This window comes from Chlamydotis macqueenii, chromosome 8 (assembly GCF_036417535.1).
Source record: "Chlamydotis macqueenii isolate bChlMac1 chromosome 8, bChlMac1.mat, whole genome shotgun sequence".
In the NCBI taxonomy this organism is placed as follows: Eukaryota; Metazoa; Chordata; class Aves; order Otidiformes; family Otididae; genus Chlamydotis; species Chlamydotis macqueenii.
This window is the reverse complement of record NC_141563.1, coordinates 6,026,131-6,170,309: the sequence shown is the minus strand read 5'-3', so window position 1 is coordinate 6,170,309 and position 144,179 is coordinate 6,026,131. Positions and strand designations below refer to the sequence as shown.

The following is a 144,179-nucleotide window of genomic DNA, read 5'->3' as shown; positions in this document are numbered from 1 at the left end:
TCAACTCTGTAGAAAAGAGGAAGCAGCATGTTGAAGCACTAAGACGGTTATTTTGAGTTGTCGAACGGAAACGGGATACAGTGCAGAAAGGATGCAGATAGGATGCACTTTGTTGCGTAGCAACCCAGGGAATAGAAGCTCCCGCGTAGAACTGGAGACCATCTGCTAGTACGAGAGGGAGAGAAAAAACACGTGTTTAAAAGGGAAAAAGGAAAAAAAAAAAAATGCAGTGCTGAAGGAGGAAGTTTAACTGCACTGTGTGAGTCCTGGCCAAATCACCCCTGGTAAAAGTTTAAGGGACAGAAGAAGTTAAGTAGAAGTCATTGTGTGTGGCTTCCTACTGCAGTATCTTTGTGTGGAGTCTGTTCTTACCAAACCAAATTAGGCTTTGGGGTAAAACAGGCAGGCTGCCAGCGGAGATACTGCCGGGTAATTCATTTCCACTAAAGGCAGATTGCAACTTGTTTTGTTTCCTCAACAATATTTACAGTGGCAATATTTACTGTACCAGCGGCAGTGTTCTCCACAGTGTTGTAGGACCCTACCGCTCCTCAGCTTGCACGGGAGTATTATTCAGGATAACTCCAGCTCTTGGCACACCACAAATATCATTTTGCTCATGTGAGCGAGATACGTATATAGAATATATTCAAAATAAAAAATTCTAGGCTGACTTCGTTGGTTTCTCGAGTCAAATTTGATTCAGGATTTCCTCTGAGGCATCAAATTGATGAAAAATTTAGAGAAAAAAATTTACTAAGAAAAGGAAGGAAAAAAAGATAAACACATTCTGAAGAAGAGATCTCTTAGTAGATGAGGTTAGGAAAGAATTAGGAAAAGAACAGGAACCTGAGCCCTGCCAGATGCTGCTGGAGCTACTGGTTTTAGTTATGAGAGATGGTTCCGGTCCTGGAGCAGCTGGCACCCATAGCTGTTGAAAGGTGGAGGAGACCTGAAGGAAAGGGGACAGGGAGGAGGACAGTCTTTGAAATGCCTCTGCACACACAGTTTAGGAAGGAAGAGTCTCCATATACCTGGAACATCTCAGTCTCCAGACTTTGCCGCTGTATTCTGCTCCTCTTGGCACAGACCGCAGGAAGAAGTGCTGGTCTCTGCCTTTGTGCGCATGGCTGTGGCCATGGTGAACAGTTTTCACTTCTGCCCGTTGTTGTCCTCGATACAAGTTCATGGTACAACCTCACAGATGGTTCCCTGATCCTCCAGGAGAAGGCAACATACAGATAGTTCTCCTTGGTTTTCTCTTACACTAATATTTTATTATGAAGACATCTCAGATGAGATCACCACCGTTTTCAGAGCCATACAGTGTGCAATTGTTGAGGAGAAAACTGTTATAACCATCACATGGAATTTACGGCCATGTACTGTGCAGCACTGAATAGCTTCTGGTAATGTTACGCTGTTCCTTGGATTGTGGTTTTTCCTTATCCGGTCGTCATTCATATGGGACTAGCAGTGGTCTTTCATGAAAGATGGGCTCTCTTCTGCTCCTCATGCTCACCACGCTGAAGCTCTAATATGCTCACTGACCTGCTGGAAGACAAATTGTGTTACGAACTGGGGAGCACTGCCTCCATTTCCCACCTCACCCTTGGCCTGATGTCCTAACCCATGAGCTCTCCCAAGCAGGGATGATTTCCACCGCTGCTTATGCCACCAGCAGAGATCATCAATCGCTGAGGTTGCACAGGCTGGTTACTGTATGCAGGTGGCAGCACAAGCATCTACTTTTCAACACACATGCACATCAGCACATATAAAAAATTATAAAACAAAGCAATCAAGTAACAGCAATTATGAGAAGTCTGGATGAAAACAAATCCTTATTAAACTTCACACCAAAACTCACACTGGTTTCACTTCAGAAATTCTCTCTCCGTTGCACGTGCATCGGAAAACACAGTCTGTTGTAAAATGGGTTTATTGGTTTGTTTCAGGAAAGAAAATCCTGGAAGTGTCCCAGAGCTGCTTGACAGGAAGGAGGTACAAGATCTCGTTAGATTATTAGATCCCCCTGAAATTTGTCACTTGAATTGCTTTATTTCACAACGGGTTTCTCCAGTACATATAAAACAGCAGAAATCTGCTGCTGCTTCCAGAGGCAGGAGGACTTTGCATCTCATGCGGTTCTCTGAAATGCCACGTGCCTCCCAAGGAAGCCAAACCAGATCTGTGGGTAGCAGTAAGGCCCAGTTGTCTGCAAGCTGGTCCCCAGCCATCCAGCAGAGAAAAGCTGTGACATTTTTCTACACTATTATCGCATTGGAGCTCCTATTTCTATGAAGAAGCTCTCCCCCGAGCTCATTCTTTCATTCATTTTTATTATTGGTTTTGGATTGTTGGACAGTTTATAAAATGCCTTTGTCCTGCACAGCTGGGCTGCCGAATACAGCCACCCAGATGTGTAACTGAGGAAGGTTAGAGCAAAACTTGTCCAAAGAAACGTAGAAAAGAGCTGGCAATAATTCAGCATTTAAAATATCTGGGACTTGTCCGCCTACAAGTGTTTTTGTCAGGCACGTTACGTGAGAGCCCTCACAGAAACCAGCCGGCAGGGCCACAAGCAAGAAACCCTGAGCGTCAAGCCTGAGCGCTAAGCCTGAGCGCTGTCGTACCACGTGTTTTCCTCCCTCTTCTCCCCTCTGCCCACCACCCCCCCCCCCAAAAAAAAAAAAAAAGGGCATTGCATCGCTAGAGGAAATCATGATAATCCTGCTGATGCTCCCAGGGTTCATACTCAGTTGAGGAAGTCTTTGGTGGAGCTCGGTAATGACCCGTTGGAATGCTCAGCTGCCCTCGGCCGGTAGAATACTTCTTGAGTAACTTCTCCTGCCCCGTGCTAATTATACAATACCAATAGATGTAATACCAATCTATATTTTTCTTCTCTAGCGTACCATCAGGCTGCAGATTGTTCTAGCACGAAAGGTGGTAGGAGTCACCCACTTGGCCAGCAGCATATGCAAATCCCTCATGGCCCCCAGGAAAAACCTTCACCTCCTTAAGGAGCAGAAAGCCGTAACCGGCCAGGACAGTTTCCTGCACTCCTTTTGGGAAGAGCAGGTGTTGGCCATAGCCTGAGACAGGCATACTGGTCCAGACTGAAGACTGCTCCAGTGAAAGCCAGCTACTTATTCTCAAAAAACCCCAGCAACGGTGAAAAAAAAAGCATGCTGGTCTGGCTAGCATTTGAAAAACACGAAGGTTTTTCAAAGAGGAGGAGGCGGTACTCAAACTCTTCCACGGAGGACCATGGAAAGCCCTGCTATACAAGGTGTCAGAAAAAAAAAAAAAATCTTTTACCTAACTGAAGACCATAATGCTGACGAAACACTTACTGAGAGTGAAGTAGTGTCAAAGCAATAGCGCCAAGCCATTACAATGGCATGATGGTTTGATTTAACTGTTTTTAATTTAAAGTTTGGCTCTTTGTACTTAGGACATCTTGTGACTTTTAAGGCTCAGCATAAGCTTAGGTATTTTGTTGCACCAGTCACTAAAAAGAAGTTGATAAAGGCAATTTTTCTTCTTAGAAACCATATCACAACATGACTGCAGTGGCCACAGGAAGAAGGATGCCCTAAAGCTAGACCTCCTCATTAGGTAGGAATTAGCCCAAACCGGTGCCGGGACGGTCCAAGTGGAACACACTTCTAAATAGAAGAGGTGGTACATAAGTGATGAAGAGCCATGGGTTTTAGTGAGTTGAACAGCAAAAAAAATTCCACCCGAATAGATGTGAAGTCTTTTAGCCATTGTGAAAAGGGCCGCACTGAAATGACGGAGACAGAGCATGCTCGTGTAGACAGTGCGTAAACACAATTTGAAGAGCTGTCAGAGTTTAAATAAGGTGGAATTCTCATCTCCAGTGATCTCAAAGCAAATCAGGAAAACAAGCATGTGTAACTGCTTTTGGAGTATAAACATACTAACTTGGCGTGTTTCTGAAATGAGAATCACTTGGAAATTTTTGTGATCATTAGCAAACCCCTTCTGTAGCACCCCCAGAACAGAACCTGTTACGCCCTCAGCTCTTGTCTCTCTTGTATCAGGTCTAACTCATCCTTAACAATGTCTTAGACTGATACAGACAGTTCAATTTTTTTTTTTTTTTGTAAGTGTCCATACTTCATTTTGCCCCGATGGGCAGTGATTTGACATTTTACCAAGTCTCCTGATCCTCTGAAACATTTCTCTACTGAAAGAATATGCCTCTCTGTACGGCACAGACATCCATTGCGTTTTGAAAAGCGTGTTAGAATATTCCATACCTTGAGGGAATACAACTGCAAAGTTATTCCCACTTTTGGCTTAATGAGCAAATGCTTTAAACATGATTATCCGCTCAAAGTTGCGTGGAAAATCTAAGAAGAAAAGTAACATTCACAGAAGAAACGGGGCCTGTGGGATGATTGATGTTCCCCAGATTATATTACTTTTCTGTGTGCGTAGAATAAATAGGAAAAAACATAACCAGCAATAGGATAGTTGGAAATATTTTCTTGCGGGTATAAATCAGTCTTAACTACACTCAAAGTATTTGAACTTCCGGTTGTTTTTTGCTAACTATTCTCTTGTGAGGAATGTCTGAAGAGTGGCATCGGTTGCTCTGTGAAGGAGCACTGAGTCACATCACAAACAGAATAAAGTGCAGGTTATGGTTGTTTTAAACTGAAAACCGAAGCTCTGCTAAAAAAATAGGATTTATTGCATCATAGGATAGGAACTTTGGCATCCTGCTCTGTGCTCCTCTCAGGCAAAGCCTGAGCTAATTGTCATGTACATCCATCTGATATTTGAGAACTGCATTGCATGGATGCCAAGGAGAATGTTCCAGGATATTTTTTTTTTTTTTTTTGCTTAAGCTTAATATTTTTTCCCATAGTATTACACTTCATCTGACAGGAAAAAAAAAATCTCCATGCTACATTTTTCCAAGATAACTAGAAACATAACGGGGGAGAACACCTCAAACATATGAATACTAATTGGAATGCAAAACCACCCAAATAAATGTTCTGCCACATTTTTCTATGCATCTGAATTCTTTAAGACAAATTGGTTCTGCGTTCCACATCAAGTAGCAGCTTTCTGACATTGATTTCTGTTGTCAAATATATGTGTTCTCCTGTGCTATTTCTTGCAAAAATCTCCACCCAACTAAATAAAGCATTTCCATTTTATGGGATGGATCCTTTGGTTGCTTCCAAATCTGTTTTCTCCAAAAGATCACTGATGAGAATAAGTGGCTAGAGTTTGAACAGTTTATATACATGTATTTTTTTAATATATAAGAATCTATATATGCCTGTATACATACATATTTGTTTGCACACATCTAGACTGACCTTTATGTAGATTAAATGCATTTTAATATATATATACACACACAAACACAGAGCAAATATTGTCAGGCATTTTGATTTAGTGTTTGTGCTTAGCACAAAATTTTGTTAATAAAGTTTTCTTTATGAAATTCCATGGCTATATGATGACTGGGAAAATGAAGCTACTAAATAAACAGCTTACTAGTAAGAAAAAACCAAACTCCTGAAAGTTAAGGTTTTACCTAAAGCACACTTCAAGGATTTGCAGAGCGAGTTAAAGAGGGAGCAGGAGCAGGCCCTGCGCTTCCTCGCAGACTGGTTTGTGGAGCTGAAGTTATCGCGTATTTATCAACTGTATTACACCTTATCAAGATACAGCAGGATGAGAACAACTATTTTCTCTACTAGCCTGAGGAGATAAATCACATACCTTCATTTTATGAAAACTTATCAAATGTCTAAGAACAAGTTCAGCTCCTTTGTTAAACTGCCAACACTGCCATGGCCCCTTTAAATTAACAGGAGGCATAGAGTCCATTAGCAGCAATAATTTCTCTTGTATAACTGTATTGCATGTTTGGCTTTTGGATTTAGTCTTGAAAATGAGTTTGTGTGAATGCTTCTTTCTCTTTGGGATTGTCCAGCTTCCTTCCACCTCCTCCTTAAGGGCTCCTCCTGCAGCAGGACATCCTGCATTTTAGGAATTTCTCTTTGTTATCTCCGTAGCTTTGAAAGCATTGTCTGAGTCAGGAGTTTTCTTTTTTGTCTTAAGTGTCTGGTATGCAGCTGGCATCTAACCTCGTAGACACGTGTACTCTCAGATCTGTCTTGTTCAAGCTAACGTTCGACACGGCTGCAGTATGGGTGAAAGAGCGGAGCATCTAGGATGCTCCGGGCGTTATTCTTTTTCCTAGCAGTATTTAAAAGGGAGAGAAAAGTCCAAGTCCTCTAATGTAGATCCTCATATTGCTAAAAAACCCCAAACTTGTTTGAAGTCTTTTGTGCACTGAGGCAAGTGTGTAATGAAAAAGTATTTACACACAAGAATTTAATTTCACTCTCTTCCTCACACGTGGCAGTTTGTTACCCAGTTATCTGTTAGTCAACAGTAACACTACAGGTTTGATTGCCGCTAAAATTAACTCTTTGAAGAAGATCTCTGGATCTATGACAGAGCTCAGAAATAGCACACCAGGGTTAGTCAGTTATTTTCATTTTGGCCCAAAGGTGTGCATCACAGGTCATCTGCTGGGGTTTACATGACTTTCATCTCAGTCAGCATTCCCTCTCTGCAGTAGATCGCTTTGGATACAGAAGAGTGTCTCTAGAGTCACAGAATGGTTTGGGTGGGAAGGGACCATTAAAGGCCACCCAGTCCAACCCCCCTGCACGGAGCAGGGACATCTCCAACCAGATCAGGTCGCTCAGAGCCCCGGCCAACCTGGCTTTCCCTGTCTGAAAAATTCCCCCACAAATATCCAGAGTGGTCTAACTGCTATCACAATCATAACAGACATGTGCCAAAATGGACTTGGAGCCAGGGCTAAAAGGGGAAACAGGAGACACTTCCTGGTAATGTCACTTTTTTGACTTTAAATATATCGCTGAAAGGTTGTACATCTTCCATGTTTCATAAATGTTTGTTTATTCACACTAAAGCAGCAATATATCCAGGAAGAGGTCACTGGATGAGGAACCAGTACTTGAGTTTTATTTTTGGTTCTGCTCTAGGGTCACTCTACCATCTCAGGCAAGTCATGGAAGCACTTCACACCCTATTACACCAGTACATGGCACGACCTAGAAATCGGTTACTTGGGGACTCCATATAACTGTTCCTAGTTTACTTGACCGAGAATAAACAAAGTGGTTTTTTAAATCTAACTTAGTTCACCCATAACGAACATTTTCTCCTGACTTGGAATAAATGGCAATTCCTAAAAACCAGTGTAGGTTTACAAGTCAAAATCTCCAGCTATTCATTAACGAGCCTTGACTCATTAAAGCTTACCTGATATATTTACATGATTTGACATAAGAATTTAAACATAAGGCTGAATTATTTCTCTTTTAAATTAAAGTCCATTTTACCTGTTACAGCTACACTTAGAGTAGTAAACAAACACTCAAGAGCAATGCAGTCTTCACAGGTACTAGAAGAGTTGCACGTGTTTTCTTAAAAATAATATAGCAAGTGCTCTAACATTAACCCTCCTTTCACATTGCTGTTTATTACTGTCTGTGACGAATATATCGTGCATACCATCCCTTTCCTCTACAACAGAGAGAGAGACCGCTTCCTCACCTATTGAAAGAAACAATGTCTAGATCACTTTTACATGTCTGTTTAGATTTCGTTCTCCATTTCTTGTTGGTAGACACCCAGGTTTTTGCATTTGCTCTGTGCATTTCTTTTGGTTGTTGAAGCCTTGTAGTTCTATGAACGGAGTCTTTTGTGCAACAAACCATGGCACCTGAAGATACTCAGCTCCTTGTCACTCCAGTAATGAGATTCTCAGCACCCCCAGGACTGTGAAAAAGGATGACAATATTCAGCAGCAGTTGTACCCCACTTCACTTCTCTTTTGAGGATATAAAGAGATGAACACAAAGATAATGTCATCACACTAATGCTGGTATCATTCCACCAGCGACAGTGGCAGTTTTGTAGCAGTCAGTTTTAGTGTCCTTCACCCTAAAGAATACTTGCTCTTTCCATATGTTTAATGCTATTAAGCTGTAAATTATTCTTGGTAGGCAATTTAGTTAATAGTTCATTAAGATGAGTTGGCCTTAAAAAAGTTGGTTCTCATCCCTGACACAGGTCTGCTGAGAAGTGTTTTCTGCTTGTACAGCAAACTATTTGCTACAGAAACTTGTCTTTTTATTCACAAAGTTCTAGGATGACTTTAGAACATAATCACAGCATTACTGGAACAGGCTGCCCGAGGATGTTGTAGAGTCACCATCCCTGGAGGCCTTCAAAGAACATGTAGAGTTGGCACTTCAGGAAATGATTTCGTGGACATGGTGCTGTTGGGTTGACAGTTGGACTTGATGATCTTGGAAGTCTCTTCCAACCTTAAAGATTCTGTGATTTGGAGACTTATGTTATCTTGCATCTCTGTCAAACCAACAACTTCTGAAGAGCTGCTACTATGTAAGGTGGCACCTTACCTGACTGCTCTAAACCCCTCTGCTGAGACAAATCTAGAAGATGGTACAGAGATGCTCTTTGTACACACTAACACACGCATATAGAGGGAGATTATTTAATCACAAAAATACACACTGCACAAACCAAAAGCAGAAGTACCTAACTAACAGTTTGCCAGGTCCTGTGACATTATATGGCTCACTGTTGTGCTAACCGACCCATAGAGGCAGGTTGATTAAAAAAAAAAAAATACTCTACTTCAAGGATTCACAGTAATAACTACATGAAAAATATATTTTCAGATGCCAAGAAATTCCTATTGACATTATTATTTAAGTGGTGAGCCCTGCTTGAGCTCTGTGGGTGCTCATGAGGTTGAGATGCATTTGCTGTTCACTTGGCTTGCCCCAGCCCGTCAGTCATCTGTACGTGCTCTGCAACACGGTCCCCAATTAATACAAAGCTGGAAAACACTGGATGGGCACCCAGACGCTTCTGCTTGTATCCTCTCAAACCTGTGCGGCAGCCAAAATAATCCACAAACTGTAGAAATCCACCGAAGAAAAATACAACCCATGCGTTAGCAGCATTCCCAGCTAGAGAGGTGCAAGATGGAACAGTGATTTAAAGGACAATGAAAGCTGAGCCTTCAGCAAGAACACCATATGCGGGGAAGGAAGGTTGGAAACATGTCTGTTCTTGAAAAACTGATCTCCTAAGCCAGGCACCTGGGGTTTCCCTCTTGAAAATGCACTAAAATAGTCGTTCTGGGACAGAACTTCATGTGGACACACTTATTCTGGGATAAGAGTACTAAAAATCTGTGTGAAGGGTGCAGGAAGATAGGGAGGACAAGGGTTCTGCCGAGATTAAAAGTGTTAAATATTGAAGTGCGTAAATTTGGTAAATTTGAAGCATTGCTGAGCTCTATCCATCCAAAAAAACTGGGCGTCTACAATCACCATATGCTGCTCCACTGAAAATCAGATCCCGTTTAGTGATCCAAGATGCTTTACAAGGCATCAATTACTAATAGTTGATGAGGCAATGGATTAGAGGTGGACCTATGCACTTTTCTGCATTTTATTTCACTGACAACGTGCCCTCTTGTAGTGACAGGTACCGCATTAACACAGGCTGGTATGCTAGTACTCACGTTTTTGTGATGGTCTTTGTGTAAGCGGTCTTTTGGGGATGGGGATTTGGGGTTTTTCCCCCTCCTTGCAGGCACATTGTGTGAGGCATCATCCCCACGACCCGAACCACAAATACTTTCTGTACAGCCTCCCTCCCACGTAGCATAACAAACAAGTGAGGGGAAAAATTGATAGTTAGAACAAGCATTTTTACAACACAAGACCACCTTATTGAGAAAGCTGTATCCCAGTACGGCTCTTGGACTCCAGAGCCCTAAGCACAGGGACGTGCGGTCTGAGGCAGCAGGAGGAAATACTAATTCATGCGTTAAAATGCAAAGGTTTTGAAAAGGAAGCATGCGGCGTTGCTGATAGACTCTTCTTGGGGGAATCAGGATGCTGTTCCTCTCCGCTCCCCCGACCAGCCTCCCTCCGCTGCAAACGTTGTGCGATCAGAGCCGCATAAAACCAGGCACTGTACGGCTGCTGGCTATTTTGCTGAACATTATCGGTCTTTATTAACAAAATAGCAGAATTATGCTGGCTGTTAAGAAAGTGTCTTGGCTCAGAAGGATGCTTTGGCGCCGAGTCGAGCACTTGGACACGAGGCCAGAGCAAGCAAAGCAAACAGAAGGGCATCAGAATAGTTTGTCCACTGGTAGGTTCAAGACAAAACACAAGTTTACAAACAGCGAGATAAGATTTTTTCATTGTTATGCCTCCTCTGCATAGCATTGAGGAACATGTAGTCCTCTTCACTTCACGTTGTAGTTTTCCTCAAGGATACAATTAAAACCACATTTCATTTTGGCTATAAGCTACAGGCTGAGAAGTCTCCATTGCTTCGGTTGTAATGTCTTGGGTTTATCTTATCAGCGCAGTTAAGTCTCGTCAGTCCAAAGTGTAGTTAAAGGGAACTTGATCATCCTCCCCATGCCCACATGCATTTTGCCCTGGTCACTTACCCAAAAGTATAATTTTTTTCCACAGATTTTGATAGTTTTCGCTGCAATGGCATCATTGGTGACTTTATATTCTACACTGCCATCAAACGGTAGAGGACCTGCTCTGGATATATTTTAATGAGTTTACAAGAATCACTAAAGCCCTGCAGATAAACAAGGCCAGAGGTAAGAACAGATTCCCAAGGGCAGAGCTCTCAGTACCCATTTGACTCAAAGACAGACCAGCTAGGCTCCAAGCTCTTTTGCAGTCCTCTGGAGGATCTGGACCCCCTGGACAGCAAAAAAAAAATCTCAACACCTAATCCTATCAGGAAAAATAAAGTCACAGAATCATTCCAGCTGGAAGGGATGTCAGGGCACCTCTGTCCAGCCTCCCACTGAAAGCAGCTTCAGCACTGAATCCAGACCAGGTTTCTCTGGGCTTTTCCAGAAAGCCTCCAAGACTGACTGCACATCTTCCTCCAAAAACCTGTCCCACTGCTTCATTACGCTCATAGTGACACCAAACCTCCTGATTCAGTTCATGCCCAGTCTTTTGTTTTCCTGCCCTGCACCCTCAGTGAGAGCCTGGCTGCTAGGCCTCCCCTCCAGGCCAAGGAAGCCCTGGACCCTCAGCCTCCACTCCAACCCCCAAGGAGCTTGGTGGCCTCTGCTGAACTCGTTCTAGTTTCATCCATTCTTTCCTGTACTGGGGGCCCCAAAACTAGATGAAATCAGTTGCTCATCAGCGTGGTAATACCTGCTGTTATATTCAAACACAGCACGCACTGTAATTGCTTACAAGTAAGAGTGTTGTTGTACAAAGATAGCCATGTATCAATGCACCAGCTGTGGGTGGGTATCTCTTTTTATTTCGTTTTCACAACAGTTTTTCAACCTTTTCATTTCATTGCAACCAGGTTACAGTAAAGATTTTAGACACTTCAGAGCCAATGAAGCAAGCTAAAAATTAATTGAAGTGTCTAGGCTGAATATTTCTTGATGCTTAAGGGACAATGGCTCCAGTCTTCATTCTGCTGAAGTTTACGTGGAGTTTTAGAGCAGCATAAAGGCAGTACAGGCTGCCATTTTGGCTCAGTTGTATTTTTACCTCTCCATTGTAAATGACTCGACAAGGTAATGGTCAATAGGAATTCAGGCCCAGTACCACTATTGCTCTGGAAGCATCTTCTGTCCATTCCACTTGAGAGCATCCAGACTGGATGCCATCAAACCACGTACAAATTTAATCAAACTGTTGATTGGCAGCTTTAAAAGAAATAATGGCTTTGTGTTTGTGGCTTGATCATAAACATTATTCAGTCACAAATATTCTAAAAGTCCCATGAAAAAACAATTGCCCAGTATGAATCAAAGAGTATAAACCTTGCAAAGCAATATCACTGATGTCTATTATCCAGATATGATTGATTAGCTGCTTACCCCTACCTCCTTTAAGTGCCAATCTATTGTGCACAATAAAGCACATTTGTTTCTAAAAATAGCAAGAAAATAAGTTGGCCAGACACAACCTGCCACCTTTGTCCTAATAACACTTCACATCTGAATCGGGAAGTTCTTATAAAATAATACAGGAAAAATAAATGGTTAGCAACATCTATGGCTCCCACCCGGTGTAAAAAAAAGATGCAAGGAAAACACGTTGAAATTTAGGATTAAATTAATAAGTATGCACAAAACAATGGTGTTGCTGCAGACATCAGGTGGTTTCTTTACTAAAAGGACACTGATAAATCAGAACTCTTGATATTTTATCTGGATAAGTTAAAAAGTGTAGTGTAGTTTTAGAAATATGTAATGGTATTAACTTATATATATTGGGAAGGAAGGATTACCCACACGTTTGATAATAGTTTAGGGTCCAAGTAGTTTTGACCCTGGATTATACATCAAAGCTGTGCATGCTCTCTCCTTTCAGAAATCCTGCCTCTCATACCTCCTCAATCTCAGCCGTAATTCCCAGGGCTGAGCCAGCCAAAACATGCATTATACTCTGTTAACTGAAAAGAGACTTCAACATCAAGTTTTATACTCTTATAAAAATTAGGAATGTTCTACGTTTCAGTGTGTAAAGATAGATCTCCTTCAGCTGCTGCCTACAACTTGCTGTAACCTCATGGCAAATTCGATATCTTGCCACTTTCTAAAATGTAAACGTCATTGCTAAGGGAATACTTGAGGCAGACAAAAGTACAATAGATCTTGACTGAAATGAATACAAACTGCATCTCACAGACAGAACAATATTAGTATTGCTTAGAGGGTCTCATGTGACATCTCCAGACAAACCTGCCTCAAATCCATCCCCAAAATTAGAGAAAACAGCTGTATTTATGGGGGAATACCTTACAAACACAGAAGCCTTTTTCATAGGTTTCTTTTCTACTTGCGCACTACTTCACCGTTATAATTTGGGATTTTGCCACATACAATTTTTTATGAAGTGCCTAAAAATCAAATAACAAGGTATCGGGAAGAGAAGCCATCGTTTCAGCACAGGAATAACTATATGCAATAGTTTTAGATCTGTTTCCTCAAGGGTTTCTCTTTCCATTGGTCTTCCTACAATAAGTTTGGGGTTTCAAATACAAACTAGTTTCAATCAAATTTGAAAGAGTGAGGAAAATCTGAAAGATGATAAACTGTGCATCAAAGGAGGGGAGGAAACAGGCACTATGAGGCATCTGGAAGGGTAAGAAAAAGAAAGAGTCAAATTATTGCTGGCAATAACAAAAAAAACTTCTACAGGACTCCATGCTTCAGTTCTTTCACCAAATAGCTTGATTTTTGTTCAAGAGAATTTTTTTTTTTTTTTACTTTCGGCTTCTTGCTTCCATAGTTTCACAAGTAGCAATTTTGGTTGCAGTCTAAGTTACCATGTTGCACGTTTGTTTTCTGTTAGGGTAAAGTGTGAGCTGTGAGGGGCGAGGAAAGCAAAATCCCCTTGGTTTTGGTGAATGGAGGACCAGACCCTTCACTCCTGGCAGCCTCATCCAAAACCTTGGGGGAAAGCATGATGACCTAGTTCACGCATGTGCAAAAGCTGTATTCACTTTTTCGGGGATATTAAGCCTGAAGATCCAAAAAAAAAAAAAAAGACAGAGTAAGTCCACATTTTTATGCTGTTCCCTTCACACAAGAAATCTAACCTACACGTTTACCTCTTCACTGATCTGTAGTCGCGTGCCGAATCAGATGCAAATGGAAGGGCTAGATTTGAAAAGGGTTTTCCCTTATCTTCTCTTAAATTTCAGCCAGGATGTTTCCATAATTTATTTGGACAAGCTTTTCTATGTTCAAAATTTAGAATTTACAACTAAAATACTGGAAGATGCCTTTAGAAATTTATCTTTGACAGTGGCTTTAATGAAGGTGAAAAACCAGAATACGTAATACAGTAATTGAAAAGAATAGATGAAAGCTTTTCTGGAAATCTGACCTCAGTTAATAACTTATCACTAGGCAAATCCTTTTTTTTTCCTGGGGCTGGGTCTCAGACAGAAGAAAGTTAATTCAGCTTTTCATCAAATGCAAGTCTAACAGAGAGTAATCCAGTTTATTTTATGGATATGTATCAAATACAAGGAGAAAAAAAAAAAAAAGAAAAAAGGGTCCTGAGCGCAACGGCAAAAGCACACACTGACAACATTTGGTTCTAAAGATAAAAGCCAAAATTGAACAAAATATGTTTGAGACATATTAGTGACAAAACTTGTTAATTTTCTTTTTAATTAGAAGTAGAAAAAAAAAAAAGATAGTACTATCAGCATAAAGATCCATTTCCACATTTTCAGGAAGGAGCGAAATGAAGATGTTGCTGTCTAACGACCAGTTTAGGGAACTTTTTTTTTTTTTTCCAGAGTTCCTTTGTTGAGCCCTCAAAGTGGAGGACTTGCTGGAAAAAGCCCAATTTTTTAAGAGCACAAGTCATGAAGCTTCAGTTAAGTGCTTTGAGCCCAGCCTGGTCCCTTGCAGCGATAAGACCTGCCAGGGTGCTGTGGTGTAGAGTTACACCAGAATTTGGCACTGCCATGTAGCCGAGTCTGAATAAATGAGTTGAATTTATATTTATGCTTAAAATTATGCTAAGATGATTTCCTTAATAAAGCCACAACAAACAGAGTATTATCAATGTGGATTAAAAAGACAGTTCATATTATAAATTACTATTTCACCATCTACACAATTTTTATCTTAATGTCTTTATAAGGCATTGAAAGCGTACACTACCAGCCTTGATATATTAAAATGTCCTCGTAAATTGTATTCAAATAGCTTTGTTACGCATCCCTAATACAGTGTAACACTGGTAATGCCTAACGACAGGCGATAGCCTGGATCATAAATGCTTTTCTAAACACATTCGAATTGTTTTTTAGCATTGGAGGTTCTGGTCTGATAAGACACTCCTGCACTAAGGCAATCAACGGAAATTAGCAATTGGCATGAAAATTACTGTACAAGAAATTGGGTTGGGTTCCCCCCCCCCACTCACTCCTCTTTCGTTATGCCTTTGCGAACTCTGTAAAAACAGATTAAAGTGAAAAATCACAACTGGGAGAGAATGAAGAGCAGGAAAAATATTTTCCAGAATTAACTGAAGTATTTCATTCTGAGTGAGATTCGATACTTAAGAATAATGACATAAGAAGAACTCATCTTTTCAATCTTTCATTTCAAAACACGTTCAGCGGATATTCCGCACCAGTCAGACTTGAACTCATGGAACATATCCCTTTGCAGTGGATGCAACCTCTGCCAGCCTCAGCTGTGGCACTGAATTTGTTCTGTTACTTTTTCATAAAAAGGAATAGCATACACCTGAAATTATTTATGTATAGGATAACACAGAATAAACGATGGCGGGGTAAGAAAGAGTTGGGGGGGCTTGATTCTTTTTTAATCTAAAATGTATTTCATTTTTAATTGCCAAATTAAACCCATTTTCCCTTGTTTTCTTTCTTAGAACAGATGCACCGTGCACTTACTCTGCATGCTGACAGGTTTTTGGCTGCTTGTAAATCCTGAAAATATTGATCAGTTAGAAATATTCGGATGCTTGCATCCCTCGATTCTGCTTACCGCAGCCTTTCTTCCTGGTCAGCTAGGAAAGCACCAGCAATTTTGTTATAATGATAAATGACCCTCATAGACAGGTCACTCTTTTTTACCTAACGCCACAATTTGCTCCTTCCTTTAGGTCACAACCTGATTTTTCAGGGTGACAGATTTATTACTTTCTTTGTGTGCTAAAAAACAAATCACCAACAATTGCTCAAAATACAGTCCTGTCACAATAACTTTGAGCGCTTCCCAGCCAGAATGATGCAACACAAGAGGGTTGTTTTTTTGGGTTTTTTTTGTTTTTTTTTTTTCCTGTTTTCAAAGCAGAAAAATCACTTGTACATTTGCTACAGCTGTTGTGAAGAGCCATTTGGCTCATTTCATTGTACACAATATCTAGGCTACTCTCCAAAGAATAAAATATTTAAAATATTATTAAAAGCACCATTAAGTCTCTTGTAATAATAAATGTCACTTTTGGTTTAAGGTCATGAAAGAGTAACTTCAGCCTGGCCTGACTGTAGTCCTGAAGAAGAGACTTTTGGGTGGAATTAGCACAAATAACGTTTAGAATCATAGAATGGTTAGGGTTGGAAGGGACCTTCAAAGGTCATGTAGTCCAACCCCCCTGCAAGGAGCAGGGACATCCCTGACTAGGTCAGGTTGCTCAGAGCCTCATCCAGCCTGGCCTTGAACGTTTCCAGGGATGGGGCCTCCACCACCTTTCTGGGCAACCTGGGAGAGTGTTCTACAACTCATCGTAAAAATTTTTTTCCTAATATCCAATCTAAATCTACCTCCCTCTATTTTAAAACCATTACTCCTTGTCCTATTGCAACAGGGCCTACTGAACAGCCTCTCTCCATCTTTCTTGGGTACTGGGAGGCCACTCTCAGGTCTCCCCGGAGCCTCCTCTTCTCCAGGCTGAACAGCCCCTGCTCTCTCAGCCTGTCCTCATAAGAGAGGTGCTCCAGCCCTTTTATCATCTTCGTGGCCCTCCTCTGGACCTTCTTCAACTGGTCCACGTCCTTCTTATGTTGGGGGCTCCAGAGCTGGACACAGTACCCCAGGTGGGGTCTCACCAGGGCAGAGTAGAGGGGGAGAATCACCTCCCTTGACCTGCTGGCCACGCTCCTCTTGATGCAGCCCAGGATGCTGTTGGCCTTCTGGGCCGCAAGGGCACATTGCCGGCTCATGTTGAGCTTCTCATCCACCAGTAATTTGGTTTTTTTTGGTTGGTTTTGTTTTGGTTTTTTTTTTTAACCAGGAAAAAAGTGAGCTTTATGAGCTTCTATCACATCCCAAATATCTAGACCACTGGGGCAACTCCAGATTATTGTCCCGTAAAAGCTGCTACTCTTAGTTTCCTCATGTGTCTCCAGAAACTCTTTTTTCTAACGGCTCTGAATAACACAATGCTCTCAGCATGCTAGCCCCCATGCAACAGCATAGAAATTAAGATCTCATTTAGATCTGAATAAAACTCAGATCCTCAGCCCTCAAAAACTTTGGTTCTGCTGCAGTTCCTCAGATGGGAAGCTCATTATCACCAGAGTAGGGCAGGAGGGGAGTACTCAAGCAGAAGAGCTACATCAGGCTTGATGCCTGCTTCCCACATTACATGCTAAGGGACGTGGCACTGACCTTCCATGAGCATGGCTGGAAGACGGCTACCACAGCTGGCAACTCAAGGAATAAAGTCATGAGTAGCCTTGGACCAGGGAAGTTTGACTAGAGCCTGTCGACATAGTCTGCCAAAATATAAGACAGACATTCAGGATCTGCACTGCTGTAGTGCAGAACCGGTGTCCACAGTGCATCCACCACGCTAACAACATTTAATTTCTTATCTTCACCCTCAAAATATTGTCTGGCAGTGTTAGCTGTCATGTTTAGAGGAGTTATGTATTTTACAGGAATACAGGAATAGCCAGGAAGCAAGCCAGTGGACAGCCAAGACCAGGAGTTTTAGACCAAGTAGACTAGTTGTGACAAAAATGATGTTGTCTTGCAAAAATCTTATTTAAAAGGCAAAGAAAGAGCTGAGCTACAAAGCAGTGCCTCATTTATTATGAAAATAGTTATTTTCTGAAGAAAGTCTTCTGTTGGTGTCTCACATCCCTAATGGTCTTCCCGATGGAGACAGATTAACCAAAAGAACTAAGTCAGCTTCCCATCTCATTCAGGCTTGGAAAAGTACTTAATCACTTCATACCTAGCCTCATCCAAAAACCAGAGCAGTAGAGCACGTGCTTGTGCCTTCCTGTCCTCAGCTCATAAAAACCTCCAAGCAAATGTTAAAGTACACCATCCATACTAACAGCTAGCAGAACGGGGACGCGGACTGGTTTGGGTGCCTGGATCTATGCAACCAAAACCAATGAGTAGGACTGCAGAGGCAGGCACACATCACTTTCCTGATGCAGCTCGCAAATAAACGAGTTCTTCTCTTGGGAGCCTCGTCATGAATCTGCTACCAAGAACAGTTTCATTATATTTCTCAGAGGTTTGCAACATTTGGTCACATAAAAATGTGTCGTCTGCTTTCAGCACCCCTTTAACGTGATGCTGGTAAAGGTGATTGCTTTGTGAAGAAAAGCACTAAAACATTCTTCAAATATCAATAGTCATAAAAATGTTCAAATCATTCCAAAATATGTAGTTGGGCACAGCTGAAGTTCTATAGCGCTGCACCAGAGCTCCAGCCCTGTAACCCTCACACAACTCCCACTTAGTCCGAGGTGTTTCCCCACATAAGGACGGCGGTGCATCGTAATGCACAGGGTACAGTCTATAAATTCCCAAGGCTGGTCTATCCAAACTTCTCCTTTTACACAGAATTCCAAATCATGATTAGCTGAGTTTTTTTAGCTCATAACAATATAGTTTTTACTGAGCTGTTGTCCTTATACTACGTGGTGTTTGTAATATTATGCAATTAAACACACACACTGTAAACATATACTGCTGGTTAATGCGTAATTTAATAGAGCGGCTTTTGATAACCCGTGTAGAGTTCATAAGGTGGAAGGCACAAGCACGGGGAAACAAATTAAGCAGAAGTATTTGATTTAGAGGCTCGTGCATCCTTTGGAATGACTGCCAAATAAGATCACTGGAGTGAATAGCGTAGCTGAAACTTCTGTAAAAACAGAGTGCAGGAGAAAGTGATGGGGGGAAAGCATTGAGAAGTTCAGAGATAAAGCAATTAAGTGAGGCTGACAGGAAAAAAAAAAGTTTCTTAGGGTAAAAGAGCTGCTTCTGCGTGTCAACTCAAATGCCATTAAAAGTCCAAATATACTGAGCTGGAGCACGTCCTGATTTTCAGTGAATAACTGACTTCATGTCTCAGTCTTTAGGGTACAAATAGGGACACTCTGGTCTTGTACAGTTTTTTTTTTCCTATCTGTTCTTGAGGATCCCAAGGTGTCTCAAGATCCTGATTTAATGCTTGCTTTGTCCTACTACTAATTTAAAACATAGCTGTCTGCAAACATGATCCTTTTCTTGCCATTTCACAACAGATTTCGCTGCTCCTCAGCTTTACCTTGCACACCGTTTGCAATAAATACAAGCACCATCCGGCTGTTTTTAAGGAATTCCAATTGCCCTCCCAGCTGCAACCTTGTACGCGGCTGCCTCCAGCTGGCAAGCCTCTGTTTCGGAAGAGCCACATGAGGAACACAAGTTGTTTCCATTTCTCCCTGACGGTTCTGATGAGTTTGTCTTCTCCAAGATTTCTTTGATTTTAAAAAATAAATAAATAAATAGATAATCACATGATCCTGAGGCATGCAAGACTTCCACTAGCTTCCATAGGAGGTCTGTGTAAGAAGAGCGTGGACTTGAGATGTAAATGCCCAGATTTATCCACACGCCATACTTGCACTCTTTACCTGAGAATACCGGTGATAAGTAGCCTAAGGAAAGGCTCCTTATCTTTACTGGTGTGTAATGAAGAGTATTTTCTCCAAGATGCTTTTTGCATTGTTGAAAGAAATATCTACCTTTTCAAGCCTATCCCCTGAAAGAAAAGAACATAAAGTTGGTGATCATTAACCAGCTTTATTCTATTGACTGAGATAAGGTTTATAGCTCTGATACGAGACAAAATTCTCTCAAGACAGCTCACACTAACCTTTTAGCACAGAAAGTACGGAGATACTACAAGACACTGTCCTGTCACAACAGCTGCTGCAGGACAGTCTGACTGCCTGAGCAAAAAGTAACTGAATTCTGCTCTGTTCTGTTAATTTATTGTTACCTGGCCACAGAATACCCCTCTTGGCAGATAACTGTTTTGCAAGCTATAACAAGATGCGATGTTAAATCTGCTACTTAAATTCAACCTGTCTTGCCCGTATTTGTAGAGGTCACATCCTGTGACTCAATTTCATTTCTCACATACTGAAAAATGGCAAAAAAAAAGAGTCAGTTTAATAAACTTCCAGTTTTTCCTTCCCTTCCCATCAGGCTAACACATGCACACCTAAACAAGATGCTTTAGACCAGTAAATAAGCCTTCCAACCTAGAGTCACCAGAAAGGGAAAAAAATTTACGGCTTGCAAGCTAGTTTGAACAAACGGAACTGTAGAGCACTGCTCACCAAGAGTTGTGAACAAGCTTGTCTCAACAGCTCATTTGCCAGGCCCTCTCGTGATTGCAATCCGGAATGGGCCCATTAGGCTCCGAGCAAAATAAAAATCGTACTGTTGTACCAATACAGTGGGAAATGCTAAATTTCCTTGCATGGGTGCCAGCCAGCACAGCTGCTAGAACAAAAAGTTGACGTTCAGAACAAGATCACCGTGCTGTGACCTCATTCTGAGCATCGCTGTTTCCGAGTTGGAGGGACAGAGAAGAAAGAGGAGAAGAGTCGCTGTGGGAGCCTGCCCCACTCCCACCTTTGCTCTGGTTGAAGCAAAACCGTGCCTGCTAATCCAGATTAAAGAAACTAATGCCGCTACATGTATGGACAAACTTTAAAACATACGTCCCTCAGATAAACTTGCTTCTGTAGAATTTCAGGAACAACAAACTAACGTAAGCAGAAATAATCCTTAGGAATCATCCATACACAGGCTGTTACCAGTTTAACATACTTAAATGGAAACCTTGGGCACTACCAGCATTAGAGGAGAGAAAATTGGAACTACAGAAAACCAGAGGCAAGAACCGCTCTGTTGGTACTGTTGCATTTCTGTTCGCTCCCATTAAGCCCTCCCCAACATTTCTGTTTTCTTCCTGTTGACTCTAATTGAGATCACTTCCTTGTCAGGGTGACTTTGTGCCTCTTTCTTTTGGAATCCAAGACAGAAGAGGAAGTCGCTGGTCAGAGAAGCCTGGCAGCAGAATCACGGGCTCCCCTCCCTGACCTGGGTTATACATCACTGAATTGTTGATAGGCTTGCTCACTGCCTCCCTTCCTATTGCAAAGCTTTCTGTGGTTTAATTAAGTGTTTACCAAGCTGTCTGCCATCTGCGAATCAGGGCCCAGAGAGTATTATTCAGCTAACAACTCTTGAGATCAGGGTTGACAAAGGTTTGCCTCAGTTTACCTGTTTCAACCAAAAAAAAAAAAACCCCTATATTTGTGACAAGACAATGTTCTACTCACATCAGCGTAATTTCATCAAAGTAAGGACCAACACACAAACTCCACACGGCCCTAAAACGTGTTTTCCTGCACTTAAAGAAAGGCAAATCTGTGTGGCCCTTGCCACACAGGGCTACCCAATGCTTGGTTCACAGCTGAAAACGCCTGGGAACAGCCCAGCTGCAGAGAACAAGCCATAGACATTTGCACCCATGAGTATCAGCTGCTCCTGCTAGCTAAAGCAGACATTTCTGGCACTGTCACCACCAGGACCCAGCAGGACACGCACTGCTCAGTTGCACAAGACACCTACATGTGCCCCGTGGAGCCACAATGGTGAAATCCCAGCAGAGAGGGAGATAACCACCAAATGAAAACAGCAGCAGATGTGAATGCCTGCGTGCAGAAGAGACAGCTTTGTCAGGGAAGAGGGAGGTTTTGGCAGGACATCCCAGAGCACAGCACTTCCCCTCCCACCCCGTTTAACTTTTGCATGCCCAGCCTTTAAGGCCTCAATCAAAAATTACAGATGTCAATAAATGACGAATTTTCCATGAAGGATCATATGACCCCAGACATTGAACCATCACACCTTTGCTGTTGGCTTTGTGCACACATGGGGCAGTTACCATGGATCATGGTTGCTTATTCTTGAGGTGATGTAGTCACGTACATTCAAAATTAGAGTTTAGGCTTCTATTAAATGGTTTAAAATTCACATTCTGTGCACAGAACTTGAGTTGCTGAGATGCAGCCTAACTCAATCAAGCTAAATTCAGCCTAGAGAAGAGGAGGCTCCAGGAAGACCTTATAGAAGTCTTCCAGTGCCTAAAGGGGCCTACAGGAAAGATGGGGAGAGGCTGTTCAGTAAGGCTTGTTGTGACAGGATGAGGGGTAATGGTTTCAAAATAGAGGGAGGTAGATTTAGATTAGGTATTAGGAAGAAATGTTTTACGCTGAGGGTGGTGGGGCACTGGCCCAGGTTGCCCAGAGAGGTGGTGGATGCCCCATCCCTGGAAACATTCCAGGCCAGGCTGGATGGGGCTCTGAGCAACCTGATCTGGTTGGAGATGTCCCTGCTCCTGGCAGGGGGATTGAACTGGATGGCCCAAACCATTCTATGTTTCTAAATCAGACTGCTCCTTCTGTCCCTAAAGCACTGCTCTGACCCTGGCTCCTTTCACTGCGACTCTTTCCAGCTTGCATTGTCACCTCACAAGTTGCTGAGAGCCAGCCTCCCTCTTTCCCAGACAGCAGCGGGCAATATTCCCTCCTCCACAGCACAACCCTCGCAGCCTGTTCTTGCTACGGAGTGCGTGTGGATATAGATGATAGAGCAAGCGAGCCTCATTGGAATAACCAAACAGATAAAACGCACAAGTTCTTTAACGAACGCAACAGCCCAGACGGAGCTTTGCCATACCTCAAACAGCTCAGACCACAACAACATGATGTTGGGTTTTATTCTTGGGTCTTTGATCTCCTTCCCACCCTCCACACCAGATCAGTAAGCAGGGAAAAAAACTTCACACGTTGGGTAGCCCGCTTTTTAATTTTTACCTCCTTAAATCTTCGGTTCGGATCTCTTGGCAAAATCCATTTAAACGGGGCTCACGAGTTAATGGTTAAGCTTGTTGTTTGTAGTACCATTAATATAGGTCAAGCAGCACAATAGTTACAACTGCTGAGAGGGAAGGTACATAAAGACACAGTAAGCAGTTCAGGACCTTATTACAACACGTCCGTCAAGCACAGGGGTACAAACAATGTGCCTGATTCATCAAAAAGATAACTTCTGCTGACAGTACACACTGTTCCCTGGAGCCTCTTACGCATGGCTCAAAAATTAAAATTGGAAATGTAAACTACACAGACACATTCTTGCAAACGCGAGTACGTTTCGGCACAGCGAGCTTTTCTATGCAAAATACCAGATACAGGCAGTGGGATGAATTCCGCTCTCGTTTACATCACTGAAGGAATAGGCCACAGCTATGACTTTACTCTGCAATTTCTCTCCTGTAAGCAAGGGAAGAGTTTGTCCCACCAGGCCCAAGGACACACATTTTTCACCCTGGGATGCACATGCATAATGCCTACAAGAGGGATTACCTTGTGCTTTATTCAAGAATATTCAAAAGGACAGACCTCTCTGCCTCAAAAAGTTAGCGTTTCAGGAATACTGACACGACGTACTTTTTCAATACTAACGGCACCTTCAAGCTTCACGACATGGATCGCTCATGCTCGGCACCAGCCGTTCACTGCCTGCCACTTCAAATAGACATCATTCCTGATTTGGCTCCCAAGCTTCCTGGCCAACATTCTCAAACTAAAGTAAATTCCCAGATTTGCTGGAAGAAAAGCAGAAAGAGTAGCCAGGTCTGACTGAGAGCCTACCACGTCTGTCACTGAGGCACCTTCCTCTCCGCAATTATTTGTACCGCGAGAGCCTGCAGAAGCATCAATCAAGTTTGCGATGGGAAGTGCATACCCCACATTCCCACCACCCCCCAGCAAAACCAAACATGATAAAGCTGGCTTTTCTAACCAAGCATCAGGAAAGTAGGAATAGCCATTCAGTTTCTCCCTTTTCAACTGAAATACTTCTAAAATCCTTTTGTGTCCGTCTGTTCATTAGAAAACTCTATTCATCCCCAAGACTTAGCAACGGTAGTTCCAAGAGGACCAGTTTGGCTGTTGTTAATCTGGGGTGGAGGGATGATGTTGAATTAAGCAGGATATTTTACAGTGTACAACAAAAAACAGAACCAATACCAGAAAAACAGAAGTCATTGCAGATTCAAGTTATAATGTGCCTAAGTCTTTCTTTCAGACTTTTGTGGTTTGTCTTTGGTAAAAAAATTGAGGACAGTTTTCTCCCATTTATCTCAACGATGTAACATTTTGCATTTCTGTGGTACCTGTTACCTCTTACTTCAACGCACTCTGTGAACCTTGGACTACATCTTCAGCAAGTGTGAGTCAGCGTAGCTCAATACAGACTTCAACAAAACTCGAGTCACACTACCTGAAAAGTGATTAAGTGATTGCAGACAGATGGGACGTAAAACAACAACACAACGTTAAAGCACAGTAGATCTGAGGTGAAACCCTACAAATATTTTATGAGATAAAAACGTCCCATGGAATCATGATTTTAAACACTGTTTAAAGCTCACCAAAAGGATTTTTACGCATGCATTTGGACCTTTTTCTACTCCATATCTCACATCATCTCAAATACCTTTATACATTGCCCTTCCCTCCCTAGGATGAGATGTGCTCCACTTTAGTGCAGATGTACAGGAAACCCCTCTACAGAACAGTTCCTCCCCGTTAGAAGAGCTCAATCTTTTCTGTACAGCAATTGCTCATATTCATGAAATCAGCATTGCCTCACACTGTGATATTTCCTGAACATCAATAAAGATTTCATTTGATTCAATTCATTTGACAACTACAAAGAAGGAGAAATAAAGTAACACAAAGTAAAAAAAAAGTCCACAGAAAATGATGGATAATAAATATAAGACTCCACAGAACATGGTGCAATTGCCTGTAAAAACACGCGTGACCTGGTGGGAATAAGGCTGCTTCCTTAGGTTCTCAAGGGATCTGTCTGCCCGGCCTTCCAGGAAGCGTGAGGTGGAGCTGTGCCCTGCTGATGTTTGGATTTCCAAGGGAAGAAGGAAAGGGTTTTGTCTTCTCCCACCTCCTGCCACCATTTCACCTTAAGATGATATCCGCTGAATTTCAGCTAATAACGCCTCATCCTATTTAAAATGGGGAAATAAGACACAAAACCAGCAGAAACTGTAAGTCGGCCAAACCAATTCTATTAGCCTCTCCAAGATGTCATTGTGATTCAGAAGATGTGTGTTGTATTTCAGTGGATTTCCCCTCCCATTATTATGAATCTCCTGTTCAAACCCAGTTTTAGGACAGATACAACTAAAGTCGTCGATGTTGCTGAAGCATTTGGCGCGTGTTCATAAATCAGTACAATCCAGCATTTAGGTGCACTTCCATTGGGGTTAGCTGGGACGACAATTCCTCTGGTTTATACTAAGACATCAATAGAAGCACATCTGCCAATAGTGCAGCCTTACCTTATCATCGTACCTCTGAAAAAAAATGGTGCAAATTTTGGTGAAAACCATTAGGCCATAATAAAACCATGACTACGGAATTAAATCTAGTTCCTTACAGGTGAATCTGTGTACCCACTCAGGAAGCAGGTGGATGGTCCTGGAAATGTGACACTTACTGTGGAGAGATGTAGACCATACTAGTGGTACCTTGTCTGAAGGCATGTTCACACTGTGGGAAGGGTACCAAGAAGACTTCATCTCCACGTTATGTACTTCATTAAGGATTCTCCTCTCATGCAGCATGCTTGAAATGTGCTAAACGATTCAGAAAACTGCATGTAGCAAAGTCTCCTTTACAACACTTTGGTAACCTGGTAGGACAATAGGGCCTTTGTGGTTTGGAGCGACTCTAGGACTGAATCATATCATCACAGTGATCCAAAAATTCTCTAAATGGTTTCTCAGAACAGTGGTATAAAAGCAATTGAGGCTTAAGGAGAAGTACAAAGCACCATACATTACAGACAGCTTTCAACATTGTGGGTAATGAAATAAAATAAGATAAAATGAGGATCATCTCAGCCACTTCAGTTGGTCTGCTTTAAAGATTGTTTGTTTTCTCTCCCATAAGCAGAAAGCTGCAGTCTTACAGGTCCAACCTGTGAAACTCTGCCAAGTCTGCATACGTAGAGGTCTTGCATGGAAGGCTCAGGTTTCTTGGAGGTTTCATTTCAATGTGTTTTAACTTCTATTTTCTAGTCAGCTCATCTCAAAGATGGTTTGACAGAATAAAAAAAAAAAACAAACCATGAGGTGTGGCAATTCTGGAATGCTTAGATTTTGAGCAGGTTGGTCAAATTGTAATATACTAAAGTGGGATCATGGTTGTTTCTACACCAATCAAGGCATAGAAGGTGCTTCACAGATAAGATACAATACCTTCTTGTAAAGATTGTATAGAACTCAGCCCAACAGACCTCATCCAGGTACGATAAATGTGTATTCACTTCTGATGTTATCAACACGCTTACCTCCCACGTTTGAGGCAGCTAGGCGTATTGACATGGCTGTCTGAGCTGAAGCCTTTCTCAACAAACCTTTTGCAACAGGATCAGGATTAGCTTCAAATCTCAAAGAATCTATTATAAAGCCCCAGAGGTAAACCTTTTTAGCATTTGTTGTGGGGTTTTTTTGTTTTTTTTTTTTAAATAGGACAGGGCCTTCTTACATGGCAGAACCACTGAGGTTATAGCTTCACAGACTGTTCTGCTCAAAGAGAGCTCCCAGCAAGGTAAGTTTGCCCTGTGCCGCTGTTTTCAGCATAGACCAGATCAGGAATGGGGTCCCAAGAGCCCCCAGTGTCTAATGTAGCCAGAGGGACTTGCAAACCAAAACAAGATTGTGGATTGCAACTTTTCAGCAGATCCAAAGGCTGTGCTGCAACTGAGGCAAACGCTATCAAAGGAGGTGAAGAAATACAGTAGAAGTTCAATCCTTCTTCTTCCGGAGACTGCAATGCAAGGGTACAGCCTTAGGCTACTAGCATTGCCTGCTATTTTAGCATTGTATGTATGGAATATTTACTGTACCTCTTTCTTACGTAACGAAATCATTTCTAGAACAGCAGCAGTGCCATCGCTGCAAGCAGCACAAAAGCCTAACTTGGGAACAACATCTCAACACCTGCATTTCCAAAGGTTCTCAGCACAGTTGCCAAGAGGAGGAAAGCTATCCACAACAGAAGACGGTGGAGGATCAGGCAAAGAGAGAGAAATGAAATCTAAAGTGAAAAGGGAGGTGGAAGAAGATCAGACAGCAACAGAACGAAGAAGCAAGAGATAAAGAATGTTTGTGTTCCAAGTAACAAAATGTGCTTTATTCAGGTTGTGGAAACATTTTAAGCTACAACAATTTCACTTGAATTCTGCTAGTTTCTTAAGTCCACTGATACTATAGGAGAAATGATACAGAAATGCTTGACTTCCTGCCAAAATCCTGGAGTCTGTTGCAAAATCAACAAATATTTTCCAAACTTCTGAAGCTTCAAAACAATAAAGCCTCAGCTCCTGTCCCATCCCAACATCTTATACAAGTACAGTCTCAATGACTTGACTCAAGCGGTTCTCACCAGGATAAGTTAAGAAAACATTCTAGTGTATTATTTCTTTTTATAAAGAAAACTATAGAATGAACGCCAGAATCTCCACAAGCTGAAGACAAAGTCCCTTTACATTTTCCTGAACACTGATCTTGAGGCAGAAAGAACTTCCACCCCATTCCATCCCTCTTCTGTCATTCAGTGTTTGTCATTTGTCTCGGTGTGCTTTGAGTAAATAATTGATCCAGTACATTCATTTATTTTAAGCTTAATGGATGTTTGCTCCAAGACTGAAAACTGTGCAGATTTTAAAGTCTGTGAAACTCTGATGCCCAGATGAGAGGATTCTATACAGCTTCTTGAGACAGAAGGTAAGGGTCCAGGGAAGTTAAGAAGATGCTTCTTTTACAGCCAAATAGGAATGTCTACACTGGCATCCTACTCCCACTATCAGATTTGGGTTTGCCATGTTGTTAATGTGAAATGAAAAATCAATAGCTATTGTTCAGTCATCACCTCCCATCAACTGATGCATGACTGTCAAACATGACAGCGAGTTAATGGGAACATGAGGGACAGGGGTTATTCTTCAGAAACAGGCTTGAGCCACACAAGTGGTCACACCTGTGACCTAGCCCTCATGTCTCACCTGGATGAGCATTCCCTTCCCTCTCGAGGCACCAGCCAGCAGTTGAGAAGGGCTCTGCACCCACACAGCCACCAGCTGGCTTGGATCTGGTGCAAGCTTTTCCCAAGTAAGATCTTGAGAAGGTCAGGGGTGTCCTTTCCAGGCACCACCAAAGGGAAAGAGCACATTCTTCTTAGTTGTCCTTCGTTGTGAACTATATGAGCAAAATTGCTTCCCCCTTTATAAAATAAAAAAAAAAAAATCCAAAACTGTATGTCTATAGGGACACTTCCAAGACAACCAGACTGCTATTTGAAAAGCCCCCACATTCTGACTGAGAAGCACACACAAATCCCCAGCAAGCCCCTGTGTTTCATTACAGAAGTAGTTATGGCCTGTTCTTAGGAAGGGATGAGGAGAGCACCTACAAAAGCTGTCAGGGAACAGCAAGTGCCAGCTGCACCCTAAGAGGAGGCAAACTGGGAGCTAAAGGCAGCAACAACACAGACTATGGAACTCACCAACAGCACAGGAGCTGGTCGAGCAGAGTAGCAGCAAGTCCTACTGATGCTCCGGTGGTCATTCGGTGAAAGCAATAAAATCAGCCAGGTCCAAGGCCAAGCAAGGAAATTCAAAGAATGATTTAGGAACAGGCTTCCATCCAGCATGACTCAGGGAAGTGACTGAGTCCCCAGTTGCAGCTTAAATGAGCCAGTGGCCCATGGGTGGGGAGCCTGAGAGCTGGGGTCCAGGTGAAGATGATCAGGACCATTAAGGCTGATTAGTGACCTGGGGCCCTGACAAAAGCACTTTTTTTTTTAATCACCCTACTGTTGCTCTATTAAATATCTACTATTGTATATATGTATGTGTATGTTTATAATACAGCACTTTCCAGAGGTCACCATGTGGTCCCCATCTTAGTCGTACACACTGTTGCCTGGACCACTGACAAGCGTTTCAGTCTGATGGAAGGTTAGGCAGCGGTGACCAGAGGAAAGCAAGAGTTTTAGGATGAGAATAACATGAGTTTACAGCTAATAAGGGTACCTGAACACCTATTCTTATTTCCTGGTGTGGCAGAAGCACCCACAAGCCCCAGTCTGAGACAAAAAAACTTGGTCTAGGCACTGTACAACAGAATGGCTGAACTGGAGCTAAAGATGTGCATGCCACTGCAGACACATTAACAGTTTGGTTTAAAGCTGCTCCCTAAAAGTCAGGGCTCCTCCGAAATCCCAGGTGCTACCACTCTCCCCAGAAATACAGGCCCCCTAAATCATCTGCATTTTTTTACCATGGCCTAAGCATATAAAATAAAATAAGTATACTGTCAGACAAACTGTGGGCATGTTGTATGTGAAGATGTAAAAATATTAATTAATATGTTATACTAATCTATTATTCATGTAGCTGCACTAGGGAGACCGTGTTCTTGAAGGAATGCAGTATTTCTCAGATCTTAAGCCTACTTGTTCTGGTTTCTAAGAACTGCAATATTTACCAAGAGTGGTGCCTGGATGACTCGGAAGACAATGAAAAAACTGTGTTTCTTCGGTGCTGTATGTGCTTATGAAATATGTCTGTTGGACAGAACGAGGTTTTAGTATGAAGCTTACATCTAAAGTAGTTTCTGTTGTTCAAATTTCAGCATATGCCTCCCAAAAACAACCACCTTAAGTTTTAAATTGCCGAGAGAAGGACTAGTGTTCTGTTTAATTATTAGTGCCATAAACCAGAGCAATATTTACCTGCCTATAACAGAGCTTAGGAAAATCCACTTATCTCTCCTGCCTGGTGCTACATTTCTCACTGTTATTAATAAAATGATCAGAAATCCTTATTTCTGAATGGCCTTTACCCCACTTTTCTCTCCTGTCCACTGTCCTTCCCTATGAAAGGCAGCTTTGGAATTTGGAACAAGTTTAGTACTTGCTCATTGGGAAGACAGAAATAAGTGGAAGCACTCCTCCGCACCAGATCTGACCAACGGCTTGAGCACCGAGCCTCAATTCCTCCTCCCTCCGGCTGGGAGGTGACCCATCGAGCGTGTGTTCCAGGCTGACCTGCAGTTCATCCAGACATTCTTCTATTCCTGCTTCCGTAAATGAGTCCCAGTAAGGAGACCCCCTTTCCTTAGATATGCAATGCCGCTGTAACCACTTTCTTTTGCTGGTCTTTCACCTTCCATTAGTATTCGGCTTGTGCTTACTCCATGGTCTCGAGCAGAGCCCATCGGTGCAGGCATAGCACACATACGGCTTCCTTCAGGGGTAGAAATCAGTCAGAAACTCATCAGAGCAGTCAGAATCTTTTGGGATTTAGTCTCCTGAGGCAAGACTTGGTAGTTCCATCCTGCATCAAGCTAAGGCATTGGGGTTTTTGGGGTTGGGGAGGCAGGGATGGTAATGGTGTCATCCCTACACGTACGTACGTATCTTGAAAAAAATAGCTACCAAATTCAAAAGCTTTTCAGTTCCACTTAAGACCCACTTGAAGACTCTTTCTCCTCTCCTCCTTCCAAAGTAATACATTCCTGATATTTTATCAATAGTACTCTAAGAAGAAATGCTTTTCTGCTTCTGAGTGCTACGTGAGGTGATGGATGGGTTCACAACACCTGTTACTGTTCTGTGTGTGAAAGTAATTTCCCCTGCCTGTTTCACAGAAATCTGTTCTTTTCTCACAAAGTCAAACACTCTGCTTCTATTTCCAGTAAATATCTCCTAGATAAGCTTTGAAAAGGTTCCGTGAGTAACTCATTAATATCATTTGTCTTTGTACGCCAATAAGTGACATTATTGAAGCAAAGGAGGTGTGCAAGAAATGGAAATTGAAGCTACTTACATAGATAGACAAGCTGATAAAATATGCGTCAATAGCTCTTCTCACACCAAGAAAAAGTACTAAAAAAAAAGTACTAAATCTGTGTCCCACCACAGCTCATGCTGCTCCTCCAGTGAAGGCCAAAAGAGGACCTCTGTGATCCACAGCTGTGGCTTGCTCCCACACACAACTGAGTATTCCTGCTAAGCAGTCCTGAAGGCTTCCTGATCGCTCATTCAACCCGAGAAAGTACTTACAAATGTCTGCATTTATCTCCTCTTCTAGGTATTAGTTTATTAGCAGAAATATTCACTGAAATAAATTTTTGTAAGTAATTATTAGCAAAAAGTCACAGGAAGAAATTTTATAATTCTGATAATTCATTATTCATCTCCAAATATGGTTTCTGTTAAATTGTGTTCACCCAAACAGAGAGTAGAAACATGTGAGAGACTAAAATATTCTGATCAATGTAATCAGGGAAAACAGTTTGCATTTTGAACACCCGCAAAGAGCTTACCACACTTCTGCTCACCAGAGTTGCATTTGAATACGCAGAAAATTAGAAGTAAGGAGTAGCACATGCTGAAATGTGTTTTAAGGTGACAAACATAACGTGTAAAATACATATATGTGAGAAAACACAACTAACCAGACGTTTAGTAGTGCAGTCATACCATGAGGCTGAACAGGAATTGAGAATCAACTGATGGAAATAACTTAACAAATTGGAACTTTACATTTCAGTACTGTAATTACTTCGCTGAAAAACCCAAAAGGTGAAGATCACCAGATACATCAGATTCTCTTAACTTCTTTTACAGAACTACTGGGGGAAAGGCATAAAACTGTATTTTTAATGCCTTGGGTTTGCACATGTAAAATAATATAAAATTCATGACGGAGGAGAAAATACACTGAAGCATCCAAAAGAATTTTAAATGTCTGTGATAGATCAGGAGGAATATTGGAAGGACTGGAATGAAGAAAAGTCTTAGAAGGGTGATTTCCAGATCAAAGAAGAGAGTTTATAAAGCTCTTTCCACCTAAGCAAACCTCCGGCTGGAACCAAGCGGCCTACTCGGGCCTAGTAGGCCCCGTGCCAGGGTCCTGGTTTGTCCTGGATTTTCAGTAGAACGAGGATCATGTCTGTCACTTAGTGTGTGCTGTGCAGAATGCTTACCTTTTCTGAGATCTACTGAAAACAAAGGCTACAATAGCCTGAGATGGCATCGAACAACGACAACAAACATACTGGATTCAAAAGGGCAACATCCAAAATGTTATGGGAAAATTACAAAATCCTGACTGAGCTCACTAAATTTACACCAACATATACAAGTCAGGGATTAAAACTCTTTGAAAAGGAGCTCATTCATCGATCGATTTCCAGAGCTTGTTTCTTAACATCCTCACGTGCCCAAACGAAAATGCTGCTTGTGAAAATGCCCACGAGAGGAGAAACTCCTTCTGACTCCATTTTTTGGTAAGTGGTTGCAAAATAATTGGATGTGCAAGAGTCAAAGGAGGGACTGGTGCCAAGCTTTTGAAATCAGGTACACTTTTTTTGAGGGACATTTTTCTGAGGGACAAACAAGGGACAATTTCATCATACAAGAACAGGCCAAAAAAAGAGACGGTAAATGTTTCCCAATTCATTATCTTCCTGAAAGACCTGAGACAGAAAAATGTGTGTGAAATAATAAAATTACCTTTCAAATCTTTGTCTCGTCCTCTCAGGATGAAAAGAGAAAAAAACAAAACAACTCGTACAACTCGTACACCTCCTCACGCACACCCTTAAGTACTTTTTTTCAGCTGCAGCCCAAACATATCGCTGCAAAACGTATAGAGCTGCTGGGGCACAGGCTGATGCGGATTGTCCCAGAGTTTCCCCACCAGTTTCTGTTCCCCCGCTGGACTGGGTATAAAGAAAGGCAAAGAAAATCTGTCTGGTTAGGCACCTGGCATACATTCCTCTATCCGCGGAGACAAAGTATCGGAACAGAAAAAAAAAAAGAACATTTTTCTGTGACCCTGACATTTGATACTGATGTAAAAAAAAGGAAAGGAATGACAGCGTTTGAAGCCGAAAGCATAAAGTTTCTTTATATTTCCTATGATTTAGTATCTCTCTCCCCGACAGACGGCAGATTCCTTTATAGAGACTCCCGTGTACAGGCCGACGGCGCTCCGGTAGTGCCTCTGATGCCACAGTGGAAAGTTTCCAACCACAGCATCATTTCCAGCATTTCTCATTTACTCCGTCCCCCATCCCCAAAGACATGCTTTTTCTGATTGAATGAATAATAGTTTTCATTTTTTATTAATAGAATTGAAAAATCTATCTGATGAGCAAATGAATTAGAACAGACAGAGAACCAAATTCTTTAGGTCTGTACAAAAATCTGTTGTAAAAGCTGGCTTCCAGCTTTCACTCAGTCTAAACAGATAAAAAAATGCCAGTGACCCTGAAAAAACACTCATAGGATCTCTTTAACCAGACTTGTAAATTAATTTTTTTTCCTGTAATAAATGGGAAGATGCAGTCACACAGCATGTTTCGCTTTTAAAGCATTTCATGCACACTGCAAGCCAGGAATATTCACAGCATTGCTGGGAGGTGGCTTGGTACAGTACAAGTATAATTACAAGTATGAAAAAGAGGAAGAGAAACCTGATCCCTGGAAGTTTTCGGTGCACAAATCTGAATAATTTTACTTGCTACGTGTACCGTAGACAAAAGGAGTATTTATGATTGTGACTTATTAACTGGGGGAACAAATGTCTGATCTATACACTCCAGTGTGGTAAATAAAACGTACGAAATACACTTGCAGTTAAACAATAAAAATTTGGAAAATCGGGCCTTCCCTCCACAGCCTGCCATCCTGGCTGTGAGGGGCTCTGGAGGGGAGCCCAGGCCAAGGGACAGCGCAGGATTCCCGGCTGTCAAACGCGAGCCACTGCACAGTTTGCGGCATCGACCCCAACTTCAGACCTGCTCTCGTCCCGGCTGGGAGAAGCCTGAAAAGCGATTTGGTTTGAGCACGAGCTAACCTGCCCACCACTTTGTCATCAAAGCCTAACCATCATGACACAGTATATAGAAAAGCGTGCTCTGCTTTACGGCCCTCTGCAAATTTAAAAAGAAAAAAACTCCTGCTGACTTCAAGAGGCTTCAGATCCAGCCCACAGTGGAATAACTTCTCTCTGTTTTTCAAGAGGCCTGAAACAGCAAATGTCATCTGATTATTCAGGCTTGGGCCTGGTATCACCGAGTGTGTGCAGTCTATCGTAGCTCGCAGCCTTAGAGGGGAGCGCAGTACCGTCCATGTGCCATAGTCCTGTGGTACCCACGTTTCACCATGCCGTACAGCTCTTCACCGAGAAAATAGAGTATGCTCTCAGCTCAACAGCTACAACGCGGAGCTAGTCTCCAGCCTGAGGACCGGGGCGATAAAATGGTTTTGTCTGACAAAGCACCGCCAGAGGTTTGCTGGTGCAGAATCCCAAGCACGCCCAGCAGCCCCCTTTAAGGCATTGACGCTTGCTTGCCCTGCCACCCCAAGAGTGTTTACAGAAGCCCAAACAACCGTGCTTGCTGTCCACTGTGCAAAGAGGTGATGACATCGAGAAGACGGGTCACAAGTCTGAGTTTATAGTCGTTAGACTCACGTTGGTATGGCTTTTCATCCACTCAGTATGATCTTATGACCCCACAACTTTACAACCTTCCACTCTCTGGGCTTCATAGCACCTCTCCACTCTAGGTTAATCATTGCTCCACCATTATCTGCCAGGAGTTCTTATCTCTTTTGCTGTCACTTTATAACAGGGTCCTCTTATCAAGCTGTACAAAACCACGTGACGGCGCCAAACCTATCACAAGTTCCAATTCTTCTGATTAGAAACTATCATGAAATGGGATACATGGTTTACAGCAGGTCACTAATGCTGGAAAAAGGACAGAGTCCACTCAAAGGCATGCTTGTTACTTTCTGAATTCTTGGATAATTTTTTTGTTGTTGTTGTTGTTCATCACGCCGACTTTCACTGAAGGTTGTTACAGCCTGGGTCTCAAGGCCAGAAAAGTTTACAGGCTGCACCTCTTCCGTACTCAATGCTGTACACCCTGCACCCAAGGGTACTGTATATTTACACCTAATAATGTCTTCTGGTACCCACGCAGCCGTCATACAGGAATCGATAAAACACGGACTTACATCAGCTGGTAAGTAACAGTTTTCTAACTGTTTTGAAGACTCTGCGTAAATGTACTAGACTCAGGGCTGTCCAGACTGAAAAAAATCGTTAAAATTGGGCAAGCCAACAAAACTGATTAATTTGCACGTGTATTTAGGTGAAAAAGAACTTTACGATACAATGTAAAAATGTAAGAAAACAGCTGATGATTCAGTGAATAACACTTTTCTCCAGAGATAATGTGATTATCAAATATATAATCAGATAATTAACAGTATCTTTATCTATTGCAATTGCTAATAGCTGTGAAATTGTGTGTGTGCGCATGTGTATAAACATTGGCAAAAATCAGCTTTAAATTGCTTCTGACCTGACTATTCTTCTCAAAGAAAACCTCGGGAACGTTTTCACGTCTTGCCCGTAATGCACACATGAAACGCGGATTCTTTTTTATAGCTAAAAATGCAGATAGAGAGTCATTCGGCCGGGGGTGGGCTGGGTAATAAAAGTCACTGCAGCGAAGAGGTGAATACTTGCAGTAGCATATAGAAACAGGACCCGCTCCCCATCAGAAAGCCAGTAGGCACTGGTTGCTCCACTGTGCAGATGCGACGGGTGTTGCACGCCGGGTTTTACAAGGCTGTGCCTCGGCGCAGCGGCTTACAGCAAGGATGAAAGAAGGGAGCTCTGGCCCACGTGCGGGAAGCAGGCCTCGCTCTCCTCCTCTGGTCCCCAAAGTGCATCATCACATGGCAGGGGAGGTGCTGGCCTTGATGCTGGTGTGACGTGGGCACCTCGCCATCAAGGGAGCTGCCGGGACCGTGGGGATGGAGGCCACAGCAGCAGCTGCAGGAAATAGCCCCAGACGTAGCTGAGACCTGATCTTGGTCTCCTGGGTGGAGCTGCTGCTTCTCCCAGGGAGGGGAAGGGTGCTCGTGGGAAGGGCTCCCAGCTGGGAGCCTTCTCACCCTCTTCACCTGCCCCACACCTCCCACACAAGAGCCATGCCCAACACCACGGGGAGGTTTGGTGGGCTGCGGACGGGCAGCAGGAGTGATGCCCCACAGATCGCACCACCAGGCCCGTAACTGCCCCCTTTCCGGCCAGCTGTGCCCAGTGCCGGCCCCGCTCCGGGGTGGGCTGCCCATGCCAGGTGGGCAGTGCTGTCAGGGTATCCTATCCGCAACATCCGGAGGGCATGGGGTGGTCCCAGGCTGCTGGATGTGGCTCAGGCCAGAGTCAGGCCGTGCTTGGCCAGGTGGGCCCATCCCAGCAAAGCCACAAAGAAGTCGTAACCAGAGATGCTCTGGTGCTTCCCGACGGATATGGGGTGCTCCTTCACACAGCTCAGCGCTCAGAAACATGTGGAAAAGGGCTGAGTACAGCCCCACAGCTGGACTTGGGCCTTGCTCGGCCTTTTGCTCTTTTTGGCTGCCGGGGAGGGAAAGGTGCTAGAGGATCCTCTGGTCTTCTCTCCTCACCTTTCACCATGAGATCGTAAAATAATAATACATCTCATGTATCTGAAGAGTAGTCACCCCGATAAGGTTTCTCAGGGTGAAATGATACAACCCAAGCAGGAGGGAAAATGGGACGCTCCTGTGTGTCATGTTTAGACCAACAAAGTGCCGTTTTCACGGCTTCCAAAAGACTGGCAGGTCAGGGTTCCCTAAATCATGTTGAATAGGAGAAACAGGTTGGTGGGAGATGCACAAGTCAGCAGAGCACTGTTGTCACCGTACCTCCAAAATGCACTCACGCGTGTGTTGTGTCACAGATGTAGCGGGACAGGTTTGCACAGCCTGGCCCAGAAAAAGCAGCTCTGCATCCCCCCATCTGGCAGTAACCAAGGGTTTGGTATAAATCAGTGACACGCCACAGCAAGAGCGACCTAGCTTTCTCCCGGCAAGAAGGGCCCGATCCAGCTCCCATGAACGCAAATTGGACTCCGCCAATGTAAATGGTGGCTGACCTGTCCCTTGGAAAGCAACCACGACCAGCCTGGAGCTGGAGTGAGTGGGCACCACCCTTTCCAACACTTGCGTTTAGGTTTACAATCACTCAGAGAGACAGCTGGAACCCGCAAAATCTTAGTAGTGTGTCGTATCTTCCAGAGGAAGAACATCGCGTGGACTTAGAAAAATTTTTTATGGAAGTGCTAGGATTTTTTTCTTCTATCCGATTCTGGGGCAATCCAAAGCTACTTAACTAGTTTTATTTTTTCTCTAATCAGCCTCTCGTCTTAGTGTCCTCAGGGACACTGTGCAATTTTTATAAGCATTAGCTATGATTATTTAATAGAAATAACTGTTTCATTAACTTGAAAAAATTGTTATAATCTACCTGTAGTTCCTTACTGTGAAATTTTCCAGCTTGTATAATATTTACTGCCATCTTAATTTTAATGTTTGTCCTCGGGCAGTTTGCAGGATTGTAATTAGTGGTCTTGAGTTTGGCAAGGTTTATTTTTCTGTATTATTATTATTAGAATGCATAGATAATGAAATGTTATATGATTCACAAAGACAGCAAATATTACGTTGGAAAGTTTGGATTGGGATTTTGGCCAGCAACGACGCGGGCAAAGCCTGCAAGACATGAGCTGCAGGTGATTTTTTTATAGTGGCAAACTTTTACCAATTTTCTTCCCTTTCAATACTTTTCCTGTCGTTATACTGCAAATGAGCTATCTACAAAAGGGGCAGTGTTCAGATTTACACCCGATCTCTTCCAGTTAGTCTGGTTTTAAATACCCAAATACGTGAGGCAAAGCGGCGACAATGATGCCCGTGGTCTCCAGAGGGAAATCTCCAATACTGGCACGACGCCTCCAGCCACTCGTCAGTGCGGGTAATTTAGAGGTCATCTCTCAAACTTGGCTTTATGTAGGGTGAAAGGGAAGAACTAGCAGCAGCAGGAGTTGTGTCTGGCTGCAGCGGGGGGAAAAGCGTTACAACTTCTCTCGTCAGATTATTATTAATGTTTAGAGTTTGCTCACATCTTAGACGGGTACATTATATACATTATATGGATACGCAACCTTGTATATTGATATCTATTGAGGCGTTCTTACACACAGTGAACAGGCGTGCCTATGTACAGGATCCTTATCAAGATTTCTCGGTATAAACTACGCCTAGTTTATCTTCTCACGGCTTGTTTTATGATTCTACGCTTGTGCCTGGAGAAATCTTATATGAGCTAGATAGTGAGATACGAGCTTAAACTTCTTTCCATGACAAAGATCAGCTATTTAATTATTTTTAAATAAAGTTTTCCAAGCCTCAAAACGTAATTGGGGGAGGTGGGAGGGAGACAAGCGGACATAAGACTTTTTTTTTTTTTTTTCCCCACCAGCAGATCAAGGTCAGTTGCCTCAGCAAAAGAAATTTCATTTTTAAGCCTGTCTGTGCAGGATAGAAATCAATTATCTCTTACGATACAGAGGCCGGCGCTCAGCCCTGACAGGAGCCTTGCTTTCTACACAAATATATCTGGAGTTACATTCCCAGACCAAGCTCCAGCTTTTTTTTTTTTCCCTAGATGTTTCCACCCCCGGCTGCATAAAGGGCAGCGCCGGCGGAGACAAAAGAGCCCTCGCCGGAGGAGTAAATCATTACCGGTAAATCATTACCGTGAGCGGCAACAGGTCTCAGCAGTGCGGGGCTCCGATGCGTTTTCCCTACGGAAGTCATGCCGGTTATCAAAAAAAAAAAAAAAAAAAAAGACAAACCAAAAACCAAGCCCAAACCACGGGGGGAGCCGGCCGCGGGGTCTCCCGCAGCTGCGCATCCCGCCGCTCCCGGGACAGCGGTGCGGGGAGCGCGGCCGGGCTGGGAAACGGCTTCGGCGTGCGGGACGGAGCGCTGCGAAAGGGCCGGGAGGGGGTTGGGGGGGGTGTTCGGGGGGGTCGGCATCCCCGAAAGGCAGCAGGAAAAAAGGCGATGGGCTTCGGGGAGCGATGCTCTGCGGCGTGCGGGCACCGCAGAAAGTGCCTCAGCCTGAGGCACCCGCTGGTTCGCTGACAGGGGGTTGTTAAAAAAAAAAAAAAAAGAGAGAGAGAAAGAAAAAAAAAAAGAGAGAAAAGTATATTTTTTGTGTTTTGTTGGTTTGGTTTTTGTTGGGTTTTGGTTTGGTTTGGTTTTTTTCCCCCCAGTTCCCTAGAGGGGACAGTTTACTTTCCGAAGCCCGAGTTGGAGGCACGAACAGTCTCTGCTCGGATGCATCCCCAGGGCAATATCGAGCAATATCGCCTCGGCAAAGTGATGAGAGGAGCCCGCTGGCTGCGGGATTTGGAAGGTTTCGAGGCACTTCCCCCCACTTCGTACTACAGGGGTGATCTGGTTGTGATAAGGGGGGAAGAGAGATGGAGACGGGAGGAGAGGATGAAAGAAGAGGATAGAAAAGGAAAGAGGGGGGATGAAAGAAAAAGAAAAGGAAAGAGGAGGGCTAAAAGAAAAGGATAGAAAAGGAGGGGGGAATAGGGCAGAGCCTGTACGGATGGACTTTTCCTGCTGTAAAGTCTCGTAAAGCTGGGCGTGAGAGGTGTGCGAGGTGAAGCGGCAAACCGGTGTGCTGAACTTTCCGGCGGCCGCCGCACGCTGCCTCCTGCGGGGCGTTTGTGCCCGGGGCTGTACTCGGGGCCGTGCCCGGGGCTGTGTCGCCGCGCTGGGGACCGGCTGCGTGGCCGTGACCGGTCTCAGCGAGTGCTCGGAGCGGCTCCGGGCCGGCGGGGAACGGGAAGGCTCAGCGGGAGAGGAAGAGGGAGAGGATGCGGATTCCTCCCCTCCTGCAAGACTTCCCTTAAGTCTTTTGGAGCGGCTTTGGGTTTCGACTTTCCCTGCAGGAAAGTTCAACTCCTCCTTTTTTTTTTTTTTTTTTATTTATTTCATTTGCTTCTGCGAAGTTTGTCTGGAACGCTCCCCTCTCAAAGTTCTCTTTCGCTAGAATTTGCTTGCTGGGAGGAGAAATTAAACTTCTCCGGAACACACAGCGCGAAGGGAGCACGTTATTTGTTGCTCATCGAGCGGACCCTCAAAGTTGGAAATGTCCCTGCTTACGGGAAAAAAGGCTTTGAAATTTGCCCGGGTTGTGTGGCCTCTGTGAAGCTGTCAAAAACTGGAGCTTGCCTTGGAAATATCATCACGCAGAAGCTCCTACCTTGAAAACAAAGAGGTAGAAGAAGCTTCGGATTATTTGAAATCAGACAGTGTGGGGTTTTTTTTTTAATGTAAATGTACATACATTTAAATAGGAAAGTATAAAATATTCCAGGTCTTGCTCCTTGTATTAATCAAGGCTGCTGGAGGCTCCCCGAGCCATCATCTTTTATAATTATAATTACCCGCGTCAATCAAGACCTTCAGGCAAAGTCAGAAGGCGGCAGGCAAATTCAGGAGAGAAATTGTATTAAAAAAAAAAAAAAAAGTTTGGAGAACTTAGTGAGGAACGGAGGAGAGATGAGAAGAAAGGGTAATTAAGGTTGCTCAAGGCAATCGTGGGAGCTAGAAGTCCGTGTCAAATTGGATGTGGCCACAAGGGACCAGGTATCGTGTGCTGCCCTAAACTGGTACGGCCCCATCCCCGCCGGCAGCTCGCCGAGCGGCTTCGCGACGTGCGGTTTGAACCGGCCCCAAGCCCTTCCCCGGGGGGACGGCACAACTCGGCAGCGAGCCGGGCCCGGGGCTCCTCCGGTCACCCCCGGCCAGCAGCCGCGACCCCCGCCCCCGCGGAACGGAGCGGAACCGGAGAGGAACCGGAGCGACTGCGGGCACCGGTGGTGCTGAGCGGAGAGGGAAAGAAAGAGTCATTTTCTTATCCAGATTTTTTTTTTTTCCGCCGAATTTAGCAAGGAGCTCTTCTTCCTGGACGCGGAAAAAAAAAAAAGTTCAAACCGTCCAGGGAAGAGCACCGCCGGGGGCTGGTCCCAAGGGGGGGGGGTCACCTGGCCGTCGTCGCAGGAATATCACGCGTGACAATGCGGGTCCGTGTTCACAAACCCTCTCCCAGCCGGTGGGAGACAGCCGCGCGCCTCACTTGCAATTTTCACCGCCAAATATTTTCACCTCTGAATAGGCGCAACGGAGATTAAAGTGTCAGAGGAGCTCGGGGTGGGGGGCTCGGGTGCTTCCGAAGGTGCAAATCTCGCCTATCCCGCGCGGCAGCCCCTTCTCGCCGGGCTCTCGCCGCTGAGACACCCGCTTGCCATAAACGAGTTCTGCGTGGCGACGAGCCCACGAGTGCCGCTCGCCGCCCCGCGAGCCGGGGAAGGGAGGCTCCCGCTCGAGCCGCGGGCATTGGCTTTCGCGCGAACGATGGAACCGGCACCGGCACCTTTCGCAAGAAGTTTAGAGGGGGAAGACCCCCAAAAGCCAGAATAGGTACAGAGGGCTGGCTGCGGGGCTGAGGGGAGGGGGTCCCCGCAGCTGCCGTTTAACAACCGGGCGCGGGGTGGGGGAGCGCCCTGGGCAAGTGGGGGAGCGCCCTGGGCAAGTGCGTGTGCGGGGGTGTTGCTCATCCCGCCTCTGCCTTATTGGCTGCAAAGGCGGTGGCGCCCCCCCCACTCCCCCCCCCCCGCTTTCGGTGGAGCCCCCCCGGGCTGCGGGAGCGCCTCCCCGCGGGCCCGGGGCTGGAGGTCCCGACTCGGCACCGCCGCGCTTGTGGCGGGGGGGGGGGGGGGGGGGGAAGGGGGAGGAGGAGGAGGAGGGAGGAAGGGAGGAGGGGGACGGGGGTGGGAACCCTGTCCAGCCGCACCAGCGGCGGCAGAGCGCTCCCGCGCACTGTGCCGCTCCGCATGGATCGGGGCGCGGGGCTGCCGCCGCGCTGAGCCCCAGGCGGAGCTGCTGCGGGGTCCCTCCTTCCTCCCCGGCACCCCCCTCCACCCCGGCCTTCCTCCTCCTCCTCCTCTCCGCCTGCAGCCCGACTACCGCTCCGCCGCTCCCGCGGCGAGGCTTCCCTGCCGCTGCAGGGCAAGGGCTGGCGTGGAGCAGAGGGAGGGAAGAGGAGGAGGAGGAGGAGGAGGAAGAGGCTGGAGCGCCCCTCGCTCCAGCTCAATCTGTGCTGCCGTGTCCAGGTGCCGGTGTCGCGGACGGCCACGGAGCCCCCAGCCCGGCCCGCAGCCGCCTTGTCATGCTGCCCAAAGTGGAGACGGAGGCGCTGGGACTCGCCCGGTCGAATGGGGAACAGGGGCAGATGCCGGAAAACATGCAAGGTAAGGGGCGGGGGGGAGGAAGGCACGACCGCTCCCCGCACGTTCGGGCTCTCCTCGGTCCTTCCCCAAAAAAGTTGACGGCTGCTGCCTGCGGGCTGCCCCGACTCGAAGTCTGTGGCAGGGAGGAGTCCCGCCGAGCACCCCCCGTCCCGTCCGCCACACGCACGGAACGGGGCCCCGAGGGCTCTGCCCGGCACAGCGCAGGTGGCGGCGGCGGGGGAGCCCCGACGCCGCGGTGGATTTGGGCGCCGGAGGGGTACCCGGGATGGGATGGCGCTGGAAATGCCCCTGTGGGGCCGGACGGGGCCGGTCGCCGTGCCCGAGAGCTGCGCGGAGGGATGGGGGCGGTGGGTTCCCCGCCGCCGAGCCGGCAGCCCGGTGCGCGGACATTGCGCTGCGCGCCTCTCCCGGGGCAGAAACTCCCGTCCCGGCTGCTTTTTCGAAATTATCCCCTGGGAAGCAGGGGCCGGGTGGGATGGGGGCCTCGGAGGTGCCGGGGGCGACCTGCCCGCCCTTTTCCTTGCCCGCAGAGGAGGCACGGCGCTGGGAAAACCCCTGCTTTCCCACTCGGTTTTTCGGGAGAGGACGGGAGAACTTCGTCCCAGTGCCGGGCCCGGGAGCCGAGCCCTCTTCCTCCTCCGCCCCACGCCGCGGTACCCGGCCGTGCTCTGGAGCCGTTTTCCCGGCGGGCTGCTCCCCCCCCGCAGCCCCATTGCCCCGGCAGAGAGGCACCCAGCTCCCCCCCTCCCAGTTCGGGGGCTTCGGGCGGACCCCGGCCGCCCCTGCAGCGCGGTAGCCGCGAGGGTACCGGTAAAAGAGGCGACACCCGAAGTGGGGGGGTGCGGTGCCCGGCGCCTCTCGCCTCTCCCGGGACCCTCGCAAGTTCCGCAGCAGCGCAGGGGAAGAAACCGGCCCCGCGCTGAAGCGCTGGGTGTAGAAGATACAAGTTCAGGCTCAGAAAATATATTTTTTTTTTCTCTTGTTGAAGGAAAACTTTAAAGGAAACGAACTGAGTTCGTTTAAAGGCAAAAGTGACAACGGTTCTTTTCCTTCTGCTTTTTTAAAGCTTGCGCCTGATCGGTTGGGGATTTAAATGAATTCTTGTAGTCTGGGATTCCGTAAACTAAGGAGTAGGTTAGGGGCCCTCTGTAAATATAAATATTTAGAACACAATTGTGGAGCTGATGGGTTTTGTTCCGCGTGCACATTTGCTGCTGAGAGAAAATCGCACGTACCAACGCAAGCAGTGCTTTTAAAAATAAAACTTTTCTTTTACCCAATTTGCAGTGGTGTAGGCAAGCTTTCTCCCTAGATGAGAACAGCTGCAGAACACTAATGTAAATTCTAATTGAATGTTCCCTTTCTCCCTTCCCCAGTGTCTCAGTTTAAAATGGTGAATTACTCTTACGACGAAGACCTTGAGGAGCTGTGTCCAGTCTGTGGAGATAAAGTGTCCGGGTACCATTATGGACTTCTCACCTGTGAAAGCTGCAAGGTTCTGTACTAATTACTTCATACAAATACAAGTACAGCAAAAAGTTTCAAATACAAGCGGGGGGGGGGAAGATAATTAAAGAAAACAGTTGCGTAATAATCCGGCTCTTTTTTTCCCCCTGATAACGTTTCTTGTTACATGCATGTAAAAAATTAACCACCAGAAAGCTTTAGGATTTAGAAGTCTCTTGGAGAGCTCTCCCCTGCACAAATGGAAACAGCGTGGGCTGTTTTGCATCGTAGTTTTCTCGTTGCTTTTAAGTATTTTGCTGTTGTGAAGTGATGTAGTTGTAGAACAACTTTCATTCCTAACTGTCCTAAATATTGATTTTAGTTGATTTATATACATTCAGAGTATCTCTCTTCCTGGAGGATAAAGTAGGAAAAGTATCCTCGATACAGATCAGCTTTGCAAAAATCTAATGCAGCTTGCTTAACACTTTTTTCATCCTTCAATACTAGGATGTATATTTGCGTGACTATCACGCTTTTTTTTTCACGCAAACTGTAACTGTCAGAGCTCACTTGACACACAAAGTCAAGTAACTAATGTATGATTTGGTTTAGATCGTTCATTATTTTTAACAATAAAATATTTGTAAATGCAGCTTATCACGTTGGAAGCTAAGTGTATCTGCACGGCTCTATTACAGTAAAGAGTTTCAATACTTGTGAATTTATAACATGTCAAATTTGCCATGTAAAATTTTTTTTTAGAGTTCTTTACGGTTATTTAAATAATGCACTGTAAAGCGAACTCATTTGCCAGAACAATGCCATTTAAAATATTTAGTTGCATGGAAAAATTAACTTAGCACATTATATTTTCATTAAAAAATAATCAATGAGAAGTGAACAACAAGCACTTACTATGCCCCTAGCACGCACCACTGGGATGTGCAGTAGCCAGCAGTACTCTGTATTTCTGTCGTCTTTGCCACAGTGTCCCTACTTATTTCACGTAGAACTACTTGCCAAGGAAGACTTTAATAATTTTGCAGTGATTAAAGAACACAAAAGGAACTGGTCAGCCTCACTATTTCTGCTACCGCTGGTAGGGGCACAGGAGACTGTAGCCAGTCTGACCAAGATTTGGTGTAAGCCTAGAAAACTGCACTGACACGAGAAAACCTCCCCTGGAGTCCGGTGGTTTTCTCTGGGGTTCATCTCACTGTAATTTAAAATAAACTACGTAACTTCATAAGTGCTTGAGTGGTGCGTGAGAAATACGTTACAATGATTTCCATAAAATAAAATGCTGAAACATGCTGTTCAAGCAAAGCAGGCTAACTTTTGTGTCTATCATGCAGGGATTCTTTAAGCGAACAGTCCAGAATAACAAAAGGTACACATGTATAGAAAATCAGAATTGCCAGATTGACAAAACACAGAGAAAGCGATGCCCTTACTGTCGATTTCAAAAATGTCTAAGTGTTGGAATGAAATTGGAAGGTAAGAGCTATACTCTTGCTGATATTGTCAACTGTACTAGAGATGAATTTTGAAAGTGATAGGATTTCATGTGTTATTACATACTATTTTATTTAAAAATGCTACGTATTTATTGTGGTTTTGAAATTACAGTAAAAGGTGACTTTGTATGCTTAATGAAACTGTTGCTTTGTAAAAAAAAAATCTCATGAGTAAATGGCAAATCACTAACGACTAGTCAAAACCATAATCCTTTTTTTCATAAATATATATAATTTGATATTTCAGGATTTCAGAGTTTGTGAATGCATGGATCTAGATAGAATAGTTTTGCAGCTTTTTAAAAAGACTTAATTTAGATTGAACCAAAATATATAGGAAGTGTCCAGATTAGAAAAAAAAAAATTGGTCATTGCTATGGAGAGTGATCCGATTTTATTTACATTTTATCTAAGGTTGGTTTTTTTATATACACATATTCTTCTGACAATAAGGCAGAAAACAGAGAAACAGCTAAAATAAGCTGTTTTCTCACATCGATTTGCCTTTGAGATTAAGGAACCAAATAACTTCCAAGGTTGTGTCCTATATTCGTGTGATGCTGCACCTGAGATGCTGTTACAAATGAAAGAGCACGAGGCATTCTGAAGTACACTTTTTGACTTCGTTTCACTTTCTGGTGTACAGAGAGCAATGAGAAGCATGCAATACCCTTTGAGATAACCGAATGCAAAATCATCATCAACTTGAACTTGAGAATCATACACAGTTCATTCTAACTTTGCTATAGAATGTATTAAAATTCAAATTTCACAGCGAGCGGCATTTCTGCTTGACCAAGGGCAAGCTCCTAAATTCCTTATTCTTACAATTGTACTGAAATGGGATTCACCCTAGAGGCTTAACCAGGGAAAATCAGGCTAAGGAGGGAAGCCGTAAACCATGAAGGGAACTGTAAAGGATAAGAGCCAATCACCTGGTTCTGGCAGAGGAAAGCTGTTGATATAACTGAAGATAAACAGAAAAATCAGCCTCCTGCGGTTTGATGGATTCAATACCGTTCTGTTTGCCCATAAGGCTGAGCTAGCACCAACGCACTGCACTACGCATCCTGGACCTCTGCGTGTTCTTCCAAATTCAAACATCACAATAACAGGATATTTAGAATCCTTTTCTCATTGTTGATGTTGAGAATAAGGATAACATTTCTACATTTATCTACTTGTGACTCCTCTCAATGGCTGACAATGATGCAGGACCAAATATTGTCTTCTGTGATTACACCTTCATGTCTATAGGAGTTATACAAAAGCTAATGCAATTTGCCTCACAGTTTTTAATCGTGGAATATCTGGGAGGATACCATGTACATAGTTTTAAAGTTAATTTCTTTTAATTTCCTGCATTTTGCTCAAAATCAGCATTCAACAGCAATATTAGCAGCAGCATTTTTACTACAGATTTCAGCCAAGTGCCTGTAGTTTTACAGATACTTTAGAAAATGTACTTTAGCTCCCTTATCCACACATCCATGCAACTTTTTTTCCTTTGTTTAGAAAATCAGAAGAACACGTGCTTCCATAATTGTAAATACTTGTGACATTTATGCATGTATTTCCCTGACAGCGATAGATACAGCCTTAGAGTCTAGTTCATAAATTACCATGACCAAAAAAAAAAACATTAAACGTTAAAGTCCTTATGATAATGTACAGTATTATGCGTATCTAGCTTTCATAATAAATTTTTAATGTTCTACTAATCCCTAAGATAAAAAGCTCAAGAACTTAACCTCCAGCAATCTCAGCAGTCTCAACATGTCACCAGGCTGTCAAAGGTTCCTCTTTCAATCTGTCTGCCGTTGGGCAAGGTGGGCTTGGTGAGGGCTCCTCGCGAGTCCAGTACACATATACTGTGGTGACAGACACTGCTGCGACAGAGACCACCAGTATGACTCCCAAGGCAGCTGTTGAGGTGGATTTGTTTTAATTATTTCTAATTCCAGGGATATTACAAGTCAGAAGAGTGTCAATAGTTTCTGTTTCATTTCCACCTGCGTGGAAGGCAGCAAGCTGACAGCTTTGTCTCTGCACATTCCAACTGCAGCTAAACATTTCTCTAGAGCTGTTCAGCTAACTAGAAATCCCTTAAAAGTTTTACACCAACCTGAACAGAATTGTCAAAAGGAAATATTTCCTTTTTGCCAAGAAAAACGTGTTCCCCTTTGTGACTACTGAACATTTCGCAATTTACGTTTCAGATGTTTTGCTGCGGTGGAAGGCAGTAATGGAATGATTATAATGAGACAGTGTGGTCCGCTGGATACGTCTCAGACAAATTCTGGACATCAGCCCTTGTTTCTTAATGACATAGTAGCTTGACATAAACCCAAATATACATTGAGATCTCCACATGATCCCATAGCAGGTGTGAAATTCCTGTAGCCAACCATTGTGTTTGTCCCTGTGTCCTAATCAATGTAAAGAGAAGTCCTTCTATGTTAGTAATATATGCATGTGATATTTAAATTACCAGAAAAAAAGTGACATTTGTCAAGTCAAAATTAATCTTTTTCTTTAGGAATAAAAGTGCTACTTTTGAATTTGGAAAAAAAAAAAAGAAACCCTAATGGAGTTACAGTTTTACGTTTCTTCTCTGTCCTAATATATGTTTCATTAAAGAACGCCAATTCCAAGTTTTAATTATGATTTACTTCCTCCTCTCCCCCGACAGCTGTGCGAGCTGACCGAATGCGTGGCGGTCGAAACAAGTTTGGACCAATGTACAAGAGAGACAGGGCGCTGAAGCAGCAGAAGAAAGCTCTGATCCGAGCGAACGGACTTAAACTGGAAGCCATGACTCAGGTGATCCAAGCAATGCCGACCGACCTGACAATATCCTCTGCGATCCAGAACATCCATTCTGCCTCCAAAGGCCTACCTCTGAACCATACTGCCTTGCCGCCTACAGACTATGACAGAAGTCCCTTTGTAACCTCTCCGATTAGTATGACAATGCCGCCCCATGGCAGTTTGCAAGGTTACCAACCCTACGGCCATTTTCCAAGCCGTGCTATCAAGTCCGAGTACCCTGACCCTTACACTAGTTCACCAGAGTCGATAATGGGCTACTCATACATGGATAGTTATCAAACGAGCTCACCAGCAAGTATTCCACATCTGATACTGGAACTCCTGAAATGTGAGCCAGACGAGCCGCAAGTCCAAGCTAAGATCATGGCCTATCTGCAGCAAGAGCAAGCCAACAGAAGCAAACACGACAAGCTCAACACGTTTGGGCTTATGTGTAAAATGGCTGACCAAACCCTCTTCTCCATTGTTGAGTGGGCTAGGAGTAGCATCTTTTTTAGAGAACTTAAGGTAGGTAACAATCTTATGTTGTATTATCATTCAATCAAGAAAAAAAATGTCATTTGTTACAATGTCGTACTTCAAGCAAGAAAAGTACGGGTTTGGGGTTTTTTCTTTCCCCTCAAGTATCTCATTCTTAATTCATTTGGCTTGAAGTAGGCAGACTATTGTGAGGAGAAATTTGTAGTTGCCTTCCACCTGAGCCTGTAATTAGCTGTAGCGAAGAGACTCATGTTTCAGTTGGGCTCTTCTGTACCTTACTATTTATCACAACTGTTATTAACCTCCATAGGGCCTCGCATAAATTTTACCTCTTCCCTGTCAGTATTGCTCGCCGTCTGGCTTGTTACTCAGAGTTGTAAGCATGCCTGTTACACCATTCTACATTCGTTTCGTGTATTTATTTTGTTAACCTCATTTAACATACGGGGAAACGCTATTTCTGTCCACCCCTTATGTAAGTCCATGTTTGGAATATTCACTTTCTCACTGGGCTATTACTTTGCGCGTTCTCCTGTGTGCGGTTAACTGTGAAGGCTAAATCCTAAGCAGGGTATACACAGGACAGAAAAGCAAGGAGGAAGAAAATACCTTAAGGACTCCTTTTGGTTCTCATCACCATTGATACATGGGAGATTTCTTTAATCTAGGCTGGCTACAGTGAGCTTTAGGCTCTTAATTTTGTTGGAGCACCTCACGCGCAGCTCTCTGGTGGCCAGAAATTCCCCCATTTACATTTCTTGGAATTTTGTTAAGGTAATCTTGTGGACTGTTATGGTCAGGTCTGAATTTTCAAGCCAGAATTTTGGGATCAGACCATAGAGATAAAATATGGTTTTTAACCACTCTCTTGATACAGGAATTAGCTCTGGAATGAATAAAAGATCTTCCATCTCAGAAAAACCTCACGACGATGAATTCAAAGCACATCTGAATTTCCCTATTATGTTGCTAGTTACTGAATCTCTCTCTGGTACACAGAGATGTTTTTGCCACAACTATTTGCTGATGAAATCTGTAAAGTTTTGCAACCATCCATAATTTCTTGCTGACTACTGTCAAGCTAAGGGAAAATAATACAATATCCAAATACAACAATTACTGTACAAGTTCCCTGAGAACTGAATGTGCACAGATCAAGAGCACAGAGGGACATGCCATTTAAAAGCTGCAGTCAGGATGCTTGCCACAACAGTATTTCTGTCATAACCATCACGATGCAGACGCATGAAATAAAGCCTGATTACAAGAAAAGCAAGCTGTATCTGTCGTATACACAACTCTAGATTCTCTCCAATATTTCAAGAGAATGGTTGCAGGAACCATTAAAAACTTAGTCTATACAAAGAGAAAGAAGGGAGGAAGTTTACTCAGAGGGGAAAAAGAAAATGGATTAAACAGAGGAAAAGACTGTTGCATCTTTGTTTGCTAAGATATTTACAGTTTTATAGTAAGCTATAAGCCATGCTACTCATTTAAAGTAATTTAAAAATTAAAATTGCAAAAATTGTTACATTTCCAATAGACTATGTCCTAAATATCAGGGACCAGATCTTTCTATCTCTACACTGGGGAGTAACCATGTTAAAAATCAGTGAGACCTGGAGAACAGGTACTCTTCCCTGTAAGAATTTTTAAGTTATGATCTGCCTTAAAATTCCAGTTACAATTCAAGTGAGAATATGAAAAGATATTCAAGCAACATTTACTTTTTATGGTTCCATGGCTTAATCTATAGGTAGATTTTTATAAGCATTCAACATGCTACACTGGGAACAGTTTTAGAGACGGTTTTCACTTCTGACCTCAGCCTGTATGACATTTTTCACCCAACATATGTTTACTAGTATGGACCTAAAAGATAGAATTTTGCTTTGTGAAAATGCTGACCAATTTCTCCTGGCTCTGGATGTATGTATATAAATATATACTTCCACGTAGATACAGACTTCTGGAACACATGTATTCTAGAAATTCACTGTGCACAGCTAGTGAATTGACTTTCACATGTTTTTAGAAGCCATTTGTTTCATCTTAGTATTTGTACCCTTTACACCATAGAAACTTAGAGTTCAGACAGTCTCATACCTTCTAGAACATCCAGATCTTTTTTTTTTCCCCAATTGGACAAGATAACTAAACTGCACGTCATTCCAGAACAGTAACACCAAACTTGGAAATCCATCCACACCCAATATTTAGGAACCAGTTTACACATAATGCAAAGAATTTTAAACTTCTCAACTTCAAAAAAGCGAGGTGCTCAAAACGTGTTTAGATCAGACTCTGCCTTGTTAACATCGCTGGGTAACACCACCTCTCTTTGCAGCTGAGAGAAGGGGATCAGAATTAAACAGAAGATTTCCAAACCTTTCCCAAACACAGCTCTCTTCTTTCCATCCAGAGTTTCAGGTCCTTCTGATCCAGGTAGCACAAGCAGCTGTTTCAGATTGCTCCACAGAACATTAACACCTGTGCAGGAGAGGGGAAAAGAAAAAAAAAAACCAAAACAAACAACCTAAGGATATGACAGATTTTAAATGCAGAAGGAAGGGAAAAAGCAATTGTAATAAAGATGCAACTAGATTTTCAAACCAGCTAACTTTGTTCCCTCCCCAGACACAGCTGAGAAGTATGTATTTGCTTCAGAAGACATTTTCCTATTATTCCTGCTTACCTAAACTTAACAACTGAATCTTGAGATGTCTTTCAGATTGAACAAGTGCATTAGCAAATCTCTGGGACTAAAATTTTGAAGGACTCAAATAATTAAACGGTAAAAAAAAGTACAAATATGGTTTGCATGGAATTCATCATGATTTTGTTGTGATAAGTGATGCCTTGCAGAATTGGCTGCGAGTTACTGAACAGCATGTTTGCAATTCTTTACTGGATCCTTTCACTTCATTTTAAGTTTAGTCTTACACATTTGTCTCTTCAATTCATATAAAAGGGCAAATATTTTCCTTTCTGCTGAGGTTTGTAGCTAGCAGAGTTCTGGAGGGACTGAAAGGGAGAAGGACATGATAAAAACATGCTGTCCCAGTCTGTCAGTGGTTTAGGCCACTTCTACCCTAGAGCTAATAACAAAAAGCCACCAGTGAGCTACAGTTTTTAAGTTTTCTCTTTTTCTTTCCATTTGGTTGAAAATTTGATTTTTTTAAAAGAGATCTCAAGTGCTAACAAACATGTTTTAAAACTATTTCATGAAGCATTCATCAGCTTATGCTTACCACAATCTTCTCACTTGTTGCTCTACAAATTGCCAACATCTCTTTTCAAACGTGCTGCGGTAAAAATATTGACTGGGCAGAGCCACCTACAGCATGCACTGCGTTTTACAGAATTTGATCTGCATATGAATTTAAGTACATAATTTAAGGCTAATGCTCATACTGACTATGGAGCAGGTCCTCCTATCCTCACGTTGGATATCAGAAATTATTGGAAATCTTAATGAACCAAACTAGTCAAGATTAGTAACAATGTCAGAGGAAGATCCAAAGCAGCCAGCTGAAACCCCATAACTTTGAATTTAACACCTGCTAAAATCTCAAACCTACCTTTCTGTCTTGTGAAGTCAGAATACTTTGTAATTAGTAATTACATTGTCAGTTCTGGGGTTTGACATCACATAATTCTTTCATTTATAATGAGGAACGTTTCTGTATAGTTCTTTATACACAGATGAAATAATACAGAGATAACCTCCCGATGGACTCATGATGATACTAACAGTAATAGTAAAGAAGGCCTTTGTTTGCTATTCTGGAGTTGTTGAAAGCTCAGTAAATATAAAAGCAAGATATATCCATCTTATCCTAGGCTAAGAAAACTCTGGAATGCCCTGGGGATGCTAGATTTGTAGCCAGCTGTCTTAGTCAGGTGAAAGGTCTTTGTACAAAGCTAAAAAGAAAATATTGCAAGAGTTTCTGGAGTCCAAAGGTTACCTGGCCCCAAGAAAGGATGCAGACAGTTCCACTGGACTGGTCTTTCCTCATCAGCTTGCATCAGGGAAAATTCAACAACTACTTCCAAAGCTAAATACTCCTGAACCCATAAAAGAAAAGGGTCTCTGCTTGGGGCAGGAAGAACACAGAACCTGCACTGTAGAGCAGTCCTCAGGACACTTTCTGCTGGCTGAGGATCAGAAAATCAACTAAATGTGGATAGTGACCAAAGAGGCACTAAAGGACTTGTGACTCACAAAAAAATACTACCTTGACTTACTTGGCGATTTCAGTGAGGATGTCATAGGTCAAAGTACTATGCGAGCACAAACCCATTTAGTGATTGATTGCAGGAAGAGCCGTCCGTACTTCATGTTAAAGGAGCTCATCCTAGAACTATTCACGGAGTTCACAAATTTAGGCCCTTCATTGATGTCAGACTGTGTCTGTTCTGGGCTAGATTTCTTGCCGTAAGTTTAAAATTTTCTATGCTTATGCTAGTTGCAAATGCAGCCTTCAAAGAAACAGTGGTTTAACCACGAATCTCAAAAGGACCCTGTCTATAGAACTTCCACTGTAGAAGGCCTACTAGAGGCCTAGTTTTTATTACGTATTCCCCGTGAACACAACTATAGTAGCAGAGTTTCAAATTACCTCTTAAAGCAGTGCAAACTTAGTGTGAATAGGTTTAACAGAACTCCTGGAGTCTTTTAAATTTTTCTGTGAAATATATTTAGATAGAGTAATATAATACTCAATACATCAGCTTTAATTTAAAATTTCAGTCTCCACGTAATTAAGTGCCAAGAAATGCACAGAAAGTAAGGAATTACAGTACAGAAATCCGGTTGTTAAACTGAATTAACACAGAATAGGAAAAAAAATGCTGGGTTTTTTTTTTTTGTGAAAAAATACCAGTAGTGGAATACCTTAAAAGTTCTTCTTCAGGGTGATGAAAGGTTGATGTATTATTTAGACTTAAGTAATCAAAGGCAATTTGATAACTTGAAGTGCTTTTGGACTTTGTAGTATGCGTTTATCAGGACAGGAAATGTAACTAACACAGCCGATGAAATAAAACTTGTGCAGTGTTTTTTCAATCAGGGAAGCTGCTAGAAACTGCGGCCCAGGATTTCCCACAGTATCAGTAATCAGATTAGTTAATACATCGTCACCTGTAGCTGTTGATTTTTAGTCTGGCCTGAGTGTTTCTAAACCTGAAAAAAAAAAATTCTTAAATATTTTTAAAGTGTTGGGGAAAGGGAAAAGTATTTCTCTCACACAGCTGAATAATTGTTTGCTTTAGAATAATTAATAACTTCACAAACAGTAAAATCACTGCTATAGAGAGAAGCCTCAGCAGAGATGATTAACGAAGCATGGGATTGTACTTGCCACCTAGCTGAACCTTGTGGGGAAAGCCTCTGTCAGAAGGAGGAAAGGGCCACGCTTGCCCCTTCATCTGTGAGCCGGAGGCATTTGTTGCACAAAACAGGAGTTTAATATTACATGTTATTATTTTTTTTCCTTCAAAGTGTAAGTTTCCCATTTAAGTTTGAGAACTGTCAGCAGCACCAGCAGAAGGATTACTTGGGCGCATTGCCATTGCTGTACGGCAAGATGGACAAAGATTCAGATCTTGTATGCTTTGGCTGCTCCAAAGTGATATCAAAGTGAGTTCTAATAATGACTGCCATAGTGGCTAAGAAACTGAACAGGGAATGCTCAGCCATGTTAACACGATCTATTTTATGTATTTGAAGACCACTATTTTTAACCATTATTTTCTGCTGTGAGGATTTGCTCTTTTTGCCAAGTGATAGAGAGAGCTCTGCACATTAAAAATTAAACAATTCCAGTCTTGGAAAATCATAGCTATGTTTCCTGGTTTTGCTTTAAAAAAGTCACAGTTTTGTTGTTAGAATGACAGATCTTCACTTGCAAAGAACTCAATTTTTTGCAAGCTTCTGCCACAAAAAAAAAAAAAAAAAGCCACTTTCTCCCCTGCAAATTATGACATTTCTTAGAACAGGCAGTAAATCTTACCACAGGAGGAGAACTTGTTTCATTTAGATCCAGAGTTTTGGTAGGATACCGGTATCATTCAGATTCAGCACTTGTGTATGATACTTGTACGATATTTCTGTTGTATGGGATGGCTCCTAGTTACAGTAAAAGTTTGCCTCTATAAATCTATCAAGGCTGTTCAGATTTAAGGACGTGCTTCTGTTAACCTGTAACCTTTAGGATCACCTACAGCGAGGATGAAATCCTAGCCATTTGGAGTCACTTCCAGACTTCCTACCAGCCCTGCTGAAACTTTATAATATAAAGGGATGTTATTCTATAATTTCATACGTAGAGGTAAGGTGCTCCCGATCAAGGGATGATCATCTTTGCATATACAGCACTGCGGAGTCAGTAGCTCACATAACCCGCTCAGGTCTCAGGCTGAAAAATGCTGAGAAATGACAACAAAAGCAGAGGAAAGTGCAATTTGTGATGCCAGACTAAGAGATCTGAATATTCATAGCTTGATGAAGCAACAAATACAACCATATGGCAGCCATGCCAAGTGCAACATCTGAACAAAACAAAGACCATAGAGAGTGAGGAACTGTGTCCTACTTGTAGTAGCACCACTAAGGTGCTTTCCACAACATTCAGTCATCAGACTCATTGTTGGAGAAAAGGCCTAACGCTGAGAGCTTTCGAATTGCACCGTAAATTGTAAGATCACTCAGAACGTTGGATGCGTTATACAGCTATATAGGCACAGGAACATACTTAAGTATTTTCCATTTCCAATTTTAACATTATTGTAAAAGGGAGTTTCAAATAGAGGGAGTAAAGTCAAGAGGCAGATAGCACTTAAACATCTGTCTGGTGTCTGTCTACTTCCAAACTTTTGCCAATATGATTTTCAGACTTCTAAAACAGAACAACACATCTATTGCCAGGGAAGCATGGCATTTTAAGCTAGCAAAAAACTTAGCCATAAATATTTTTTTCTGTCATGTATTGAAGCTATCATAGTTGATCTATTTCGTAGCCTCAAGTTACAAGACTATAAAAGGAAGCAAAGAAAATTTTCATATGCTAGAAATAAAATTCAGTTGCTTATCCCCCCCACAAGCCAATATGTAAAAATAGTAACCTCAGGAAAGGGTGAATTTTAGTACAAGAGGAAATAATATTTTAAAAATTAGTTTAAACCTGAGTGCAATTCAAGTAATATGCAAATGAACAATAAACATTTGGTTTGAACTCCGTTACAGCAAACATGAAGATAGTAGCAATGTCCAAAATCTGGTACTCAGATGAGTGCAGTGCAAGTTTTGTAGCAAAGTGACATCTAAATAGCTATTTAATCCCTTCCACTTTCTCACACCTCGCTGGAAAGAGCGGTTAAAAGCAAACTGATGTGTAACATCACTATCTTTAGGACAGCCTTTAACTGTTTTCTGATTTTTTTTTTCCCTAATAAGAAATTACTTCATTATCAAGTTTCATTTCAACTCTGCATGAAAAGCACAGTTTTATTCAGAGTTCACATTAGCTGAATTACAACTTTCTTACCGCATTATAACATTAATCTGAAATCTTTGCTCGCCGCAGACACCGCGGCCCCCTCCACCTCCACAGAGCAACACGGGCCTGCCACCCCCGAACCAGGCCCAGGCCATACGGCTGCCAGCAGGATCAGCCCAGCCCACCACCCTCAGACAAGGCCTCACAAGCCCCAGGAATGAGGTACAATTTGGAGGGATGAGGCAAGACCCTCACCTGTGAGGCAGGCCAGGGAAGGCCGGGGCCTTGGCAGGAGTTTAAATGGCACCGTGGATGGGGGCCAGGTGGGGCCGTTAGGGCCTGCAGGTGCTCTCAGGGCCTTGCGCGGGATATCACCAAATCACTCTGGGAGCAAACCCTAAAAAACTGTCTAACCCAGGTGCGGTGGATCTGCCTCTCACACATTCCTTCCCCCTGACCTCAGGCCGACCCTTTGCTGGGTAAATGGGGTACAGGCAGGCAGGTTGAGGTGCCCTGTGAGGCTGGAGGCCATTCCCCAGCCAGCCACCCTGTTTCTGCTCCCACATGGCACTCAAACCCCAGGTCCCTCAGCTTTCCGTAGAGTTGAAAGACACGCACCAATTTTTTCCCTAAAGTGTTCTTTACTTGCTGTCTGGAAATAGGAACTGGAAGTTTCTGCTATTGGCATTGCTACAGGCACATTTGTAGAGCAACTACAGAAGAAACAAAAGGGCAGATTTAAGAAGGAATTAAGGAAAACTAAGAAAGAGATAAAATACAGTGCTGGTGGGAAAGTGAGGCTATAATTTTAGATAGACATCCTCAATGCCTTTTTCCCACTCCTGTAATTGGTTCATTTATAGGTGGTTAGGTAAACATTGAGGCAGTCTGGGCAAACAAATATTTAACACTGTCTCTTGGAAACACCCCAGTCATTAAAGCAACCATTACAGGCAAAAAAAAAAGAGATATGATAAATTAGTAAAGTAAGATACCAAATACTGATATTGTAAAAAAAAAGAAATTTCATTTAGTCTAATTCTGGAATCGTCTGTCATACCCATCACTTGGAGAGGGAAAGAAACTAAAATCTATTTTCAGAAATTCAGAAATAGAAAAATGCTTTTTACATCTAAATTCAGTTCTTGCATTTGTTGAAAGAAAAGTTACTTTGATATTTGTTGCTAAATAAAATCTTGGATCGAGTAAATTTAATTAAAAAAATTAGTTAAGGCAACAATAAACACAGGAAATATACATGAATAAAGTGTTCTAAAAGTCAGGCAACTCTTTTAAGACTATAAATATCACCTAAGCAAGGCCACTATAATTAGCAAAGGGTGAACAAAAGAAGACATCCAGAAATAGATGGGGAGGGGGAAGGTTGGGAGGGTGAAATGTCTTGGTGAACCTTATTCAAGTGTTCTTTCCATAGCATAGGAAATGGTTCCAGCTAGCTCATGAGTTCTGTTGGTATTAACTGATTTTTAAAAGGACATTTCCACGTTGTCTGTATGCCAAGGAAATTCTTTTACTGGCATGTTTGCGGAATACAGGAAACATCACCCTGACTAAGTGACACTGGATGTCTTTATTCTGGCGTTACAGTCAGCACCGTCTGTTTGTTTTATCTGGATACCTTTTGGTATTTGTTGGGGAATACTTACTGCCGTCTCACAGTTTGTCCTGAGTAATGAGCGAATGGAGCGGGCGGTGGTGCTGAGTCACAATCCCTCACCACCTCTCTCCTAAATAGAAAGCTGGACAAGTCTTTCTGCATATAGTAATTTTCAGTGTGAGTCAGGTTGTGCTTATGGGCCCAGTCTTGTACTGCTTATCAGAAGAAAACTTTACCGAGGCCAATGAGAATTTTGTCCAAATAAAAGGTGCAAGTTAAGATCTTGAATCCTGTATTTCCAGTTTCACTCACAGCATCTACCAGTTTCCTGTTTTCTTCTGTAAAGGTGCTTGGGTCAAGTTATTAAGTTTCATCTGCTACACGTTCTTTCTAAATGCTCTTTTAATTATTTATTTCCATTTCTTTTCCTTTCTCTTTCTTGGGAACAGCGTTAGTACCGCAGCCACTAGATAGGAGTAACTACAGCTCCTTGTGGCTCTGGGCTCCACTGACTTATCCCATCAAGATCTTCCACAACAGTCAGTGTGATTCAGTGCCAACCCCTTAAACTTCTCGTGCACCCTTTGGAGAAAAGGCGAAAATCTTTGAGAAAAAGGTTCAGAGTGAGTGGGTCGAGCAGGCCAGCAGTCTCCTTTCCATCTTGCTACTCCTGGAGCTTAGTCAAAATCACAATAAAACCACAAATGTAGTTAATCCAAACTATTAAAAACAGTATAAAACCGTTTCAATTTCTTTTGTAACCACTCCAAAATCACTGATGTTCCATCTGTCTACACCTGGAGAGAAGAGAGGGACATAGAAAGCAAGCTGCTTGCAAACAAATACCATTGGAGTATCATTTGGGTTAGTACCTGGATAAGTAAATATTACACTCATGAAAAGCAGCATCAGGCAATTTTCTGTATTTGAGACTGAGACCTAGAATCTCAGTATTTTTTTTTTATTTGCCATACTGCTAAGATTCTACCCAGACTTTCCAGTCTTTGAGAAATCCAAAATCGCTACAAGGAGTAGCAATCCTTGTAGCTGGATCAAAAAACTGCCTTTGTGATGCAGGCCTTTGAAAACAATGGTCCTTGTTTATAATACAGTGAGTAAACAACAAGAATATTAGCAACAGCAACAATAACAGCTTTAAGTAGGAATAAACACATGGCAAATACTTTGGTTTGGACCTGTCGTTCGCAAGACACGTTCTCATGCTGCAGGGGTGGTGGAGGGCAATGCTGTCTCCTGACTAAGAATGAACTTTCAGGGGTAGCATTCCCAGTGGGAAGGGTTAGCCCTCAAAGGCAGTGTTTACACGGCTAGCTCATTTGGTAATGTTGAACACCAGATATTTTTAATTTGCATGCTTCTCCTTTAAGGCATATCCTTCTCCTCTTGACTTCAGCGGGAGCTCCACATGTTTTGCCTTCAATTCCCCTGCATGCTGGCAACTCTCATTAGTGTTAACAGGAGTTTCAGCAGAGTTTCCCTTTCTCCCTCTTTGTAAAAAAGGATGGTTTTCAGGAGTTTATCCCAGCACTGGCTGGTGTATTTAGAGACCAGGAGTTGGAGCTGTATCATACTGGCACGTGGTGCCTATCAAGATTGTATCTTCATTTCTCTGTCCCTGCCAAAGCGGAACTTTACCTTTTTCTCCAGGCTGAATAACAAACGGTGGCACAACTGTGAGAAAAAAAAATGACGTTGATCATTCTAACAAACTCCCCTCAGTTTTGAAAAGATTGCTTGTTATTGTCCCTGGCTTTTCAGTAGGAATAATTTTAGTGAGTTAACACAGCCTTTCTCTGTAAGTTGCTGTCATAGTGCAATGCATGTGAGTCAGAAAAGATGCGTTCTTTCTTTGAGACTGACATTCTCTAGGGCTAGATCCTGGAACCCATGCTAAACCTCAGCCTGCTCCGCCCCGTAACAGAAATACTGTTCCATTTCGAGATTTTTTGTCTCAGACTTGCCTACCCACATGTACCAACAGGCACAATGAGCAGGATCCGCTTTTCTCCTTCTTCGTAAGAACTATCGCATGGGGCCCTCTGTGCTAACATAACCCTCCTTCCAATATTTCAAAAGACACAGAACTTCCCAGCATGATGATAAAGTTTTCCTGTGTTCCAATAATAAAAGTTGAACGTACCAGTAATTTCCAGTTCCTCTGTGGTCGGGCAGCCTGTGAAGACTAAATCAGAAATACCCAACCTGCAATATCAGTGTGGGAGTCGGAAACAGATGTTCACCGGACAATACAATTTGTTGTCACTGTCGATACTATATGGCACTTTTCCCAACAGAAATTGTCTGTAGCTGGAAAAGAATGTAAGGAATGACTCATGCCCCAAATTATTATTATTATTTTTTTAAAATGGCAAATACTCCTTGTTTTCTTTTGTTTTAAATGACTGAATCAGGCATAAGCACTCAAAAATACAATTAACTGGACTTGTAGCGTCTGTGTAGTATGTCAATGAATTAATTTAAGGCTTTTTCCTTAATGACGAAACGTTATGTTACATTAAAACCGACAAGAGTCGAATGCTTTTCTTTAGAATTAGAGTGCTGTAGCCTTTAATCTTATAAAATATTTGATGCTCAGTAGCAATTTTCACAAAAAGCACATGGTGGGACGTAAATGGGACAAATCATTTCATGTGTATCTGAGTGTGTATTTATAAAGATTATAATTTTTACACATATAAACATTTCAAAGTAGTTTCTTTATGTCTTGGAAATTCTAATAGGCCATTTGGGCATTCAAAACTGATCAAACACTCAAATGAGCAAAATCCTCTATTAGAGTAGCCTACAATGCCTAGCCGTAGTTTCCAAATTTCATGAATGTCACAAAAGTAGTCATTCAGTGCTCTACCTCAGGCTTTCTTCAATGGGAAACATGAAATGATTTTCAGCTGTGCATTTTTTTAATAACAACTGCATGATTTAGCCTTATGTCCTATCCATAGTTCAACTTTTTTTACGCTTTTAGATTTAGTCAATTTAGATCCATCTCCATAGTGGAACACAGCTCCTACAGATTATTTGGGGTAAGAGCTTGAAGTCTGCTCAAAATTTTCAAAGTCAGCATGTGATAAGACAGAATTAAATAGCCAATGAGAAAATGTTGACCACACTTGTAAGCAATGTGCTGAAATTTCGTGTGTCTGCATACGTGTGTTTTTATATACATTCATGGGTTAAACTGAGTTTTTCATCAACTAGGTGTTGGCAAGTGCCAAAGTGATTTAGGATTAGAACGAGATTTAGGCTGATCCAGCTACAGTTGTATTTCTCATTTCATCATCATGCCAGGGATACTTTGACAGTTGTGGGGTTTTTCTAATTTATGAAATAGACAAAACTAAATGTCCATACCAGACATATCGTTAGGTTACAGGGAGCGAAAGGGAAACACGGCGTGAGGCCTTGTTCTTTTGTCTGCACCCAGCAGAGAAGTCCTGAATGTACAAAACAGCTGGGAAATGTCCTATGTAGCACACAGCTTGAAAAATGAATTCAAGATTTAAAAAAAACCCCAATCTGATTAGTCTTTTCAAATTACTGTTATTCTGGTTCTGTAGTATATCTCTTTGTAAAATATGAATCAGTATAGATGTGTGTTATTTGGGTGCATTGCACCATTTTTAATGCTAAATCTACTTTCATTTTAACCATCAAGACGGCTGAATCCCAATAAATGTTTTAGACTTCGAAGACTTGTCCTTGCAATACCAGAGACAGCATGTGCTCATACAAAGTTTTAGTATTACTTAACATTTTAAAAATTACTGTATTAAACCAGCCCCATTTGCAAAAGCGACTATTCCACCATTTTCAAAGATACTGCTTTGTATGTGTTAATTTTTATCTGCCGAATGTCATTTTGCTGTCTCTCCTAGTCAATTTAATTATCTTTTTTGAAAAAGACAGGCTTCAGGAGGAGGCAAATTTTGACATTCGGGTTACAGGAAAGATTTCTGAAGAGGCAAGAGAAAAAGCGATTACCGAAATTAGCAGGAGCGCGGCCTGCTCGCTAGCGGGCGGAGCAAGCAGTATTTGGAAGAGAGGAAGCCCTTGGCCACCGCGTAGCGCGGCTGTGTGCACCAGAGTTAGTTAGAGTGCTCTGAATCTCATCTTTTGATCTCGGGCGATATTTTTCTCTGTTATGTCACAGAGGTCACCTGGCTCATGTGTGACAAACTGCCTGCATAAGTCACAGTGCCAGTGGCAGAGATTTGTAACCATGTCCCTGGTCCATTGCCTTTGAATTATTTCGCAGGCCCTCTGCTTTACATTTACACTCTGTCGGAAGATGAACAGGGGAAGGGAGTAAAATCAAGGGCAGGGTCTCATCCTGAAGGACAAGGGGAAACAGGTGGAAGGTTAATGGCCCTGGAGCGTATCCACAAGCCTCTCAGGCTTGATATATGGGCCTCAGGCCTAAAACGGGCATTGGCTTTCAAAGATATATTATTTCATTTGAGGAGAGACATTCTGGAGTTCCTGCATTTGTCTGCTGATAGATGATCCTCTGTCCACAATTGGTTATGGCGTGTGAGTTTTCCTTGGGCCTGCTCCCGTACATAAAAATTTTGCTGAGCTCTCCAACCTTTCGCATGCCTGTGAGAATGGGACGTGTGCGGGCCTTTTGGCAGGCGGCTGGATTTTTGTTGCTGCTATTTTCGTAGTTCCTTTTGAAGCGCCAGGCAAGTGGGGGATGAAAGGCGCTTCTGTTCATTCATACGCGGCCGGGCAGGGCCGGCCTCGCGGGGACAAAAATGGGGGAGAAGAAGATGTCAGGGATCCATTGTGCACACGTGTGTCTGCAGCCCGGGCGGAGGTCGCTCCAGCTAATCCTGTATTTTATACTGGCACGTGCTCTCAGAAAGATAAAAACCGGGAAATAATTTACGTAATTTTTACGATCTCTCTTCTTTTGTTGTATTTTGGCTTTGTTAGGGTTTTCACATGTGCTCCAGCTCCTGGGAAAAAAACAGAAACAGTGACTCCGTATCTTAAGATTATGTTTATTGGGGCCCTATCCAGAACAGTTACCTCAGGCACCTCGTAAAAATGAGACGCTACTGCCCACATCTTAGCAAAGCACCAGAGGACCCGGAGCCAAATCATGCTTTCACATGCATTAAAAATCTTTTAATGGGTTTAAACGAGTAGGGTTAGAAACAGAGCTCTAATTCTGCCAAGTGAGGTAGGATTGTACTGCGGGCAGGGCCGAGCGTTGGCAGGATCTGGCCCCTGCTCCATCCATTGCGCCCGGCCTGAGGAGGCACCAGGGTGTGTGCGGAGGTGGCAAAGGCGTCGGTTCAGAGAGGGAGCAAGTCCTGCGTTCACCACCATGCTGCTATTCCCACAGCATGCTATTATTGCATAATTGTCATAAATCGTGGCAAAATCTGCTTAAAAACCAAAGAGTTTAAAAAAGAATTGAATTCCCTTAACATGCATTATGGTTTGATGTAGCCTACGTAACAGCTTGTTAAGTTGTTCTCTTGATTTTAAAAATATACTTGTAGTAACTGCTATAGGATTGCATTTCTCAGACCCATTACCCTGCGACAGCACGATTTAAGGAAAGTGGGTTGTATATTTTTACTATATAAAGTATGTTCATTTAGATTTGTTTCAATAACACATAACTGTTCCATTTCGGTGGAGAGATTTTGCTTGAAATAATTCACATTAGTTATACTAAATATCTCCCAGTTATACCTTTTTAAATTTTTCCTTTACTACTAAAAAAGCCAAGTAAGTATATATGTGATAAGTTTCAGTGTAGTTCGTTTGCTTTGCTTTTCTTACAGTGACATTTGTACTTATATAAACAAGTAGATTAGTAGGTTAGTGGGTTAAATTTAAGCCTAACTGATGTCTCAGTCTGAAATTGTGATGGAAGGGTTGTATTGGTACCGTGCCGCTGGAGTAACTGGGATCTGGTTGTGCTGTCACTGAACTCAGGCGCCAAACTCTCAGCACTCCTGAGCGAGAAGGATCAGGCTCATTCTGCATTTCAGTGAGTTCCTGTAGAAAACGTCCTGTTGTAATGCAATTATCCTCTCTTCCTTTAGCGTCCTGCAGAGTTTAAGTTAGACAAGTGAGCTAAAGACTTGAGAGACATATTTAGTGTCTCCTGCCGCAGTAGGAAGGAAATCTGAGGACTTGTTAAAAGGAAAGATTTAGAAGCAGAAATTCTACAGAGAGAACTGAGCAGAGTGTTAGCAGGCAGGAGGATCTGCTTTTCCACTTGTTGCTTTGATAATGGATAAAAGGCCGTCGTGAACCGCAGGCGACCAGCTGGGAGCAGATAGAGTAATCCCGACAGAGGGCTGGCCCCGAATTGCACCGGCATTCTTTTACATCTTCAGGACTGCAGGAAAGTTGTTTTTCCCCTGCCATCATCATCGTTATTTGTAACGATGTTTTCCACCCCAGCTTAACATATTGGTCTAGTAAATCTACTTCCAACACTTTTCTGTGTGAAATACAAGCAAATATCATGTAGGCAAAGATATTTCAGCTATTTCATTCAACTGCCTAAAGATTCCCAAAATAAATTCCAGAGAACTGGATCCATAAAATACCACTGCCGTAAAAATTCCCTGCCGTTTGATTGTAAAGGTATATTGTGCCCAACGTGCGGATCGCCATCGGAACAATTCGTAACGTATGTCTTCCTTGTAATCAACACACTTGATAAATGAAAGCCAGAGGATGCGTTCCTTGTCAGAGAATAGCAACAGAATGTCATTTGTTAGAAAACGAGCCGCCGTGACCCCCGCGTGGTACCAACACGTGCAAACACAATGACAGGGGGAGCCCCGCAAACCCAGCACGCCTGGCCTTACTGGTGTGCCCTGGGCCACCGAGGTCACGTTACCCACACGCTTAGGCACACGCGGGAGCGGGCCGATCGCATTTGTTAGCGTGCGTGCAGATGCTTGACTGGAGCTGTGTTCTTTCAACCTGCATTTTTGCAGAGAAACAAACAAAAAAAAAGTACTCAAAGCTCTGATTGTCGTTCTATACTGTTCATCTTAATGATATATTTAGGGACCTGGCTTACTTTGTATTCTTATGTGTAATTACCCGTATAAAAAAAAAATGCCACTCATTAGTGTTCTGTTCCACTGACTTAATTATAGCCCTTAATTAAATCTTGACTAACTGGGGGTCACTGCAGTGTCAGTGGGATTTGTCACTGTTTGTCAGCAGGTGGCTGGTCACATCTATTTCTGGTTTCCCTGTTGCTATATTCTGTTTAAGAGCACGGTCTTTTCTAAATGCGAAGGACAATTATGCACTGCCTTATTGTGTTTTGTGCCTGCCAAATTAAATGAAGCATCGGTGAATCCCCTCTGTAATACTAGCGCTTTCCCAACCTTTACGTACAGGAGATGGGGAACGAAGCAAATACAAACCTTTTCAAAACACAGCTCATTACCTCACTTGCGCTCCTTCTCAAAGGCTTATTCTTCCTGCACTCAAAAGCCATTCTCTTATTAATTCATCAGATAATCTTGCGTTCAACAGGCACAAAAATATATTGCAAGTATCAGTCCAGGGATACTTCTCCTTTCCCGTACCTCCTAAACACGAAATGAATGTGAAACACGACCGGCAAGAACAAGCTAAATCCATATTACGTGCATACCAAATACGACGTGGCGTGCGCCGCTATCGCTGTGTTGCTTCCGAGTCAGAAGATCGAGGTTCGCTGAATAATTCAGAGGGAGTTCTGCATGTGCAATAGGTGCATAATAGGGCCATCTCTTTCTATTTCACATTTGCATGGTTTGGGTTTGTTATTTTAGAAAGTTACTTAGGGGGAATGTAATTCCCATGTTTACGCATATAATAGGCACCTAATATTCATCTGAATAATTGATTAGTCAAGTCAGGCTTTCATAATTAGCTGTTGGCTTTCCAGTATAAGCCCACAAAACACTTGTCAATCTACAGACATTTTAAATGTATTAATATATATGTTATCAAAGAGCTGCAGTAGTTACCTAGAAAGCATTTATTATTTATCCTGCCAAGGCTGAGGAAGCATTGCCATTCTAGACATGCCTTTTCCACCTAGTGTAACTTTCCCAGAAGAATATATTTTTGTTCGGAAAGTTTTCACGAACGTTCTCCACCTGTAAGCGCTTGCTTACAGTGGAAACGGGAAAGAGGGTTCAAAAAAAAAATAAATCAATTCAGCCATTCCTGTGTTGCACAGAAGCTAGTGACATGTTTCATTGATTATGAAATAATGGGTATCACTTATTTGTACTCAGATACCTAACAACGTCTAAATAGATGCCGCTGGCGGATAGATGCCGTCACCAGACAGATCATCTGTTGCTAGCGCACATCCGACAGCGCTGTCGCAGTTACGAGTCGTGGAGCGATGTGGTAAATTGCCGAACTGTAAGATAAATGGTATTTATCGTGAACTTCATGACCTCATTTGAACTCTCCCACTAATCCATTTTTGCTTCCTCATCCTCCTGACCAGTTTTCAAGGAGGTGTTGTTAAAGGGAAAAACCATCCTTCTTACTCCAGAAACTGTGCATTTTGAGCCCATGATATGAAGTTCGTAAAACAAAATATTTGATTGTGAAATCAAGAATGAAAATAGTTCAAGTAAGTTAAAGACCAAACACCTCATAAAACACCAGGACTAGAAATTGTGTGGTTTATTTTATTGGGAAGAAAACTTCACATTTCCATTGGGAGGCAGCATTTACTTCTAGCACTTGTTTAGTGCGAGACACTGGATTTTTAAAAGTTTTTATTTATGGAAAAGGTATTTTAGTCCTGGATATGCTCTAAGTTTACTTTCCCTTGCCCCTGTTCAGAAGAATCACCTCCGTTTTAGTGAAAATATGTAACTGTCTGGTTCCCACCGGTGAGACCAGAACAAATGCTTTGATAAATGTGTAAAGGACCGGAGTCCTTCTGGGGTCTGTACTGCTGGACATGTATTACGTTCCTTGCTTTGTAAGTGGAAGGGTACAGAATTCTAAAACCCTTTTAAATCTAAACCACTTCTATTACAGAATAGCTTTTTAGTTTGTTTGGAAAGAACATGATGTAAAAACCATATCATAGCAGTAGAAAAAAAAAAAAACACCCATTTTGCTGGTGTGATTTATTTAATTGTGGTTCACCACCATGAATTATGTGGTCTCACAAAATTCACACGTGTCTTTGAGCAATACTGCAGCATCTTGTGTACCGCACATCTTGTACTAATATAAAATTTCATTATCTGCTTTTACATCCATTGCAAAATGATAGAAAATTGAACGCTACATTGCAATGAGCACAGTATCTGCGTAGGATTCAGAGCCAAGTTTGCAACTGCTCTTTCAATTTTCTATATAACATTTTGTGCAGTGTCAAAATCTCAGTGTTATGCTAATACAAGGATTTTCTCTTGAGATGTTTTTAAGCATTGCAGTCTCTACCTGGAATGTAATTATAATTTAGGCTGGTGAGCTAATTAAGGACTCGAGCTGTGCGAGCATTGAAACGTCCACATTCTCCCCGTTAACGTTCGAAGTTCTTACCAGTTCCCCTCTCCGTTCACCGAAGAGTTCAGCAACATTTCCCAGTGGTATTGTACAGCCAGCTTGGTTCTCCCATGGAGGTTTTGAAAGAGCATTGTTTTTAAAAATATGTTTTATGACTGGAAATAGATGTCCCTGCTAACCAGATTCCTATTTTCATTATTAGACAGGGGATCTGATCACAAGGCGGAAGAGAGGTCGCATACCTAAACAATGAATTAAAACCCTGAGCAGGATTGCTAAGTCCGGTTTTTAGGTTCCAGCTAAGTGAGAGCCATGACGTGGGCTTTCAGATAAACTCACAAAGCTCTTATCTGTACAAAGCTGATAGATCTGCTGTTATTCTTAGTGACTAACAGAAGTTTTATCATTCCGTTTCATTAAAAATGCATTAATCCTTTTTTAGTAACCTTCTTCTAATTCATTGATTCAATTATACGGTGAACAATAAAAATGTTTGGTACGGTAAAAATACAGTATTAAAATGTGTTAGATACATAAATATTTCATTGCCATTAGATTATTCAGGGCTTTAAAAATATTAACAATATGAATGTCACGCTCTGAGACAACAAAATGTACATTTTTTCGGCATCTCTGAAACGATATACCAAAAAGATTAGCCGTTAAAAGGAGAGGCTGCAACGGTTGCGTGTTACTTGCGGTCACTTCACGGACAGGAGTCCTGGGAGGCTGGTGACACCGGCACGGGTTGATGAAGGGACAGGATGGTGTTAGAGGATGTATACATGTATTGCTCTTAAATATTGTGAAGCCAGGCTCCTCTGTTCAGATAAATTCCCCCCAAAGTCACTGGCCTTTGACCCAAATGAGACCAAGCGGAGACTCGACGGCTGGGCCCGGAGTTGATCCAAGCTTTGGGAACATTTTGCTTGGCGGGCGGTACGCTCAGTGCACAGCAGCATTGGCAGCCGCTCCCGCAGCAGTGGAGCCTACTGCGATCCCAGTTACACCAGCTAAATAATTCCAGTACCAGCTCCCCTGTATAGCTCTTGATCTGGCAGTTCAGGTCAACCGATTGGAGTAATTCACTGAAGACATCAATCGATTTTGACACAGCTACTGCTTTTTATCATTTTGTATTTGGCTTCTTTTATTAATTTTTGCGGCAGAACAAAATACCATGGGTTGTATTATACGTGTTGTCTCAAATAACATATAATGTGAGCTGTGAATAGCTGGCACGATTCCTGCAAGCGTTCTGAGACTAGAGGAGAAGAAAGCACTTCATATTTTCATTAGTCATCCCTTTACAGATTTACTTTTCTTTCCGCAAAGCAGATTATTAAAAGCGATGACCTGAGGTCTTCATTCAGATATCAGCCTTGCAATCCGGTATAATGTGCGCCGCAGGGCAGAGGTCGAGCTGACGAGTCTGTTAATGCCGTCGCTCCGGGATAAGATCAATCTCCATACTTCACCATATTGATCTAATAGCTCATCGGCACTTCCCTCTTTGAATTGATTAGCTCATGTGTGAAAAGAGATTGATGGGTTTCTGACCCTGAGGAGCCTGCCAGGGGCGCACCCACGGCCGGACAAGTGGATGTTTTCCCTGCTTCATTTGGGTGGCTCATTATGTGGATGCCTCATGGGGAATAAAGGTCATAACATTGTTTTATGAATTATTTACAACAAAATATCAGATTTTTCCTTCATTTGATGCTCTACTTGTACTGAATCTGTTCTAAACGGAGCGTGAAGCAGTACATGTGAATAGCTAAACGTACCAAATATTTGCGTAAAGGGAACCACCACAGATAAGTGACCTTAAAAAGCAATTTTGCTAATATAAGGCAATCATAATAGATATGAGGGTAGGACTAGAATTCATGGGTCATCTAGTCCATTCCCCTTATGCAGCGACAGAATATTGATGATATCCAGAAATAAATTACATTTTATTTGCATATTCTGGATAAGTACTTACAGCGAATCTAGTTCAGACATCTCAGGGAACTTTATACACACCTTGCGCTGTAGAAAGAGGCAATTTGCACACAACACGTGAGCTAAAAAATAAACTATGCACATTTCTCAGTTGTTAAAAGTAACCTAAAACACCCAGATCCGACGCCATTTATCAAACAGTCATATATTTGCAAAATGCATATATTTGACACAGTAGATTGGATTTTGGTGCTGTGTGTGCTCATGCAAGAGGAAATATAAAAGGAGCTGTCGCCGGAAGCTGAATTTGGAAGTTGGCTTATGTAAGGTTGTACTGAAAAAATGCGTGCGTGATCAGAGCCTTCACAGATCTAAAGCAATACAAACCAAGGACCTGCTCCTTGAAGTCTTCTATTGAAGCTCAGGCGGTTTTGTATCGCTGCAGGCATACGAGTTGCACAGTCAGTCTCAAAGACATTTCTAATGAAATAATTTCTTCTATCCCATCCAAGCTCAGGATACTCTGTAATACCACACCTGAGATGGTGTTACGTAGGATGACAGGTGATACAGTTATGCCACAGTACAAAAAATATCGAGCAAAACATTCTCATGGTGTTGTTAAGCTGACGCTTATATTCATGTAGGGAGACAACGTGCTTCACTAATAATATCTTGTATTATTTAACGGGACATTCTGGGTTTATTTTCAGGGCTGGCAGTTTAAAATGAAAGATAACTAATTTTATTTACAAAGAAGTGTCCATGCAGGCTCCATGCAGTCAGGTAGCCCTTTTCTACTATTAGATTTAGGGTAACATAAACAGGTACTGCATACAAACATGGCAATAGGCAGCCCCTTCCCGAAAGACCTTCTATTCTGCAAGAAACAGACCCTCGGGCAGATTAGTTCTGAAAAAGAAGAGAGCCAAAGAGAGAATTCAGTCCATTACCTGTCAGTGAAATGATGCTGAATCATTTGTATCTCTGCCGGCATATGAGTTGTAGAGTCATTCGTTTATACTTCGAAATGCATCCATTTATACTTCGAAATCATTCAGGCTATTTTATGGCCCGGGAAAATTGCCCTGCTATAGACTTGTGTAGCCATATTTTTAAAAGTCCTAAGACATCTCAGAAAAACTTCTTAGAGCCAGAGTTGCAATGCACTTTCCTTCGATAAATCTGGGGTTAATCAAAAAATCTTCTTACATTTGGGTGTCAAAGTGATATTTTACTCATGGTAACTCTTCAAAAATAAAGCTCATAATAAACTTAATTACAAACCAAAGTAGCTGGTGCTCAGACCTAGATTGGTAGTAGATTGCGAGACACTTGAACACAAAATACGCAAAAAATGATTCTTTGAAGAAAGTGTTGCCATTTTACGACAAGCTCTTGCCCATGGACCGAGTTTCTGCCAGTCTGATTGAAACTTGACTTCCACTGATGTGGTGTATGGCACGCTCGTGGGCGAATGGGCGGCAATCAGAGCATCCTGATTTTGTTGTTCAGCACCTCTGCTGCCATTCAGAGGCGCAGAAATGAGCTAAGAAAAACTGAATAAGTTAGAGGTACAGACCGGCAAGGTCTGTGTGGGACCTGGGCAGAGTTGTGACAACCTTAGCTTAACGAGACTTCAGAGATTTCCAAATTAGAATGCAGGAAACAGGAAGTGGGAATAACTGAAACAAAGCCAAATGAAAGGATAAATGGAAAAAATATTTTCATACACACTTGCCTGTGCCTTAACCATTCATTCAATCAACACTTCCCGTGATTTTTAATAGCATGGCTCCGTCTGCTCTTTTACACTTGGCTTTGTCGGGAAGGGAGCTGATGTTTTTTGAAGATGATGTTCCTAGTTGAAATGATTTAGCTAGACGGTAGTAGCCGCATGCCAAGAGCTTCTACAATGCTTTTAACAGGTAAAGACAAGCACTAGGTCTTTTGGATCATTCCCATGTAGAGTAGGAGCTCGTTTGATCATGCATCACTGGTTCTTCCCACTTCTCCACAACCTTCTTGTATGACTTCAGTTTCCTTTGGTGGTGTTTTTAGGCCACTTGTTCCAAGTCAGACAGATACTGGTTTAATAAATTACAATCCCCATGCATAATGATGAATTTTCTTTTGCTTTCTCCCCTATCATTGGGTCTTCTGTCTCAGTTAATCTCTGCCCCAGTGACTTTACTGTTACCACTGCAGCCCTTGGGATGTGAGACCACCTTTCTGTATTTTTTTCTCCATCAGTATACCAGCTCCTTTCCCATCTTGGCTGAAGATACTGTTTCTCATGATTTCTTACTGCTTTCGCTCTGCTTTTTTTGGCTGTTCTATTACAAAACAGAGGCAAACACAGTGGGATAGCTTTGTATGGTGAGTGCAGTGTTTGCACTACCACCACCCTCCATCAAGAGATGACTTTCTGTCCAGTTTAGCACACTATATCTCATCTCCCAGTCCTGAGACTTCAGATCCGTATGTTTCAGTGATTCAAGTATGGGCGGAAGGAAATACCTACCCTTACATATTTGTGTGCTTTGTGTGCAACCTGATCTAGTCAGGGATGTCCCTGCTTCTTGCAGGGGGGTTGGACTAGATGACCGTTGAAGGTCCCTTCCAACTCTAACTATTCTATGATTCTATGATTATATTGTCAAAAGTATTAAGAGGACTACGAAAAGTCCAGTACGTAAAGCGGAATACAGGAAAGATGGGGAGAAACTCTTCAGTAGGGTGTGTTGTGATAGTATAAGCGGTAATGGTTTTAAAACAGAAAGAGGCAGATGCAGACTGCATATAAGGAAAAAACTTTTTACACCGAGGTTGCCCAGAGAGGCGGTAGATGCCCCATCCCTGGAAACATTCCAGGCCAGGTTGGCCGGGGCTCTGAGCAACCTGATCTGGTTGGAGATGTCCCTGCTCCTTGCAGGGGGGCTGGATTGGGTGGGCTTTGAAGGTCCCTTCCAACCCAAACTACTCCATGATTCTATTATTCTAAGTAAAATATAAACCAATGTATTGAAATTCCTAAAAATGATTGCAATGCTGTGCGATCAAAAGGTAAGGACCATTTAACATATAAAAGTGATTTTATATAAATGGTATGGAACATCCGATGTATTCAATTCTTTGTGTCGTTTATCAGTGTCCAACCCTGAGTATCACTAATACTTACCTGGAAAATTATTTTTCTCTCATTTACACTGCTGTAATGTTAAAGCAACTCCTTTTACGTCATGGTATCAGAAGATTATTTGTGTATTTACTGCGAATACAGTCCCACACCATGTACACAAACTAACCTTTTAGGTATCACCTGTTAAAAGAGTAACGTTACACTTCTCTCATGGCTTGCCCTTTCCCCGTATTCCACACCCTTTCGAACGGCTGTACTGGAAATAAACGCAAACCCTATTAAACAGAAGAGTAACCACACAGCGTAATTTACACAAGAGCCAGTTTAAGTAACTCTTGTGTAAATGCATGGACAACCAGTGTTCTGCGGCATGCAGGCCTTGAAAGAGTAAGACCCTGAGTGCATTGAGAGATTACTCTGCTTGCCTGTTACCATACTAAAGGTAACAAGTTAAAAATATTTTCCAGATTATTATACTTATTTGAGTTTTAATAAAAGATTTTATTGTGGAAAATAAATTTAGTTCTTAGTAGGGCTTTGTCTTTAATATTTACACTATTAACAATCCACCCTTGTGTGTTGTATTGATCTCTGTTGAAATTTGATGTTGCTGTTTTCTAAGAAATTTTGCCTTGAGAGCTAAAGTAGGAGGTAAAGTTTACCTATGGACTCTTAGAATGCGTCAGGTGGGAAAACGGGGTAAGGAAAGTGAAATCACAATTTATCCAATACATCACCAATCAGGAAAGGAACTTTACATGTTAGAAATCCTTTCAGATAATACTAGAACATGTGTGACTTGGAGAAGACCACAGAGACTTTAACCGAAGGCTGTTGTACAACAGAGTGAAACTGCTGATTCAATATATTGAGAATAAATTCACCAGCAGTACCATAAAATTTACTAGACTCAGTCTTGTCCTCTGATTCCCCAGAGGACATCATTGCGCATCCCAAAGAGCAGATCAGACCCACAAGGCCAACGATGAATGGAGTGGGCCTAATTCTGGTTTTGTTTATGTGGAAGTCAAGGGACTTAGGTTCGTGCAAGCGAAGAGTTAAGAATACGGCCCAGCACGTTTTTGCAGTTTGTTTGTTGACATCAAAAACCCTAGGTGTATTTCTGGAGTAATTCAAGGGAACAAAACAGCTTTAGTACCAAAACTGGGACACAAACCACACAGCGTTATCTGATCTGGTTTAGATTCTAGACCCGACCCGTAAACTTGTCCTGTGCTAACATCAGTAGAGATACTCACAGGAGCAGGACCGTGAAGGTCGGCTCTATCGGTCCAGTCCTGAAGAAGGCACCTCCTTCTTCACCCTGTGAAACAGATGCTGAGAAGAAGAATTAATTTCCCTCTTTCCTTATCTTTGCTTTCGCTTTGGCAGGGAAGAAGCACTGCATTGTAAGCAAAATTTTCAGTTGGGACTAAAAAGAAATCCTTTTCTTATTTTCAGTTAAAAAAAAACAAAAACCACCCAAAAAAGAACCTAAGAAAAACACATTTATAATTCATCAGCAATAATGCTGACTGTGACATACTAACTAATTTCCATGCAGTTTGCACAGAGGTAAATGTGAGGAAAAAGAGAAAAAGTAGGAGTGCGATGTGTTGCATTTGACGTACTATGTAATATAGATGTACACACACACATGTGAAAAGTTCATTGTCAAAGCCTTTTCATCTGATGTTTGAAGAACCGAGATTTGCCGTTTACCTTCTCCTTAAAGCGGGGAGTACTCTCTAAACGGAGTCCAAAGATCTAGAAAAGAGGAGAGGTCTTGTTCTTCAGTAGGATCACCATCTGCCACTCGCCAGTTGTCCCTTCAGCAACCTGAGGCCCCTGGACTCACGCACCTTGTGTTTTATCCCTGCAAGAAAACAGAATGAGCGGGAGCTGACACTCAAGGCTGCTTTTTATTGAAGTATTTTGACGAGATTAGCACTGAAACTGGGAAACGGCTGGTCACCGCTGCTTCGATCCCCTCTTTCGCAGTGATCTTACACATAGCTGTCCAGGGTCATGCGTGGGGAGACGCCGTTACAAAGCCGTCACTCCCTCCACGCCGTTCGGAGCACGGGCACCATGTATTCGCCGCTTCACATTTTGGAAGGGTCCAAGCGCGGGGATTTTCAAAGGTGTAATGTTGCTTTGTGCTATAAAGTCCTTATCTATGTCCTTCAAAAAACTGAAAAAGTGGCTTGATATTCCAAATGCTAAAGGTTCCATGAGCAAGGAGTTCATGAAGCGTTGTAGTCATTTTCCTTTCCTCTCTCTGGGTTCTCTGTGGTTGAAGAAGGGGTGAGCACGTTAACCCTTCTTCCAGCACAGTACCCACCAGTTACTTTCCTCTGTCTGGATACTGATTCGCACACGGCGTGTAGGAACTGAATATCTCGGACAGATTAACTCCCTGCTGAAAGAAGGTGACACTGACTGACGGATTCAGAAGTTATTGAAAGAAAAGGGCTACACACAGCCTCCAAGTATAACTGCACCTTTGTAACAGCCTCTTTACATACCGTAAAGGAGCTGGAAGAGGCACGCACTGAAGTATTCTGTATTTCCTTTCATTTTTAAAACATGAAAAAAAGAAAAATGCTACCAAACTCAGCTAGATTTTATCCTCACTCCACACTAGAGCTAGATGGCAACAGGACAGTCGTCTAACCCAACGTGGGCTTGTAAAGACCGCTCCCCGTCTTTCCCTAGGGATTTTATCTAAAGCAGAGGTTTCTAATAAAGAGCTGGAACAATCGTAGTTAATATTAAATCATTTTTTTTCTTGAACTTTGTAGCATTTTATTACTGAGGTTATAGGCAGTAATCACATTTTATTAGGGCATTTACTGGTTCTGAAAGCGATGTGCCTTTACTTTCCAAACCATCTTGGCTGTTACGCGCTGCTTTCTCTCACCAGCCTTGCACAGGAGGTTTCCCACTGTGAGCAGCAACCCATCTGCAGGAGCCAAATCCTTCTCTACCTCTGTAAGAATTTGGAAACCACGCATGCGTTCCAGAGTAAAAATTAGCCTCTGGAGTGCACTTGTCTTATAAAACTTTTATTTGGGGCGATCCCCTTCACTATAGCGTAAGAAATGGAGCAAGAGCTCGAGCTATATGTCTGCGGTGACTTGTGAGTGATCTCCTAAGTCCATTTGAAAGTTCAACCATCCCTTGAACCCGCATGCTTCAGGCTGAACAGTTCAGACAGATGTTTAATCACTTCATATGCCGTAGGAAATGGCTATTCAAGAGCCGTAGAATTGAGAAGTGGCACGACGAGATGAATGCTTCATGTTATTTCCATATTGGCATTCCCTTTTAGAAGCACAAGTAAAAACAATTCAGCTGAATCCAACGCTGTTTTATCACATAAATTTCAATCTTTTTTTTTTTTTTTTAATCATTAGACACCCTTTTAAATTTTTAGTAGCAGAAAAACCCAAAGCTATAACGCAAGTTGATGCAAGTGAAAAGAGGTGAAAAGGGATTCTCCGGCTTTTCAGAAAGGGAAGTGTAGACCGGGTAAAAGGTGAGCGCATTGTTTAGCTGAATCTGCAGCAATAATTATACAGGAAACAGTTAACTTAGAGCAACACCAAAAAAGCATGACCCCCAAAACTTTTAACAAGTAATCCATCAGGTGTCAGGCTGAAAATACCTCCACAGAAGGAAAACTGTAATAAATCTGCAGTTGTTGGTTACAGTATGCTAGATGCTGTGAAACACTTCTGTAAGAAAAAGCCCCAGTGTGGTTTTTGATAAGATTAAGGGGCATTTCAGCAAAGCATACACATTATTCTTCATTTTACTGTTTGGCAATTTCAATGTGCTTCTTCAGAGAAAACAAAAGTTTATAATGATTAACGCTCCGTGCTGTGGGAAGCACGCACTCCACAACAATACACTCTTGTGTCGCGCTAGCCTCCCTCATCTGTAACAGCAGCACAAATAGTTTTTCAGATGAGTAAGCAGCATTTCTGAGATAAGTCCTTGCACTGATAATGCGTGATTGCATAGCGCCGTGTCATCTGAGGCCTGACAAACTTCCACCGAGTCCCATAGTCTCAGGGCCCAGCTGGGCGGGAGTCCAGGCTTTAACAGACAAACGTGACGCTGCCATCCCCAGCCCCAGCCCATCTTTCTAACCTGCCAAGAGATAACGCGTCACCACAGTGCTCAGGATTAGAACTTCACACTTCAAACTGAAAGTCTCTTTCCTCCACTCCCAGAAATACCCTACATGGCTTGCGTTACATTGGTAAGATAAATTATGCAAACTAATAGTTACGTCTAAATGTATCCTTATGCATGCCTGTTTTCTAATCCACGTTAGCAGAAAACTCAGAAAAGGGATTTAAAGCCACCTTGTAATTCCAGCTGGCAGTGGACCATCCTCTTCGCAACTCCCTCTCCAGTTTGGCCACCAAAACCTAAGCCTCCTTGCTTTCAGAATCCATTTAAGGCACATACTTGTTTTGGTGAAAGGCTGATTATTTTTTTTTCTTTTGCCGGATAATATGCTTCTGCAACTCCTTTATTGACATGCCACAGAAACACAAAGGTGTTATATGGAATTACACATGTGTAATGTACACTGTAAATGGTGTTACACATGTAACTTCCATCTCGGTGGAACCTCTATTCACTGCAGGACACGGTTTAGTGGACATGGTGGTGTTGGGTTGATGGTTGGACCTGATGATCTTGGAGGACTTTTCCAACCTTAAAGATTCTGTGATTCTATGTCATAAAGCTTATCCACTCATTCTAACATAGGAAGATGATTATCAGAGGGCTGGAGCACCTCTCCTGTGAGGCCAGGCTGAGAGAGCTGGGGCTGTTCAGCCTGGAGAAGAGGAGGCTCCAGGGAGACCTTAGAGCGGCCTCCCAGTGCCTAAAGGGGGCTGCAGGAAAGGTGGGGAGAGACTCTTCAGTAGAGCCTGGTGTGACAGGACGAGGGGTGACGGTTTCAAAATAGAGTGAGGTAGATTCAGATCAGATATTAGGAAAAATGAGGATGGTGGAGCACTGGCCCATGTTGCCCAGAGAGGCGGTGGATGCCCCATCCCTGGAAACATTCCAGGCCAGGTTGGCCGGGGCTCTGAGCAACCTGATCTGCTTGGAGATGTCCCTGCTTCTGGCAGGGGGGTTGGACTGGATGGCCTGGAAAGGGCCCTTCCCACCCAAACCATTCCATGATTCTTTAAGTGATGCGTTATCATTTTTGTTCAGTGTGATTTCTGTTGTTTTCTATTCTTCACTCCATACGCATTAGTAGAGATGAAGTATGTGTTTTTCCCCATCTACACACCTTTCAGAAGTGGGCCAGAATTGATCGCTTGCCCTACATTTTAGTAATCCATGACCCTCCCTAAAGTCATCTCTCTTTCTTCCTACTGCAAACTGGGAAGCATTCTGCTGCCCTGCCAGCTTTCTTAAAACGGCAAAGGCAGCTGGATCTATGAGTCTTCTGAAGGCGATTCCTTGTTTTGGATGTGTATTGCGCTTTTGATGCTCTCCGTGTTGCAGGCTTTCACTGGTTAAATCACAGCGAACGCGGAGGAGCAGGTTTGGTGAGCCCCTAGCACACGTTACAGTTTTACGAGTCTTGTAGAACAGCAGGAACAGGCTATGTTCAAAACATTGTTTGCTGTGATTTTTGCCATCTCACACCGTTCTCACAGCACTGGCTCGGTAATGACGCGATAAAGCTTGGGAGGTAAGCTTTGATTGCAGACTAGCTGCTGTTGTTGTTTTCAAAAGCCTGTGGCTGAGACAGATGGTTTAGCTGGAAAAATGTCATCTATAATATAATCAAATGCTTGACCTCTTACTCAGGTATTAGTGATGACACGGATGCTGGATGTGTGAGCTGTCCCACAGGTTTTTTGTTCAGATGTAAGCTGCGATAGCTTTGTGTGAAATGATAATTTTGGATGGAGCTATCACGTTAGCACGCTTTCTTTGATTTTTGTAACACCTTGTTGCACAGAGGAGAAAATGATCACAAAACAGTTTCACAGAAAAAGCAAGAGAATCTGTAAACTTTGATATTTTCTTCAAATAATGTCTTATTTTACACCTGGCCCAAGTTCTGGTAGGGAGTGCGTCACTGGGGTAATTTACTGTCCTCTCTTGAGGACACCTGGTTGAGATGGTTTTGTGGCCAAATTCACGTTGTGGGCAGAGGAAGAGATCTTTAATACCGCATCAGCCTTGCTCTGTGATCTGTACAGGAATGAATTATCTGGCACAGCCAGCACGGGGACGGAGCGAGGCCGAGTTTGTGACAGCACTAGCTTTACTCTGTCTTAGCGATATATCCATCCACGGAGCCCACACCTCCTTCTTTCCTCCAGCCCTGGTGCCAATGGATATGTGGCTTCGAGGAGTTGGCTGTGCAGACGTGTAGTCACTGCGACTGTAGGCAGAACAGCAACTGGGATGAAGGATTATCCTCAATACTGGAAAGCCAAAGCATGGAAAACTTTTGAAATACTATACTAATTCAGCCCTGTTGTGTCTGTGCGTTAAAATCTGTTATAATATAAATGCAGATTGAAGATAAAATAAGGAGAGAAAATCTTAATACAAGCATTAACTAATTCTGCAGCGCTGGATTCTGTAATCTTAAGGTATTATTTTGGCATAGATATTTGGATATAGTTTTCCTCGTTCTTTTTTTTTTTTAAAGTGCAAAAGAGTAGGCGGGAGATAAAAATAAAAATTTTTAAAGTGACTGGGAAGAGGAAGAGAATACTAGGGGACTTCCACAGGTGACACCACAAAAATTTATTAGTAACAAACACTACTTCCTTCTCTACCACACAACCAGAAAACAAGCCTGAAAGAATAAAGTTCAAAAATTCATTAGGTCATAGCTGATAAAATGTGAAACCGTCTATTGCATTACATCTAGTTCAGCTCATGAAAGATTGCTCCTTAAAATGTGGTTTCCCGTGCATTATCGAGTCTATTCCCAAAGCAAGTGGAACTAGAACCCCTGAAAAACAATTTCTATAGCTCGATGCCTCAGAAATTCTAGGCATTTCTCCACTTTAACTCTTCTCTTTGCTAATTTTTCTTTTACTTCTCCTAATTTATAGCATTTTTAATCTGCTCAGCAATTGCGATCTATTCTTCTCAGAGTCCTTTTTAACTATTTACCTCCCGTCACCCCAGCCACGCTAGACACTCACCTGTAGCAAGGCTAACGTATGCATCTCTTAACTCTTTCAGGACACATGCCTGAAGTCAAAGACTTTGTTTGATTTTAGGAAGAAATCCTGACACCTGAAGCCACATAGCTTCTGTTATAAAGAAGTTTTTTTTTCTCTTTTTTCATAGTTTCAAACCATTCTTAGAGGTTTCACTTTCTCCTTTGCAAGGGACTTGGGCTTGTCGCAGCAGTAACGCTCTTGTCTCTGCAGGTTCCTTACTATTGCCAGAAGCTGAGGGTCAAGGATGGGGAGTACGGGAAAGCTCACGTTAGCATTATTTCCGCTATTCTTGTTTTGTCTAAAAATAATACCCCATTTCCACGAGCACTTATAAATATACTGTTATTATTTGCATAACAATGCTGTAGTTCTCTTTCCTAGAACGCAATCAGTAGCAAATATTCTACACGTTTTACGGAGAAGGGTTTCAGCATTGCCTTATTTATTCAGCTAAGAAAAGCAATTTTGCGTATGAATAATGTTGGATAGCATTCCTGTTCTCATGACGTTAACCAGTCAGAAGGACTGGCTCCGTCGCGTGATGTAAGACGTACTCCCAGAGCGATGCTACCAACCTTTGTGTTTGCTTTACAGGTTGATGACCAAATGAAGTTGCTTCAGAACTGCTGGAGTGAACTCTTAATTCTAGATCACATTTACCGGCAAGTGGTACACGGGAAAGAAGGCTCCATCCTTCTGGTTACCGGGCAACAAGTGAGTATGTGGGGTCGGAGAAGTATTGATGGCTTTTTAATAATCATTTTCAAAATAGCAGGAGTTTAACTCGGTCAGAAGCACTCCTGTCTTCTCAGAGATTCTCCACAAATAATGTAGATAAAATGACTTGTGCACTCTGTTCCTAGTCTGCTGATTACAGTTAAACTTATAAAAGCAGATATAATCATGAGCACTTTGCTTTTCAAATATACTTGTATACTTCGGTGACTGAAAAATAGCAGATGACAAGTGTTTCTCGAGACGTTGTATTTCCTTGGGGCTAAAATGGTTTCTGACAGCAACAACAACAAAACTCCCAAACCTGATGCTTTAGGTCTAAGCAATTAGCACTTCTTTTCCCTTCAGAATTGTGGTTTACTCAAAAGAATCACTAGCTGGGTCAGGAATCTAGAGAACCTGCAGCTACTACCTCGGAATATCTTGCTTTTAGAGAAGTACACACGTGTGTGAGAAACCGGGAAGCTGAGACGTCTAATCCCAGGAAGATTGTTCAGTTCATAGGCCATAAATGGCTAAAAATTCCTGCCATAAATGCAGGAATTGTCTCAGGAGCTGCCTCAGGGTACGCACCCTGCAGTTTCTGCACAGCTTTCCACGGGTTAATTTTCTTCAGATGCCCAGATCTCCCAAAAATGCAAGAGCAATAGTGTGGCAAACATTAGGAAAACTGTGAGAAAACCCAAAGGAAACAGAAAGTTTCATCTCCCTCATATTTTCCAAAGCACAAAGAACTTGACAGTAAAATATGAACCTTACTTCTAAGATTCTTCTTCTGGTTTTAACAGAAAAAAAAAAAAAACCAAAAACCAAAAAACACAGTATCAAAAAGAAGCAAATTGTACCTGTACATGATGTTCCTGATCCAAGGTGAAAATAAACAATGGCCCATCGGTGTTTAGCTAGCCGCAAACCGAACTGCCTCCCTTTACACATGGGAAAGAGCTCCTCTTTCTAAAATACGTCGTCTGTGTCTGCATGCTGTGGAATCTGCTCACAGCTTTAGGTATAACTCTAAAATTGTAGCCATTTCTTAACGCTAAGAGCACATGCTTATAAGAATCAGAAAGAGAAATAACTGTTGGCATTCATGATTAAAAAGTGTACAATGGAAGGGAGAAATTAGTTGTCCAAGAAAAGAAGTGGGAAAATTCAAATTCTAGCTATGGAACGGACTCCTGCAGCTTTGTGGAAAGACTAATCTAGCTGAGATAAAGTTCTACGCCCTAATTAATACAAGCAAAAATTAGTTGCTTTGCTCTTGATTTATATTGGTGCTATTGAGAAAATGACTGATCCCCTTTCCATTTCATCATCTGCAAAACATGGACAGTTGTTTTACTTAGCACACATGCTGCTCGCATATTCCTTTGTTTATAAAGCTGTAAGTATATCAACAGTTTTCTGTTCCTGAGAGAACTGCTAAATTTGTGTTTGATTAGCTAGTTTTCAAAGGTGAGTGCCCCAGTCCCACTGAAATCATTAGAGACACCTAAATACCCTTAAATTCTAGCCATTGTCCCCATTTTTCCACAGTATAATTCTTACATCATTAGCCACTTTTATCTTTTCTTGAAAAAAAAAAAAACCAACAAACCTATCTCAAGACAAAGCAGGACATTTCATCACTGCTGGGCATCAAATAGCAGGATGCTTATTAAATGCGCCGCTTGCAAATCATCAGCTGGTTTTAGAAGTTGTGTATTTCCAGGCAGAATTACAGTCTCCAACTGAATTAAAACCTGGCTAAATTGGACTGATTGCACCCATTTTTGCCCCAGGCTTGTCAAATACATCCTCCTTTCAACCCAATTTCACTTTCCTATGCCAAAGTGTGTCATTCTGAAGTCGGTGCAAGCACCCCCAGAGTCTCCCATCATCTTCCCTACATTCCTCTTCGCTCTTACGCTGCTTCGAGAGCAAGGAGCCGTATTATGAGAAACCAAAACACAAACACTGCAGTCAGTCCTTTCCTTACGGACAGACTCCTTCCATTTCACGCTTGCGACGGCTGGAGGACATACTCCCATGTAAGCAGCACAGATTCGCCCTGAGAAATAGGGAGACACCAGATCTGAAGTAAATATGCAGTCTCTGGCTGCTCTGTTTGGAACTGGAAAGAATCTGAAGCCTACACGTAATGCCACCATATTGTCCCGATTTCATTCGGCTCTGGTCCGTATCATCCTAGGTGGAAAGCCAGGTTGCTCACAGGAGTGGGCACAGCTGTGTGGTGTTGGGTGAGCTAACCAGAGGGTTTAAGGTTTGTGCCAGAGCCACAAATCTTAAAACCACAGAATAATCCAGGCTGGAAGGGATCTCAAGGAGTCTCTCCTGCAACCCCCTGCTCAGAAGAGGTTGCTCAGGGCTTTATCCAGTGGGGCTTTGAAAACCCTCAGTGATGGAAACTACACAGCCTCTCCGGGCAGCCAGTGCCACTGCCTGACAATCTTCACAGGGAGAAAGTTCTTCCTTAGTTCTGGTCTAAATCTCTTTTGTTTCAACTTATACCTGGTGCTGCTCACTGTTCTTCTCCTTGAACCCTGCTGCAAAGCACAGAGCACGGGAGACCTTGGTAGCAAAAACTGAGGCAAAGGTGGCACCAAGTGCCTGGTCTGTGTCTGCTGCCATGGAATCACCAGCTGAATCCAGCAGCAGGCCCACACTTCTCGTGTTCATCCCCTAACTAGCAATTTGGCATCCCTTGCAAGTCTCAGCTGTAGCTGAACACTGGCTTTTTCAACGTCATCCCTACTTGCTCTGAGCCGTTCCCACGTTCAGCCGCCGCATACTGCCTTTTTGCGTTGTAGCCCAGTTGTGAGCTGCTCGTTCAGCCGAGCTGATCCAATACAACTGCTTCCTTTCCGAAGTGTCAGGATGGACCATCCTGGCAGCACCAATCCAGTCTGTTGTCGTTCTAAGACACAAAGCCAGTTCTAATGTACTTAGGAAAGGAGAATGATGACTGTGTCTGTCGCCTCTGTATATTCCAGGTGGAGATGTCCGGGCTCCTTGCAGGGGGGTTGGACTGGATGGCCTTCAAAGGTCCCTTCCCACCCAAACCCTTCTGTGATTCTATGATTCTAACTGTAAAATAATTCTGGAAAGCCACACTTCTAGACGCAGGCATTACCAGTCTTTGCTACTGCATTAAATACTGCGTACTTTCTGGTTGCTGCCCTGATCCTTTCGGTTCCTCCAGCAGAAAGGGAAATAACCATGCCACCATCTCATACAAATTAATTGATGATGGTGTGGAAAGTCCCCTGACACTTCTGATGAAGAGTGCTGTAGATGATTTTATTTACTGCCACTAGTAAAGCACTATGAGCAAAATTACAGTCAATCACCTTGCTTTCAAAGATGCCAAAAGTAATTTACATACTTTAAACTGAGGACCTGAGCTAGGTAGCCTTCCTGAGAGATGACAATTTTGTCACAAGTTAGCAAATTTAAGACCTCAGAAGCCTCCCTCCTTGCTTTCCTTAACATTTCCTTCCATAAAAGCTACTCATAAACACAATCCTTTTTACAATCCCAGTGAAGGGGAAGCTGTAAGGGGGAACTTGTCGCCGCTTTATTAGAACGTGCCTGCTGTCTCCACTTAGGCTGCACAGCGCCTGTTCCTCAGACACAAAAGTCAAATTTCATCCAGCTCCCCAGGGCCGTACCACTGTCAGCTCTACACTAGGTAGCTAAAATGGGCTCGTAGTTAGAAGAACACGTGACAATTTTCAAACGCGTTGGCTCAAACCCCGTTACCTTAGGGCGTTCCTACCACATTTCCATACATCTGCATTTCCCTCAAGCCACTGGCTTATGAGTTTTACCCAGTGTCATCGCACTGTTCCCACTTTGATGGGGAAAAACTGCAGTCAGCAGCAAAGTAGTAAGCATTGGCCCTTGCACAAAAAAAAAAAAAAAGACTGTTTTATTTTCTTTTGTTATTTATTTGGTTGGAGCTTCATAAATGAAGCTCTTTTGTGTGTATATGTTTTAAGAAGGCGCTTTTCTCAGATCATTACAATTCCTCAGCAGTTCCTCAGAAACAAGTTCCTCCCTACGCTGCACACCTCATTTTCTGCACTAAGTACTGCCCCTCAGCAGCAGCAATTTCCATTTCAAAAGGAAATAAAGTAGCACAAATGCATCTTACAACTCTCCAAATTTCATCATTGAAAATGGCTAAGGAGTGATTTGCAGAGCGGTGGTTAATTGTCAATCACTGCCAACACTCTCCACACTTCAAGTTTCGTAGGCTTGCCATGTGGCATGTAATTTTAACAGATCATTTCTAATTATAGAACTTTAATTCCTGCAACTCCAGCACTTTCCTTCTCTATCTTCTACACCAGCAATACACTGCCAGCTTCCACGATCCTGCAGACACTGAAGCTCTGCACAGAACATCATGGCTCGTGCATTGTCAATATGCAACACACGAATTGCAGCCTCAGCTGCTCGTTTTGTTCATACCTACAAATACTACCATACTCACTGTTGCTAAATCTTCCCTCTGATGAGTTTGGTCAAAGCCCTTCAGATTGAAAAGGCCATCCAAACCCATGCCTAAATCTCAGATTTTTTTTTTTTTGAGATTGTTGAAACTACTGATTGAGTTAGAGTCATCATGTAAATACATACTCCTCTTCTCTGGGCTGTTCAGCCTGGGGAAGAGGAGGCTCCAGGGAGACCTTAGAGCGGCCTCCCAGTGCCTAAAGGGGGCTGCAGGAAAGATGGGGAGAGACTCTTCAGCAGGGCCTGGTGTGACAGGATGAGGGGTAATGGGTTTAAAATAGAGGGAGGGAGATTCAGACTGGATATTAGGAAAAAATGGTTTACACTGAGGGTGGTGGAGCAGTGTCCCAGGTTGCCCAGAGAGGTGGTGGATGCCATCTCAGTGATCCCATATCATCTCATCTCTATATAAAAACCACAAAGTGCATTGCAACACTTTGGTAAGGAAATGGGTTCTGTACTCTAGGTGAGCTATGTTCTGCGCACTGCTTTAACGTCTTCACACTAATAATCTCAAAAACCCAGTAGTCACCATTGCTAGAGTGGAAAATTTAACGGTACTGATTAAAATAGCTGTCTGCATGAAACTTAACAATACTTTTATTATCATGCATTTTATAATATAAACGTATCTACTGTTAATATATACGATCAACTACAAGGCACAGAATTTTTCCAGTTTTTCTGAAACTAAGTTAGACAAAGTAAATGCAGTATTTTGGAGTGTTGCTATTTGCATACTATAGCTAATTAGAGCAGAATCACATCATCCTAGGGGAGAGGTCCACTGGCAACTTAATTCATTACCTTCTATTACTGTGTATCATGTTAAAATGACAAGCATCTTACGCTGTATAAGTCATCACAATTTTAATTAATATATCCAAACCTGCTATAAGCATATCCGCTGGTTTTGTCCGTGCTGTGTCCTCCTCCATTTCTGCACATAGGCGCCTCTTCAAAGTGCTTTTCCGTGTTCATTTGCTTCAAAACATAACACAATTATTGCTGTAAATGTTTTTAATGAAAGTATTAATTATATGAAAAGCTCAAAATGAGTTTAATAACCACCATCGTTGCCACTGAAATATATATTCCAGGAAAGAGTGGAAGAGTAATTAGGGCTGTGATTGTAAATTAACCTACTTGCTGTATACTGTGCTGAACGCGTCCTTTTGAGAGAATGGCTCATCTGCCCACATCGCCGTACGTGAGAGCCAACTCACAGGCTCAGGCTTTATCCTTCACTCGCACAGCTCCTGGTCTGGCTGAAAGCAACGGCACTCAGCGATAGTCGGTACCTGTAACAGCCATCAGCAAGTAAAGTCATAGAATCATGGAATCACACAATGGTTTGGGTTGGAAAGGCCCTTCAAAGCCCACCCAGCCCAACCCCCCTGCCAGGAGCAGGGACATCTCCAACCAGATCAGGTTGCTCACAGCCCCGGCCAGCCTGGCCTGGAATGTTTCCAGGGATGGGGCATCCACCGCCTCTCTGGGCAACCTGGGACACTGCTCCACCACCCTCAGCGTAAAAATTTTTTTCCTAATATCTAATCTGAATCTGCCTCCCTCTATTTTGAAACCGTCACCCCTTGTCCTGTCACACCAGGCCCTGCTGAAGAGTCTCTCCCCATCTTTCCTGCAGCCCCCTTTAGGCACTGGGAGGCCGCTCTCAGGTCTCCCCGGAGCCTCCTCTTCTCCAGGCTGAACAGCCCCAGCTCTCTCAGCCTGGCCTCACAGGAGAGGTGCTCCAGCCCTCTCAGCATCTCCATGCCCTCCTCTGGACCCTCTGGAGACCGTTTCAAGCTTTTTGAAGCACTGAAAAGGGACAGGACAGTCCCATAGATTTCCACATGCCGTACGACCCCACTGTCATATCCTAGAAATCAAACAAAATTTCATTTTGGAAGGAACCTGACTCTACCAGTAAATGTTTGGCTCTGTTTTGTGGGCACAGAGAGGAGCTGCTACCAGAGGCCACCACCCAATCCCACCAGAAAGTTCCCATCTGAGCCCAGTGCAACCAGGGATTTGGCTTCAAGAGTCATTCATTACCATGATAAATCATTTGCGAAACAAAAAAAAAGCACAAGTGCTCCCTGAATTTCTGGCCTTCAGCCTCAGCATTTATTTAGCCCAGGGTATCATTTCTTGAGTTTCATGTCGTAAAAAAGGCCTGTCTATTGTTCTGCCTCGAACAATATCTCACTGTGTTAAACGAGACCTCCACGTGAGAAAAAACCTGCAGAATTAGTCACTTCCATCTCTCTTACCTCTCTGCTTATCAGGTGAGAAATCATTTGGGAGCTGAATTTCTAAACACTGCTCAACTCCAAGTACTTTACTGTGACATGTTGTTTTAAAGTGGAATTTTCATAAATATTCACCCCTGGCCTTAGTTGTTTTGACTGACGTTAAAGAGATTGGGACTTTTAAGTCACTCTCAACTGTATCAAGAAAAGGATTTAGAAAAAATAAGCAGTATTGCCATGGCTTTCTGCAGTCCCATTTAAGTTTCGACCCTCTTACCAATAGTGTCATCTTTTGAATTTCTTTTCCTCTGCCGCTAGTGCCTCTGTACTGCCCCGTCCTCTCGCAGCACCTGCCGCCTCGTTCACCTAGCCCTTACCTCTGCAAGACAGGGAAGGCCAGCAGCAAACTGGGGTGTAACTGTGAGAATAAGCCCTGAGAAACGCTGAGGGATGACACAAACGGTACCTGTCCAAGGGACTTATGCGCATTTTTCTACTTGGGATTCCCACCTGGAAGTTCCCTCCTAGAGTTAAGCACCAAGCAAATCCTCCTTCTCCAAACCAAGCCAAAGGTCCTCCCTTTTTGCCCAATATTAATGATTAGAAGATATCCAAAATTTCTGGCAGATTTACCTGAAGAAACTTGCTATTTCTCGCTTTCGGAAAGAGACTCCAAGTGCCAGGCTATCGCCTTATTTATTTATTGCATTCACTCGTTAGATTTGACCCCACATTTCCCATACCTGTGGCTCCAACCAGGGGCTTGCTGAGGAAATCCTGCCTTTGGCATTTTTGTTGCCTTTCTAGATGAAAGCCACATAGTCCATAGATCTAAGAAGAGCGGTATTACGAGCTGGACACACCGCTGTCGCTGCTGGAGTAGTCCCAGCCGTGCCTAGGGCTTGGCACCCAAAGGGCTGGTGGAAGGTGGAGCTGTGAGGACTTTAAGGACTGAGTTAGGTGGTAGCAGAGCAGAGGTTTTGAGTATCTCATTTTAGGTTCAGGCACTTCGGTTAGCAAATGGCACGCTAATATATACAGCGATGTCCATGCTCACCTTAAACACGCCGGGTTAACCACAGAATGGTGAGAACAGGCAGCAGCGTAAATTACTCAGTGCTGTTCCGGCTGTGTTGCTTTGGTAGCAAGCGAACCCAATTAAGCCTCTGTCATTACTTGTTCATCATTACTGTACTCACCATGCGAGGCAGCGCTGCGGACGGGTAGATGAGGAATCCACATGTCCGTTTGTCTGTGCAGCTGTAACTTCATGCCCATCGTCTTCCTTCCAAATCAGGTGATGTGGAAACTTCACCGAAGCTTCTCTTTTCAAAAATGCCCGTCAACATATCGCCTTCAACATCAAAATCAACTGTGAAATGTAAGGGGAAGGAAGAATAATTTCTTTCAGTTGTGGATTTGATCTTACCAAATGAAATTATTGGTACAATATACAAGTGCTAAGCCTTCAGTATGCAATTAAGCATTTTAATCTTTCTCTTTTAGAGGCATTTTTAATCATGAATTGGAAGGTAAAAGAATTAATACACCTTTTAGTACCAATTTCTGCAGACAGGACAGCGTACTCTTTACTGTGACCGCTTTTCCAGAGCAGACATTAACTGCGGCTTTTTCACGCACAGTTGATTTTGTACAAACTGATTGACACCTTTGAGGGTCGTCTTTCCACCGACTCACAATTTTGCTCACTCTCGAAAAAAAGCCTTCTGTACACCCAGTATTCTCTAGCTAAAGCTGAAAATTCAACTCATCATATTTACACAATAAAAAAAAAATCCATTCTGCGTTGTTTTTAATTGCAAATCCTCCTCAAGGGACCAATTCTCCTGCTTAGGAGGCAGCCCTGTGCCTTCTACCAGAGAACCAACTGCAGTCAATTATGGTAATGAAATGTCAATAAATATAAAAATTTAATACAGCCTGCTCTTGGTGAGTGGCAGATGAGGACTTGTCTCCCAGACAAATTTGCTGGTGCTGCAAATATTAAATGCACCTGAAAGAGTAGCAGGTTGCCCAAGAGCTCTCCAGTAGAGGGATGGTGGGAGATCCAGGCATCTACTGGGTTTTTCCATTCCGGCATAATCGCTGCGCTAAGGCCACTGATGTTTTTGACATCCAAACATCTTAACTTCTTATTATGAAGCACATGGTGTGTTTCCCCTACAAACTGGAACCTCAGTGAGGGATTTTGAGCTTTTTTCCCCCTTAACAATTAGAGAAGGGAAATTAAGTCGTGGAAGTGGATATTTCTATATGACCAGTTTTATGAAGCAGTTGGATCGTGTCACCATTTTAAACTGCTCTTTGAGTAAAAGTATTTGAGATATGTTGCTTTTTTTTTTCTTTATATACATATATAAAGAAATACATAGAGAGAATTAACAGATTAACTACAAAGTCGCTTATGAAAGACGGTTTGGCTGGGATTTCCGAAGACTAGATCCTGGTTTGTACAGATTTCTTTGGCCTTGAGTAAGTGATTTAATGCCACTACTTCAGTTTTCCCAGGTGTAAAAGAGAGCAATAAAACCTACCTCACAGGATACTTAAGCATAATTCATTGACTTAATTGAAACATAAGCACAACTTTAAATGCTTTGCAGAATCAGAGCAGTATTATTCTTAACATCCATACAAAACGTGTAACTTCATACTTCTTCTACACTTGCCTTCAGCCAACATCTTGGGAGCATTAACACTACATATAAATAAAATGTCTTAATAAAATTCAGTAACCTATTGATTACATTAAGGTCATCACTAGCAGAAGTTATTTTTAGTCCTTCCTTTTCAATCATCTCTCTATCTTTCCTGGCTGAAATTTTGTCAGGTTTAAAGTCTTTCCATTTTTTTCTTGCTTGAGTGCTGCTCATACTTGAGCAAAATCAATTCAATAGTTTTAAAATAAAAAAAAAAAACCCATATTTCAAAATGCGTGTTCCTTGAGGGTTTTTTAAAAAACAGATTTCAAGGGATCAGTGCCTGGAAAAACAAAATTTTGCAGTATCGGTCTGTTTCCTGTGGTGATACTTGGCTGTTCTTTATGAACTACTTTATTATGGGAGACCTTAAAGATGGGTTTAGAGCACTGACACCTTTAAACACATCATTAATCCAAAGCGTGCGCTTACCATTGTGCTTAGTCTTCGTTTTGAGCCAGACTCCACTTACGTGTGCTTACATGAAGTATGGTCAGTCATTTCCCCATTGTTATGGAGGCTTCTGAAAGAGAAAGGTGGTTTTAAGAAAGTAAGGGAAGAAAGTAATTTTTAAAAATGTGTTAGTAACCTGTTTGGATCTCAGGAGTCGGCCAGGAGCAGCTGGACACAGGAGCAAGCAACGCACCTGGCCGTTTTAATTTCATTTTCGTGCACAGCGGTGGCCGTGCGGGACAATGAAAGTGCAGCTGGCTTGTGTCACGCACCTGCCTGCCAGAACAAGTCCGTTGGAACCTACGCCAACAAATACCAGGATTTTGTGTAGCTCAGGAGAACAGAAACCACCCGCACAATACCTCTGTTTCCTGTGGGAATACGCCGACATTTCTGGGTTTGAATAGATGTTTCTGGCCAAATTATGGACACTGGACCATTTCCCATGAATACCATTATGTCCCATGGGACCAATACACCCAGGGCAGGCGCGAAGCTCACTTCATCCTTCTTTCTCCGCAAGATCATACAACTACAATGAGAACAAGAGACACCAAATTAATAAAGCAAACTGATATGGGAACAACTACCAGTGTCATAAGCAGTTCTCACACATAAAGCTTCTAAAAAAAAAAAAAAGCTAATACAGACAAACCAGCAAGCACAGCGATGTGACCTCGTCGAAGATGTCCCTGCTCCTTGCGGGGGGGTTGGACTAGATGACCTTTGAAGGTCCCTTCCAACCCTAACCATTCTATGATTCTATGGCATTCCATTAAGATATATGGTTTAATAATATTTTCAGTATATACCATTGTGCTAAATCAGTTTATCCATAAAATCATCTTGACTTGATAACGTCATTAAATTGAGAGCGATTCTTTTATCCAGGAGTATCCTGCTTGTATGTCATTGCTTGAAACACCCTAAAGTGGGTCTGCGGGCGTTGATAACCAGATAGAAATCCAATTCTCTTTTACAGGTGGATTATTCCGTAATAGCATCCCAAGCCGGAGCCACCCTCAACAATCTAATGAGCCACGCACAAGAACTAGTAGCAAAGCTCCGTTCCCTGCAGTTTGACCTACGAGAATTTGTATGTCTCAAATTCCTGGTGCTGTTTAGTTTAGGTAGGTACGCTCTGCTCTTCTTACTTAACAGCGTTGTGATTTTTTTTCTAAAAACAGTGAAAATAGTTTGCTTTTCTTATTTTTTTCCTGAAAAAAACCCATGATTTTGAAATATATTTAATGAGGTTCACAGTAATCTGAAGATTATTTTTTAATTATCACTTGCAGGACAATTGTGTATAAGGATTTAAAGTGGGTTTCTATAGAAATGACTCCTAAAACCTACGGGATTTAATAGAGTATTACAAGCTTTCAGTACTTCCATATGTGATTTCTGACTATTCCAGAACAAGGATAAAATTCTATTAGAAATTCTAGAGACCAGTGGAAAATACAGATTGCCATGTTTTTCTATGATATTGAACATAGTTATGTAAAGCAGATGGAGTGGGGATGTGGTTGAAGTAGCTCTCTTTGTGAAAGGCATCCGTGGTAAGTATGACCAATCTTCTTTGCATATGATGGCTGTCACCTCCTAACCCATAAATCAGGAATGTATCTCATTTTGAAAGGAACTCTTAAAGTGCAAATTAATGATAATAGTTTGATGACAAATCTGGCTAGGAAATAACCTTTAAAGGGAAGCTTGGTTTTTACTGGTTTTTACATAGGATAGGAAAGATACCTAGGCAAGCAGTGAACTAAACTTGGCTTAACAAGTTAGTTAAACCAGTGCGCTCCATTGAATCAGTCAAGAAAAATCACTGGTACCAGGAATAAAGAAGGGTTTAGGGAGATGGATTCCTATTGACTTCGTAGGAACAGATTTTTCCACCTCTCCTCTGTTTCAGGTTTGCACTTTGTTGACTTAATAAAGCTGGTCTAAATAAACTTTGGCCAAGTGAATTTTTATTTACTGGCAGACAGTTGAAAGGAGAGACTTAGAAACTTAAATAAGGTCAGCCCCAACCCTACTCCCACAGCAAAACCTCCTGTTTTCCTCAAAAGGTGTTTAGTCTACAAAGAGAGTGAACAGTTGAGCCAAGCACAACAATGAAAGAAATATCAGCAGTGATGACATTTAGTGATGTTTTTCTCTAATTTCCAGGTTAAAAAAAATCTTCTGTAAAGGAATGCAATTCTAGAAATAAATTATTATAATAGAATTGCAACAAAACTACAAGGAACAGTTTTGGTTACACTGTAAATCATCAGTTACTGTCTTAAATATGTCCCTCCACGTGGTGGTTAGAGAATTTGAACCTGCTTTGGAAAAAATTAGATGAAGCTCTCTTTAAATAAAAGATCAATACTTCAGAGATATAGGACACAGAAGACGTAGAAAAAAAATAAGAATTGTTTTAAAAATTAGAACAATGCTAACAGCATCGACTGTTACGAAGCATGCACATTGTGGATCCTAGGATGAGATGATGGATTTCCCTGGGAACTATTAACATTTTGCATTTAGGGCTTGGTTGCTTTCCATGTCTTAGATTCAGAGAAGGAGCAGCAAGCCATCTGTTGCAGAAATCATGTTTTATGAATTAATCTGATGAATAACAAGAACTCCGATTTCCTAATTCCTAATAAGTAGGTTCTTCAGTCATTAGTAGCACAGAAATGCCTGAAGAGCCTGTAGCTTTCCTCTGATAAATGAGAACAATGATAAATATGAAATTTAAAGCACAGATACCCTTTCCAGGTAAGTACTTAAGTTTGTGCCCAAAAGCGTGAATGAATCGTCTGCCTGAAGTTAATAGGACGCCTCACATCCCAAAAGTGAGTCAGGTTATTGAAGATGCTGACGTGCCTAACGATGCTGGTAGGCATTCAGCGGGGCTGTCAAAATGAGCTAAGCATCAAATTCTACATAAATAACCAGAAGCAACTATTTTACCTAAGTAGTCAGGTGCATGTGACATGTATCTACATCTACGTATTTGAATTTAGACAAATACGTACTGCACGCTTGTCAAATCCAGGCTCGTATCTCAACCCCAATGTCTAACGACAGGAAGCATTGAAGGATCATACCAGCAGAGAAACAGTTCCTAAACTTTATGTAATCATCTGGAACTCAGGAAGGATCAATTAGTATTCAAGAGACGCGACCGCTCAATATTTATACCATAGAGACTTGGCAGGAGCAAATAATAGTACATAAAGCTGATGCTTGTCTTAATTAAATGCAGTATAATAGGTGTTGGAGATTTTTTTTCTTAGTGAAGAGAGCAGTTTAGCAACGACCAGATATAACTCATTCTGAAGTTCAGAGCTTAAAACTAATCAATATGTATTTATAACAAGGGAGGGACTGAATATAATTTACTATTCGCTGACAGCTGACTAATAGATAAAACCAAGATTTATTTAAGTATGTTTTTCCACATCCTAATTTCTGACAAAATATTTGCCCCCCTGGATTCTTGATTACTTTGTGCTGCACTAACAGTATTTCAAACAGACTTTTTGAAATGAACGTCTCGTCCGCAGATAGGCGGGGAGCGAAATCAGAGAACACAGAATGGGACACCTAGCTAGGACAATCCTTTCACGGGGACAAACTTCTTAATAGCAACACTTCCTAATTTTATCATTAGGAATCCCTAATGGCAGGTGACATCTGAAAATGCTCCTTTAAAGTATACGTGACGATAAATAGGTGGTGACTGGCAGAAAATGCAGGCATGGCAGGCACAATTCCAGCACACCTACAACCCCGGCTTGTCCCAAATGTCACAGCAAAAAGTTTTGAGAGGGAATACGAAGAAGGTGGATAAACACGGCCCAGTAAGCACAAGAGGCGGAGTGGTGAATGCAGAAAAGTACTTGGTCTGGAAAGGCGGCGAGTTGGAAACGGAGATGGCATTGCGGGCAAGTCAGAGGCAAATGACCTTGTGATGATTAATTACATTAGAAATAGACAAATTTAAAGGTGATGATCGCTGCTTTTGAATGATATCGTCTCTGGGTATAACGGAGGTTCTGTTTCTTGAAATCTGAAATCAAGATGACCGCTTCTCTAAATTATTATGATACAGCTCAATCAGAAGTTGTAGACTTGATGTCCAAGTGCTGGGTGGAGGTCTACGGCTTGCATTGAGCGGGAGGCTGAAGGAGGTAACGATGATGCTTATACGGGTTCTTTCTTGTCGCCAAATCAACGAAAGTAAATTTAACCAGCGAGAAGTTTAGATTTATCATAAGTCTCCTAATTTCACAGTTTTTACAAACTCTTCTCCATTTCCCAAATTCAAATTTGGTAACTTCTAACATGAGCAATTGTCAGCAATCATATATAGTCCCCCTCTGCTGCATGTCCCACATCGCCTTGGGAACTGGGGATAAATCTCTTACTAGAGAGGTGAGGTGAGGGCCAGGAGAACAGTTAAACAGGCAGTCTGCTCCGGCAACATTTAACTCTTCTCTGGGTCTCAAGCAAAGCAGCCAGGCCAGACCACTCTGCCACTGGAAGAGCTACTCCACTTTTCTACTTTCATCCTCTGGGAAAGTAAAGCAAATGAATGTGGACAAAACCTCTCATGAGGAATGTGCTCCTTTCATGGAGCCAGCATTGCCCAACAGAGAAATCAATGCTTTTGTGTCTAATTCTGCTTCTGACTCTGTTAGTGACGATGGAGCTTTGAAGTCTCTTAAATGATAGCTCAGCTACGCTACCTGGTAAATGGAAACAATGGTTATCTGTCTTTGTAAAGAGTGGTGAAATCCTTACATACTGTGTAAGGTACAACCAAATTCAAACAACATTGTTTGAAATATCTACAGATACCATAACAAATATCATTGCTAAAAGGACTCTGATTTAAAATATCTTGAATAGATTTTGAGAAAATTCGATCCTTTCCTTCATAAATTACTCACCAAGAAAGTAGCTCCTTGCTGTGTTTGCATATTAGGGTCTAAAACTTTGAACAAACTTGAAAATTCATTTTTTGAGAGACTATGTTTAGAAGTTTATTTTAGCATTTTAGCACAGGCAGGACAAAGTGGATTTTCTTTTGCCCTTTCTTTTATTTCTCTGCTTTTTCTGATTCCTTTACAGAGAATCAAAATCAAAGACATATTCCCCTCACTTTGTCTGTCAAAACCCTAAGCAAAGCCAAACAATTAAAAGTCAGTCCTTAAATTTCTCATCAGTGCTAAATGATGCTGTATGGAGTGAGGACCTCGATAAAAAAACATTCGCTCCTGAGAAAATTTTTCAGTGAGCTGACACGATTTAGCCCGGCCTCCCATGCAGGTTCTCCACGTCGTGCTGGCACTATGAAAGAAAGTCGGACAGTATTATCTTAATGAAATCTCTGACCACTTATTTTTGTGAAAAGAACACAAAACGTAAAAGGAATAAAATACAAACTCTGGGGTTATAAGGTACAGTTAAGAATTAAAGCAGTGTTTTTAAGAAATAAATCTTTAATCATTCATCCCAGCCCTGGGCGTAGAAGTCATGAATGATAAAATTCTTGCAGGAATTCCAGAGATAGCCTTCTGTTTCATGGCTGATTGGGTTTTTTTTTTTAATAAACTACACTAAATTATAGAGGAAATTTAATAATCAGTGTTGATTTGTCCTGATTTCATTGCATAAAATGCAGTGAATGCTGCGAATTCATCTCTCATGTAACTGTTGAGTACAATGGCATTATTTGAGCATGAATTTGATCCAATCTGATCATTACTGGGTTTATGTTGTCTGCTTGTCTGACAGCTGCAAGCCATGGAAAAAAAAAAAAAGATTAACTCTCTTCAGCAAGTGTGTTTTTTTCTCAAATGCATATTTTGCAAGGTTTTGAAATAACAATAGGATTAGATGCTCGAGAGAAAATTAGGTCATCTATTCGTTAGATACAAATCTTGCAAGTAATAGGAAACACGGGCATCGAGCGATATTTGTATTCTGTACTGCTGCCTGTATTCTGCACCGGGATTTCAGAAGAACCCAATCAGCGCGCTCCGTACTTTTTTTTCCCCTCTCCAATATGTTTCCAGAATACTAGTAAGTATGGCTTTTAAACCGCTCCTCCACGGGGTAAAAATTACCTGCATGTAACCCACTTTTACATCTTGCTCGACTCTTGGAGTACTGTTACAATTTCTGTCCCACTTTTAATATACATTTTAGATTTTTAAGGTGCAAGTTTGAATGTATTATACACATTCAAGCAGAGGAAGTATGGGATTTTATAGAATTTTTCTAGATTTTATAGAATCCTTTTAGCTGCTATTGGCAGAAGTGTTTAACATCAGGGGTAATTTTGTTAGCCAAGTTTCCCAGTCTAACCTGGGAAAAGTGGCCATATATTAAGATATACAGAAATGAATGAATATCCTTAATCTTGGAGCCGGTAAGCCCACCCTATAGTCTTAATTTGAACATGTGCTAGTGAAGAACATCCTAAAGGAATACAATGGCTAAAAATTCACTTTGCAGTTGTAACAGGCAACTTATTAAATGCTTTTTAAACCAGAACGTATAGACTAAAAACCAGCTCCTCATGTATTTCTAGTTAAAAACACACATCACAGAGGCTCTTACCTGGATGTTTACACCTGGGTGAGTGTCAGCTGGTCATCGGAGAGGCACTGTAGGTTGTGACAAATTCCCCTTTTTCTCTTTTCCCTTTCCTGCTTGTGCTAGCCTGGAGACTGGAAGAGAACCAAAAGCAACGGCTGTCTTTGAGGGAGTTAAAATAGAGAGGTGAAATATTGTGAAGAAACCGTGACGAGAAGTAGGAGGAGAATTAAACAGGAGGCTGGGGGAAATAAAGGATGTGCAAGAGCAATGGGAGAAGAGTGGCAGAGAAGAGGATATCTGGGTAGAGCAGGAGCCAGGAGCAGAAGATGAAAATGAGGGAGCGCAGTGATATGGATTGAGGAACAGGGAGAGACCAGAGGGCTTGAGATGGGAAAGGAGTCAAGAAAACAGGGGGGAAAGGCCAGGAAGGAGGGGGAAACCGTGGAACTGTGGTCAAAGCCAAGACAGAGGTGGAGAGGGAGAAAACACGTGTGGCTTGAAGCATGTCCCAGAGACTTCTGCTTGCAGGAAAGGGGCAGGGGTGACAATTTCAGCTCCTTAGGCTCTGGTAAAGCTGCTACCAATCCTGGCTGAACCTCTCAGAGCGGAGGTTCCCTCACTCTGGCCCTGTGCAGAGCCATCAGAGCATGGGACAAACAGAAAGCCCCAAAAGAGTCCATGTGGGTTGTGAAAGCTTAATCTGCACGTGCCCACCCTCCTAAGGATATTTTAAGAGTTGTTCTTTATCACATTATTCAAAGATTAATAAGGAAAGTCCTACATTTATCATCATCTCGAGTACTGGAGGGATTAGATGTGTGTTATAAAAATATTGCACAACACCCCTGCCTGCCAGGTGAAGGGAAGTCTCATCTCAAGAAAGAGAAAGATTTCAACATCAGCACAGGGAACGACACTACGAGAGCATCTTCCTTCTCTCCCAACACCAAAAATCGTAACATAGATCAGTGAACTGCTCAGGACAAGACAGATGATGCTATCCAGTCTTTCTCTGGGGGAAAGCCTGAGCAGAATAAATGATACGGACCATTCTTCAAACCTGACCTGAGGCATGGGTGGCAGCTTGAGAAAGTCCTTTCCTCTTGTCTAAGTCCGTTTCTTCTGGGAGACGTTTGACTGTAGAGAATGGAGTCACTGGCAATGTTGAAAAGGACAGGTGTTCAACTCGCGTCCCCTAAGGATGTGCTGGAAAACAACACTGCACACTGAAAATCTGCTTTCGGAGAGGAACATCACTAAAAGATCATGGTGGGAGCGGTGTCACCTAGACAGCACACTGCTCCAGCTGGCCAGCTCTTACCCACGTTGCTTCGCCCCTTTCTGTTTTGAGACAGAGGAAAAAAAGACCCTCACAATTAATTAAAACCATAGCTAAAACTACCAGGGATGAGCCAGGGAATAAGGAGGGAGCAAAGCAATTAAGAACATTCCTGCTAAAAATTCACTAGGCATATTGTAAAATTCGGAGATTGTCATGCCCCTCAAAAACATTGCAGAGAGAAGCAGACACTTAAAAGAGCTTTCAATTACTTACGTGCCTTCGGCTCCTTCTCAGGATGCCGTGGAACTGGAATCAGCCATGGTAAATGTATTTTTCTCTGCATTTGCCTTTCTTGACAAAACAGCTCCAATATTTTGATCTCAAGAATAATCACCCCTTTCGTGTTTTCTTTTCAACTAACTGCAGACTTTTGCAAGTTAAAAATTAATGACAGCTTCTCTTCTCTTTTTTAAAATGCAAAAAACTTCTGTGCTCTTTTCTGAAAAAAAAAAAAAAAAGAATTTTCCTATTTTTTTAGTCTAAATGACACTCAAACCACTCTTCCTCCTTCCTTCTGCAGTAACACACAAAACGAATTCCACTGCAACAAAACAACCTGGCTCGTGGAAACCATTATTGTGAGGATGAAACATCGCGTTGTGTCCTTTCCCACTATTAGGGGCAGTCAGTCTGGTAGAACATATTGGGCGATGATCGGCTGCTCTTCTCAGGGAAAGCCATGGGTTTCCAGTTAGCAGTAACCATCTATCAACTCTTGAGATTATGCCATGATTTACTGTCACGGCGTCATGTATTCTCTGATTTTCTGCCTCCTGTGAAACATTGTGCTTTCCTTTTCTATTGATGCATCAACTATAATAGTTACAAGCAGCTACAGGAAAATCAATAGCCAACTTTCATTACCGCACACGCGAAGAGCGCCACGCTGCCCGAGCACCCCACTCTTGAATACTCACCAGCAGTAAGGTGCGCCGTAAATGTCTGTTATTTTGGTCTGAATGAAGAATGGCTGGATTTGAAACATCAAATATCTAGGATTTTTGACACACTGGATTCTATGTCAAGTTTTTCCAGTGTGCGATTTATTTTTTTTTCCAGGTGTCAAGCTTGATTTGTCTTTTCTGTGTCTTTTTTTTTTCAAATCTGAAGCTCACACAGGAAATTAATATAGAATCATAGAATGGTTTGGGTTGGAAGGGACCTTCAAAGGTCATCTAGTCCAACCCCCCTGCAAGGAGCAGGGAGATCTTCGACTAGATCAGGTTGCTCAGGTTGCTCTAAATAAATAATGGGCTGTGCTTAACTGTAAGTTCATTAGGTCTGGTTGGACAGAGGTGGTAAGACTGTGCTAATCTTCGTCGAACCAGTCTCCATCTTAGTAGTCAAAGTAAGCCGGCTTTGGTTCAGGTGAACAGCCCCATAATCTCAGCGTTAAACACACGGAGAGGATGGAGGTGAAGTGGAGATGGTGGTTACTTTACAATTTGGAGCCTACGGTGACTGACAGCTATAAATATGCTGTTTGTTGCTGAATTCCTCAGACTGGAAAGCCTGCGCGTTTCCATGAAACCAAAGGACGAGGATGTGAATGTGTACGTACTCACGCGAATTGTATCCTGGCAAACACATATCCCACTGTCTTCTGTGGCCACAGGGTTACAGGAAAGCCCTATTTCTTGGCCTGGGCATAACATTCTAGAAAATCAACCTTTAAAATGAAAAATGGAACATAAATGTCATTCCAAGTGGCAATCATAAATGTCATTCCAAGTGGCAATACACCATCTTAGCTAGAACTGACCTTAATCCAATGAGTGCTGGTTGAGGTAGAGGTGGATCTAGAATTAAAAATCCCTATATTTATGTAGCAAATAACTGTAAAAGCCCAAAGTAGAGTCTAGCTTTTCTAAATAATAATGGTTAAATTCAAATGTTGGCCTAAGAGGAGTCACTGTAGTTCTACTGCAGTGCTCACAGCACTGAGCAATTAAACGAATGCATTTTGCTTTATATTATTTCAACACAAGTATATGAGAAAATAGTTCTCTTACTGATGTGTGCTTCCCATCTCTTACACATTCAGAGGTTATCAACTTTTTTTTGTGTTCTTCCTAAACTAGAATCAGCTTCCACTGATGCAACTTAGTTCAGTGAAAAAAAAAAAAAAAAAAGGTTAGTGCAAATATTGGCACATAAAATTAGTAATATAATGTCTTTAGAAGTCTTAAAAAAGAGGAAAAATAGTTTTTTTTTAATTAGTATGTCTGAAAAAGAGAATTGAGTCACCGTCTCACACTAAGGCTTGTCTCAAAATAGTGCAAAAGACTTAAAACTCCAAATTATTTGTCAATTCTGTCAACAGAAAGTCACAGTAGAGTCTTGTACGTCTTAGATCACCACATCACTAAACCACTTTTGCTTAACTCCATTTCCTTTTTTTAAAGAGAATGTATATTGTAATAGTATTATCGTAATAATGTTTTTGCTCCCGTGGGACTTTGGATCGAAATAAAAGGATGAAGCCAAACAAAATCCACCAAGTAATCAAAAAAGCGGTGTGAAGTTCTGCTCTTCTCTGGAAACCACTCTAATGATACAATTGGCTGTTCTAATATTTTGAAGTGAGTTCAAAAAAAAGTTTGAAATATAATAATGAAATGCAAATACAGTCCCGATCCCAGCGACCAGAAGCATGCCTTTAAGCTAGTATTTATAACAAGAGCGGGTCGACTGAGCCCTCTTGGAAATTTTATCACACCTGAGGCGGTTTTCCTCAGTCGATTAGCTGGAAAGCTGAACATATCCTGAGGCAAACCAGACATCTAGTACAGACTAAATTCAACTACTGGAGCTTAAATTTGGCTTAATATATCCCCACTTGGATCTGGCTGTTTAATTCTCTTTCATATGATAACGTCGGTTTATTCGCAGTCTGGACCTGCCACCTGAACAAACCGTACCTCATCTCTTATTCTAATGGAATAAGAAAACTTTGCAAAAACCACAAAAGTTCCTGACTGAAAATCAAATGCAAATTTGGGATTAAGAACTGTTTTGTAAAGTGACTACAAGATTAGTACAGAGAGATTTTTTTTTTCCCTAAGGAGTACTGCTTTTTATGATCATGCATTTTTTATACTCTGCAGAGACAGATGGGCTTTATAAAAGGATACAGCCTGCTACTCAACGGGGCTTCAGCGGCAGCTGCACTCCTCTGTTTTAACCTCAGTAGAAATTTATAGCCGATATTTTTCCAGAAAATATTTGTATTTCTTCTTTTAGGACTGTATCAGCCCTTGGTGCAGCTCCAGCGGTGGCAGGAGAAACACCTCTGCGATCCAGCTGGTCCATTATTCCGATTTTAAGGAGCACTTGAGCAGTAGCAGAGGGATAGAAAGGGAAAGAAGATATAAGGTGCAAGCTTCTCACGAGTGCAATAAATCCAATCATTCAGAAAAGTTGCAAATATTGAAGCAAAAGCAGAGCAAATATTTTCTAGATAAAAGCAAATATATCTAAAATTTTCTTCCTTTTCTTCTAAGCATTGAGCTTCTTCTCAGCTAAATAGCGGTTTCTTGCTTCTCTCTACATGATACCATACTCTATCACTGCAAGTGGCCTGTAACACCCTTTCTGCCGCAGTTCATAACTTCAAGGATTTTGTGTGATGTCCCTATCACCATTCCCAGGAATTTCATAAATATTTACAACATCTTAAACTATTCACACCCTACAAATTGTAGACACTGACAGCCAGCTCCCTTAAAACACCAACAGTCCCATATTTTTCACGTGCTACCGAAGATTCAAACGATGCTTCGGAAATTAACTGGGAAAATAATTTGGTTCAATAAAATCAGAGTTTATTCTATTTTTTTTTAACTCTTCTCAGAAGCCTAGTTTCTGCTTTTGTCAAATGTGCTACTATTTTCTGGCAAACTGTAAGTGTGATATAAGCTAGTGCTATGGCTGTAGATTTGTCTGCATTTAAGCATATATATTTTTCTTTTTTTTTTTTTGAAGCCTGCTGATAGTATGATAATTAACATATGAGTTTTCTTATCTATGCTTAGTCCAACTGGATATTCAGAAGACAAACATTTCCAGCCCAGACTAGGGATTAGGTGAGGAGTGGGGAAAAATGAGTTTTGACTCACGTTCTTTTTCCGTTTATCTGAGAGATCTTCGCTAAATCACTTCTGCCCCAGTTTATCAATGTGTGCCGGCACACAAATATGACCGTGGCTCCACAGGATAGCGGTTACACAATTTTTCCCTGGAAAAGAGAGACTTAGATCGAGACTTTTTTTCCTAGGATTGATCTGTCATTTACCTTAAGTGGTCACTAGGTCAAATATTGAGACAAACCTGGAAAGAGGAACCAGAAAGCCACGTCAGCCCAGGCAGTTTCCCTCACCACCAGCCTACAAGGCGGGCTATGAATTTGGGCTTCACCTAGGGTTATTTTTTTCAGTGCAGCAGCAGAGCTTCAAAGACTGGAGCCCACCTTCACTTAGCAATAGCTAAGACTACTCTCTGCCATGATGGGAGACTCCAGTTGTCTGGGGAATTTCCTTTAAGACACAACAGAGCAAGTGCTGTTCAAATTCCTGTTCCTCTGTCACGCCTTCAAAGAAAGCAGCAGCCACTCTCTTCTGTGGACCCTAATCCTATCAGGGAACGCTAAGCATGGATTAAAATACCTACAGAACAAGCCTTCAGGCAATAGCCAGGCTGCCCTCGGTCCCAGTCGAGCAAGAGAGACGCAACACGTTGCACTGCTCACCCAAAGCAGGAGCAAGCCTGGGACATCAGCAGGGCCGTAGGGAGCTTTAGAAAGTGAAAGACAGCGAGGTGGTGCTGGAGTTTGGGCATGGCTAAGATGATCTCCACACCCCTGGCTGTGTCGGTACCTGGCCGCGCTTTTCCCTTGTGAGCCTCGGTGAGAAACGCCGGACTTTAGCTGAGGGTGTAGCTGGCTGTGGACTTTGGGCCGGGCCTTGTGAGCAGCTCTTCCTCCAAAGAGGCCTGGCAGGATCGCGGTTTATTGTGTTTCAACGACCACCGTATCACGTATGCCTCATTTAAAAGTAATAAGGATGTTGGTTCCCGGGGTGCCAGGACAAGAAGCGGGTGGAGATTTTGTTTGTTTGTTTAACTTTCAGGTCAGTAAATTCAGCCTGAGCTGTTGAAAGTCAAGCTGTTTTATTTTCCTGAGTGATGACTCAGTAATTACACCGGCCATAAAGATGGGAGAGATCAGATTAGGCTTTGCCCTTTGTCTTTAGTGGGACTGCAAGAAAAGAAACAACTGAAATTTAGTAAAATCATTTCAGTGTTGCACAAGGAGAGGAATCCGGCTGACTTCTCCATATCTCCCTTTCCATCGCAGAGCTAACAGTAGCAAAAGCAATTATAAAATTCTTCACAAAAGTCAATAAGCAAGGTTCTTAACAGGCATTAGGAGATTATATTTGCAGTAAGAATCTGTCATTTTACAATCTTTTCAGAATAGAAAAATACGCTGCAATATTTTAAATAACGCTAGAAAGAAGCCCACCACTATAAAACAACACCCAAATATGTTTTAATTGGGTCTGAGCTGTTCTGAAACAAACCAAAGGTCCATCAAGACGGAATTCTGAGGGGCTGAAACAGGGTTGAGACTCAGGAACAAAGCTTGTTCGCTCGTAAGCATCTTAATTCTCTCCTGAAAAAGATATATCATCTTGCCCAGCACTTAGGTGTGAGTGAAATACATTGCCACAGAAGAATTTAATCAAGATTTTCAAAACAATGTGCCCATTATCTGATGTTATGTTCCACTGAAAATGAAAATGACTTTATGACCCTAATAAACAGTCGGAGATCGATCGCTGCGCTGTTACAGATAGCTTAACCACTGCCAAAAAAAGAATCCTTCTAAAGACAGGAGGCGGATTCTATGCATTCAGGTTGGACGTGGGAGTCTTAAGAAAATAAAAGTGGTTTCTATTTTATAATGTAAAGGTTTTTCAAGGTTTGGAAAGTGCGAAATACAGCGCTTTACTGATTAACAAACACATCTCTCAAAAATTGCTCCCCGTGACTTCTAGGGAAATAATGCTCAGCACAACCCTGCTGCAATAAAACTGAGGGGAATTTTGCAGTAAGGAGCTTATCTTTGCCATACATTTTCCTTCATCACAGCATTTTGTCTGTCAAGAACGGCATACATCTGCCTCCGTGACAGATGTGCTATATGGAGCCGCTCTCGTTGCCGTTAGCTTCGGCGAAGGAGAACTGCGAGTAATTTTCAGAGACTGGCACTTTATCAACCATTACTACTCTAGCGCTCCAAAAATTTTTTATCACACGTCAAAATCTACCTGTGTTCTAAGTCCCATAGCCCAGAAGGTTTGCAAGGCCAGCAGAAAGCGGGCAGAGAGACCAGGAAAAAGCTGTGTTTACACAGAGGAAGGTTCGATAACGTCACCTCCATCCTGGGTAGTGCCCCTTCTTTGAACTATTCTGAGGGAAAAACCTTCATCAGAATTAACATATCCCATCTTCGAGGTCAAACGGGAATTGGCCTCACAGCAAAGCCCCTGATGGGAACCCCGACTTCAGGCTGAGGAGGCACGCTGCATAAAACACCCTGGTAAAACACCGTGCTTCTAAGCGGAGGCAACGCTGCTCCCTAGGCCATGCAGGTTAGCTGGAAAGAGCAAACCTCTTGGAGGATGAGCCTGAGCGCCATCCTGGCCAAAAATACCATCACTAGAATTTGGAAGACATCATATTTTACCTACACGTTTAACAGTCATTCCAAAGAGCTATGAAGCTTTGGGACCAGTTGGGTTTGAATAAAGTCCTTACATGATGGAGCTCATCAGCCCGTTCAGGGTGAGGAAGCTCAGCCTTGGGCTGGTGTCCAGTCCTATGGCCTGGAGATCTCTAAGACTGTTTGCAGCCTTATGAAAGTGAGCAACTTCTCCCCATGGAGAAGCCTAAACACAACCTTATTTTGTCCTTGCAATAGCGGGACTTGCAATGGTGCAAAAGGCAGAGAGGCAGCCGAGCTGTGCGTGCATGCACCTCTTCGTGGCTTCATGTAGAAAGAATATCTGATAGACGACACGAGCAGCAGAATTTAACCGGCTTTCTCTGGGAAATATTTACGCTGCTCCTAAGGAGTTACAATTTTTCAAATGTAAATCTCTCATTCCGTTTCATTTTCCTTTTCAAAATTCCCAGGCCAAGGGAAGCTCTCTACAGATTAGCAGACCACCACATCTTCAGCATTTCATCTTTGGAATATGAGAGGGAGAAAATCTCTCTGAAACCTAAATATTTCCCCCCTCTAAAGACCAGACCCATTTTTGGGGAAAATATGCAAAGTGTTCTCCTCAGGCTGAATGCTGCATGCAGTTTCCACTTTACAGCAGACGTAGAAAATAATCAAAAATGGGGGAATTTCTGGGAATGCTGGCAGATCTTTACTGTAGAGCAGATCCCGACACGCTATAATGCTGTTTTTGTCTTAATCGCCAAAACTAAGCTATAGAGAACAAAAATTCCTTTGTTTGACAGAAAAGCAATCGCTATTTCTTGTAAAATATATAATATATTCCAGAAGACCTAAGGGTTTGCTTTCCAATAAGGATAGAAAAAGACGCGCGCCCCACTGTGAGCTCACAGTAAGGCTGTTTCATGTAAAAAGTTGGTAATTAGTCCCTGAGTGAATAAAGTAGGAGAGATAAGAGACTGATACTTACAGTAGCAACACAAAATGCTTTTTCTAGCTGCTAGGATTTAAAGGGTGCGTGGGCGGGAGGGGGGACCTACCCCTACGCATTTAATTTACAAGCCTCTAAACCTCGGAAAACGATTTCTTGCGTTAAGCTTAAACATGTGTACTTTAAATTGTTACTAACCGATGTAAAGATCGGAAAGAGACATTCCAGTCCGAAAACCAGACGGAAATGAAGGATTTGGTGAAAGTGTGCAAACCAACGGTATTATTTAATAACGTTTGTGTTACTACCAGCTAACTACCAAGTACCAGAAGTTAAAACTGTACAGCACTTCTTGTTCTGCCTACAGAACTTGGAGCTACTGGAAATAACTTAATATTCAGGTGTTTTCCTTTGTTGTTATTCATCTTTATTAGAGTTAGAGTTTGTGATTCTCCTTCAAAAATAACTGCATAATTTATGTTGTAACTACACGTTCGGCAAACCTCTTTTTTAACAACGTACAAAATACCATATGGGGGCTGGAGACGCAACAACGGGGCTTTACACAGCGCGCTCAGCACGTATCATAGAATCACAGAATGGTTTGGGTTGGAAGGGAGAGCCCATCCAGTCCAACCCCCTGCAAGAAGCAGGAACATCTCCAACCAGATCAGGTTGCTCAGAGCCCCGGCCAACCTGGTCTTCAGTTTCCCTCTCTCTGTTCTTATCTCATTTGCTTTACTGCAGCATTTATTGACAATGGATATGAGTTAAGAGCACTTCTCAAAAGTCACATGCAAAATCTCACTCCAAAATACATCACTGGTCATCAGGTTGCCTCTACATCCCCACTGTTACGATTGCACTCCCGGAGAGGCCTACACACAGATAAATTCTGTAATGATGCCCTAAACTGTAGTCATTTGGACTACGAGTGCCTGATTCAGTATAAAACAGTCAGGAAAATCCTACATATTTTCTCTGGTTAACTAATAACAACTTGTGTACGAGGACTGCCCCTCACCACAAATATCATCAGGCTGGATGGAGCATAGAAGCCCCAGAACCACTTTTTGTTTAGTGTCAGTGATAATTTGACTTGGTTTTACACCTGACTTCAGTGATTATGTCACCACATAAGAGTATTTAAAGAAACGTCCACTGAGAAGAGAAAAAAATGACAACACAGACCTTTTTCTGCAACTTCCACGCAATCCAAGCCAGGCCACGCAGCTGAGGAGTGTATAGGAACCTGTAGAGTGCACAAGTACACCTATGGCCAAACGTCACCGATCCTGTACTCAGGGGTAACACAGATAAAATATTATGTCTCCTTTCGACTAGGACTTCTATAAAACATCCATTGAATTCACCACTTTTGCAGGAAAATACAGAAAATTTGCAATTCTTAGGCTTTGTTTCTTCTTCATCTTCCTAAAAATTGATTTTGTGATGTTGCTAATAAAATTATATCCCATGCAGTAACACTTAGAAAGAGAGGAAAAAAGAGAATTAAGCTGTTTTTCCAAGAAGTCAGCACAACGTAATCTCACAGTATGATTCAAAACAGACAGCCAGCGACAGAAAGATGCACCTTGAATTTAAGGTTTCCAAAACTTCCTGATGTTTAAGGTTATTTTTAACAGGTTAAAAAAAAAAAAAAAGTTCAAAATACTGACTCTGAAATCATTCTACATTTTCTCTTGCTGTTTAATGCAGTTTAATCTCCAGCATGGTCCCGGTTTTCTGTGGGAATTTCCTACGTTCTAACAATTCATTCATGATTGCATCTTGCATGTGAGAGCAACCTATTTAAAATAATTGTCACTGCTCCTTTCTTAACATTATGAAAATTAGAACATTCAACTTTTAAACAAGGTTACACTCACTGTAAAATACTTTGGGAGTTTTACGTAGGTACTTAAAAAAATAAAAAGCTATATTTTGTGTGAGAAAATGTCCAGAAAAGATGGTTATCCAAAGACGTCCAGAGACACTGGCAAGACTTTGGACAAATTAATTTGAATAGCTAAGGGACTAGGTAGAACAGCTTTGAATTTTCCAGTTCTCCTCCCTCTGGATAATACAAAGTTCACAGGATCCTTGTTGGACAGCCATCATAATTTAAGTATTGCTAGCAAGTTCCTTAAGCCAGCTAGCAAAATTCAGACGGAGGCCGTGTCCCTGGCTCCCAGGCAAGCAGCCCGAATCTGGGAGCCACTTGCATTTCCAAGGTGAACCTGGGCCAGGGGAGAGGCGGGCAGGAACGAGCAGAGCGGGAAACACTCACCCCAGCTCACGCGGGAGTGAACCTGATGTGGGGTCGGCAGCCAGCACGCTCCAGAGAGGCTCCTGCTCCCAGCCTCTAACTCAGGCCCGGGAGGCCGCACGTGCTGCCATCACCTTCAACAAAACCACAACAGTCACCAAGGTGTTACAGGAACCTACAGATGGTTCACCAAACATCAACCAAAGCCAGCTCTCCCGGCAAGAGCAGGATGCTCACTTCACTCTTCCTGCACTACAGCAGTGCTGTAGTTTGTTTTGGAATAATTTTGGAATAACTTTTTCTAGACATGTAGAAGACGATGCCATCAGAGCAATTTTTACACAGGGAAGCGAATAATGAGGAGTTATTGGCATTTGTCTCTGACCAGCGTTTCCAGAGCTGGAACTGGCTGTAGAGGAACAGGAGATAACCAAACAGAGGCAGAGTGAACAAACTTACTGGTGGAAATGGCCCTGTTGTCCAATATCAAGAAAAAAAAAATTTCCATGTGTTGGATTTCAGAAACCATATTGAGGTTAAAGGGCGCCATTCTTATCTAATATTCCACCCAAAGGACAATGATTTCATTTTATAAAGATCATTAGTCAGTGAAACATATATTTTAGAGCGTTTCTAGTAGGGAAGATTATTTTGGCAGTCACTGGAGTGTACCAGATGGTTCATTAACATAGGCTAGACAAGTCAAAGGCTTTCAGAATCATTTAGAAAATGTCAAACAGAAACAAGAACCCTGTCACTTTTTATTAGAATTAACTACATCATACCCTGGACACAGATTTCACCTTGGGTCAGAAAAATTAATACAGAATTATATGAATTGTGTAACATACTAGGTTAAAGATAGGGCTTCCTCCTGGGACTCATTTGCTAGCAATATATTATGGTCTCCTGCTTCAGGAATCCTCAACCTTTCTTTTCGTAAGCTATGAAAAGAGCTGACCTTGCTCAGGCTCCATTGGTGTCTAATTGATTTGAGGTATATGCAGAATTTCAACAAGACACTCCGCTAAAGCTCTTTTGTGATCATTTTCCCAGGAAAGTTGGCAAAAGGGTTCACTGAATATTCAGCAGCTTGCAAAGTACGCTTTTGTCAGGAGGCAAAAAAAAAAAAATACATCTATTTAGTGAAACATTGCCTTCGTAAACAGGAATTAAAATGCAACTGAATTTTTAATTTTTTTTTTTTTTTTTTTTTTTTATCATTCAGATGTCAAAAATCTTGAGAACTTCCAGCTTGTGGAAGGTGTTCAGGAACAAGTGAACGCTGCTCTGCTGGACTACACCATGTGTAATTACCCACAGCAAACAGACAAATTTGGGCAGCTTCTCCTGCGACTCCCAGAAATCCGGGCCATCAGCATGCAGGCTGAGGAATACCTCTACTACAAGCACCTGAACGGGGATGTGCCGTGTAATAACCTTCTCATCGAAATGCTGCATGCAAAGAGAGCGTAAATTATACCCATCAGAGCTTCTGCTTTCCAGGAAAAAAAAAAAAAATTAAATATATATATATATATATTCTGAACTGCTCCAAGCAACACTAATTAAAACGTGGTTTTAAGACTTTGCAAAAATGGTATAATAATCAAATACTAATAGTAAATAAGTGATGTATCAGGGTATTTGTATTGCAAACTGTGAATCATATGCTACACATCCCCAAAGGATTCCAGATAGGACTGTAGACCGGAGCGAAGTGAACTCACCGAGCGGATCCTATCGCCAACGTCAGCGTGAAAAAGGACAGAACGGTTCTTGTATATTTAACTCTGCTGATCGCCAAGATGAAGAAACTTAGAAGAAAAAAAACCCTAATTCGTATTATCGAGCTAAGATAGTGGGGAATTTGAGCGCACTGAATTCCCTCGCTGTATAGCAGGACTTCTACAGCAGTTACAACAGATGCAAAGCTGCATCGACAGCATCTTCTGTCATCCTTCCGAGGACCCAACACGTACTTCTGTGATCAAAGGTGTGGCATCCACCCAACAACCCGTACGAGAGAGCTGGCCCAGGCCACGCGCTGGGTAGTGTCGCCACCAAATCCCAGGAGGCCGGCTTTGGCCGTCGGTCCCTCGGGCCTGCAAATCGCTACGACGAAGAGCCTGTTATCCAGTTCGCTTGGCTTCCTTACTCCCTTCTGACGTTTGTTTTGTCACGTGTTCATGTTGTTCTACCGGGCAGTATCCCTCTTCTACCACTGTTGTCGGATAGCTGTTAAATAGCTAAGTATTCCAAAATAAATCAGCCAGTTCAGCTCTGCACTTAACTGGTGCAGTGGCTAAAATATGGCGCTGCTATGTACTCCTGACCATTTCGAAATAAAGGAAATGGAGATGTCTTAGCCATCACAAACAATTGCTTCTTTGACCCAAAAATTTCAAAATTCTAGGACTCCAAATACCGATGTTAAAAAAACTAAAAATAAAATTTAAAGAAATGCGTTTAGCGATGCAAGGATAGACAAATGAATTGTACGGCCTGCTGATGCCATGGAGCTTATTAAGAAACGATCTTTAAAACTGCCAGCCATTAAGAAACCAAATTTCAACTCAAACAACCAACGTCTAATGAAACTTTTTCTTTTTAAAGTTAGGCAACACACATCTTTTACGCAAAGAAAGAAGAGTGATACTGCTGTGTCTGTGTAGGCCAAAGTCTGCTGCAGAACAAATATTAGAGAAGAACACACAAGCCTCCCTCTGCCCAAACGAAGCTATCAGTATTAACGTGTAGTGCCACAGTTTAAGTCTTGCCTTATTTCATTACCCGTAAAGGTAACCGTGCAGGTGTGGATCAACATACGTTTAAAATAAAGTATTAATCTCTAACATTAACACCAACATAGTGTTTACATTCTTTAGGTCCTGTGGGGAAAAAACTGTGATAAAATTGCAGAGCAGTGATTTCCTTATTATTTCTTTTAAATTGGTAATTATTTTACCAGTACTTAATTGCTGTATGTCGTGAGACACTAAAATCAATAGGGGTATTTCATTTTTGCTTTAATTTTTGAGATTATCGGCTGCACAATCACTTGTAGAAACTGTATAAAATCCTAATCCTTTAATTTTTTTTTTTCATGAAGATTGCTGGCTTTTGAATACTTTATTTATATTGTATATGATAGTTTCCACTGTAGACAATTATGATGCTAATTTATTGTTCCTCGGTTTCATCTTTGTATAAGATATAGCCAGAATGAAGATGCCAAATATATGTGTTTACCGTAGCATGTCTTCAAGTTAGTGGAACATAGTTCAGGGACACACAAGGGTCTTTACAAATTAAAACCATTCACTTGATTAAATGTCTGTAAATCTTCATAATCCTCAGTGTAGTTTATTTAAATCTACTGTAAATTATGTGAGTTATAGCTTCTTCTGTTTCAGAGAACTTGAAAAGGTGCGTTTCTCCTCCTTTTTTCAACCATCCGTGCATCGTATACCAAAGACATCGGTTATCACGTCTGCGTTAGCACAAAGCACACGAGTTAATCGCCGGTGTTAATTAGCTCTGATACTCCGTCTATGCATAGGGTACAACCACAGCAAAGCCTGGCGTCTGCGACTCCCAGGCGCCCATTTTCTATCACAGAACACACGTACAGTCATACGACCCGAACGCAAACCGAGCGCAGCTCCCGTGGCCGTCCCACCGAGCGGGCGTGGAAGTATTACTGAAATAACAGCATCCCCCCCAAAAAACTAAATTAATGGAAAGTAGGACGCGGGTGGCAGTTGATGGTGGCTGTGAAATACCTATACCCATGTGTACAAGAGCAGTCGTTCTTTCCTCGTCGAAAGAAAAACAAAGCCTATTTCAAGAGTTTGCATTCTGTTTTTTCCTCTTTTTTTTTTCCTGTTGAAATGCTACAGTGAATCTCACTGAATAGTGAGAAAAAAGCTTTAAAAAATGTTGCTAGCTGTATTCACAGCATCATTATCTATGATAGGACAAAATAATTAAAATAAGGATGTAGAAAAACATTTTTTTCATACAGGTTAATGCAAACCATTTCAGATCAACTAACATATATTTGCCCACATCTGTGGTTCCAAGAATCCCACCAGATTGCCCAAAGTATACGAACAAAACAGGAAAAAAAAAATTAAAAAAAAAAATCACCAAAAAACACCCCCTCGTGTTAATTGTTAACTACTTTGTAACCAGACATTTACTCCAGACTGCCTTATTGATCACAGGGCAGATGAGCAAAAGCAGACGCAAATTGAAAGAGTTTGGCTTTGGCTGGTTTTTTATCGTTGTTCCGTGTTTGTAACCAGACAATCTGTCAAGTCTGATATTTGTATTACAGATGTTCTGCAGCTGCCTTGGACTGGAGTCCATGCAACTCTTAGAATGTGCAGTGAGTTACTTGTGGAAGTCGAAGTTCTCCTCCTGTATCGGTGAAATACCTATTGTCATGTCAGTTCTTGCCAGGAGTTTCTCATTGCCAATGGAATTTTTTTTTTTTTCAGTATTTCAATAAATATTGATATGCCCACACTGATTACTTTACAATTGTCTTTATAACACCACCATTCCACCAGATTAAAAAAATCAGTTGCTCACAAGAGGAGAGTAAAATGCAGGAGAAATAAGAGCACCAAAGGGAATTTGATGCGGAGCGAAAGACACAAACGTGGCGAGCGGCACCTTCAAAAGCTGAGACGGCGACGGTGAAATTGCCTAGGCTGGGGCAAAATAAATACAGCTAAACAGATCAGAAAATCTCTAATCAATGAAGGATTTTACCAGGTAGTAATTACAAATTAATACATTTCATCTCATACCGCACACTTAATTTTCGTTTTACACATTACCCATCAAGAGTTAAGCAGCCAAAGCATCGGAGGGGGAAAAAGAACAAAAGCAAATCGGGCGCTGGGATCCAGCTGAGCTCGGGATAACCTCTCGGCAGCGTAAATACGCGGCAGGGCCGGGGCGAACCCACAGCTTCCACCGCAACCGCCAGCGCAGGCTGCCAAGGAGGCAGATGTTACTGCTACCAGGGAAAAACATTTCCCTCAAGTTGCCCTCCGGCTCATCCGACTGTCGTTGCGAGAGCAGGAGGTGAAGTGGTCCAAGGGAGCTTGTGGGCAGCATCCTAAGGTTCGGGGACCAAGTCCACCGCCTTCCTCAAGCGGGAAGCACTCCGAGGGGCAAAACCTGGGGCTGTAATTAGTTATTTACACACCCCGCGCTTGAACAAAACAAAGGTGGGTCAGCGTTGCAATAAAAACGGAGGAAAACAAGTAGGATTTGGCGGCTTACAAGGGAGGAAGGATTATTTTAACTTTTAGGAATCGTAACTGAAAACCACAATTTTGCATAAGCCCCAGGGGAGCTCTCAGAGTTGATGTATTTCAGAGAGTTTTCCTTACAAGATAGATATTTTTGGGCGATATATTTAGTATACACACTGCGCAGGGATTTATTTTTAACCGAGTTTGACACTGGTTCTGGAACAATCTGCTGTATGTTTTTATTGGAAACATGGAAAGAGCGAGTTCAACGTAACACAGGTCAAGTCAGTACAATACTTCGTGCTCTTGACAATTTCCTGGAATACGGAGTAACACTCGCTATTAACCCCTCATTTGAAGCCCGTAGTCTAGATACATCACAAAAGTTCTAACGCTATTTCCAGCTTCTCCAATATAGTTGCTATTGTTTTCCAGGGAAATTCTATCCACTGCACTCTGGAATTTGGAACAGCAGATAAAGAGCGTTAAATTAACGACAAGTCAAGAAAATTACCGATAAATTTTCAGGGGCATCAGATCCTAGAGCTACGTAACCCTGTGATGCTGGCATGAGCCCAATATTTCTGTGCTACCCCAGCAATTTCAGTTGCATGCCTGCCTGTAGAGAAAAGATTCCTTTTCTAAGGGCAATTTGCCAACAATGTGATAAACCTTTGCTAAACGATAAAGGTGATGAGGGCCTCACCCTCAGATGGAACACAGACGTGCCTAGCCTGATGTCGGTGGCCCTAAGCTGAAGAGAGTAACACTAGAAGCCAGTTCATAGATACAGAATCACAGAATCATAGAATCTTTAAGGTTGGAAGAGACCTCGAAGATCATCAAGTCCAACCGTCAACCCAACACCACCATGCCCACTAAACCATGTCCTGCGGTGCCACCTCTGCACGTTCTTTGAACACCTCCAGGGACGGTGACTCCACCACTGCCCTGGGCAGCCTGTTCCAGTGCCTGACCACTCTGTCAGTAAAGAAGCGTTTCCTGATATCCACCCTAAACCTCCCCTGCTGCGACTTGAGGCCATTTCCTCTCGTCCTATCACAAACTACTTGGGAGAAGAGACCGACACCCTCCTCCCCTAGACCCTCCTTTCAGGCAGCTGTAGAGAGCAATGAGGTCTCCCCTCAGTTTCCTCTTCTCCAGACTGAACCACCCAGTTCCCTCAGCTGCCCTCACAGGACTGGTGCTCCAGACTCCTCACCAGCTTCCTTGCCCTTCTCTGTACGTGCTCCAGCAACTGAACATCCTTCTTGTACCAACGGTCCCAAAACTGATATAATCTGGTCCAGCACCAGTGGGACAAGACAAAGCTTCCCCTCAGCAAACTTACTTTCCAAACCCCTTATTTTGCAGAACAAAACCCTCTCCAATTTATTGACAGTCTTGAAGTCTGCTGTGCAAGCTTGGACTTGCGGTACTGGTTTCCACCATTGCCCTGAGAAGGTCCTGACCCTTATTTCCTATTCAATGTCATTTCCTTTAGTCCTAGATTAACTGTCAGGCTTATGGCAGTTTCTGCTGTATATGTCCTGTGCACACCCAAGTGGATAATTCAGGGGCAAGGTAAAGCAAGATGCTGGTGGACTGCAGACTCCTGATGCTATGAATTCCCCGTAGAAGGTGGAAATGACTTTACGTTTGAGATGCAGGACGTCAGGACGCTTCCAGTAACACCAGTTGTTTATCGTGCCACTGCAAACTAAAACCTTCACAGAGCAAGCGCCTCCCCGTGCGGCACGCACATCAGTCACCCCGCGATGGATGCTGCTGAGCGTTTGCGGGATACTACCAATCCGGGCTGCCAGTTGCGATTATGGAGTAAAACAAGGACTCTGCGCCGGGGGGAATAAGGTATCTTTGGGGGAAGGACCCCAAACGAGTCACTGTTTGTACAACAGGAACTGCCGACGGTCGTTCAGGAGCTGCTGGCACGCCTACAGACGCATGAACGTGTGCCAGCTAAGGGACTTTGAGTGCTCCTGTTCCTCCAATTGACAAGGCGCCACTCCCCGGGGGACGCCGAGCCTCAGTCATCCGCGCAGCTCGCTTCGTGCTTCACAGCGGCATCCTTCCGCTCATGCAAGCAGAAGAGTGTGGGTGCAGAACACCAGAAAAGTGAGGTAGGCACTTCTGATCAATTCTGTGGCATCTACATCTTGGTCTACCTCCCTATATCTGTGATCTCAGCCTGATCTCAACCCACACGTACCAAAGCAGGGAAGTTCTTCAAAGCGTTCTCCTTCCCATGGCAAAGCAGCATGTCACAGCTGTACCTTGAGAGAAGGCCTGTAGGAATGCCTGTGTTTGAATTCCACGGTAAGAAACGTCCAATATTGCCAATGTCTGTTACGATCAATCCATAAACCGCCGTAGAAAGCCAAACGGATAACAGGGGAGGAATAATTCCAAAAGAAAATATAATAAAATGGATGTATATGGACACAGAGCAGTGAGGATGATATTTATCTTTCATAAATATTTAATCTTGATTCACTTTTAATCTAAAGGGAAAAAAACCCAAATAAAATATGCCAGATTATTATCATTGCTTTGAAGTATTAACAAGGCCCGAATAAATTATCATTCACGTATTTTAGGGACCTGCCACAGTAAGTGATATTGGTTTTAATTTTCATTTAATAAACATAGTTTTATTTTACAATGTCCATAAACTCCAGATAAAAAACACAGCATGGAATAATTGATTGAATATGTTTAATCAATTCATTCAACTCATGCTGTGAAAACGGAAGCTTATTATTGGAGTATGGTTTTATTTAAAATCAACCACTATAGCTGCCTCACAAACGATGTCAAACTGCTTTTTTCACTTAGAAAATTCAGTTGAAGTCTACCACAGCAACGTTTTACTTTTTCTACAGAAGATCTCCCTACGGGTCTCGCAATGCTTGGATTTGCAGTTCAACCTCCCCCCATGTCTTTGGGTACAGAACCTCAGATGCCGAAGCTGAGAGAGGCGCTGACCTCGAGAAGGTGGGGCTCCAGCCCAACCCCCCTGCCAGGAGCAGGGACATCTCCAACCAGATCAGGTTGCTCAGAGCCCCGTCCAACCTGGCCTGGAATGTTTCCAGGGACGGGGCATCCACCGCCTCTCCGGGCAACCCGGGACACTGCTCCACACCCCTCAGTGTAAAACATTTTTTCCTTACATCAAGCCTGAGTCTACCCTCCTCTATTTTAAAACCGTTACTCCTCATCCTACCACAACAGGCCCTGCTGTTCGTGCTAACTCACGCTACGCATTTCTGCTTTAATTTTCCTTTTCTTTCTATCACAAACAAAACTCACAATTCAACTTTACCCAACGCATCATGATTTTTCAGGAGAGTTACCTGGATGTCGGGGAGGGGGAAAGGTCAAGGACACAATATTGTCTGCACGTTTCAAAGCAGCAAAGTGACCACAGATGTCAAAACAGGAAAGCCACTGCCGGGCCTGGGCAGACCAGGCCCAAGAAACCCCAGCCAAAAGCGAGAGAAGGTCACCAGTCAGCCCGCTATGTCTTGGCTTACAACAGCCAGCTCTGCAGACCTAAACAATCAACAATTCTCACCAAACATTGTTTTCAGCAGGGAAATAGGAAACATCCAAGAATTTTAGTTCAAGAACAGCATATAAATATTAATAGTGGAATCTAAACAGAGCAGGGCTAGGATTAAATATTTTAAGCCTTTTTGCTCCAGCAACGCGCTTAGCAATACTCAACATAACCAAGCCTTTGCCAAAAAGAGTAAAGGGAACACAATTTTTTTGTTTATTTTTGGGTTTTTTATAAATCAAACTTTGACACAAGTTCACCCTTTGGGGCATCCTGGAGGGAAAAATAGAAAATGGAAAATAAAACCCACCATACTTTCTGGGGTAATGGATTTAAGACACCTCTCCTTGTTGTCAGAAAAACTGGCTGGTGCCTCACCTGGCGTGCCGGGGTCCTGAGGAATTCTGGCAGAGCAGCATCAAGCGAGATTATCTGCTGCTCTAGGACTGTGTTCCCCCATTTTTATATTTGGAAGTAATTCATAATGCAGAATCATTGTCCGTTTATTGGCTGCGGGAGCTGCGAAGAAAATAGCAGAACTTTAATATTTTCAAATATTTCCATCATAGTTGATTTATTAAAGGATCACTGTAGCGATGCTATTAGCTTCACCCTAACTTACCTCTCACCTAATTAGTTAAATTTACACTTTGGCACTGTTCGGAGGTTGATTTCATGTGAACAGCTACACAGAGAAATAATATACACAAAACAAGAGAAAAGCTCCAGAAAGGAAGTGGTCACTTCAGGGTGATAAAATTAAGACAAAGGACACTAGAAAAATCCTGTTTTCTTCCTGGTAGTGACTTTGTAGTTGTTCTGCTTTGTTTTAATGCCTTCTTACGAAAGCCATAAGTAATATAATACAAACTAAGGTAGCCAGGAAGAAAATGATAATTTGTTTGTAGTTTAAAGATTTATTTTAGAAAAAAAGTGTAAACACAGACACGTTGATGTGTTCCAGAAGACAAATAAAAAAAACCAAAAAGTCTTATCCCATTTTTTCTCTTAAAAAAGACCCCACAACTCTCTTTTAAATTTTTTTTTGGTCTTTTTTTTTTTAAAAAAAAGAGAAAAACAAATCTGAAAATCTGTTCTATTTGGATAGGTCTGTTACGAGGTGTCGGAGGCTCAGGTCTGTAGTACAGCTTGCATGAGAGATGCCTCCTGGAGATCCTAAGCAAACAACGTGGGAATCCCTAATTCTCTTCATAAACTCCCCTGTAACCCTGGAAAATCCCCAGGATGTGCCACCTCCATCTTCCCACCCGTAACACACAGCCAAGGCCCACCTACATCCTACGCTGTTCCAGAACATGATTCTTGGTCACAGTGATGTTTAAAACCTGTAAGAAACACGAGAAAGAGTTGGTAAGTGCCATCAGGACATGAGGTGTTACTGGTGTGTCCACCCTGGAGAGGTGGGATTTCCCAGGGAGAAGGCAGCTTTCGTGCACATCTCCTGGCACTCCCCAAAAAAAGCTTGGCTTTGGGGATGGCGTTTCATTGACAGGCCCCTCATCACAAAGCACTAAGGAAGGAAAGAAAGAAGCAAAGAACAAGGCAAGCTCTCCTGGGAGGAAACACAAACAAGGACAAACATTCCCTCTTTCCGTTTCAAAGGATTTTTGGTTCAAGTTATTTGATATTGTTTCAATCAAATGTAAGCAGAGATCTCAACACGCTTCTTCAGAAAGTATCAGCCTCTCTAACGACTCTCCTGGTCTCTCTCTCCCCTCCAAGATCCCCAAATACACGATGTGGAGTCGTCGTGCTAAGTTAAGTGTTCCTCCCTTAGGTCATTATTTCCACTCTTTAATTGTTCTTTCAGCCTTCTGTAGTATTATTGTTATCCAGAGTGTGTTGGTGCTGCCTTCCAAACACAGATGAGTAACAGTTCCTGCCCTTAAGAGTGTATATTCTCGAAATAAACCTTTCCAATTCTCCACCCAAGACAAAACACACCAATTACAGCTGTAACGGGCTTCAAAGGTTTTTCAAACTCTCTGAATTCCTATTTCTGACAGGAAGCCAAATACACATCTTTTATTAACGTAAAACAAAGCCGGGCCTTTTCCAAGAAACTGAGCTTGTGTTACCAAACTGATCTTAAGGAGCTGAACTTCCCCAGAAAGAAAATCTTGAGTTGTAGACCTTTGCCATGCCTCATTTCTGTAGGCACCATGTACCTTGGAAACCAAGAAAGGATCTCTGTGCCCCGGCCCAGGTTGGTTTCCAAGCAGCACTTAGGTGACACGTGCGTAATGAGACATCGCTGATGGAAATCCTCCTCCTTCCACAGGCCGAGACGCTAAAAGGTGGTTAGCAGACCTGCTACACAGGTAAGTTAGAATGGAAAAATTAAAAGTAAGGCTTTGTGAGAAGCAAAAACAGGAATGCAAAGTAATTCATTCCAATCTGAGCAAAGACAGTAGCTGAAAATGACTCAAGGTAGTCAATTCACTTTATTACACAAAAGTTTATTTCCATAGCCCATTCACGTAACAGTTTATTTGGTTTCTGGTCATATAATGCACCGCAAAACGTAAACTCCACAAGCTCAACAATCCAAGAGTGTGTTTTTCTGTAAGAGCTGGAGGGAGAAAGAGAGCATGGAGCCATTAAAGAAGGAAAAAAAAACAGTGGGGAAAAAAAAAAAAAAACAAGAAAAAAAAAAAAAGATAAAACAAAAGAAAAAATAAGGTAGAACTGTAGTTAAGAGAATAATCACCTCCAAATACGAAATGTAGCAGTTAGTTTAGGAGAGGGCCTCATTCTGTACTTGCTGTTGAAGTTCTGAGCACAGAGATGTGCTTGGTGACACCGACACACCGTAAAACATCTCTCTTGAGCACGCCAATCTTTATTATGTGTTTGTGGCCACTGGTTCTCCCGATTTGTTTAGCTACTGTGTAATTTCTTCTAAGCTGCACTAAAAAAAAAAAGCCTCCTCGAGTCACGGGAGAACATTTTCACAGCATTTGATGCGCAGAAAGTTTTACTGCTGAGCTTTCGGAGGCACTTAGCTCGCCATGCGGATACGCAGCCTATTGGGTCGCTGAACTGTAGTGAAAGACATCATTAAGTGAAAGATTTGATGGGGGTACTTGGCTCATTGGGCAAGTGGTTATAGTGATGAGGAACTCCTTGGGAAGCTAATAGGTAAAAAAAATGAGCTCCTTTGATTTCCAAGACCAGCCTCTCTTTTTAAAGAGGGCTACACGGTGGTTTCTAGCCATACACACCATAATGTCAGGCATTTTCAGGAAGACCACAAAGCGGCAACAATACTTGGTCACTGGCATGGGCAACCAGCACCAGCATCAAAAAATTTATGTTATAAAAGTTGCCAGAACCCCACATCACACTATTACGATGAAAATGCTGAGACTTTCACTGATTTTTAAGAATTCAGTCTCCAAATCCACTGCAACCTTGCAGTGGAGCCAGCCAAATCCATTGGATTTGGACCAGTGACACAATTTTCTTCCAAAAGCAAGACAATGACCCCAATAAAATAATAAAATTACCAGAAGTTCATGCTCCTCACTCTTCTTCCAACCTTTATCCTATTCACCCCCCACCCGTCTGCACCACAAACCCTCGAGCTCCGGCCTAACGCAGTGGCCAACACCATCGCTTTGGTTTGATTTTCGTGCTTTAAACGGAGCACAGCCACACTGGAAAATTTGGTAGTAGGTGGCCAATGCGCAAGCCCCAGTGCAGCTGCTGACTCATTATTTCATCACTACAGGCATAACCCCAAGGAAGCAGTCGCAGACGCCACCAGCCTCTTCCCCCTGCTCTGAACCATCCCCTCAAGAGACCGCCTGGCTGTCCCACCAGCACTGGGCAGGACAGTGAGCGGAGTGCAACCGCGCCCAGCCAGCCACAGCCAAGAGCCACGGGTGAGAAGGAAGTCACCGTACAGCAAATGTTTCAGCTTTTTAGAAACATGAAGCCTGTGGAACCAGAATGAAAGGTAGCGGCTTGATTTACAATATTAAAGGAAATGTGTTGACAACGTAGGAACTAAATCCAGCTGTAGAGAAGAGACAGGGTCCTGGAACACAACTTCCAACTGTCCTTGGAGAAAGGAGACTCATTTGGAAACATATCCGTAAGAAAACTCTGCTTTGGGCCTCCTTGTTCAACTGCAGGCAAGAAGGAGTCTCCTCTCTTCTTTGACACTACTGAGGGTTTGCTGATGAACTAAACTGTGGGTGACGGAGCAAAATACAGAACGCCCAGGGAGGGTCCACGCGTGCTTCACATTCACAGCTTCCTCGGAGAAGAATATCTGTTTCAGAGGGACACTTGGCACATCAAATACACCCGTACGGACTGGATCCACCTCTGACTGGTGGCTTATAATTTAGTAAAGGGTAAAGCAACACAGCATAGCTCTTACAGCTCAATTATTATTTTTTTTTTCTTTAAAATAGTGAATTTCAAACATTAAGAACCGTGCGCTCACACTCCAGCTCTGGCTGATGTAGCACACGGTAAGCACATGAAGAGTGAAGACGCAACGTGCAATGTCAAACCATTTCCATGATTTTTTTTTTCTACTACCTTGCCTTAACAGTGAATGTTTTTGTGTTACGAGAGGTTGAAACACAGCATGTCTACAACTGAGAGGTACTGCTCTCTAGCAAGATCACTATTATTATTATTAATATTAATATTATCTCTATGATAGTTTGGGGGTTTTTTATACCAGATTTCATCCATTGTGCAGGACACTGTATATTTATCACCAGCATGACAAAACCCTGGGCTGGCTGAGTACCTAGCTACTACCACAACACGCATTTGAAAAAGTTTAACGCGTAATAAAGGAATAGCAAACAAGAGATGGCACTGCTCTCGTACTTCTCTACTACCTGTGTGAAATGGTTCAGTTGTTTTCTTGCCTCTCATTTTTTCAGGCTCTGCTACTTGCATTTTTATGCCTTAATTTTAATCAGCAAAACCTAGATAACAACTACAAAACAAAACCCACAGTTGTCTGAGAATCCGTTTACCCGTCTGCTCCAAGGCTGGTGTCATCTCACTAACCCGTCATTAAAATAATTGCCTGTAATAGCAGGTTATAAACGGCTCCCCAGTCAAAGACTACAACCACTCATGTAAAATACACTGCTGTACTGGAGGAACACAAACAGTGTGTCTTAAACAATTAATTTGCTACTTATGGTGTGTAAATTCCATAAATAATGCCAATTTAAGGGGAGGAACCCACCTAGGGTAGTTTAATCAGCACATTTCTGGAAGAAGGGGATTGAGGTTCTACTACTGATCTCATCTTGCTGTACCACCAAACTCAAATGCCATTCACAGCTTTTTTTTACACAGCCAGCCCAGAAGAACCGCTTCTTCTCACAAAACATGACAAAATGTTGAATTGCCTGTGACCTATCACAGCTACTGCTACTACACTACTTGAGTTGCCATCAAAGCCAACAAGAAGCCATCATGATGGAGGAAACCATTGGAAAAAGTTTGAGGTTTGCTTGTGTGTTTTTTCTCTCACTTCTGTACCGGTAAGTGCGACAAATCCAGCAGCAAAACCTCTCCTAGGACTTTCACCCAACGAAATGCTCCTCCAGTATTGCACAGGTTAGCAGAAAACACCTATTGTTTCCCAAAATAAATACAAACAAAACTCTGTTTCCACTACTAAGAAACCTCAATACAAGTTCTCTTTCTGCCTAAGGGAGGAGAGCGTGAGGCCCATGTACAGACCTAGTCCTGAGGCTGGAGCACACTGCTGGAAATCCCAATTTTAAAAATATCAGAAGAGTGATGGATGAAAAAAAAAATAGAAGTATATCTTAAATATAAATATGTTCATCATGTTTTTTTCCAGAAATATGACTTCTCACAATCAACTTCCCAAGATTTTCTTCAAGCTCTCCATCTAGGCTTTCATAAACAAGACAAAAACGTTACGTGAAGCCAAGGTAATACTGCCACTATTAAAAGACAGCAACGTGACTTTCTAATATCACCTTTCATACTGCAAATCACCATTCTGTTGGCCTGAAAAGGATGTAAACATATATACACAGAGCTCTTTTAACATCCCTGGTTGGTAATGCCAACTATAACTGCTTCTTGCTACAACCTCAGCTGTTGGACTGCGCACAGCCAGTTGAAAACTCTCCAGTAGTAGGAATCTGCCACGTAGGCTGGGTGAACAGCAACTGTGCAGTAATCAGTGAAGGCCTTCTGAAAATCCAGCACTTGGTATGGTCTTAACTGTGGGTACTGGAGGATTTTGTTGTCTGGTTGGGTTTTCTGAATGGCAGGAAGGAAGATGGGGGGCCGCGAAAGGGAGGAGGTTTGAGCATCCTCCACCTCCTCCCCACTTATGCTAACAATTTCAATGCCATCTAGTGGTCAAGATACTGTGATGTAAACAAGTGGGGGAAATGACGCAAACGTTGCTTGGGGTGAAACATGAGAAATGCAGCTTTTTATACTGGATACTCTCTGCCTCTCATCATAAAGAACAAAAGAGCAATATATACTGGAAAAGTTGGTTTTCAGTACCTGGAAATGTTCCCAAACTTCCCTCTCAATGGGTTCAGCAAAGAATGGTATTTTACATCTGCCTCTGCATCCATGGGCGGACCTTGTACCCAGCGCTGTGAACGGCAAAAAAAGAGATTAATTAGATTAAACACGAGTATTTACATTCAGTAAATTGCAAGACCGGAGCATTTGTGAGCTGGATTTTCAACAAAACCAGGTGGTAAATACAGTCCACTCAAGACCATACGTGCAGTCAGTAACATCCATAACATCCACTACATTCCAGTGTGTTTACAGAAGACAAGAAATAAAATGTCCGTAAGGACAAATGCACATTTAACACCTAAAGCCTTTTTGTTAGAAAACAAGGAGATGAGTACTGAACATCCTCATCATCAGTATTTAGCAGCATCATCGGTATTTGATGTGTTTTGTAATACCTTTTGTTCAGGTTTGATGTCCAGTTCAGCGTGAAGGGGATTCTTCAGTTTGCTTCAGAATGCTTCTCCAAAGCTTTTCCCAAACTGGATATGTCTGGAAATGTGGTAAAAACAAACTTTGTGGAAAGATGGTCACTACTTACCAGAACCTACCCTGCTTTCCTTTCAGAAACAGCTGACACACAGAACAAAAAAATAACAAAAGCCAAGGCAAAAGAGCTTTTATGGCAGCATAAAACCCGTTCAATTGAATTTTCCCAGAAAATACGGCAGCAAATGGCAAGGTGTAAGGCAAATTGCAAAAAGTACCCAGGAAAAAAAAATCATGTGAACGCCTTTTGGAAAAATATTGAAGTTGTTCATGTATTATAGCACACGTGACGTTACTCTTTGAAAGGGAATGAAAACTTAATACTGGTTGCAGGGAAGGCAGCTTCTCCTCCCCTCCCTGTACTTTCTGTATAACTTTCAGATGGAGATTTTGCAAGCACACCACCCAAACATCAGTTTTGGTCCCATCCAGCTCGGCCCTCTCTTCATTAGCCCCTGGTTTTCCGATCCTCCTAACGTGTTCTTGCTCATGCGAGATTTGTTTAAGTTTCACTGCAGTTTTAGGTACAGAAACACTACTTGATGCACACAGATGCTTGTGTGCTAGCCCAACCGGTCGGTAATGTTTTGAGCGATGCATCATAAGAGCAATGGCACCTTAACGATGTATTACATTAATACATCATCAAAGCTATGACACCCTGATGATATATTAGTTTAATACATCATGGCAGTGCCATAGCTTGGACAACGTATTACTCCAAAACACAGCGACAGCCTGAAAGCTCTCCGTATAAGTTTTGTGGGGTTTTTTTCAACTTATTTAGATGATATGAGTTTGGGGTTGTTTGTTTGTTGTTTTTTTAATTTCTCAGAAATCCCTAGGGACAGAAGACCGTAGTTGTCTACTGAGAAATGTCGATATTCCCAAGAAGCTGTTTCCCAGGCCACCACCTAACACATCCTAGTCCACAGCGCGGGTGCTGGGGTACGCAGAGCTGGGGAGGAGGGGAGCGCCGGTAAGCTAATTTTTTAATTACTCATTTCCTGACATCAACATAGAACACAGACCACACCAGTGAGCTGTATGTTAAACTACCAATAGAGATTATTTGCAGAAAGATAGGGGAGGGAAAACTGTCTTAAAAAGAGAAGTTTTCCCCCCTGTTTCACTGTTTCAGTTCCTTTAGGAAAAACTTCAACTGATCATCACTTGTCTGTCCATGATATTCTGAAACTTTAATCAGCGCAGGCAGTAACACTGGTCACCTGGCAGCACAGGCAATATTTGTATGAATAATTCACTCTTCAATTTCTCTGATATAAAAGAATTGTGTTCAACTTCACACAGAATACGTAGGCCTCCCCTCGATGTTTTCTCACATTATTGCCACAATCACATCAAAAACCGTCTGACCAACGGGTCTACAAAGTAAACCAGGTTACCTATGCCTGCATGTTTTGAGACGGGATATTTTGCAAAGGTTCAAGGGTCAAAACCAGAATACACGCTGGAACATAATGGAAGAAAAGTATGAAAGTTAAAACAAAGTATCTGCAGAAAAAAAAAAGAAAAAAAATCCTCACAAATAAAAAGAAACTGAAGGAAACTGAGAAGAAAGCGCCTTCCTCAAGGATCTCAGAAAAATTCACACCAAGGACTATCAACAATGGGAAGTTTCAGACCCGTGATTCCCTGTTGCCATCACTCCGCGAGTGTAAGCACAAGCAGAAACGCGAGCATGGCCAGGGAGCTCTTGGAGACACCAGGAACGGCCAACGTCGCGTCTGAACCCGCCTCTTTCTGACGAGGTCTTACAAGCTTTGGGTATTTTGATATTTGCTTGCCTCTATTCTGAGGGATGAACAACTCCTCCTTTCCCCCCTCTCTCCTAACGGACCTCGCGAGGAGGCGTCAGGACCGTCGCAGGAGGCCATGAGCACTGGTCTCCCGGACTCAAGGACTGGCAGCGGAAGGGAAGCACGGGGGTTGGATGGGGAAAGGTGCCCGTCGCTCCGCAGACTAGTGCCCCCCACACCCTGATAAATGACACGGCAGAAGGGAAATAAACACTAATGAAAGCTGCTTGGCTGTTCTTTGGGCCTACAGAGCCTAAGACACAAAGGTGAAAGTTTAAAAGTTTAATCTGAAATTATTTTTATGGCCACAATGCAAATCTTTCCTCCTATTATTCATTCATAAATCATTAATTAATTTCACTTACAGCACTTCAAACACGATTGTGCAGGTGCTTCAATTATTGCAGAAAACAACAGCAACACATACAAAGCCTTCAGCTGCGTTCCCTCTGCTGGGCCCCGCGCTCGCTGGGCTCCTCCTTCTCTGGCACCAGAGAAGTTAGCTCAGACACAAGCCCTCCACATTCAGAGTTGCCCGTTTCCTAAGGGCACAGTTCTTCCCAGACAGGAAACAAGACCACACTGAACTTTGAAGCACTTGGCTGACGCTCCCATGAGCGTTCCCTGGGTCGAGCCAAGCCCCCTCCTCAGGGGCCGTCCCCCCACACTGCAGCGTGTCTGAGGCAGCGCATTTCTCCCACCAGAGAAGACATGGCCTAATGCTACGTACGCACTACTCCCTCTAAGCTCCAGGCTCTTTTTGCTCTCCTTCCCCATGGCTCCTGTAGACCTCGCTGCTGAGAAGCAGCTGTGTTTGGTACACAGGTCACTGCTGCTCAACAGCTCGCTCTGGTCCTTCCCTCTAGGACGAGAGGAAATGGCGTCAAGTCGCAGCAGGGGAGGTTTAGGTTGGATACCAGGAAACACTTCTTTACCAAAGGAGTGGCCAGGCGCTGGAACAGGCTGCCCAGGGCAGTGGTGGAGTCACCGTCCCTGGAGGTGTTCAAAGAACGTGCAGAGGTGGCACTTTGGGACACGGTTTAGTGGACATGGTGGTGTTGGGTTGATGGTTGGACTTGATGATCTTGGAGGTCTCTTCCAACCTTAAAGATTCTATGATTCTACTCATGCGGTGCGTGCTGATGGTGCTGGGATCTTTTGCAGCCTCTCCTGGGTGTCCTTCACCCCCACTCAGGGCAGTGGAAGTTACATTGGACCACAAAGCCGCCATGAAAACAGCAAAAGCCCGACGTTGCTGGTATTGGCAGTACTCAACCTGGCAGCTCCTGGCATGTCTCCACCTCCAGACAGTCTCATGAAAAGTCTGCACCACGTGCTGGCATCAGAGTCCACCTCCATGGGCAGGCGAGCAGACCTGAGACAAGGCAAGGGGAGCATGAACTGCTGAGGAGGGAGGGGGAAAGCAAGAGGGGCAAGGCAGGGAGGGCAGAGAAGACAAAGAGAAGACAAGGAGACAATACAGAGACCTCAGACAAACCCAGTGCTTACAGTTTCCTGAGTGCTTGGAGCTAACTGCATCCCCAGTTCAGAGCCCATCCCTTGGATGAGTCTGGCTGAAAACAACACTCAACCCCTATAAAGAAATCCATTTGTACATAAGTAAGTCAATTTTATGAACACTGACTTGTTTTTTTTCTGGTCTTATCTCTAAGATTCCCTACATTAATACTTTCCAAGGGTCTAATGTAACCTGCAAGAGACACTGCTTCCCCTGCCTAACACATCAACTCTATTTCTGAGGAAAAAAACACATTTCTTATTGTTCACACGCAGGACAAAGTACGTCATTACTAAGCTACAGTTAAGTTACTCTCCATTAAATTACACTTGTACACATTCTAATAATTTAGAATGCAAACAGGAGTCTCGATTCAATTTCTACTTCCCTTCATTTGAATACGTTAATATTCCTCGTTTCTTTGGCACACAGCATTCTGTATTTTCCCACAGCGCTGGATGCTTCAGAAGCACAAAACATAAGTAGTTCTAACATTACTGGGGGAGGATAAATGCTACTTAGACACATTTGAAAATCACAAGTCTTTGCAGAGAAGGAAAAAAAAAATACCACACATCAGCAGAGTAAGAGATTCATTAGAAAACATAGCCAAGAAAACAAAAAGGGATACTCAGTTTTCAAAGACTGGGAAAAGCTTCGTGAAAATAATTTTGGTTATGTATAAGATCAGGTGCCTTAAACAGACCTGAAAAAAAAAAAAAAAGCAGCAGTTCTTTGCATATATACAGTCCCTGTCCCCGGTAGGTTCCAAAAACACGTTACCCTAGGCGAATCCCCACTGTACAGACACAGGGCGGGGAACAAAACTTACCCAACCTGAGTGACTTTGAGAGGGCAGAATAGAAACGGAAAAGAAATCGCTTTCATCTCCTACCTTGCCCAGTAGCTCAGTCCCCAGTACTCAACAGGCATCACAGGATCAGTGTATATAATATACATAATGATATCTATAATATAAAAGATAAGATACTAATTAAGATACTAATTCAAAAATACCAGCACCTAAACCATTACTGGAATGTCTTCCTGAAGGTACCAACAGGAAAGGTTATGGAGAAAAGAACAGTTTTACTTGAAGAACTATAATTAAAAAAAGAATTCCCCCTGCCTTAAAAAATATTGTACAATATACAGAACCCACAAATTTAATAAGTGAACAGAAGGATTTCAATTTATTTTTTAGAATAAAAGATGACCTACAAAGAAAATCAAAACATTAACCCTAGCACAAAAGTTCTGCGTGCCGAGGGTGAGAGCAGAAATAACCTCTGGAGAAGAGGGAACTTATAGCTCCCGCAGAATCCTCTCACCGGTTCTGGGCTCACGCTTGACTCTTCCAGGACACCACTCCGGGACAGAGCCATCGCACCGAGGCAGCGCATCAAGCACACAGAGAATTGCCTGGTTTTTCACCCACAGGACATCGATGAAGATGACAATGGAGAGGAACCTTTAAAAACCCTGTGCCATACCAGCAAATGTGCGATTCGTACTGGTGACCCTCCGTGACATTTCAGCACATTAAGGAATATTCAGGTGGCTTTGGTGTCAACAGCTAGAACTAGCTAGAGGGCTTTATTGGAGCTATAAAGAATGTTTCCCAGGAGGTTTTAGATTTATGCACCGAATTCTTCTCTCTTGCCCAGCTAGCAAGGCAGCACAAAGCTCATTTTTCAGGGTTAGATCCACATGAAAGTTGGCTTCCTTGGCTGTCTTCGATATGGAACTGCCCCAGGCCACAAAACCTGTGGCCAAAATTTATTAATGTTCCCAGTAAACTATATTTTGTGATTTTGGAATTTTTGAATTTTCTTCTAATTCAACACCTTTTCATGAAGTCATCTAATGTGACACAAAGCCACCAGCTAACGATAAGATAATTTTGACCATATTCTGTCTCTAAAAGATCATTCGATCATGCTAAGCTGAGGATTAGGTCAAACATGGCACCTTACTGGCATTAAATTCTGTTCCTAGAACATTCAGGACAAACATAACACACACTTTCCTGAAAAGCTGTGTGGAATCGCTATTGCGCTACAGGTACGACTGCAATTTAATAGAATCACAGAAGGGTTTGGGTGCAAAGGGACCTTTCCAGGCCATCCAGTCCAACCCCCCTGCCAGGAGCAGGGACATCTCCAACCAGATCAGGTTGCTCAGAGCCTCATCCAGCCTGGCCTGGAATGTTTCCAGGGATGGGCATCCACCACCTCTCCGGGCAACCTGGGCCAGTGCTCCACCACCCTCAGTGTAAAAAATTTTTTCCTAATATCTAATCTGAATCTACCTCCCTCTATTTTGAAACCACTACCCCTCATCCTGTCACACCAGGCCCTGCCGCTCTAAGGTCTCCCTGGAGCCTCCTCTTCTCCGGGCTGAACAGCCCCAGCTCTCTCAGCCTGGCCACACAGCAGAGGTGCTCCAGCTCTCTTATCATCTTTGTAGCCTCCTCTGGACCTTCTCCAACTGGTCCATGTCTTTCCCACGTTGGGGGCTCCACACCTGGACACAGTGCTGCAGGTGGGGTCTCACTAGAGCAGAGTAGAGGGGCAGAATCCCCTCCCTCGACCTGCTGGCCACGCTCCTCCTGATGCAGCCCAGGATGCTGTTGGCTTTCTGGACTGCAAGCGCAACATTGCTGGCTCATGTTGAGCTTCTCGTCCACTTGTGTTAAGTTCTGGCACTCCTAGCCCAAAGCCCACCAGTGTAAGTCTTTACAGGCGAGAGTGCTGATGTTTTGGGGTGGGTTTGGGTTTTGGTTTTTTTTTTTATCCAAAGGAGATAATTGAGCTAAAAAGAGGCAAAGGGAATGAAGCGGAGGGTTTTCTGTGTTTCATGCCCAGAGGACATCTGTAACTGGTTTACCACTGATTCTGCACTCGCCCAGCCAATTTTTAAGTGCCATCTAACCTGTACTGCAACCAGCTCAGGGGACATCCTGGACAGTTGTGCCCTGCACTTGGTTAAATACTGTAGCAAAGCTGGAGGCTCACCTGATTTGAATGGATTCATGCAACGTTAGTCAACTATTTCAGGCGAAAATGGGGGAAAAAAATGAAGCAATTTACTTACACGTAAATCTGAAGTTTCCTTTTTTGGGGAGAGCAATTCAAGTATTTTTCTGAGATCCGTTGTCTACTAAAGCAGTTGTTACGTGCAAGTCACCTGTAAAAATTAGGAAAACAAGGAAAAACAAAGCATAAACAAGGACAGCCATGCAATGCTCTAAATCTAATAATCTGAAATCCAAGCTTCAAAATGATTCACCAAAAAATTTCAAGTCCTCTGTATAATTCAACGCATATTTAAATTCCTCTGGTGTCAGGTCTCCCCACTAAGTCTTGTTGAGATCACCACAGGAATTTATTGCAATTTTTGCTAAGCTTTTGACCTGTATCATCTTATTAAACTTTTATGAAAAATCAATGGAGTTCAATCATGTTAGGAGCTGTTCTTCACACACGTGTCAGTGGGGAGCGGAGGAGTCTATTCATCCCAAAGTCTAGAGTGGAGACGTTGAATCGGATATCAGTCTCTGATCATACGCCCATGGTGCTGATGAACTTAGAAGAAAGATTTAAGAAAATGAAAGATATGCAACTTCGGAGAAAAACATGACACTGAGAACTTGGAATCAATGTTTTTTTGAAGGAGGGGTGGATTACAAGCTACATAAATGAAAATTAAGTAATTGTATCAAAAACCGTTTCAAATAGACACTGAAGTAACCAGGAGCTGCAGAACCTCTCCTGGGGAAGTTTCAAGACTTTAAGCTCCGGTACATTGAATAATCAAACCACAACAAAGTAAGCTTTAACGAAAAAGATAGTGTCTTGTTTGTTCTATTTCTTTATTTTTCTTACCTATTGTTTTGTTTTTAATTTCCTTGAGTAAGCAGTATTGGTATCCTGCTGGCTTCCTGCTAGCCACAGGAGAAGGAAGGGGAATTTTTGCAATAATTTAAAAATACACCGAAAGTATGGAAAGGTTAAGAATTCTGTTAAAATAATAATAATAAAAAAAAACTAAACAAAGGCAAAGCAACCTGACAAAATTAGCCTTTACCAAATAATCAGAGCAGACGAGAATTCTACAAAGAACAGGCTGGTAAGTCTGGGCCCATAGTAAAAATACGGTTATGATATTTAAACACAAAGCTGTGAACACAGCTTGTTTTGTTTGTTTGCCTTGGTTTCATTTGTTTGGTTTTTAAAGCAAAATTTTGAGTGGTCTCCAGCAAGCCATCCCAAGGCGCAGAAAAGTGAGATTACTATTCACATTTCTCAACTGCAGGCATCATGCAGTATTCCACTGCAAATGGAAGAGAAATCTTTTGAAACTCATTAATCTTTTTGTTAATCATCTTGCCAAATCCACAGGCTATTGGCTTTTATGCCAGCCAGTTGTTTTGTTTTTTTTTTTTTCCAGGAAAAGGCAGCCGATATGCTTCTTGTGGGCAAAATGGGGTTTGCTATAAATATAAGGAAAAAAAAAAACTAGCGAAAATCATAAGGGGAAAACAAATATCATGTTTTAAAAATTGCAACGCCACAAATATTTCACACCAACTCTTCCACGTCCTAAATAAAGGAAGGCGTTAGGCTCAGATTGATATTAATTACAGTAACTAAAGCATCTGGAAAGGCTGTTTACCTTCACCTCTCGTGCTGCAAGCCTAGCTCAGCAAAGACCTGCAGGTTTGCCCACCTAGAGTGGACCAAGGCCAACCGGCCGGCTTTGACCAGAAACAAGTCTGAACCCAAGGAGCTTTACGCACAGCAACATTTTTGCTAATTTAATCTGCAGTCTTGCACTTTTTACCTTGGCCGCCTTCTCCATAGGAAACCGAAGTCACACTGGGACACGTCGCAAAAACTAGCCAGCACCAGGGCTTAGTCTTTAACAAACGCTGAGTTCATTTTGTCGCCGCGTCCTCCGCAGGGAATGCTGTTTTGCTGTCTCCAGCCTTGCTGACTGCGGGGGAAAGCCCTCAACGGGATATTCTTTTGGCTTGATAGGCAAAACATGTGTGGTGATGCGTCTCACAATGTGGACACGGTCATCAAGGGAATTGCTGCTCAGCCATTCTGAAGTTAACCTGGGTCCCGCAGACTGTTTTCACCATCTTACTGAAAAGACAATTGAGGAAAAAAGGTTTAAAATGCCATTTTCTTCAATTCACATCAAGTACATCTATAATGTAAGAAGCAAACAATAAATGATGATAAAAATAGAAAATTGAAGTTGAACAATACTCGCTTTACTCAAGATATAAATACTCTCATCAGCGGTTATTTAACAGAATTTATCAAGGCACCAGGGAATGTCTGGAAAGAGACTCTGACCACCCTTTTGACTTCAAATAACATCGGAAATAAACTTGATTGCATTTAATGATTAGTTTAACATCTATTAAAACCAAATTTCCGAACCTCAGCTCTACTCTGTCATTAAATATAATCATCCCTTGGGAGAAAAGGAATTCATTCAGTTGTGCATATGAATGGTATTTTCTGTAATGACTTTTCCAAAGCTGACTTGTGGCTTGGGGTGGTTTGTTTGGGATTTTTTGTTTGCTTTGGGTTTTCTTTTTGTTGGGGAGGCAGCGAGGGAGGGAGACAGGGAGAGAGGGAGGGAGGGAGGGAATTTTGAATGGGGACAAAGTTCAGAACACAGGTATCAGGTGTGAATCTTTGGTACCTACGTTTGCGGGATGAGCGGCTGAGCGCACCTCAGCATCGGGACTGGAAAAACTAAGGGCTTAAGACCAGTCTTGTACTAAGTTGCACAAGTGACTGCCTAAAGTTGCTCAGTTTCAGTCTGTAAAATGGGAACAATGGGATTTTTCTGCCTAAAGTGGTATCACTAAATTAAAACCCACTAATCTTTGGCAAGTATCTTTGGCAAGTGTGGTCTTTAAGACCGCACCGATATGAACCATATCAATAAGAAAAGATAGCACCACCAAGTTTAATGGAGTTATTCACAAACTAGGAATAACTTCTTAATTTTCATTAGAGGTGCTTAGATATTTTTGTCAGTCTTCACCAGTATCTCACAGGTTATATTCTTTGATAGCATGAATGGCAAAAGGGCCATTAACTTTAAAGCTAGGTCACTTGACCCCAGCTGAAGGTCATGTCCAATCTTGCTCCTACTGAGTACGGTGAAAATGTGACAACTCCTAATTCTATCAAATTTGCGGAAAAGCTGCAAAATGCTGCTCTTTTTTTTTCCTTGCATTTATGCTAGTTAAACACACTGACTTTTTATTATACACTTACTCTGCTCATGCCATATATCAGTTATTTTACGGAAAATCTACAGTTAGCTTAATAAAATCCCTGCCCACTCCAGTCTGGTGCTTTTATATAAATCAGTGTAGCATGTGCTAAAGATCTAATTTCTAATATCAGTAAAGCAACAGAAGAGGTGGAGGGAGGAACATGCAGTGCATTGTCAGTCATTTTATCAAATAGCATCCACATTTGCTTGGAAGCAAGGCTTAATTAGCAATCTCCTTCCTCCATAACTACTCTCCTTTAGCTTTTAAGCCAGGCATGTAGGTAATTAACAGAAGCTTTTTGCTAGCTATACGAAAGGCCATTAAATTTAGTAAAACTTTAGCTTTTAAAGAAAGGCATGACTTAGCTAATGCAGAATCCTGACAGGATATAATCAGAATTATTTCTTATTGTGCTCCAATTTAAGGACACAGGACAATGCACAGTGAACTCTGTCAGGTATGTTTGGCCTTCAGTTCTCTTTAGTGGATGGGAGGATCAAAAAAAAAAAAACAAAAAAAAACCAAAAAAAACCTACTACTTAGGAGCTGAATAACAAACCAAAATCCTAACAATCTCTTTCCATGGAGGAACTTCATAAACATACCAAGAAAACTGCTCTGCTAAGAATGGCCCTTTACAGTGCAAACATGTTTAATCAATCTTATGACAGATTGAAAAATGTGAATGTGCAACATGCAAAAAACTTATTTTTAAATTACTAGGCTAGGCTTTAGTTGTTGATAACCTCAGGTCAGATATACAATAGGCCAGGCCTCTGTAAAAGCTGTAAACTTGGCATCGGTTCTCTACATTCAGGCAGAGTCTGACCCGATTTTGTTTTGCAGAGCTCATTTAATTAGTAGTATCAGTAACTCGTACTACCTTAGCGTTATCTTCCTTTAGCTAACGATACCATTTTGCATGTGCGAAGTAAAACAGGAATTAACAAAATTCCAATGGCTTACTTGAATGACAAATAACAAGCCATTTTAAGGAAGAAATCTCCTAGGGAGTGCGGAAAAACCTGCAGCTGAAGGCGAGCGAGTCAGGATGTGTAACTCTGCACAGGCATAAACAGGAAACAGAGCAGCTTGCGTTTGGATTGACAATCTGGCTCCAAACGCCTCATCTACAGCGGGCACAATGCTTGACCCCTGCCAAACATGAGAACCACTGTTTCGTAAGAGTTTTCTGTCTGCATACCTCTCAGGGATCCCTTACGTAAAGTAAAATCTTTCCTTCTGTATCATTCTCCATGGTCAAGAAAGGTCTTGCTTAGTGAAATACTTAAAATTAATGATGTCACCTTTATTGTAAAACATTTCCTCGTGCATCCTCTTCCTATATTTTTGGCAATAGACCCCCTGGAATGGAAACATGAGACATTAATCATTTTGTAATGCAGAATAATATTCGGCTCTTTTATTGTCCTGTTCCAATGTAACATAGGAATTACCTTGAACTCCTAGAAAAGAAGTCTCAAATGCTATGCCTACCAGCGCCACCAGGCTTTAATCCTACTTCTTCCATATATTTGAAAGTGTTTCTGATGCACCGACTCATGAGAATTAAACACTGTGCAACACCTCACCTTGATGTTTCCAGAGCATGTGTCCTGCAAGCAAAGGTCACCACAATGCCAGGAGAACGCAAGGAAGTCACCAGCACTAACTTTATTCTTAAGGATGTTGGCCAAGCCAAGGATTTGGTCTTTGGACAACAGCCCCAGCATGAAGGAAAGGAGATTTAGCCATGCAACAGAAAAGTAATAGAGAGAAAAGCACGAAAAACCTGGGAATTTGTTCCGGTTCTCTGCAACACTTTAGGGAAAAAAAAAAAAAAAAAAAGCCCACAAACAAGATTTCCAAATCAATAGCCTAAAGTTAAATATTTTCTTAAAACTCAGAATGAAATGGAACTGACTTGAAAAAGTTATGAATACCAAATTTGGACCTAGGAACCTCCTGTTCAAAGCTTCTGAAAACAGGAATTGGTCTTGCATTCAACATAACGATTACCAGGAAGAACACGCTCTTTGCCACCTCGCCTTCACAACCAATCGTGAAACCATTACCAGACAGTAAAATTCAATATTTTTGTCCTATGCTATGGTCACATAGTGCTGTCAGGAAGGAAAATGGCTCTGTGAAACATTCCATTTTATTAGAAGTACCGCTATTTTGTAAGTTTTTAAAAACACCGAGCAAGACGGAGAGCGCTCCAATCGTTCATTCCCACATTCACAGAGGCAGGTAATGTCATGCTCACCAAGTGACAAATCACGTCACATTTCTCAATACTAAAATAGAAGTGTTGTATGTCCAATTTTATTATTTGTACCATGGTGACAAGTAACAGCTAGGTCTACAGGGCACAAACCAAAGGAAAAGGTCTAGTCTGAAAAGGCTAACAGTCCAATTCGCTCTTCTTGAAGACCTTAGCAATCTGATGTTTGTAGGGAGGAGGGAGAGCTGGTCAGGTTTCATTTTAAAACAAATTGAAAGAAAAACAGTTAATTTGTATTTTGCAAGCAAATAGTCTGCAGATGGATGACATCTTGCACGTGATCTTTCCGTCATACATTTGAAAGAATATTTTATCTCTTAATTCTTTAAATCAATGCATTAAAATCGGGTTTTTTTTAGTGCTTCAACCACTTTTGGTCATTCTTTCAAGAACAGTATACAATTAACCAGAAACCATTCTTGCAAAATACAGCGCTGTTTTGGAAAAGTTTCCTCATTTGCAGTCTTCCTAAGAATTTCATTGCAGCTTCATCAAAAACAATAGACTGAGCTAAGCCCGTGTCCCACCGATGAATTGTTTTCTAGTGAGCAGAAGGCACAGATCTGGACTTTCGGTAAAGTGGATACCAGGAACAAGAGTCAGAGGAAGGAGGTGGAAAATGCCTGTGTGTCACTTACTCATCTTAATCACTAATCAGACAGCAGTAGAGACCTCAACATCTTTCAGGGAAAAAAAACATCCCCACCGGGCGCGCGGCAAGGACCAGCAGCGCTCCACTAAGGCAGGAAGGCGGTCTGGTCCGGCAGCGATCGGCAGCATGCCCGAGGGGAGCCAGAGCGGCGCAGTGGATGCTCGACACACGTTTGGTGGGGGAGGTGCTGGAAGTAGGCTACGCTGGGGGAAAAGCGAGAGGAAATTAGATGGGGCAATCAATTACAATATTTGAAAGCGTGTCATTTGCATACAATGACCAATTTCCTATTAAAAAAAAAAGAAAATCAACCAAACACGTTCAGCAGCATGTATTTAAGGGATATTCAGAATGTTATTTTAACACATAAGCAACAATAGTTTAGAAATCCCTAAGAGGAGCTGAGGATGGAGCTCAGCACCCCAGCAGTGACACAATGTAAACCTCAGCACATGAAATACTGGAAGTTGATGTAAACAGCTTTTAATAGCCGCGCACATTTGTTGGCTTTGTTTAGACCATCTGGATGTCCCATTGTGTTCGGTTCAACGCCGACTGCCGGCGGGTGACAGTTGATATATGTTAGGTACAAGCAAAGTGCCTCAACCTGCTCCAGGGACCCCGAGGAGAACTTTTCAGCGTTTTGTGGAATACGCTGGCAGCCCGCAGCGCAGTTGCCTGCATCCTTAATGGCTCTGGGCCAAAGCCCTCCAGCCTTTTTTTTTTTTTAAAAAAAAAAAAAAAAATCAAAGCAGAGTTTTGCTTTTACTGTTTGAAAGGTTAGGAAAACTCTGCCAAAGTTCTTCCAGCCAGCTTGGAGAGCATCAGCTGACAGGAATGATTTTCAATATGGAGCAAAGAATAAAGAGAAGCCCTAATCCTGAGAGATGCCAGGTTTTGCTCGTTTGGCATGCAATGTGGCTAACAGCCTTCTGAATGCAACAAAAGAAAAAAGTTACCAATAAACACAATGATGTAATTGTTCTGAAGAAAAAAAGATCGGAAATCAACGGTTAGAAGCAAAGAGGTTTTTCCATGCCTACTCAATAATATCCTACATTTTGGAGAGTTGGTGATCCATCCTCTGCAGACGATCAAAGCACCTTGGCCATTTCATCTTTAATCACCGATTGTGAAATGCTTAGACTCCTGAAATTAAAGGAACTATGTAAAGGAGAATTATTATTATTATTATTATGGTCACTATTCTGCATCTTCACGTAACCACCACTCCAGTTCAGCTTTGTACAATTAAAACTTTTGGAAAGCCAAAAAGGCAGAAATCTGAAAGCTTATTTGGATGCATTCACTTACCAAAAAATGATTTCCAATTTTAGGGTACAAAACTGAAATTGTTTAATTCAGGATGTTGACCACGTAGCGCAAAACTTTTTTTCTATCTGCAGAACTATTATTATTTACTAAATCATAGGATGCATCTGGAATGCCAGTGAAAATCTTAATATCATTCACCTTTTTTTTCTTAAATCTCAAATCAACGGGAACAAAAGTATTGACTAACACAGCAAAATACACCCTGGATGCTCACAGCGTACAGTTTTCTCTTTCTTCTCTTTCATTTTTATCCTTTAGACTATTCAATCTTCTTTTGTCACTGGCTTTTTACTGCAAAGTTTAGCTCTTCTAAGTTTGACCCTTACAAGCTGTTGCAGCAACCTATTTAACCACCAAAAAAGCAGCAACACTCCAAGGTTTCTCACAGCGTAGCTCAGCTCTGACAGAGTACGTACCGGTTTCCATTCCACTTTGTTTAACAGCTTCTCACGAAGGCCATTCCAAAGGGTATCGGGTGGTCCTGGCTGTTACAGGGGTATCTGAAAAGACTACAGAGAGAGCATCCAAATTACATTTTAAGTCTATGGAAAACTGTCCTGTGAATTATATGTATTTGAATCAAAGCCATCCTTTTCAAACGTCATGAAAATAAACGTCTCCTAGTAAATTCGGCAGTAGTAAATTCATTAATTCAAAGAATGCTTTACATAGCTTGAAAAAATATCCAATCTCAAAAATAAAGGTGATCGACACATTCTGTATTCAAGCTCAAAAACCACAATCAAATCGCAACACTCAAACACAGACCACTACTACTGTGAAGGAGTCCTCACACTGGTGTTAATGCCCAGGTCATTTATATTTCTTGCCTGAATCAATGGGACAACTCAAGTCATTTAACTGGATTTCTGCTGGAAGACAGTCATATATTTACATTTCCAATACGTAGGTAACTTCTGCACTTTCTCTTCCATCTTTGTAATGTGCTAGCTTTTATAATTCTGCGGCCGTCACTGTTAACCCAGGATTGCCTCTTTTCAGCATTATTTCCACTTTTTTTTTTTTTCAAAATCTTCTTTTTTTAGTTTAAAACCATAAGTCCCAAAGTGCTGGTTCAGTAAGGCTTGGGCTGAGCTCCAAAGGTATCACACAAGCTTTCCGTTGACTAGGACTCACCTGTGATGCTAAGGGAAATTGAAGCTATTTATTTACAGACCAAATAGTTTGTGATCAAATATCTGGCACATTTCTCTCTGCTGTTCCAAACATACAACTCCATCCTTAAAATCACACTAAATCCTTAATTTTCTTAGTTGTTTTAACTTCCTTTTTCCCCTCCTTACTCTGTCTAGTCAACAGAGCCGCCCATCTCGGCAGGCTTCACAACCAGTAGCACGCTCCATCCTCACGCTGTACAATAAACACAACACAGAGTCATTGTCTTAGCATAATATGAAGGTGTGAAAAAAATTATCAGCTGATTAATATTGCATCAGACAAGAAATCTATTGTAAATGAATAAGTCACGAAATAATCTGCGCTTTCAAAACCCACACAATCAATAGTTCTCATGCTATTTTACACAATCATGTCGTTAAGCAACAGAAAAATGCAGATGTTATTCAAATGTCTTATCTAGGAAAATGTCTCAAGTTTCCGCTTTGTTTCTCAAAGAACGCGCTAGGTATCATCAGTTTATGAGCACTCGAACAGAAACCAGCCAAGGATTTTATGTTTTGCATTTGTGGAGCAATGTAATATTTCAAAAGAAATGGAATTTAATCGGATGCAGTAGAAGTTTTTCAGTAGCTGATAAATGGATGTACTGTAAAATGTAATGTCACCTAGTTAAAAAAGAAAAGAGAGAGAAGATGCTAATTCTGCTGATGAAGATATTGTTTTTCCCCTCTTGTGCCCTATTCATTATGCAAGGCTGCAGAATATGAAGTGTACTGTGTGATCCGGGCGATCTAATGATCTCCCACACCTGCTCATCTGGTACAATTTTAATTAACACTCCAAGGAGGTTTGTCAAGAGTAATCAAAAACATTGTCGCTTATAAAGCTGTGGCAAGAAATCAATAGTTTTCATCAGAAAAGGTAAGGTCTGGCATAACTGAACCATTTAATTGCTTCATTCCAATAAACAAAAACTGCACATTTTAATGACTTGATTTTGGAGATCAATATCTAACCGCATATTGCATTAAACAGCAACATGTGGTGGGATATTCACAGTCGTTTCGACTCCGAATGAAGCATTTCTCTTTTTTTTATTTCGCCTGGGATGGCAATAGGTTGCTGAGCCTATGCAGTGCTATGATTTATATCAAATGAGTGACCTCTAGGGCCGTACGACTAGAACGGGTGACTAGTTCTCAATGGTAAGCTACTGGCACTTGACAAAGTGCCTGAAGCAGAATGAATTTACTTCTCTTTTCCTCAATCATCAACAGGCTCTGCCCTGACCCCCATACTGACTCCTATAACAAGATCTCCTGTCTCCGACTGAAAAATTTACTGTCACGTCGACTTTTCATTGAGCTCAAGTGAGTACTTCTGTCACCTTCAGTGAACTGAGTCTGTAAAAGATTTAACTAAACACCAGTCGCGGTTTAAAAACTCAGCAAGAACAACTCATATGAAAAATACCGCTTTTAAGCACGCCTCTTTCTCCGAAGTCCAGGAGAGATGCCTTTTTATTATGCTTTTGCTTCACTAAGTGTTTGTCGTTAAACTGTTAAAAGCTGCTGTTCTGCAAAGAAACGAATGAGAGACTCACGGCGTAACGCAGGGATCGCAGGATTAGTAAAAGCTCGCAGGACAGGAACGCTCCTTCTGGACACAGACACAGCCCAAGTTTAAACACTTGCGAGCTGTGAAAGCTTCAATAACGTGAAATTTTGCATATGAAGAGATATCAACTGTAAATCACCCAGCAATGTGAACGCATGATCTGATTTATATACCAGGTGCAGCAGCACCACGCTCAGAATTTGGCTCTATGCAGTAACAACAGTAGCTATTTTTTTTACTATTCAAAGATTTTTAATTTTAAAGCAACACTTGTAAAACTTTTTTTTTTTGCAATCTTTCAATAATAACAGTTATAGAATATATACTACCTAGCTTCACATAAAAGCATGCATGGGATATCTTGATCATTTTAATTGTATTTTACTAATATTTTAACCGTATAAAGTAATAAAAACTAATACTACAGGAATCCTTTCTATCAACAAGAAGGCAATTAAAAGAATGACACTTGATGGTTTATTCCAACACCTCACTGAAGCCTTACACAAAATTTTCACTCCCTCTTTAATTTTCAATTCTTCTACCCTCCCTGCTTCACAGCTTCTGGCTATTGGCTTTTACAATCTGTCCCTTGAGAGCCAGGAGTTATTACCCCTGTCGATGGAAGAGAAAGGGATGTTATTCCCTTGTCACCCTCTCCGGCTCCGGCGGATTCCTGGCTCTGATCTATAGCCTTCATTGGAGAAAAGCGCCCGACGCGCCGTTCGTTCTCAGCCCTGTCAGATCCATCTGCCCGCGCTGCCGGCATTACTTACTGGAGGCAGAGTCACAGAGAGTCGGACCGAAAATTTGAGAAGCAAACACCGCGCCCGCTTCGATTTGAGTGAATACCAGAGAGAAATGGCTACCGCGAAGCACACGGGTTTCCAGGAGGCACAGCGTGCCATGTACACGTTGAGTGTCAGCTAGAAATGGCTGAAGTAGTATCTGAGACAGAAATACTGCCTAATCCAGGTAGCACCCAGTAAAGCCAAAGGATACAGAACAGGACTTAAGCACACCCAATGCCTCCTTTGATATGGTTTTAACACACTACTCCTTGATTTCGTTAATGCTTCTTTTTAATCAACGCTCACACAGCTGCTTTGACGGCAGGCGAGAGGCAGCGCGAGACCGTTACAACCGTCAGCACCTCACACGCGTTGTTTTAGAGGGCCTGAGCAGTAAATTAACCTTTCCCTGTAAGTATCAATAAGGGGACTGCGCCAATGACTGGCTTGGCTAACCTTACACTCCACACACCCAGCAAAATTAACGATCTCCCCAGCTCGACACGCTTGGCTCTGGTCTCTGCTACCTCCCCTGGTCAGATGCTCCTTTCACCAGGCCCAAAACCTTTGTGCTTGGCGTGACTGCCAAGCAAGCGGTGATGTTTTACCCTGAGATGTGCCGTGGATCTCTTGTGCTCACACCTGAAGGCAGAAGTCCCACTACGGCAGCGCTCGGCCTGGACGGATGGGTGCCACCGTGCCCCTCTCCTCACCAAGCTCCTGCGGGCAGAGCGTCTCATGCACCCATGGCTCTATCCTTGCCTTTCCCGCCCCGTCCCCTTTCTTTCTTCCAACAAGGCCACAGGAAGAACAGATTTGCTCCCCTTTTCCACATTTCCTTAGAAGCAAGGAGGTTGAACAGGGAAGGTGTTGCTGTTTCCACTCCCTTTCCCTCTAGCCAAGGAGAAGTCGGAGCAATGAACTATAACTGGAGGAGACAAGGGATTGGAGCCAGACCAGCAACTGTAGATGGTGTACTGGACATCTGCTTTTCCAGGTCAGAACTGGTTTTGACCAGAGAAATCATGGTATTATCCTTAGTTTGGCAAATATTCTATAAATTTACAGGTAACAGCTAGAATATAGACAGACTTCAAGATTCGTGGTGGGCAATGGAGTATCCTTGCAGAGGGGAACGTAAGTAGCAGAACAGGATTTTGATCTTGAATGAGCTTCTGTTGGAATACAAATAATGAAAAGTCTTCACTTTAGGCATCCCTCAAAACCCAAACACACGCAGCCTAGAAATTCTCACTCAATATTAAGAAATCAGCCCTTATTCCTGCCGGGTCAGCTCTTGTCCGTTTTTCAAAAGTTTCCATGCTCGTTCCGATCCAAGTTCTCCATCAGAAACAGCAGTGCCTACAGTTACCCAGGACGTATTTTCCATATTTCACAGGACAAGCAACAAGAACAGCCCAAAATCTCACAAGATACACCCATTGAGTTTTCCAGGTAACCAACGTTTGGGGCATTTTTAGACAACCACACACACTTCTTTCACTCTCCTGAGGTACAGGGCTATAACCATAACCAGTTTTATCTGCCAAAGCCAGCAAACATCATCTTAAAACGATTTAAATAGGCACAACAGACGTTTTAAAGCACAAGCAAATGGGACGCTACTGAGAAGGAAAGGAGGGGGGCAACAACAGTATTACTTCAGACATTCTGTATGAGGATACTAGGTTACCCTTTTTAGCATGAGGAGAAATGAGAAATTATTTAGTGCATTTAACCAGGAAACTAATAGAAATTAGGAATTATGGAGGAGAAAAAAGCAAAGTACCCTGCTTACACACAATGGTAGCCGCTCTTTTTCCTCAGAGGCACTGAGGCCTGTCAGAAAAGATAGAGACTGCTTTTTCCACAGCAATTTCACTCAAATTTGTGTGTTTTATCCTCCTGAAGGTGAATAACTTTTTTCTCATCGTAAGGCATTATAACTGTAAAAGACTATCATTAAATGCCTGCCTCAAATGGTATGATGAGAAGACATTTAACACAGGGACTATCTGGGCAGTTATGACTGTACATGTATTTTGCACATGCAAATGTACTTTTGGCAGATTTTCACATTTCTTATCTGGAAAACATTCTCTATAGAAAAGTGTATGGAATGAATAAGTGAAGAATGTAATACACGTAAGTGAAAATTACCAGCTTAATTTTCCACAAGCATCCTGAGACAGTATTTTTGGTCAGACTTACTTTTAATACATAATATTCTAGCGTTCAGACTGTCACAAGCCCATAAAAATTTAGAGAAATGCAAAATAAGCAGGAAGGTTTGGAAATGAAATGAAGCACAGGGTAGCCAGGCAATCCAAACGCTCAAAGGTAACACAGTGTTTCAACATTTGCACTACACACTCATATTATTTGCTATATTTGTTACTTTCTGAATGTGTAAAAACATATATGTTTGAGATTGAAGATATCTCATGTTGCCCAATTTAAGAATTTCACTTTCAACTCGTAATAGCTTTGTATTCTTAAAGCTCCAGCTCTTCAAACGAAGCAATTCTACAAAGCGCTTTGGCATTTCTTAAGTGAAAGTTGATACACTACATTTCTACCCACACTGGAAAAAGCGGG

General features: G+C 42.3%; 1 protein-coding gene across 2 annotated transcripts; it reads left to right on the top strand.

The window, feature by feature from the left end:
• The first annotated feature begins 34,965 nt into the window (after nt 1-34,965).
• Nucleotides 34,966-112,719, top strand: NR5A2 (nuclear receptor subfamily 5 group A member 2). Of its 2 annotated transcripts, XM_086753856.1 has the most exons (8): nt 34,966-35,147; nt 42,192-42,329; nt 43,706-43,824; nt 45,134-45,275; nt 47,988-48,634; nt 80,201-80,320; nt 91,270-91,417; nt 109,415-112,719. In XM_086753856.1, the coding sequence occupies exons 1-8, from the start codon at nt 35,084-35,086 to the stop codon at nt 109,660-109,662; spliced, it is 1,626 nt and encodes a 541-aa protein (XP_086609982.1). In that variant the 5' UTR covers nt 34,966-35,083; the 3' UTR covers nt 109,663-112,719. The 2 variants fall into 2 exon arrangements, with proteins under 2 accessions (XP_086609982.1, XP_086609981.1); XM_086753855.1 differs by lacking the exon at nt 34,966-35,147 and having other exon boundaries at nt 42,058-42,329.
• The last annotated feature ends 31,460 nt before the right edge of the window (nt 112,720-144,179 follow it).

Coding starts and splice junctions, on each gene's coding strand:
- NR5A2 (XM_086753856.1), top strand. CDS start 35,084: ATGTCTTCTGGTACCCACGCAGCCGTCATACAGGAATCGATAAAACAC. Junction 42,330..43,705: donor GATGCCGGAAAACATGCAAG/GTAAGGGGCGGG, acceptor TCCCTTCCCCAG/TGTCTCAGTTTAAAATGGTG. Junction 91,418..109,414: donor CCTGGTGCTGTTTAGTTTAG/GTAGGTACGCTC, acceptor TTTATCATTCAG/ATGTCAAAAATCTTGAGAAC.